This window comes from Loxodonta africana, chromosome 15 (assembly GCF_030014295.1).
Source record: "Loxodonta africana isolate mLoxAfr1 chromosome 15, mLoxAfr1.hap2, whole genome shotgun sequence".
Taxonomy (NCBI): domain Eukaryota; kingdom Metazoa; phylum Chordata; class Mammalia; order Proboscidea; family Elephantidae; genus Loxodonta; species Loxodonta africana.
In genome coordinates, this window is record NC_087356.1 from 48,623,531 (window position 1) to 48,747,118 (window position 123,588).

General features: G+C 41.2%; 1 protein-coding gene across 1 annotated transcript; it reads right to left on the minus strand.

Annotated features, from left to right (window-relative positions):
- Positions 1-32,894: 32,894 nt before the first annotated feature.
- Positions 32,895-96,416, minus strand: GLB1L3 (galactosidase beta 1 like 3). The gene is made up of 22 exons (XM_023557008.2): positions 96,351-96,416; positions 95,046-95,362; positions 94,580-94,664; positions 93,488-93,753; positions 93,043-93,255; positions 73,159-73,227; positions 72,383-72,478; positions 71,009-71,117; positions 65,019-65,111; positions 63,524-63,605; positions 62,534-62,598; positions 44,710-44,794; positions 44,148-44,285; positions 43,433-43,513; positions 42,636-42,742; positions 41,401-41,541; positions 39,494-39,565; positions 38,735-38,813; positions 37,866-37,953; positions 37,243-37,354; positions 33,235-33,351; positions 32,895-33,131 (listed from the first exon to the last, which is right to left on the minus strand). The coding sequence occupies exons 1-22, from the start codon at positions 96,414-96,416 to the stop codon at positions 33,066-33,068; spliced, it is 2,547 nt and encodes an 848-aa protein (XP_023412776.2). The 3' UTR covers positions 32,895-33,065.
- Positions 96,417-123,588: the final 27,172 nt, after the last annotated feature.

Below are 123,588 nucleotides of genomic sequence, written 5' to 3' on the forward strand. Positions count from 1 at the left end.
CCTACCCAAGGCTTCCCTCTCTCCTGACTGTTGCCAGCCAAGCCTTCTGGTATAAGATCCAGAGCTGGTCAGGATAATCGCTTAGTGATGCACAGTAAGGAAGGAACCACGAGTGAGAGCCCACGCAATGATGGCATCGAGCAAGCATCCTTGAATTTGTGCAGCAGGGGGAGGAAAGAGAATGACAGGCAATGGTTCAGCCGTAAAAAGAGTACATACTTTAGGATTACATACACGTGAAACTCTAGAAAATACAAACTATTCTATAGTGACAGAAAGCAACAGATCAGTGGTTGCCTGAAGATGGGGTTAGGGGGAAGGCAGAGATGTGTAAGAGGGAGGATTACAGAGGCACAAGGAAGTTTCTGAGGATGATGGATATTCTCACTATCTTAATTGTGGTGATAGTTTCACAAGTGAATATATTTGTCAAAACTTATCAAACTATCATGTCTCATACCACACACAGAAACCAAATCAAAACGGATCAAGGACCTAAATGTGAAAACTAAAAACATAAAATGTAGACACAAGGCTATGAGACCTAGTTTTTAGTGATAAGTTATCAGATATGACAACAAAAATACAAGCAGCAAAAGACAAAATAGATGAACGGGATCTCATAAAAATTAAACACTTTTGTTCATCAAAGGACTTGATCAACAAAGTGAAAAGACAACCAACAGATGGGGAGAAAATTTTCAGGAACCATATATCTGATAAAGATTCAAGGCACTGGGCACTGGGATCCAAAATATATGTATAAAGCTTCTGCAACTTAACAATAAAAAGACAAACAACCTGATCAAAAAATGTGCAGAGGGAGGAACACTACTCAGCCATAAAGAAAAATAAGCCTGATACACGCTGCAACATGGATGAACCTTGAGGACATTATGCTGAGCGAAATAAGTCAATCACAAAAAGACAAATATTGTATGACCTCACTTTTATGAAATGACAAGAAAAGGTAAAGATATAGAGATCAATGATTACTAATGGCTACCAAAGGGATGGAAATCCTGGTAGTGCTGTGATTAAGAGCTATGGCTGCTAACCAAAAGGTCAGCAGTTCTAATCCACCAGCTGTTCCTCGGAAACCCTATGGGGCTGTTCTACTCTGCCCTGTAGGGTCACTCTGAGTCAGAATCGACTGATGGCATCAGGTCTGGTTTTTTTGTTACCAGGGGAATGGGGGGGAGGGGTGAAAAGGGGACCCATTCTCTAGGAAGTACAGTAGTCCCTCAGTATCTGCAGGCGATTGGTTCCAGGAGTCTCTAGTGGATACCAAAATCTGAGGATGCTCAAGTCCCTTATATAAAATGGCGTAGTATCTGCATATAACCTACGCAATCCTCCCATACACTTTAAATCATCTCTGGATTACTTCTAGTACCTGATACAACGTAAGTGCTATGTAAATAGTTGTTTCATCACAACTGAAGACCTGCTCTGGAAGGTAGCCTTTCTCTTGTATGAGTTTCTGGAGCTCTTCTGGGAACGCCGATGCTACCTCAGCATCGGCCCATGCTGACTCTCCCATGATCTTTACCTTCTTGAGCTGTAGCACATTACCTAGCCAGCCACCCCTTACTAGCCTTCCTGTCACTCTCTTCACATAGTGCTCATAGAAGCTAAACGCTTTTTCATGCATAGTTTTGCCATCAGCAGGGGTATGCTTCTGTGACATGTCCTCTCGCCACACACTTAATGCTTTCTCAGTCTTTGCAAGCACTTTGTCACCAACTAGAGAGACCATTTTTGCCGTTGTAGGGTATGCCTACACATCATTTTATTTGTGTGGTTTTAGCATAGTGCTCACAGTGTAGCAAAGTAAAGTTTTGCTTTTTGGATTTTTTTTCCTCGAATATTTTCAATCTGCAGCTGTTTGAATCCACAGAGGTGGAACCCGCGGATATGGAGGGCTGGCTAGTAGTGAATTTTTGTTTACAGTGATGGAAAAGGTGGCATCCAATTGTACAACTTGACTAATGTGACATTACTAAGCTGTACATAAGAAAAAAAAATGGCAAATGTTATGTTATATATAATTTTGGAACAACAACCCCCCCCAAAAAAGGGCTACAGCAGCTGATACTACTTAAAATCCACTGCCGGCGAGTCGATTCCGGCTCATAGCAACCCTACAGGACAGAGTAGAACTGCCCCATAGAGCTTCTAAGGAGCACCTGGTGGATTTGAACTGCCGACCTCTTGGTTAGCAGTGGTAGGATTTAACCACTAGGCCACCAGGGTTTCCTAGCTGATACTACTTAGACATAACCAAATACCTCACCGGACTAGTTTTCTCGGTTTGAAGGATTAAAGTCATGGTCTCCTGGGACAATCCAGTCAATTGGCACAATACTGTTTTTAAATGTTTTGGTCTACCTCCCCCTGCAGCCCTAGTGGCACAGTGGTTAAGAGCTTGGCTGCTAATCAAAAAGTTGGCAGTTGAATCCACCAGCCGCTCCTTGGAAGCCCTGTGGGGCAGTTCTACTCTGTCCTTTAGGGTCCCTATGAGTCAGAATCAATTCAACAGCAGGGGATTTGGTTTTTTTTTTTTTGGTCTATCTCCCAATTTGGGGAAACCCTGGTGGCGCAGTAGTTAAGAGTTCGGCTGCTAACCAAAAAGCTGCCAGTACGAATCCAACAGGCACGCCTTAGAAATCCTGTGGGGCAGTTCTTACTCTGTCCTATAGGGTTTATAGGGTCGTTATGAGTCAGAATGGATTCGATGGCGATGGGTTTGTTTTTTTGTTTTTTTCCCCAATTCGGTGAGTAGTGTCTAGGTTCTTAAAAGCTTGAAAGGGGCCATCCAAGATACAACTGCTCATTTTCTATTTCAAATGCAAAAGACACACCTTAAACTGATATGGCTTCGTTAAGAAAACCCTATTCCCAAATGAAATTGCATCCCCTTGTGTAAAGCCACTGCTGTGGAGTATTTGGAGTCATCTGTAGGACAGAGCAGAACTGCCCAATAGGATTTCCAAGGCTATAAATCTTGATGAAAGCACACTGCCACATCTTTTTCCCTACGGTGTGGCTGGTGGGTTCAAACTGCCAACCTTTTGGTTAGCAGCCAAGTGCTTTAATCACTGTGCCACAAGGGCTCCTGCCATTAGCCATTACCCAAACCCAATGAGTTGATTTGGACTCAGAGCGACCCTATAGGACAGAGTAGAACTGCCTCATAGGGTTTTCAAGGCTTCTACAAGTACAGGAGTTAGGATTCACAACACATTTTGGGCAGACACAATTCAATCCATAACACCCTCTAAAAAAAACTCACCCTCTCCCCCTCCCTCCTACCTCTTGTAACCACTAATAATTTTTGGTTTTTATATATTTGCTTATTTCATATAAGTAAGGTCATACAGCATGTGTCCTTTTGTGACTGGCTTATTTCACTCAGCATGTTTTTGAGGTTCATTCATGTTGGACTTTTTTTCTTTTTACAGTTGAGTAATGTTCCATCGTTGTATATACCATGTTTTTTTAACCACTCATCTGTTGATGAATGTGATGTTGGCTATTGTGAAAAGTGTTGCAACAAACATTGGTGCAATGGGCTAACACTTTGGATGTAATCCCATTTGGGAATAGGATTTTCCTTGTTACATTAACGAGGCCATATCAGTGTAGAGTGTGTCTTAAGCCTTTGAAATATAAAGAACAGATTAGGGTCTCTACAAAGAACCAAGCCCAGATGAAGGAGGACAGCTGTCAGGCCACATGAAGATAGCCAAGGAACTGAGGAACAGAAGCTGAAAAGAGATAAGGATCTTCCCCCAAAGTCAACAGAGAGAGAGAAAACCTCTCTTAGAGCTGGCTCCCTGAAGTCAGGCTTCTAGCTCCTAAACTGTGAGAAAATAAATTTCTGCTCGTTAAAGCAGCCCACTTGCGGTATTTCTGTTATAGCAGCACTAGATAACTAAGACAGGAGACAATGATTTTTGGTTAATGGTGGTGGAATAATTTGGAAAAGGACAGCAAGAATGGCTACACAACATGAAGAATGTAATCAATGTCACTGAACTGTACATGTGGAAATCATTGAGGTGGTAAAGGTCTTGTGTGTATTTTCACCATAATAAAAAATATATTAAAAATTTATCATACTATACTATATAATATATATAAACATACTATATATTTCCCAAAGGTCATTTTGATTCTCCTATTTCTTGATGTGATCAGACATGATTGACCACGAACTATTTCCAGGAAAAGTCCATGGAAAAGAAGAAAGGTTGCAGTCCAGTAGCCTCCCATGCCTCACTGCCCTCCAAATACCTGCCTTCTGGGGTTCAGGGAAAGAGCTGACTCTGACGGCTCTGCTCCACAAAGCATTCAGCTGAACAGCCAGTCTCCACGTGGCCTACATTTCTCAGACCACATCAGCATTCCCAATAGTAGATGGAAGAGGCCCCCACTGCCCACTCAGTTAATGTCCAGTCAGGGATTGAGTAATGCAGGAGGAGAAAGAGATAGAGTATGCCCTCCTCTGGCCTCCAGGGGTGTTAGAGCAACTCCGACTTCCTAGCATCCAGCTAAAATGGGTTGGAGGAACTGGGCAGAAAGTGCCCAAGAGGATGACACAAAGAGACACCAAAAAAGCCTATACCTTAAAGGATTCTAGGAGATGGCTGTGAACATGGTTCAGTTTCCCTGGCCTCTGCCTCACCTGCAGAGACAGGGGTAGGGGGAAAACAATGACTTTTCTCAGCATTTCAAACCATTTCCATGGGCTTGATTACAGCTACTTGCTCCTGCCACCATTCTCAGGCACTCCACCACCCTAGACAGGGGCAAGGCTACCCGACTGTGAGAAATTCAGATCTCTTAACTGCCCACCCATCAGGTCTGATGTCTGTCACTTCATCTTCCAGTCACCAGCCTCTCTTCTCACCCTTTTCCTCTGGACTACCAGAGTTCAGCAAGGAGGGGGTGCAGCATGGTCACCTCAAGATCTCCAGTGATGCCCCTCATACTGACCTCAGGCTCAGTCCCTCGCATGAACTGAAGACTGAGGGGAGGCCTTTGCTCTGAGTAACTCTCTTGGAGGAAGGCTTGCCATTCTCAAAGAGCCAGGGCCACTCTTGAAAAAGGAATGCAATAAAGACCACAGACAACAGGGAAAAAAGACTTGGGAACATGGGAAATGGAATGCCTCTGAGGTGTTCTGGGCCCAGAGAGGGAAGAGCACCGTTTCCTTCTCCAAAACAGTACGACAACATCCCAGTCATCTCAGAAACAAAGAAGAGACACAAGTCCTGCAAAGGTGTAAATGGGAAGTTTCTGAATGTGTTCTTGTGGCAGCAACTACTGTTCACGTATTTTTCTCCATCAAAAGCTTTCCTATTTCCCAGGGGAAGTTCCGAAAAACTAAGAAGAGGGCCAACGGAGAAGCCAGGTAGAACTGAGGGTTGGCGTGTGGACTCAAGGCCAGTGGCTGGCCCTCCTTTCCAGGGCGATCCGACACTGCGGAGGCGCCCCAGTAACAGCAGCTTTGAATATGGAAATGCCAGGCATGGCCTGGGCGACAAGGCCAGGGCTGTGGAATGTGATAAATAAACGCAGGTTAGACATCCAGAGGACTTTTACAGGGGTTGTGGGTAAATCGTTTCCTCACTACACCCAATCAGCCACGGACAACACAGGGTGCAGATAGTGAGTGTGCGTGGGTCCCGGGCATTTACCTCAGGTCCACCTACCTCTCCTCACACCTCTGCTGAAAAAAAAAAAAAGCCCGTTGCTGTCGAGTTGATTCCAACTCATAAAACTGCCCCATGGGGTTTCCAAGGAGCGGCTGGTGGATTCGAACTACCGGCTTTTTGGTTAGCAACCAAGCTCTTAACCACTGAGCCACGAGGGCTCAGACCTCTGCTAATTAGGTATGAAATGGGTCCTGGAGGCAGGGCAACACGGAGCTCCCCAAGTAGGCCTGGGGGCGGTACTGATGGGGGCCTGAAGGCTGGCACTGCTGCCCTTCTCAGAGACGAGGGCCATCCAGAGAACGGCAGAGTAGGATCGCACTGCGGGGAAGGGGTCGGGGAGCTCTAGGGACCGGGAAGGCGGCGCCTGGAGTACCCCAAGTGGCCTGGACCTCGGGAGGCGCAGAGCGCCAGAGGGAACGAAGGACTCTGGGGCGTTCCTGGCCGCAGCTTCGGGGCTCGGGGCTCCTAGAGTAAGGAGGCCGGAGGTCTGTCCCCACAGGCCAAGAGGACCGCACCGCGGAACCCCAGGATCCGAAGGGATAGACCCTCGGTGCGAGCAGGATCTGGAGGGTTCGGGGTGCTCGGGGGCGGCGCGCCGGACGCAGCGCTCTCACCTGCGGAGCACCAGGAAGCTCAAGACCACCAGCGCCAGGAGTCCAAGCCTGCGGCCCGGCCGCCGCCGGAAGGCCCATGTGCTCATGCCGGGTCGGGGTTCCGACTCCAGCGAACTGAGCCGGGGCAGCTATTCTCCAGCAGGCGCCGGGTTCGCCTAGGCGACCTCGTCCGCCCCGGGTCCGCCCGCCCTGCTCCCGAGGTCCCTCCACCCCGCCCCTCCAGCCCCGGGCCCCGCCCCTCCCGGCCCCGGGTTCCGCCCTAGCCCCGCCCCACTCCCGAGGCACCCCCCCCTCCCCGCCCCCCCCTCCGCTCCGCCCGGCCCCGGGCCCATCCCCCGCCCCGGCTTCGCCCCCCCGCCTCCCGAGGCCCCTTTACCCCGCCCCTCCAGCCCCGGGCCTGGCCCCGCCCCACCCAGCCCCTGGCCCCGCCCCCCACTCATGGCCCCTGTAGCCCGCCCCAGCGGGGCGTCAGGCGTTTGGCTGCCACCTTTTTGTTCGCGGAAAGACACTCCAGGTTTCCAAAGCTGTTGTCTTGCACACGGTGTGCCAACAGATGCAGACACACTGGCACGTGCCGCCCAGTCTTTGCACACGCCGGCAGTGCAGCACTGAGCCCTGGGGTAAAGTCGCCCGCAGTGCCACAGTAGGAGGACATACCAAAGGCAGGGCAGGGGTTTCCCACACTACCTTCTAGAAGAGTTCAGATTGGGGGGTGGGGAGGCGGGAGGAGGATTGAAGTGGTGACTCCTTGTCTGGAAAGCCAGGAAATTGTATGATTTTCTTAGAGGTATTTTATGGCTTCTTGTTATTGTTGTGTGCTCTGGAATGGATTGACTCTTAGCGACCCTACAGGATTGAGTAGAACTGCCCCATAGGCTGGTGGTACAGTGGTTAAGCACTGGCTGCTAACCCGAAGGTGGGAGGTTCAAACCTGCCAGCTGCTCTGGGGTAGAAAGATAGGGAAGATGTGGCAGACTGCTTCCGTAAAGATTTACAGCCTTGGAAGCCCTATGGGGCAGTTCTGTTGTACAGGGTCACAGTAAGACAGGGAACAGAGGGTGCCCAAATCTACAGAGTAACAGGAAATGGGCCAGGGCACAGAAACAAAGCCATTCCCCCAGAACAATGGGGCAGCGTATCAGAAAATAGCCTGCAAACTTATTTAAAGTTTTCTTTCAGAAGCAGCTGGAGGAAACCAGCCCCAGGGACGTGTGCAGAACGTCCACCTGTGACTGCTGTGTGATCTTCCACCAAGGGCAGTGAGGGGCTGCAGCAGCAGCCAGGAGACTGTGCAGGTGCGACACCCCATAATAAGTCCTGCTACGAATCCCAGAGGCCTCTGGGACAGGAGCCATCTTGGAAGGCTGCTGCACAAGTACAGTAGTTAATGTATCCCTGCCTATGTCTGTGAATAAACATGAATCTTTTCCCGCCCAAGAACTTTTAAAAACCCAGGCTAGTCTTTTGTTCTGTCAGATGCCAGTAAGCGTTGCTCTAGGCCCTCCTTGTCTCTGCTTGCAAGCCTTTTCAATAAAGCTTGGTTTGTGTGGAAAACTCTACATGCCTTACCTGCTCATTCTTGACCAGTGAGAGGCAAGAACCTTATTCCCGTAACAACTGTGAGTTGGAACCACTGTATGGCAGTGGGTTTTTAGTCTTTATGGGAGCGGATTGCCAGCGCTTTTCTCTCTCTGAGCAGCTGACCTTTGAGCCACCAGGGTTCCCTAGTTTATGGCTTAGTGTAGTTCATATTTGAAAGGCACTCGGGGTGTGGAGCGTAGGGAAGTGACAGAGTGTAGGGCACCAAAAATTTTTCTGCCTTTGGTTTCTACTGGCCTAAATCAGGCCCTGACTCCCAACACTTTTTTTTTCGTTGTTAAGGTACAGATCAAATCTTCACATTTTGGGAGAGGACAAATGTATTTTTATTCTGGCACAGAGTTAGGTCACAAAGAACATTATTGCCATACTTGGGCACCTTATGCTTTCTAGCAATCACAAACCCAACTCCTCCCAGGAACAAAATTCAGTTTTTACCAAAAGAAACTCTTTAAGGAGACAAGCTTTTCAGAGCATCAGGGTGTCTAGAAAACCAACCGGTCCTCCTCTTTAAATTCACATTCCTTCACTTGTATGTAGTTTTGAACTTGTAACTGGTGAGACCAAAATGAGATTTTAATTCTCAGGACGAAGACACTTAAGAGTTTGGCGTAAGGGTCTTTTTTATGTAGCATTAAGCAAATATTTAGTCAAGTAGCAAACACTGAACCAAAGAGAGGCAAAAAAAAGAAAGAAGGAAAAACAAAACCTGCCAAAATCCCAGAGGATAAATTGAGGCTCTGGCAGCAGAGACAAACATTCCTGGGCTTGGGGTGGGTTAGGGTGGAGGGGGGTTGCAGAGAGTATAGTAGCTCCCCTGAGCCAAAACCAAAAAACCAGACCAATCACCACAGAGAACACCCATTCCAAATTCAGGACTTTTTCTCCATTTTTAGAAACATATTGATTGCTTGAAGGCTGTTAAGACCATGATGACACTATTTTGGTATGTTTTTTTTTATTGATTGCTTGAAGGCTGTTAAGCCCATGATGACACTATTTTGGTATGTTGTTAGTTGCCATCAAATCAATTCTGACTCACGGAGACGCCATGTATGCAGAGTAGAACTATTACATAGGGTTTTCAGAAGTAGATCACCAGGCCTGTCTCCCAGGACACCTCTGGGTGAATTCAAACAACCTTTCAGCTAGTAGTCAGACGCTTAACCATTTGCACTGCCCAGAGCTAGCCCATAAGAAGTATGGAGAAGGTAGAGGCCCATCCCAAAGACACACCTCGCAATCACCCCTCCCACATGGCCATATTTTTGAGGAACAGTAGTTGTTGTTAGATGCCATTGACTAGGTTTCGATTCATAGCCACCCTGTGTACAACAGAACAAAACACCGCACGGTCCTAAGACATCATCACAATCATTGCTATGTTTGAGCCCATTGAGGGAGCCACTGTGTCAATCCATCTTGTTGAGGGTCTTCCTCTTTTTCACTGAAATTCTACTTTACCAAGCATACTTTCTTCTCCAGGGACTGGTCTTTCCTGATAACATATCCAAAGTACATGAGACAGAAGTCTCGCCATCTTCTATTCTAAGGAGCATTCTGGCTGTACTTCTTCCGAGGCAGATTTGTTTGTTCATCTGGCAGTCCATGGTATATTCAATGTTCTTTGCCAACATGGCAATTCAAAGGCATCAGTTCTTCAGTTTTCCTTATTCCTTGTCCAGGTTTCACATGCATAGGAGGCAATCAAGAATACCATGGCTCAGGTCAGGCACATCTTAGACCTCAAAGTGACATCTTTGCCTTTTAACACCTTAATGAGGTGTTTTGCAGCAGATTTGCCCAATGCAAAACATCATTTGATTTCTTGGCTGCTGCTTCCATGAGCATCGATTGTAGATCCAAGTAAAATGAAATCCTTGGCGACTTCAATCTTTTCTCCATTTATGATTATGTTGCTCACTGGTTCAGTTGTGAGGATTTTTGTTTTGTTTACGCTGAGGTGTAAGCCATACTGAAGGCTGTAGTCTTTGATCTTCAGCAGTAAATGCTTTAAGGCCTCTTTGCTTTCGGCAAGCAAGGTTGTGTCATCTGCACATCACAGGTTGTTAATGAGACTTCCTCCAATCCTGAACCGGTAAGCAACATCATGATAAATGGAGAAGAAATTGAAGATGCCAAGGATTTCATATAGTCCAGCTTCTCATATTATTTGCTTTTGATACAGATTGAATAAGTATGATGAAAGGATACGACCCTGACACACACCTTTCCTGGCTTTAAATCACACAGTATCCCCTTGTTCTGTTCAAACAACTGCCTCTTGATCTATATACAGGCTCTGCATGAGCACAATTAAGTCTTCTGGAATTCCCATTTTTCAAAATGTTACCCATAATTTGTTATGATCCACACAGTAGAATGTCTTTGTGTCAATAAAACACAGGTAAACATCTTTCTGGTATTCTCTGCTTTCAGCCAAGACCCATCTGACATCGGCAATGCTATCCCTCATTCCATGTCTTCTGAATCCGGCTTGAATTTCTGGCAGTTCCTGTAGATATACTGCTACAACCGCTTATTAATTATCTTCAGCAAAATTTTACTTGCATGTGATATTAATGATATTGTTTGATAATTTTCACATGCCTTTAGATCACCTTTCTTTGGAATGGGCACAAATATGCATAGCTGTCTTCCAAATTTCTTGGCATAGACAAGTGAGCATTTCCAGTGTTGCATCCATTTGTTGAAACATCTCAACTCGTTTTCTGTCAATTGCTGGATACTTCTTTTTTGCCAATGCCTTCAGTGCAGCTTGCACTTCTTCCTTCAGTAACATCAGTTCTTCATCATATCCTACCTCCTGAAATGGCTGAACATTGACCAATTCTTTTTGGTACAGTGACTCTCTGTATTCCTTCCATCTTCTTTTGACGTTTCCTGTGTCATTCAATATTTTGCCCATAGAATTCTTCAATATTGAAACTCGAGGCTTGAATTTTTCTTCAGTTCTTTCAGCTCGACAAATGCCAACTGTGTTCTTCCCTTTTGGTTTTCATCTCCAGCTCTTTGCACATATCATTATAATACTTTACTTTGTCTTCTCAAGCCTCCCATTGTACTCTTCTATTAAGCTCTTTTACCTCATCATTTCTTCCATTTTATTTAGCTACTCTACCTTCAAGAGCGAGTTTCAGAGTCTCTTCTGACATTCATTTTGGTCTCTTCTTTCCTGTCTTTTTAATAACCTCTTGCTTTCTTCATGTATGATTCCCTCGATGTCATCCCACAACTCCTCTGGTCTTTGGTCAGTGCATCAAATCTATTCTTGAGATGGTTTCTAAATTCAGGCAGGATATACTTAAGTTTGTACTTTGGCTGTCATGGACTTATTTGAATTTTCTTCAGCTTCAACATGAACTTGCATATGAGCAATTGATGGTCTGTTCCACACCCGGCCCCTGGCCTTGTTCTAACTGATAATATTGAGCTTCTCAATCATGTCTTTCCACAGATATAGTTGATTTGATACCTGTGTATTCACCAGGTGAGGTTTATGCATATAGTCACCATTTATGTTGAAAAAAGGTATTTTCAATGAATAGGTCATTGGTCCTGCAAAATTCTATCCTTCAATCTTATGCATTGTTTCTATCACCAGGGCATATTTTCCAACTACTGATCCTTCTTCTTTGTTCCCAACTTCCACATTCTGATCACCAGTAATCATCAGTGCATCTTGACTGCACGTTTGATCAATTTCAGACTGCAAGACTTTGTAAAAATCTTCAATTTTGTCATCTTTTGCATTAGTAGTTTGTGCATAAATTTGAACAATAGTCTAATTAACTGGTCTCCATATGTTTTCAGATGTTAGTAAAGACTGAACTATAAAACCAAACCAAACCCATTGCCGTCAAGTCAATTCTGACTTACAGCAACTGTATAGGACAGATTAGAACTGCCCCATAGGATTCCCAAGATTGTGATCTTTAAGAAGGGTCTAGCCCTGGTGGCACAGTGCCTAAGCACTTGGCTGCTAACTGCAAGGTCAGTGTTTCAAACCCACCAGTCGTTCTGCAGGAGAAAGCTGAAGCAGTCTGCTTCTGTAAATATTTTGGCCTTGGAAATCCAATGGGGCAGTTCTGCTCTGCCCTATAGGGTCACTGTGACTCAGAATTGACAGCAACAGATGTTTGGGTTTTTTGTTTGTTTGAATCTTTAAGAAAGCAGACTGCTGCATCTTTCTCATGTAGAGTGGCTAGTGAGTTTGAATCTCTGGCCTTTCAGTTAGCAGCCAAACACTTAACTACTGCACCACTGTGAAATCCTTAGCACATCCCTGGGCCCCTTGTTTTCATTCATGTGAGAAAAATGTAAATAAAAACACATTATACCTTACCCTCTGGGGACAGCTAGAACTATAGACACATCACTATCAAAGTTTAAGACAAGAATTCCCAAAGATTCAAAACTGAACAAAATCTGAAATGCTGAGATAATACAAAGCATCTTCCCTTATCACACTGCCACAAAAGTAGAAATTAATAACAGGAAGAGCAAGGGAAAAAAATCAAATACATGGAAACTGAATAACACCTTGCTTAAAAACCATTGGGTAATAGAAGAAATCAAAGATGGAATCAAAAAATTCCTAGAATCAAACAGGAATGAAAACACATCATACCAAAACCTTTGGGACACAGCAAAGGCAGTCCTCAGAGGTCAATTTATAGTAACAGATGCACACATCAAAAAGAAGGGACAAAATTAAAACATTAGCTATACAACTCAAACAAATAGAAATAGAACAGCAAAAGAAGCCCACAGCCACCAGAAGAAAGGAAATAATAAAGATCAGAGAAGAAATAAATGAAATAAAAATAGAAAAACAATAGAATTAACAGAACCAAAAGTTGGTTCTTTGAATCAATAAAATCGACAAACCACTGGCCAATCTGACAAAAAAAAAAAAAAACAGGAGAGGATGTAAATAACCCAAATAAGGAATGAAATGGGGGACATTACAGCAGACCCAACTGAAATAAAAAGGATCATAACAGAGTACTATGAAAAACTATACCCCAACAAATTGGAAAACCTAGAGGAAATGGACAAATTTCTAGAAACACACTACCTACCTAAACTAACACAACGTGAAGTTGAAAATCTGAACAGATCCATAACAAGAGAAGAGATCGAAAAGGTAAATAAATAAATAAATAAATCCCAACATAGAAAGCCCTGGCCCAGATGACTTCACTGGAGAATTCTACCAAACATTCAGAGAAGTACTACTCGAACTATGTCAGAACATAGAAAAGGAAGGGCTACTTCCAAATTCATCCTATGAAGCCACCATAAATCTGATACCAAAACCAGGCAAAGACACCACAAAAGAAAACTACGAACCCATATCTCCCATGAATATACATGCAAAAATTCTCAACAAAATACTAGTCAATAGAATTCAGAATCATACTTAAAAAAATAAATAACACACCACAACCAAGTGGGATTCATACCAGGTATGCAAGGATGGTTCAACATTAAAAACTCAATCAATGTAATCCACCACATAAATAAAATAAAGGAAATGAATCATATGATCATCTCAATCTATGTAGAAGAGGCATTCCATAAAGTCTAACACCCATTCCTGATAAAAACTCTCAATAAAATAGGTATAGAAGGAATATTCCTCAACATAATAAATGGCATCTATACAAAACTAACAGCAAATATTCTTAATGGAGAGAGGCTGAAAACATTCCCCCTGAAGAAAGGAAGAAGATAAGGATGCCTTTTATCACCACTCTTATTTAATGTTGTACTGGAAGTCCTAGCTAGGGCAGTAAGGCAAGAAAAAGAAATAAAGGGCATCCAAATTGGTAAGGAAGAAGTAAAACTATCCCTATTTCCAGGTGATATGATACTATACATAGAAAACTCAAAAGACTTCACAAGAAACTACTGGAACAATAAAAGATTCAGCAGAGTAGCAGCGTATAAGATAAACATACAAAAATCAGTTGGATTCCTATACAACAATAAAGATAACTACAAAAAGGAAATCAGGAAAACAATACCATTTATAATAGCCCCTATAAAAACAAAACACTTTGGAATAAATCTAACCAGTGATGAAAAAGACCTATACAAAGAACACTACAAAACACTACTGCAGGAAACCAAACGAGACCTACATAAATGGAAAAACATGCCATGCTCATGGACAGGTAGACTCAACATTGTGAAAATATCAATTCTACCCAAAGCAATCTACAAATACAATGCAATCCAGATCCAAATACCAACCGCATTCTTTAACAAGATAGAAAAGCTAATCATTAACTTTATATGGAAAGGAAAGGGGCCCTGGATAAATAAAGCACTGTCGAAGATAAAGAATAAAGTAGAAGGACTCACACTACCTAACCTCAGAACCTACTATACAGCTATGGTAGTCAAAACAGCCTGGTATTGGGTACGACAGACACACTGAAGAATGGAACAGAATTGAGAACCCAGATATAAATCCATCCACCTACAGTCATCTGATATTCCACAAAGGCCCAAAGTCCATTATATGGGAAAAAGACAGTTTCTTTAACAAATGGTGCTGGCAAAGCTGTATGTCCATCTGCAAAAAAATGAAACAGAACTCATACCCCACACCATACACAAAAACTAATTCAAAATGGATCAAAGACCTAAACATAAAACCAAAAAGTATAAAGGTTATAGAAGAAGAGATAGAGTCAACGCTAAAGGCCCTAATACATGGCATAAATAGGATATAAACCATAGCTAACAATACACAAACACCAGAAGATGAGCTAGATAACTGGAATTTTCTAAAAGTAGAACAATTATGCTTATGAAAAGACTTCATCAAAAGAGTAAAAAGAGAGCCTATAGACTGGGAAAAAAAATTTGGCTATAACAAATCCAACAAACGTCTAATCTCTAAAATCTACAGGAAAATCCGACACCTCTACAACAAAAAGACAAATAATCCAATTAAAAAATGGGCAAAGGATATGAACAGACACGTCAATGAAGAACACATTCAGGTGGCTAACTGATACATGAAGAAATGCTCGCAATCACTAGCCATTAAAGAAATGAAAATCAAAACCACAATAAGATACCATCTCACCCTGACATTACTGGCACAAATCAAAAAAACAGAAAACAACAAATGTCGGAGAGGCTGCGGGATATGGGAACTCTTATCCACTGCTGGTCGGAATACAAAATGGTACAACCATTCTGGAAAATGATGTGGCGCTTCCTTAAAAAGCTAGAAATAGAAATACCATATGGTTCAGCAATCCCACTCCTGGAAATACATCCTAGAGAAATAAGAGCCATAACACAAATAGACATATGCACACCGTAGCATTGTTCACAATAGCAAAAAATGGAAACAATCTAGGTGCCCACCAACAAATGAATGGATAAACAAACTATGGTACATACACACAATGGAATACCAAGCAACAATAAAGAACAATGATAAATCTGTGAAACATCTCACAACACGGATGAATTATGCTGAGTGAAATAAATCAATCACAAAAGGATAAATGCTGTATGAGACAACTACTATCAAAATTCATGAAAATATTTACACACAAAAAGAAACAATCTTTGATGGTTATGAGGGAGGGTAGAGGTGGGAGAGAAAAATACTAACTGGACAGTGGATAAGTGGTAACTTTGATGAACAGTAAGACAATATACAATACTGGGGAAGTCAGCACAATTTGTCCAAGGCAAGGTTATGGAAGCTCCAAAGACACATCCGAACTCCCTGAGGGACCAAGTTATTGGGCTGAGGCTGTGGGGACCATGGTTTTGGGAAACATCTAGCTCAATTGGCATAACAGCTCATAAGGAAAATGTTCTACATTCTACTTTGGTGAGTAGTGCCTGGGGTCTTAAAAGCTTGTGAGCAGTCATCTAAGATACTCTACTGTTCTCACCCTTGCTCCAAAAGAGCAAGGAAGAATGAAGAAAACCAAAAACACAAGGGAAAGATTAGTCGAAAAGAATAATGGACCACAAGTACAACAACCTCCACCAGAATAAGTCCAGCACAACTAGATGGTGCCCAGCTACCACCACCAACTGCTCTGACAGGGATCACAATAGAGGGTTCTGGACAGAACTGGAAAAAAATGTAGAACAAAATTCTAACTCACTAAAAAAAGACCAGACTTACTGATCCGACGATGACTGGAGAAATCCCGAGAATATGGCCCCCAGACACACTTATAGCTTAGTAATGAAATCACTCCTAGGGTTCACCTTTCAGCCAAACATTAGACAGGCCCATAAAACAAGACTAAATATGCACACCAGCCCAGGGGCAAGGAAAGAAGACAGGAGGAGACAGGAAAGCTGGTAAGGGGAAACCCAAGGTCAAGAAGGAGAGAACGTTGACATGTTGTGGGGTTGGCAACCAATGTCACAAAACAATATGTATATTAATTGTTTAACGAGAAACTAGTTTGCTCTGTAAACAGTCATCTAAAGCACAATAAAAAACTAATTTAAAAAAATGTTAAAAAAAAATGTGGTTTCCATGACAGTACAGTCACTCGGGCCCCTGGACTAAAATACAGTGACCTTCCCCTCACTTCCCTCTTATGCGCACACATCTTGCAATCCAACCCGCAGGATCTTGCCAGCTCCTTTGCTTGGATTATATTAAAGTGCATTTATGACATCCATTTGCCAGGGGGCTCCAGCAAAGAAATTAAGAACATAGGGGATTTCTGGGAATAAATGAGAACATTTCCAACTCTTGACAAGGGAAAATAGAAAAGAAAAAAAATTTTCCTAGGGAAGAGATTTTTGACTTGGAAGAAGGAAAGGGAAAAGAGGTCTAAGTTCAGATAGACCTAAAAGGTCTCAGCCCAAAAGCTGTGTCAGTGGGACAGGGAGAGTGCCTTCGTACATCTTGTTGGGATGCGCTGAACTTCGTCTTTGGCCTTGGCAGTCCAAAGATGGAGCTTTTCAACTTCAGCATCAGCTTCAGCCTTTGGAAGGCCAAATAGCCAAAGGTGTAATTCGACAACATTTTATTCACTCAAAAACAGTCAACCGATTTTTAGTGACCACCTACTTGGGCACAACATTTAAAATTGTATTCTATGAAATTTATACTCTAGCTGGGGGAGCAAAACAACAAAAACTAACACAATTAGTAATTGTAGGGTGTGTGCAAAGATATAAGTTCCCCGGCAAAAATGAAAATAGAGAAGGCAAGGAGGATGGGGAGAATGGCGGTGAGTGCAGGGGACAGGTCTCACTGAGATGTTAACTGAGCAGAGACCTCAAAGTGGGGAGAGAGTTAGCCATGCAAGCAGGTATCTGGAGGAAGAGCAATCCAGGCAGAGAGAACAGCTAGTACAAAGGCTCTCAAGCAGGAGCAGACTGGGGTGTTTCAGGAGCTACAAGGTCATTGTGGGAGGAGAGAGATGAAGGGAAAGCTGCAGGTGATGAGGTCAGAGAAATAAGAGGCTGATTATGCAGGGCCTTTAAGAGTTTTTTTTTTTTTTTTTTAAGAGTAGGGCTTGTACACTTAATGAAATGGGGAGTCTTTGGAAACTTTGACGTGACATCAATTACACTTTAAAAGGATCACCCTGGTGGCTATGTTGAGAATAGTCGTGGTGAGCAAGGGTGAAAGACGGGAGACCAGTTAGGAGGCTATTGCAATGAGAACTGTTGGGTTTCTGGAAATATTCTGAAGGCAGAGACAAGAAGATTACTGAGATTCATGGATTGTTTGTGGGAAAAGAAAAATAAAGAGCCAAGGATGACTCCAAAATGCTGGGCCTGTGTGGAAGAACTGCAGTTGCCATTGCCTGAGATGGAGAAGGCTTTGGGTGGAATGGATCTGTAGGGGCAGATCAGGAGCTCAGGTTGAACGTGCTGAGCTTGAGTGAGACATCCATGTGGAGATGTCATGACTGCTGCGTATACAAGCCTGGAGCTCAGGAAAGGCCTGGGATGGAGACATAAATTTCAGGGTTGGCATAGAGTTGGTATTTAAAGCCATGGACGCTGGATGAGATCATCAATGAATTAAGTGTAGGCAGAGAAAGATGACCAAGGGTGAGCCCTGATGCTTTTAATATTATGAAATTGATATTGGAGAAAAGAGGAGGAATGAGCAAATGTGAATTAGAAAGGGTGGCCAGTGAAGTGGAAGGAAAACTAAGAAAATGTGGTGTCCTGAAGAGTAGGCGAAAAGAGTTACAGAACAGGAAGGAGTAATCAACTGTGTAAACGCTACTGACAGGTTAAGTTAGAGAAAGATTGAGAATTGACCAGTGAATTCAGTAACCTACAGGTTATTGGTGAAGTTGACTTAGGCAGTTTTGGTGGAGTTGTAGGGGAAGAGGTTTGGAGGGGCTGAGTGGAAAAGGTTTAGAAAGAAGGGGTAAAAAGGAATCTGAAACAGTGAATACAGATAACTCATTCAAGGATTTTTGCTGGAAAGGGGAGCAAATAAATGGGACAGTATCTGATGGCAGAAGAGAGAATTGTATCAAGCGAAGTGTTTTCATTTTATTTTTGTGTTAGATAAAATAAAAGAAGCCACAGCATTTTGGGCACTGATGGTGATCATGATCAGTAGAAAGTGCAAATCAATGAAGTAGGAGAGACTATGAAGGACTTCTGGAGCAATATCCTTGAATTGATGAAGTGGGCAGGATCTGGGAGGCAGGTGAAGGCAGGAGCACGAGAACCACTTAAGGCACAGCTGAGTCATGCTCAGCAAGAACGATCACTCAGTGGTCACTTAGGCCCATTTAAAATATGACCAGTGTAACAACATCAGAAACAAGAACTAGGCGTAAGGACAACACAGTAAACCAGGATCAGCAGAAGGCTAGTTCCTGTAAGACAGAGGTAAATGTTCATCTGTCTTCCCACTTCGCCATTATTGCACTTTTTTATTTCTCTTCTGGGTTTGGTAATTCACTAAAATGGTCACACAGAATTCACAAGAACTCAGAGACTATACTCAGAGAGCATACGTCATTTATTAGAGTAACACGATGCAATTCAGGGAAAGGTTTCTCCCTTCAGCAACCAGGGCAGCTTCAGACAAGCTCCCTGATGGAGCAGGTCTCTCTCAGGGTGACCTTGGGGAGCTCTCCTTTGACTCAGGACCCCCGGGCCTACAGGTTCTGGGATTTTTATAGGCTAGCCTATGTATTCCTTGCCCATTACAAAGCTGGCTCCCTCATCAATTGGCGTAAAGGTCAGCTACTGGGGTGAGGCAGAGGGGCGGGGGTATCACCAGTCAATCCTGGTAAAGGTAACTACAAGAGTGGGTGGGCCATAAACAAACCAGTCCCTGCAAGCCACTTATGCAGATAGTAAACCAACCAAACTCTTGCAAGACTGCCCCCAACCAATCATTTTAGGAGACTTGCAAACCCACTGCTGGAAAGCCCGTATAAATAAAACCACAGCGTGCCGTTTGAATTTATCGTTAGTATCTGAATATTCACTTTTAAATGTAGGTAAGCATTCAAGATCTAACAATTTGAAATGTTGAAATTTTATTAGTAAATTAAACTAAAATAAAGCAATGATTAATAATTATTGTGAAAACTATTAATGTACAAAACAATTACTAAGAACTTTCAAATGGTTAAGCACAAGAAAATAGGTTGGCAGTTAATATGAATATTAAGAGTGTACATTAGCTATATAACTTTAGGAAGAATATGATATCCTTTTTAGAGCCAATAAATGTATATAAAATATATAATTTTGTACAAATATACATATAGGTATATAAAACCCAAAACCAAACCCAGTGCTGTTGAGTCGATTCCAACTCATAGCAACCCTATTAGGCATTATATATTATGTAATATATTGTTTTAAAATTTAAATGTAATTAAGGCATATTCATTAAATGTTGTTATATCATAATTTTCATTTTTTAGAATTGTTTGATGTAATATTCATAGCACTGAACAACATAACCTTTTGTAAACTGAATTTAATTTTATTATTTAATTCCATCCAGGCCATGAATCTTTGAAGAAAATGTCCTATTTGGTAATTCCTGCCACTGCAAAATTTCATGAGGAAGAAAATCATCAAAACATATACAGCAACATCTATGAAAAACCGTTTTCAAACCAGATAGAATACAGAGTAACAGGCATAATGAAAAGACGAATGTTAGAGAAAAATTAGCACGTTTTGTTCTCACTAATCAAACTTCAAAAGGGCAGACTTTATAATAATGCTTTAAGAAGAAAATTTCTTATCACTTTGAGTCTACAGAGGCTAAATAAAAAGTTTGTTGAAATGATTGCTATATCCTGCTATTTTCAGTAGTTTTTCAACAGCTGAAGGATTTTAAAAATCTGCCCAATTTATGAATCCCAGGAGCAAAGTTCCTTTTACAAACATTTTACTTAAAACCTTTTTCCTGAATGATATTATGCTGCGCACCAGGTGGTTGGTGATATTATTAAATGTGCTACCTCTATATCTTTTATATCAGGTATTTGTACATGAAGAAACAAACAAGTCTTTCTCAAAGTTCAAGAGTATGGTATAGTAGATTAATGATGAATTTAACTGATCCTTTACTTTTTTGCCATGATTCAAAGTGTAGCAAGTAAACTAAGAAATATTTATAAAAGGAAAAATTAGGAAATAAATGCATCATGCAATTCTCATTGACAAAAGACAAAAATGGCTAAGGCTACGAATGATTTAGGAACTACAAACGTATAATGTTTCGTTCATAATCGTCAGCTCTGTGTTTAGAAAGTAATTTCAGTACAGGATAAGGCAACTATTCTTCAACCAAGAATAAATTCCATGATACCAAAAACCAAGCCAAACCCAGTGCCGTCGAGTCGATTCCGACTCATAGCGACCCTAGAGGACAGAGCAGAACTGCCCCGTAGAGTTTCCAAGGAGCACCTGGTGGATTCGAACTGCTGACCTCTTGGTTAACAGCTGTAGCACTTAACCACTATGCCACCAGGGTTTCCAAATTCCATGATACACGAGATATTTTGAATTTCTCCTGTCAATATACTTTATGCAAGATATTGAGAAAGATTGAATAACAGCTAATACATGTAAAAAAAAAAAAAAAAGCTACAGCCAAAAAAATGTCTTAATACCATACTTTGCTGATGATAATAACATAGGAGGACTTACAAGCAACCAATGACTTATTTGCTTGACATGTGCTGAGAGGAAAAGTTATCCTTACATGCCACCTGATGAAAGATACATACTATCCTGTGTGTGGAAACCCTGGTGGTGTAGTGGTTAAGTGCTATGGCTGCTAACCAAAAGGTAGGCAGTTCGAATCCACCAGGCACTCCTTGGAAACTCTGTGGGGCAGTTCTACTCTGTCCCATAGGGCCGCTATGAGTTGGAATCTACTCGACAGTAATGGGTTTGGCTTTTTGGTTTTTATCCTGTGTGTACAACGAAAGCTGAGATGCAGATGAAATTCTGGAGATGATTTTTGTTATCTGGAAATCTAATTACAGTACTCCATTGTTACGTTTCTAGATTCAATGTCTAAGAGGACAAACTTTTATGGAAACGCAAATCAAAACCACAATGAGATAGCATTGCACACCCACTAGGATGGCCATAATCAAAATGACAGATAACAAGTGTTAGGGAGAACTCCTCATAGTGGGGATGGAAGTGGGGCAGTCACTTTGGAAAACAGCCTGGCAGTTCTTCAAAATGTTAAACGTTGAGTTACCATATGGCCCAATAATTCCACTCCTAGGTATACATTCAAGTGAAAAAAAAAATATGCCTACACAAAAATTTGTACACAAATGTTCATAGTAGCATTATTCATAATAGCCAAAAAGTGGAAGTAACTCAAATATCCATCAACTAAGGAAATGATAAACAAATGTGGTAAATACATGCAATGGAATGTTATTCATTCATAAAAAAGGATAAAGTTCTGATACATGCTACAGCATGGATGTACCTTGAAAACATTAAGCAAAGTGAAAGAAGCCAGATACAGAAGGCCACATATTGTATGACTCCATGTACATAAAATGTACAAAATAGGCAAATCTATAGAGACAAAAAGTAGATTAGTGGTTGCCAGGAGTTTGGGAGAGAAACTAATGGGCAGTGACTGCTAATGGGTATGGGGTCTTTTGGGTTTTTTTGAGGTCAAGTGGTGGGGGAATGATGAAAATGTTCTGGAATTAGATATTGGTAATAATTGTACAACCCTGTGAATATACCAAAAACTACTAAATTGTAAACTTTCCAAAAGTGAATTTTATAGTATATGAATTAATCTCAATTTTAAAAGTAGAGCCAATTTTTCTAAATGCAAAGCACTTCTATTTCTCTAGATCTACTTATAGATCTGGAAATAGTTGCTTTATATATTTTGGGGCTAAATTGTTAGGAACATGAAAGTCTAGAATTATTATATCTTTCTTGTGAACTTTCTATCACTATTAGTAACCCTTTATATGCAGTAGTACCCTTGCCTTTAAGTCTGTTTCTATCAGTGTGACTACTCCAGCTTTCTTTGGTAAGAATGTACATATAATTTTTGTCCTTTGACTTTCAGTCATTATGTGTCCTTATGTTAAAGGTATGTCTCTTTTAAAACATATATTTAGTTTCTTAAAAAAAATCTAGTCTGATATTTTTTGCCTTTTAAGTAGACAGCTTAGTTCATTTAAATTTAGTGTGGTTACTGATATATTTTTATTTCTTTCTACTATCTTAATATGGGCTTTCTACTTGTACTGATTTTTCTACTTCTTTATTTTATACTCCCTTTTTTGCCTTTATATATCAGAGAATTTTGTAGTTGGGTTTTTTATCTTGCTCTATTCTTATTGTTAAAAAAGTTATAAATCAAGGAGGGGCCAAGATAGTGGAGTAGTCAGATGCTTCCTGTGGTCCCTGTTAAAACAAAGACTTGAAAAAACAAGTGAATCTATTATATATGACAATCTTGGAGCCCTGAACATCAAAGACAAAGTTGAGGCATCAGATTGAGTGGCAAGAGAGGGAGAGATGATTCAGAAGCAGCGAGGAGTTGCCAGACCTGGCCCGGCAGGAATTGACACCCTGCAGGCTGGATTGGCTGACATGCACGGTGAGGCAAGCAGTGGTGCTCAGAACACGTTTTCCACATTAGGAGTGACCGAGCGGCGGAGAGGAGAGTCTGCTCAGCCCTCCAGAACCAGTGAGAAGTGGCGCCCAATCAGCAAAAGATTAAGTACATGCATTAACCTACCACGGGGATCAAAAAAACACCCCCTTAGGGAAGACCCTCTCTCCCATTAACCTGCTCTGCACCACTATGCACCGGGTCCCAAGCCAGCTTCAGTAATTGCCATGCCCCCTGGGCCAGAACTAAGACCCATTGTGTGTCCTCAGCCATTCTCCTGGCTATGGAGAGGGAACAAATTAACACAGAGGAAAAAAATAATCTGCAAGCTTCCCAAAGCCAGGAACTCAGGGCAGCCACACCCCTTTTGCCTAGGCACAGGCATAAGTGGCCCATGGACTCTGAATGCCTCCCACCCTTGCAAAGACCTGTGTGGGCCCATTTCAACAGCATAGACCCTCATTAGCATAGTGTAACAGGGTATATACCTGAAGCCTAGTTCCAACTATATCAGCTATAAGGGGTAGTGGCAGATTTGTGACATTTGACACTGCCCTGCCTATTAAGCAGGGTCTTCACCTACCCACACCAGGGGCCAGAGGACTCGTGGCTCCAAGCACACCGCCTAGCCACCCCCAACAGGGGTCCAAGAATAAGTGGTACCTCCCAATGCTTACAGTCAACAGCACTGGGTGCCCATAGTCCAGCTGCAAAACCCACCCACCTACTCACTCTAGGGAACAGGGATGTGCTTGCCTCCCAAACACTCAGGAGCAGCCGTCAGCCCCCTGCATTGCTCAGTGCGTACCCCCTACTGCAGCCAGATACCTGTGCCTACTTCAATCACTCCTGCCCATCTAGGACCGTAGGTGAGAGCTGGCACCACACACTTGGTGACCAACTACCTGGGCACTGAGCTGAATCCATACAACAAAAGTAAATGGACTTCTGGGCTCACATATATAGTATCAGCTCCAAACACTTGGTGACAGGATGTGAGAGCTTCAAAAATGCCAATAATCAAAGTAGCTCACACAATCAGCCTATTTGGGCATATCAAAACAAGAAGCTAGGACATGGTATGCAAACATAAAATAAATACAAGAACTTATTGATGGCTCAGAGACAACAGTCAATATCAAATCACATAAAAAGGTAGACCATGATGGCTTCAGTAAGCACCCAAAACAAAGAATCAAGAAATCTTCTGGAGGAAGGTAATTTTTTTGGAAATATCAGAGTTAGAATTCAAAAGATTAATATACAAAACTCTTCAAGAGATCAGGAAGGAGATCAGGCAAAACACAGAACAAGCCAAGGAACACACAGGTAAAGCAACAGAGGAACTTAAGAAGGTTATACAATACCATAATGACAAATTAAACAGGCTGCAAGAATCCATAGAGAGACAGCAAACAGAAATTGAAATGATTAACAATAAAATTTCAGAGTTAGACAACTCAACAGAAAGTCATAGGAGCAGAATTGAGACAATGGAAGTCAGAATTAGTGAGATTGAAGATAAAGCACTTGACACCAACTTATTTGAGGAAAAATCAGATAAAAGAATTTAAAGAAATGAAGAAGCCCTAAGAGTTATGTGGGACTCTATCAAGAGGAATAACCTACAAGTGATTGGAGTACCAGAACGGGGTGGCAGGGGGGAGGGGGAGAATAACAGAAAATACAGAGAGAATTGTTGAAGATTTTTTGGCAGAAAACTTCCCTGATATCATGACAGATGAGAAGATATCCATCCAAGAAGCTCATTGAACCCTGAACCCCACACAAGGTAGATCCCAAAAGAAAGTCACCAAGACATATTATAATCAAACTTGCCAAAACCAACGATAAACAGAGAATTTTAACAGTGGCTAGGAATAAACGAAAAGTCATCTACAAAGGAGAGTCAGTAAGACTAAACTCAGACTACACAACAGAAACCATGCAGGCAAGATGGCAATGGGATGACATATATAAAGCCTTGAAGGAAAAAAATTGCCAACCAAGACATATATTGAGCAAAACTGTCTCTCAAAAATGAAGGCAAAATTAGAGCATTTTCAGATAAACAGAAGTTTAGGGAACTGGTAAAAACGAAATCAAAATTAGAAGAAATACTAAAGGGAGTCTTTCAGTCAAAAAATCAATAACATTAGATAACAACCCAAGATTAGAACACAGGACAGAATAACCAGATATCAACCTAGAAAGGGAAGTCACAAAAATAAATCAAAGCTAAAACACTGAAAATAGGGAAACAGAGACATCAATATGTAAAAGATGACAACATTAAAACAAAAAAAGGGACTAAATGTAGTCAAACATCTTTCAAATGGAGACAAAATCAAGGTGATATAAAGAAATAAAAGATTGGTTGAAACTTAAAAAAACAGGGGTACATATTAGAGTAACCACAAAGGAAGCTAACAACCCTACACATCAAAATAAAAAGCAAGAAAAACATAAACACTCAATGAATACAAAATCAACAACAATGAAAAAGATGAACAGAAAATACATAAAGAAAAATGAGTCAGCACAGAAAATTAAGTGGAACAAAAAAAAAACTGTCAACAACATGCACACACAAAAATACATCAAAATGACAGCACTAAACTCATAAAAATACAATAATTACACTGAATGTAAATGGACTAAATACACCAATAAAGAAACAGAGAGTAGTAGAATGGATTTAAAAAAAGCATGATCCATCTATATGATGCCTACAAGAGACACACCTTAGACTTAGAGACACAAAACAAACTAAAATTCAAAGGGTGGAAAAAAAAAATCAAGCAAACAATAGTCAAAGATGAGCAGAACTGGCAATATTAATCTCTGACAAAATAGACTTTAAAGTAAAATCCACCACAAAGAATAAGGACACTATATAATGATTAAAGGGTCAATACACCAGGAGGACATAACCATAATAAATAATAAGCACTCAATGACAGGGCTCCAAAATATATAAAACAAACTCTGACAGCATTGAAAAGAGAAATAGCTCCACAATAATAATAGGAGATTTCAACACACCACCTTTGGTGAAGTACAGAACATCCAGAAAGAAGCTCAATACAGACACAGAAGATCTAAATGCCACAATCAACTAACTTGATCTCATAGACATACACAGAACACTCCACCCAACAGCAGCCAAGTATACTTTCTTTTCCAATGCACATGGAACATTCTCCAGAATAGACCACATATAAGGCCACAAAGCAAGCCTTAACAGAATCCAAAACACCAAAATATTACAAAACATCTTCTCTGACCATAAAGCCATGAGAGTAGAAATCAGTAACAGAAAAAGCAAGAGAAAAAGATCAAATATATGAAAACTGAACAATGCCTTGCTCAAAAACTACTGCATTATAGAAGAAATTAAGGAAGAAATAAAGAAATTCACAGAATCAAATGAGAATGAAAACACATCCTATCAGAACCTTTGGGACCCAGCAAAAGCAGTGCTCAGAGGTCAATTTATAGCAATATATGCACACTTCCAAAAAGAAGAAAGGGCCAAAATCAAAACATTAACCCTACAACCTGAACAAATAGAAGAGAGCAGCAAAAGAAGCCCTGGGGCCCCAGCAGAAAGGAAATAATAAAAATTAGAGCAGAACTAAATGAAGCAGAGAACAGAAGAACAACTGAAAGAGTTAAGACCAAAAGCTGGTTCTTTGAAAGGATCAACAAAATCGATAAATCATTGGCCAAGCTGACAAAAGAAAAACAGGAGAGGAAGCAAATAACCTGAATGAGAAATGATATGGGTGATATCATGAGGGACAAAAATGAAATTAAAAGCATCCTAATGGAAACATTGTGCTACTACAAATTTGAAAACCTAGAGGAATTGGACAAATTGCTAGGAACATGCTACCTACTTAAATTAACACAAACAGGATAGAACAACTAAATAAAATTATAACAAAAGAAGAAATTGAAATAATAATTTAAAAATTTCCAACAAAAATAAGCGCTGGCCCTGATGGATTCACGGGAAAATTCTACAGAAGTTTCAGAGAAGAGTTAACACCAATACTACCCAAGGTATTTCAGAGCACAGAAAAGGATGGAATACCCTCCAACTCATTCTATGAAGCCAGCATAATGTTGACACAAAAACCAGGTAGACACCTCAAAAAAAGAAAACTATGGGCCATTATCCCTCATTAACATAGACACAAAAAACCTCAACAAAATTCTAGCTGATAGAATTCAACGACATATGAAAAAAATAATTCACCATGACCAAGTAGGATTCATATCAGGTATGCAGGGATGGTTCAACGTTAGAAAAACAATCAATGTAATCCATCTCATAAATAAAACAAATGACAAGAACCACACGATCTTATCAATTGATGCAGAAAAGGCATCTGACAAAGTCTAACACCCATTCATGATAAAAACTCAGCAAAATTGGAACAGAAGGAAACTTCCTCAACATAATAAAGGATATTTATACAAAGCCAACAGCCAACATCATTCTAAATGGAGAGAGTCTGAAAGCATTCCCCTTGAGAATGGAACCAGACAAGGATGCCCTTTGTCACCACTCTTATTCAACATTGTGCTGGAGGTCCTAGCCAGAGCAAGTAGGCTACAAAAAGAAATAAAGGGCATCCAAAATGGTAAGCAACAAGTAAAAGTATCCCTATTTGCAAATGATATGAGCCTACACATGGAAAACCCTAAAGGATTCACAAGAAAAATACTGAAAATAATAGAAGATTTCAGCAAAGTGTCAAGATACGAGACAAACAAATAAAAATCAGTTGGATTCCTCTACATCAACAAAGAGAACTTTGAAGAGGAAATCACCAAATCAATACCATTTACAATAGCCCCTGAGAAGATAAAATACGTAGGAATAAATCTAACCAGTGATGTAAAAGACCTATACAAAGAAAACTACAAGACACTACTGCAAAAGAGACCTATTTAAGTGGAAAAACATACCTTACTCATGGATAGGAAGACTCAACATTGTGAAAATGTCAGTTCTACCCAAAGTGATCTATAGATACAATCCTGATCCAAATTCCAATGACATTTCTTTTTATTGTGCTTTTAGTGCAACTTTACAAATCAAGTAAGTCTCTCATACAACAACTTATACACACCTTGCTATGTATTCCTAGCTGCTCTCACCCCTAGTGGAAACCCTGGTGGCGTAGTGGTTAAGTGCTATGGCTGCTAACCAAAGGGTGAGCAGTTCAAATCCACCAGGTGCTCCTTGGAAACTCTATGTGGCAGTTCTGCTCTGTCCTACAGGGTCACTATGAGTTGGAATTGACTCGACGGCACTGGGTTTGGTTTTGGTTTTGGTTCTCCCCCTAATGAGACAGCATACTCCTCCTCTCCACCTTGTATTCCCCATGTCCATTCAACCAGCTTCTGTCCCCCTCTGCCTTCTCATCTCTCCTCAGACAGGAGCTGTCCATATAGTCTCATGTGTCTACTTGAGCCAAGAAGCTCACTCTTCATCAGTATCATTTTCTGTCTTATGGTCCAGTCCAATCCCTGTTTGGAGAGTTGGCTTAGGAAATGGTTCCATCTTGGGCTAACAGTGGGTCCGGGGACTATGACCTCTAAAAAAAAACTAGGGTCCCTCAAATCTCAGACCATTAAGTCTGGTCTTTTTATGAGAATTAGAGGTCTGCATTCCACTGTTCTCTTGCTCCATTGGGGATTTTTTGTTATGTTCCCTGCCAGGGCAGTCATTGGTGGTCACTGGGCACCATCTAGTTCTTCTGGTCTCAGGCTGAGGTAGTCTCTGGTTTATGTGGCCCTTTCTGTCTCTTGGGCTCTTATTTACCTTGTCTTTGGTGTTCTTCATTCTCCTTTGCTTCAGGTGGGTTGAGACTAATTGACACAACTTAGATGGCCACTTGCTAGCCCCAGATGCCACTCACCAAAGTGGGATGCAGAATGTTTTCTTAATACAGTCTGTTATACCAATTGACCTATATGTCCCTTGAAACCATGGTCCCCAAATCTCCGTCCCTGCTCTTCTGGCCTTTGAAGCATTTGCCAAAAACATTTTTTAAGGAGATGAAGAAACAAATCACCAACTTCATCTGGAAAGGGACGAGGCCCCAGATAAGTAAAGCATTACTGAAGAAGAAGAACAAAGTAGGAGGTCTCACACTACCTGAATTTAGAACCTATTATACCACCACAGTAGTCAAAATGGCCTACTACTGGTACAACAACAGAAAGATAGACCAATGGAACAGAATTGAGAATCCAGACGTAAATTCATCTACCTATGAGCAGCCAGTATTTGACAAAGTTCCAAATATCATTGGATTAAATGGGGAAAAGACAGTCTCTTTTGCAAATGGTGCTGGCATAACAGATATCCATCTGCAAAAAAAGTGAAACAAGACCCATGCCTCATACCATGCCCAAAAACTAACTTAAAATGGATTAAAGACCTAAATATAAAACCTAAAACAATAAAGATCGTGGAAGAAAAAACAGGGACAACACTAGGAGCCCTAATACATGGTATAAACAAAATACAAAACATTACTAACAATGTACAAACACCAGAAAAGAAACTAGATAACTGGGAGCTCCTAAAAATCAAACACTTAAGCTCATCAAAAGACTTCACCAAAACAGTAAAAAGACAACCCACAGACTGGGGAAAAAAATTTGGCTACAACATATTGGATCAGGGCCTAATATCTAAAATTTATAAGGTACTGCAAAAGCTCAACAACAAAAAGACAAATAGCCCAATTAAAAATGGGCAAAGGATATAAACAGGCACTTCTTCACCAAAGAAGACATTCAGGTGGCTAACAGATACATGATGAAATGCTCGCGATCATTACCCATTAGGGAAACGCAAATCAAAACTACAATGAGATACCATCTCACCCCAACAAGGCTAGCATTAATCAAAAAAAAAAAGTAATAAATGTTGGAGGGGTTGTCGAGAGACTGCGACATTTATACACTGCTGGTGGGAATGCAAAATGGTACAACCATTTGGAAATCCATTTGTTGCTTCCTTAAAAGCTAGAAATAGAAGTACCATATGATCCAGCAGGCCCACTCCTTGGAATATATCCTAGAGAAGTAAGAGCTGTCACATGAATAGAAATATGCACACCCACATTCCTTGCAGCACTGTCCACAATAGCAAAAAGATGGAAACAACCCAGGTGCCCATCGATGGACGAATGGATATATTATTGTATATTCACACAATGGAATACTATGCAATGATAAAGGACAAGGATGAATCTGCAAAATATCTCATAACATGAATAGATCTGGAAGGCATTATGCTGAGTGATATTAGCCTGTTGCAAAAGGACAAATATTGTATGACATCACTATTACAAGAACTCAAGAAAAGTTTTAAACACAAAAGAAAACATTCTTTGATGGTTACGAGGGTGGGGAGGGAGGGAGAGGTGTATTCACTAACTAGATAGTAGACAAGAATTATCTTAGGTGAAAGGAAGGACAACACACAATACAGGGGAAGTCAGCACAACTGGACTAAATCAACAGCTAAGAAGTTTCCTGAATACACCCAAACACTTTGAGGGACAGAGTAGCAGGGATGGGGATCTGAGGACCATGGTTTCAGGGGATATCTAGGTCAACTGGCATAGCAAAGTTTAATATAAAAATGTTCTGCATCCGCTTTGGTAAGTGGCATTTGGGGTCGTAAAAGCTAGCAAGCAGCTATCTAAGATGCTTCAATTGGTCCCAAACCACCTGGAGCAAAGGAGAATGAAGAACACCAAAGACACAAGGAAAATATTAGCCCAAGAAACAAAAAGGGACACATAAACCAGAGACTCCATCAGCCTGAGACCCAAAGAACTAGACGGTGCCCAGCGACCACCAATGACCATCCTGACAGGGAACACAAGAGAGAGTCCCTGATGGAGTAGGAAAAAAGTGGGGTGCAGAACTCAAATTCTAGTAAAAAGACCAGACTTAATGGTCTGACTGAGACTGGAGGAACCCCAGAAGACATGGTCCCCTAACTCTCTGTTAACCCAGAACTAAAACCATTCCTGAAGCCAACTCTTCAGGCAAAGGTTAGACGAGTGATACTCGTGAAGAGTGTTTGTTCTTCTTAGTTCAAGTAGATAGATATATGCAACTAAATGGGCAGCTTCTGCCTGGAGGTAAGATGAGAAGGCAGAAAGAAACAGAAGCTGGCTGAATGGACACGGGAAATCCAGGGTGGAAAGGAGAAGTGTGCTGACATAGGGATAACAACTAGGGTCACGCAACAATGTGTGTATAAATTTTTTTGTGAGGAACTAACTTTAGCTGTAAACTTTCAATTAAAGCACAATTAAAAAACTATAAATCTATGTGTATTCTTGTAATAGTTAGGCTAAGTGTCATGGATTGAATTGTGTCCCCCCAAAATATTTGTCAACCTGGTTAGGCCATGATTCCCAGTATTGTGTGGTCGCCCACCATTTTGTCATCTGATATGATTTTCCTATGTGTTCTAAATCCTATTTCTATGATGTTAATGGGATGGGATTAATGGCAATTATGTTAATGAGGCAGGACTCAATCTACAAGATTAGATTGTGTCTTAAGTTAATTTATTTTGAGATAAAAAGAATCAATCAGAGAGACTGGGGAACCTCATACCACCAAGAAAGCAGCACCAGGAGCAGATCGTGTCCTTTGGACCCAGGGTCCCTGCTCCTGAGAAGCTCCTAGACCAGGGAAAGGTTGATGACAAGGACCTTCCTCCAGAGCCAACAGAGAGAGAAAGCCTTCCCCTGAAGCTGATGCCCCAAATTTGGACTTCTCGCCTACTAGACTGTGAGAGATTAAACTTCTGTTTGTTAAAGCCACCCACTTTTGGTTTTTGTATTTCTCTTATAGCAGCACTAGATGACTAAGACACTAAGTGTATTAGCATGCATTTTCAATAATGTCTAAAGGTAATATCTGAGCAATATAGAAACCTTAGGTCACTCTTATTGCTATCACGCCCTCTCATCTTACATAACGCTTTTGCCCAATCTTACAGGATTTTACCTCAAATTAGAATTGAGTGCTATTCTTATTGAATTAATGTTTATTCACATTTACTCACATACTTGTCAGCATCCTTCCTTTGCTCCACATTTTTTCTTGAATTGCTGACCTTCCACCTGGGATCATTTCTGCTTGCAGTATGTTCTTCAGAACATCTTTTTTGGGGTTCACTAAGAGAATTAAGCTTCAATGCCCTAAGGTATACGTGGTATCTAACTTCTCTGGTATGAATTCTGGCCACTTTCAGCAAGAGCCTTTACTACACCCAGATAGCCAAGGAGTAACAAGAGGACATATACTCCATGCCAAGCTTTGCTGTCACACACGTTGGAACCAAACAACCAAATTGCTGTTCTCTCCCTCATTGAATGTGACCCCTCAGGCCACCCTGGAGATACATGGCCTGCAGTGCAACCTAGAGACACTCTTGCCTCCCCCCATCCCCCCCCCCCAGCCCCACAGCTAAGTGACCAGTCAGCACTTATGAGACTCTGTCTGGGATGGTGAGGCTGGTAATTTTTATCTGCTCCTGGGCTGGGAGACCCTCCCCTTTCTCCCAGCTGATTGTGCGGAGGTAGAAGTAAAGTTTTTTGTTTGTTTGTTTTATTCATATTTGCCTGAGATCACATATGATTACAGAATAAGAACCTGCTAAGAAGTAATGTTTACCCAGATAAAAACATGAAAGTCATTAAAGATTTTGAAGACTTCTTAAGGTCTAAAAATAGCCATCATATGGATACATGATAATCTACATAACAATTTACCTACTGTTATTTTGTGTGTGTGTGTGTTATTTTCACAGTTTCACTATTGTAAGCAACACTGTGTATGATATTCTTGACATAACTTCTTCTTGAAAAACTACTTATAGATGAACTCTTAACCATCCAAGAAATGTGTTAAAATAGAGTCTTATAGGTTGGGCCTATCCATGGATTGGATATCTGAGCCACTCCTCATTTTCTCAAATAGGATGATCTGGGAAGAAAAGAAAAGTTGACAGTAATCAGTACAAGATGGAAAAGATACTGCAATTTGTACTCTTGGGGTGAGATATCAAGGCAGACATGGAGGGACTTACCTCATTGTTTTCTGGATGAAGCCAGGCCCCAGGAAGGTAAAGTGTTTCCTGAGGTCCAATATGCCAATATCTCCCAAGGTTACGCCCGTTGATGAACACAAATCCATAATTCCATCCCTGGAAAGAACGGAGGCTAGAGACTAGGAACATTCACACTAGCAAGATAAAATCTAAGGCACTTGGGGGGTCAGAGTGAGACTGAGATGCTTTATGGCACTGAAAGTGGAAATGAGTTCAGGATGGGAAGTTCTGCCCTGCTGCACCAGATCTAGGAATGACAGAGAAAACCATAAATGAAAACAACCCTTTAATGGTAATATGTACTATCGTTGTTTCTGCCCTATGTTATATTTTTTAAAAAGTGCATGTTCTGCTTGCCAGAATTAAGTAACAGGTAACAGAAATGAATTCTAATGCTGACAATAGCTACACAAAATACATGTTGTAATCTATTTGCAATACAGTGAAGAATTTCAGCACCAAGATTTAGAAGAAGAAAATCCAGAGACAAGAAAACATTGAGGCATTTTTTCCACTAGAGGCATCTGTATGTTCAGGAACAGGTAGCTGAAATTAGATATCAGGCAGTCTTATTAAAGTACTCCACACTCTGGTTGGAACCCTAAGGGGCTACACCCAAGGAGAAGAGTAAACTAGAAATAAAAAAGTTCTCACAAATGTTGAAGATTTGTTTCAAATCATTTTAACCCTTGTAATTGCAGTAAGGTGACCTGGGATTGCTTGTGTCCCCAGTCATTTCCAGAAGTGAATGTAAATCCTCTGAAGGAAGATAACATCATATTAGGCCTTGAATTATTTCTAGCATTTTTCATATATAATGCTTGACACTCAATCAAAAAAATAATCAGGCAGATGGGAAAAAAAGACATTGTGATCAAAAACCAAGAGGAATAACAGACAATGGAAACAGACACACAAATGATCCAGATAACAGACACATGCTTAATAAATTAATATGTTTAAGGATATAAAAGACAAGATTGAGAAATTTGACAGTGAAGTGGAAACTATAAAAAAGGCAAAATTATAGAATGAAGATTCTAGAGCTAAAATATGCAATCATTGAAATTAAGAATTTGATGGATTTTTGAATAGCAGATTAAAAACAAAACCAAATCTGTTGCTTCAGTTCGATCCCAACTGGGTGGCTCAGGAGATTTGCAATCACCTGCTAACCTAAAGGCTGACGGTTCAAACCTGGGTTTATGATTGACTGCTAACCTAAAGGTTGACGGTTCAAACCTACCTAGCAATGTTGTGGAAAAAAGGCCATAAAAATTATAACCAAGAAAACCCTATGATGAAGTTCTACTCTGTCACACATGGAGTCCCCATGAATAGCAGATTATTGTTGTTAATTGCCATCAGGTTGATTCCAACTCATAGCGACCCCATATGTGCAGAGTAAAACTGCTCCATAGAGTTTTCAAGGCTGTGACCTTTCAGAAGCAGACTGCTAGGCCTGTCTTCTGAGGCATCCCTGGGTGGGTAAGAACCACCAACCTTTCGTCTAGTGGTTGAGTGCTTAACCATCTGTGCCAACCAAGAACTTCTATGAATAGCAGATTAAACCACACCAAACCCATTGCCCCTGAGTCAATTCTGACTCTCAAAGACCCTATAGGATAGAACAGAACTGCCCCAAAGGGTTTCCAAGGCTGCAGACTGCCATAGATGGAAGCAGACTGCCACATCCTTCTCCTGTGGAGTGGCTGGTGTGTTCGAACCACCAACCTTTCGTTTGGTTAACAGCCGAGTGCTTAACCACTGTGCCACCAGGGATCCTTGAATAGCAGATTAGACATATAAAGAATTAGAAAACCAAATAATAAGTTTGAAGAAAATTTCCAAAAGAAGCTCAGAGAAACAAAAGAATGCAAAATACAGAAGACGGTAAGAGACAAGATGGTCTAGCACATAAAACTGGAGTCTACAAAATGTCTAACTCAAAGACAAAGATTGCTAGATTAGATATTCAAAAAATAGTTCTATGCAATATGAAGAGAAACATGTACAATACAAGGGAGTAAAAAAAGATAAATAAAAAGAATGGAAAAGGATATAATATATAAGCCCTAACCAGAAGGAAGTTGCCATAGCGCTATTAATATCAGAAAAAGTATACTTTAAGGCAAGAAGCATTACTACAGTTAAAGATGGATATCTCTTGATGATTAAATTCTAAATTTTGTGGAAGCTAAAAATAGAGATTCAAAATACATAAAGCAAAGTTGACATAATAACAGAGAAATAAATTCACAAACACAGTGGAAAATTTTCATACAACTTCTTAATAGCTGATAAACAAAGCAGACAAAAATCAATAAAGATATAAAACAATCAAAACAAGGTGATTAACAAAATTGAACCAACTGACACATATAGAACATTTATCTAACATCTATAGAATATACATATTTTTCCAAGTACACATCAAAGCATTTACAAATTTGACTGTATATTGAAATATAAACAAGTCTTGGCATATTTTAAAGCTCTCAGTCAGTGCAATTAAATAAATTGATAAATCAATAACTATAAAATATTCAAATGTTTGGAAATTAGGAAATACACTTCTAAATAGGTCAAAGTAGATATCACAACATAAATTAGAACATATTTTGAATTAATTGATGATAAAAATAAAATACATACATGCCTATGGGAATCAACCAAATCCATGCTTAAATGAAAATTAAAAGCTTAAATTCATATATTTAAAAAGAATAAGTAATAATGCTCCAGAGAGACTGACAAAGAAAGAACAGAGAATGCACAATCTACAACAGAAATATAAAGGGAACATTACTAGAGGTGATCTAGACATTCAAAATGAACAGGTTAAAGGCAATACATTTGAAAATTAGATGAAATGGAAAAATTCTCGGAAAAAATACATTTTATCAAAACTAACTTTTAAAGAAACAGGAAATTTGAATGGTACTTTAAACTTTCCCACAAAGAACATTCCAGCCCTAGGTGGTTTCACTAACGAAATCTACAAAATATTTAAAGACTCATACCAATCTTACACAAACTCCACTTCCCACATCATTTTATGAGGGCCCTAAACCTTCGTACCAAAACCTGACAAAGATATCTCAGTCATGAACATAAATACAAAAAAAAAGTCTATAACTTAATTACTTATAATAGCCAAACACTAGAAATAACTCAAATGCCCATCAATAGTAGAATAGTTAATTATGGCATATTGATAAAATGGAATCCTACATGGCAGTGAAAATGAACAGATCACAGCAACGTCAATAAATGGATGAATCTAAAAACAAAGTTGAACAAAAGAAGCCACCTTAAGAAGAATGTTTGCTGTAGAATTCAGTTTACACAAGAAATGGGAAACACTGAACCAGAGTATTAGAAGTCAAGATAGTGGTTACCTTTGGGTGGGGCAGTGATTGGGAGCGGCGGGGGGGGGGGAGGGGGTTGACAATATTCTACTTTTTTTAAATCTCAGTATTAATTATAAGGTGTTCACTTTGAGATAATTTATTAATCTGCACATTCATATTTTGTGTATTTAAGCTAAGTGTGTTTATACATTAAAAAAGATATACTAGGTAAAAACTACCCCCCCCAGAAAAAAACAAGTCACAGAATACAATTTATTGTGTAATACTGTTAGACGAAAAAATGATTGTGTGTGCATTTAGAAACACCTAGCCCAACTTATATATGAAAACGCACAAACTGTGGGCAGTGTTCAGCTCTGAGAAGGAAAGAGATATTGGAGTGGGGGTGGGTTTGCCATATTCCTTTTGTCTCTTACTCTCTTTACTTTCTACATCTTGTAGACAGAGATTGTATTAGAAAGGCTGAGAAATGTTGGAAGCATTTGTTGGAAGTGAGGAAGAGGAGAAAAGGAAGGAAGGAAAGAATCCCTATCAGGAACATATGTCTTTGCTTCAGGGTTCTTTAAGAGTCATTGGTTGGAACACCAGGAACGGAAGAGAGCAATTCACTTACCAGCAGTCTCAGAAAGGTGTCCTTGGGAGAAGGGCCAGCCATCAGGGTACCAAGGTAGAAAGCAGGACCCGAATAGCTCTCTGGGACAGGCCTCCAGGTGGCAGAACGAAGCCTGAAAGAAGAGCCAATAGTGAGGTAGAAGAAAGCCCCTTCCCAGCTTTAGGCCCGATATTGACCCCCAAGTTTCCTTCTTAGAGACTAGGATTCTGTTTCCAGCTCTACAACACGGTTTCAGTGGGATGCAGTAGACTTAAAAAAAAAAAAAACCCGCTGCTGTTGAGTCAATTCCAACTTATAGCGACCCTATAGGACAGAGTAGAACTGCTCCATATGGTTTCCAAGGAGCACCTGGTGAATTCAAACTGCTGACCTTCTGATTAGCAGCCATAGCTCTTAACTACTACACCACCAGGGTTTCCTGTATTAGAGTAGAAGGATTAAAATCAGAATTATGAGACAAGTTCTAAGGTTCTAGTCCTGATTCCAAAGCACTCTATAACCTTGGACAAATCACTTCAGGTCTCTGGGTGTTGGGTTCTTTGCCTGCAGGTGAAGAGTTTGATCAATGATCTCTGAGTTACGTGATTTCTCTAAGTGTCTATTGGGCATATACAGGAACATACCTCTCAAAGAAGTTCATTTTCATTTCCAGAGAATAGATAGTGAAACCTTTCAGGGGAATGTTATTGATGCCAATAAATCCAGTTAATCCTGCAGGTGGAAGGTAGGAAAGAGAATATGAACAGGGGCTGGATATTCTCCAGAGTTGGGGACAAAGAAATAGACATGTATGCTCTTTGTGACAAGGGCTCACCCGTGACGGCAAATACTTGTCAGGCCTGCTATGTATGATTGAGGGTTTCTTACTGTGTGTTTCCTGTGTACATCCTACAAAGACAGCTCCTGCTTAACAGCAGAACTTTCCCTCAAATCCCCAAGAGGAGCTTGGGCACCGAGACTAAGAAGGGCTCCTCTTCACATAGAGGTCAGAGCATTGGAGAAGTAAGAGGAGAGAGGCAGGTGCACGTGAAGGAAAAGCCTCAGTGGCATGGAGAAAGAAGAAGGCAGCCCAAGGGTCCTGGCCCAGGGCCCTGGGGAGGAAGAAAAAGTATAAGGGGGAAAATGTTTCTAACATTTTTAATGCTTAACATTTAAGAATTCGAGCACCTTGAATTATTTATTACCCCAAAGATATAACTACAAATTTCCCTAAGTAAAAGGAAAGATAGCTTTTTAATGATGAATTAATACTAGAAACGCTAATTGTGAAGGAAATTTAGGTAAGGGGTTTAACTGACAGAGTAACACCCCACATAACTACTCCACTTTCCTCCCTGCAGGACAGGGGCAGGGAAGGAGTTTGCACCTTTAGTTCTAGGGCATTGGTATCCCACTGCCTCGGGGACCCTATTCCAACCCCAACATAGCCCCAGTCCCAGGGGTCAAATAACTTTTGAAGATAAGCTAGGGCCTCTTCTCAGGCAGAGCCTACCTTTCCGTTGCTCTTGAATTTTCCACGAAAAATTGACTCGTCCTTGATTCTCCACCAGGATCCTCAGAAGCTGGCAGCCCTGTTTGGGACAGGTTAGCTCATGGAGATTGTGGGGCTTTTCCTATAGAGCCCATTCTTTTCCCTAATAGAAGACTTCAGAACTCTGTAATCCTTAGTTCTTATAAGGACCCCTTAGTGTTCCTGTTCCATATCACTCTTCCCCTTCCCCCTCTGCTGTCCTACCTGGAAGGATAAACTCGGTTGTACCATTTATCTCAGACCCAAACTGGGGCTGATGAGTGACTCAGGGCTGTTGGAGCAAAAGAACATCCAAAGGGGAAATTCCACTCATACTAAAGCTTAGAGGCTGCAGCTCCTGACGTATCCAGGCCTAGGGAATGCAGTTATAGCCTTACACACTTCCTGATGGGACCCTAAATTAGGAGCAATACAGAAGGATAGTTGTAGGGAAAGAAGGGAGTCTATCTCGGGACCAGGGCATGTTTGCATTAGACTAGCACCCAGACTGTTGATGTTGTTGTTGTGTGCTGTGGAGTCAATTCTGACTCTTAGCAACCATATAGGACAGAGCAGAACTGCCCCATAGAGTTTCCTAGGCTGTAATCCTTAAGAGAGCAGATCACCAGGTCTTTTTTCCCTCAGAGCTGCTGGTGGGTTCGAACCGCCAACCTTTCAGTTAGCAGCCAAGCACTTAATTGTTGTGCCACCAATATATACCTTGCAACCCTTGGTATATACCTTGAATTTGGGAATGTCCAAGTTCCGAGTATCATCGTCCAGAACTCCTATAATTGCCTCATTCAAAAACACCTGCAAAAGAAGAGCTGGAGTAAGACTGATGGGCCACCTAAAGAAAGGGAGAAGAAAGACCCTGGTTTAGTCAAAAGGTGGTTGTTATGAAAAAAGTGGTGGACACTGGTGCTCCCAGATGGCTAGAAGCTGTTGGGAAGTTGCAATAATGCAATATCCTTAAAGTAAGTACAATAATGGACCTCCTGGCCACCTCTCATTGGACTCTGTACTGGTCAGGAACTGAGATGAGTGTCTTTGTTCAATGACTGGGTCCAATGTCAAAGAGAAAGGAACAAAAGAAAGAAGAACAAAGAATCACCCCAGATGGGGAAGCGTGTGGCAATGACAACTTCCCCTGCACTTTGTGATACGGATAGAGTGGGTTGGCCCTCAGCCCCCATTCCATCCTCCATCTGCTGAGCCTCCATGCACTGTGAAGGCAGGAGAGCTCAAAACTCCACTTGGACTTTATATCTAAGATTTCATACATGATTTCACTTAGGCCAATCAGTTAGATGTGTGTGAAAAAATAAAAGCAGATGCTACACTTTACAGCTTCCGCCATTTCTGTTGGCAAACGTGATCATTGAGCAGTAGGTTTGCCTGCAACTGCATTAATAGAGGTCCACTGACCAGTCACTAGACTTATGGGTGTAGAGATGCCTGTAGCTGTGTAGCCTCAACTGGCATTTATTTTCCCTCCTGCATTTCAAGCTCCGGACATCATCAACTTCTTTCAGGCCTAAGAGCCAGCCGTGCTCTCTTCTTCACTCATGCTATTCACTCTGCTCAGAATACTCTTCTCTCTTTCTTCACCTCACTAACTCTGGCCGATCATCTAGAGCCAGCGTAGACAGCATGTACTCCAGAAAACGGCCCTGACCTCCCAAGGCTGGATAAGAAGCTCATCTAAGAGCTCCACAGTTGCCTATTCTTTCTCATCATAAAACGTCCCACATTGACACACCCTAATATTGATACGGATTCTCCATTAGACCTTGTCTTAATTTCTTAGTGCTGTTGTAACAGAAATACCACAAGCGGGTGGCTTTAAAGAACAGAAATGTATTTTCTCACAGTTCCGGATGCTGGAAGCCCAAATTAGGGTTTTGACAGCACTTATTCCTTCCTTGTAGGTAGTTCTGGGCATTCTTTGATTTCTTGGCTTGTAGACAATCCTCACATGGTGTCGGTCCCACCCCACACTCCCTTACGTGTCTGTGTTTGTGTGTGCGTGTCTGTGTCTATGCTGCTCTTTATATAATGCAGAAGTGGTTAGGTTTAGGATCCACTCTACACCTCAACTGATTGATTGATTACATAACATTAGATTGCATTATGGAAAGTGATTATATTCTATTACATTAGATATAAGGTCATTACATTACATTGCCACAGGTACAGGGGTTAGGATTCCAACACATACTTTGGGGGGACATAATTCAATCTATAAGAGATTTAAGTTGTGATAAAGCAGAAAGCAAGTCTGTTTGGTTTAACTTTGTATTCCCAATGTCTTGCACATGTTGTTGTTGGGTACCATCAAGCTGATTCTGACTCACAGCGACCCCATGAGACAGAGTGGAACTGCCTCTTAGGGTTTCCTGGGCTGTAAACTTTATGAAAGCAGATCGCCAGGTCTTTCTCCCAAGGAACTGCTGGGTGGGTTCAAACCACCAACCTTTTGGTTAGCAGCTAAGCGCTTAACCATTGTGTCACCAGGGCTCCTTGTCTAGCACATAGTTGGTTCTTAAAAATACTATCAAATAAAGTTGACTACTTACTACTTTCCCCAATAGCAGAGTTAGGCTCAAAGTTTTGCTTACCACCGTGGACAGCCTGCTGATGCCTACCTGTGCCATATCTTGAGCATGAACATACAGATGACCTCCAGAGCATATGGAAGTCTCATAGAGTATGAATCCATAGGACTGACCACTTCCATGGTTTATAGGAAGATTCTCCATGTTGACTGGTATATTAGATGTCACCGGCTGTGACAGAGATAGGGCAAGAACAGAAGCTAGGGTAATGAAAAGTCAGGAACCTTCCTTCTAATACTCTTGTCACTTTTTGTTGTGCCACCTAGTGATCCCAAAGGTTCTTTCGATGGGAAATACTAAAACAGATGCTATGTAATAATGCCCTTGTACTTTATATCTCAACTAACTAGAAAACTAAGCAATGGTGCGGAGATGGTGAAGGAGGAACAATTGCTTTAATCATGAGAATTGATTAACAGAGTAAATAAACTGTGTTTTAAGATAGCTGAAGTCTAATTAAGAGTCATTCACTAACCAAACATCTATTTAGCATTTATAATATCAATCACTAATTTTTTTTAATAGAGCAGTGATAGCAGAGGTAAAAAATAAACCCGTTGCCATCGAGTCAATTTCAACTCATAGCAGCCCTACAGAACAGAGCAGAACTGCCCTATACTGTTTCCAAGGAGCAGCTGGTGGATTCGAACTGTGGACCTTTTAGTTAGCAGTCTGAGTTCTTAACCACTGCACCACCAGGGCTCTACCAGGGCTCTTAAAAAAAAAATGCCATAGCAGAGGTAAAACCAATGTGAATCCAAAAATTATATTTTTCGAACAAATTTCTCCATTTCTTCCAAATAGGACAGGTAGGCTAATTTTAAAGGGAAAGCAGAGGCTCAGAGAAGTTCAGTTAGCTAGCCTAGTTGATGGTGAAGCAATGACAGAAACCCAGTTTCATGGGTTCCTATTTCTGTAGCTTTTCCCATATAGCTCATACAGTCCCGCACACCAGCATTCAACAAAAGGGGGAGCTTCAGTTCATCTGAGCTGGGAAACAGGATTCTCTAATACCCTGTTACCCCTACTTATTCTTCAAGTTCAAGCTCCTTCACAGTCTACCCTGAAGGAGGCTGTGGCTCTTGCCCCACAGTTCTATATTTGGGTAAAACATAGAGGATTAGCTTCATAAAAAAAAAAAAAATTTTTTTATTTTTTTACTCCCCAGTAAAAAGCTCCTTGAGGGAAGCTCTACTCTGTGGCCTAAGGCCTTCTCCCCCATCTTTCCAATAGCCACCCCTATCCCAGTGCTCAGCAGCACTCACCTCATTCAAGTACTCCAGGGCATCCCACAGTGGCAAAAAGAGTGAAGGTCTCACAGCAGGATACATGGTCTTGGGAGCAAGATCAGGTAAGGGAGGCAGGGGAGTTGCTGCAATGAACATGGGCCAGGGTATCTGAAACTACCACTGCCTTCTTTAAGCCTCCCCAGCCCTATCATTAACTCTTGCATCCCAGAGCCAACAAGAGAAATGAGTCCTAATCTAGGACACGGAAATGCCTCTCCAAGGGCAATAATAACAAGGCCATGACTAAGTCGGAGCTTTTGCTGATAAATACAGAGACCTCTAAGAGTTTATATCGGTCTTACAGACTGAGGGCTCTTAGGGAGTGAGAACTCTGCCTTACACCTTTTGGCAACACCAATGCTAACCAGTTTCTAGTATACAGTAGACGGTTAATTAAGTTTATTCAAATAAATAAAATTAAGCAGAACAATTTTTGTTATCTATACCATGAGCTTTAGTAAGAGTAGTAAAAGCTTTAATCTTCACGATCATCATAACCAAAAAAAAACAATCAAAACCAAACCCATAGGAGATGGGATTATTATCTTCATGTTTCAGTGAAGAAACTGAGGCTTAAAGGGCTTAAAATACTTAGGCAAAATCGCACAGCTTTTAGTAGGAAAACCAGGATTTGAAGTTAAGGTGGCCCTTGCTCTGAAGCGATTCATTAAACTGCTGTTCCCAGAGAAGTCCTTCCATTTCCTCACCCTTTTTCAGAATACAGACATTTCATGAGAAGGACTATCCCTCAAATTTAAATGGCTGCTGAATACCTAAGACGGATCCAAAGAGTTTTCGAAGCTTGAAATATTTTTCCGTGTAATCCCCTGCCTCTGTCAGCACAGCATCATAGTCTGCAAGACACCAGGGACCTGTCACTGGCCATTCAGTCCTCTACAACAGTCTCTGCTTCAGCAGAGAGCCATGAGAGATTCCTGGACTGGCAGTGGGGTCGTAGCCACAACCTGGAGACAGACAGCAAGCCAGATGGGAGACATCTCTTCCCTGCCTCCTGAGAACTTTCCATGCCAGGCTGGGTTTCAGGGTGCAAAGCAAGTCTAGGAATCCTTCCTACAACCTTCACTGGGGGTTTGAGGCTGCTATACACTGGGCTCACCGCTCTGTCTCACATTCCATCCATACTCTTAACTTTCCCCAGTCTGGATGGCCCAACTGTGCTGGCATGGCAATCACTATTCACTTGCCATCTGTATTAGAAGGTACAGCGTGCTGGCTCAAGGCAAGGGGTTGGTGCACAGATAAGCAATACAGTGCTACAAAGTCTCAGCCTGTCCCATCTACTACAAATGACAGTCAACCGGGGCATTATTAAGATCACAAAAGAAAGGAAACTAGACATGAAAATTGTCAGTACCCCAGCATATTGCATAAAAAACCCAATGAGGTGTGAGCATGCTTTTAGTGCCTTCTCTATAAACCTCCAGTGCCATTCGTGCTGGGGAGGTGCCCACATCAGAGAACACTTGCCATAGCTTGTGACAACACCTCTGTGCTTCCCAAGATATGTGGCTCCATTCATGAAACCAAAGTTGGTTCCACCATGGAACATATATGCGTTGAAGGAGATCTCAGCTTTGATAAACTCTAGCACAGTATGTTCAACCTCTGCGGAGGGAGAAGATGAAAATACAGAGAAAATTACAAATTAAAAGGAGAGAGAAGTCACTGGTGAAGTCTTATCACTCAGCCCCACCCCACAAGTCAACTTAATTATTCAACCTCCACTAAAATTCCAACCAGAACATGGGTGAAATTGGCCAGAACTATACTAGAAGACCAAGTTCTGTCAACACCAAAGGCCATTTCTAAAAGTTCTTTTTCCCATGGTATTGATATAATTTGACTACCAAACTAAATCTATTGAATAATAATAGACCCTTATGTCACCTAAATATCTAATTTTCATTAAATGTTTTGAAACTGTACAAGTAATTAGTATGCCCTCATTACCGCCTTCTAGGACAATGTACCTGGCAACACTGGCTTAAAACCACTCTTCTTAGGGCCGTCTCTAATGACAAACACTTACCCTTTGCATCTCTAAGGAAGTGTTGATTTCCCCATGTGTCGAACCATCCAACCCAGAACTCCATAATCATAATGGGCTTCTCACTCTAGAAACAAACCAAATAAAATACTAAGTCTAAACAGTCAGATGAGAAACAAAAAGAAAAAACAGAAAACAATCTAACAGATGAGAATTTGAAAAAATCAGGTTTCTTGCCTTACCCCAATTCAGCGTTTTTCCTTTGTGATCCAAAATTCCTTATTTTACCATTCTCTCACCCATTATACCTTCCCACCATCCCTCCTAAATGTCTATGGCCTTCAGGCTCCTTCCAGCTTTATGTTCCTTCCTGCTACACCTGGAAAACACCATCAGGAATCTCAACCTAGCCCTACTGGAGGCTGGTGTGGGCACTCAGCCTGAAAAGTTGCTTTTCTTAGCTAATCCCCAGGGTGGAGATGTTTTCTGGATCCCATGCCTTCTTCTATCTTGGTTTATTTATTTCCTGCACCATTCAAATTATTCCATAAGGACTAAGGTGCACCTGACTCAAGCCATGGTGCTTTCAGTCACTTCATATGCATGTGAAAGCTGGACAATGAATAAGGAAGACTGAAAAAGAATTGACACCTTTGAATTATGGTGTTGGGAAAGAATATTGAATATACCATGGATTGCCAGAAGAACGAACAAGTCTGTCTTGGTAGAAATACAGCCAGGGTGCTCGTTGGAAGCGAGGATGGCGAGACTTCATCTCACATACTTTGGGTATGTTATCAGAGGGACCAGTCCCTGGAGAAGGACATCATGCTTGGTAAGGAAGAGAATCAGCAAAAGAAGAAGATCCCCAACAAGATGGATTGATACAGCGGCTGCAACAATGGGCTCAAGCATAACAACGATTGTGAGGATGGAACGGGAATGGACAGTGTTTTGTTCTGCTGTACATAGGGTCAATATGAGTCGAAACTAACTTGATGGCACCCAACAACAATGGGAAATAAATTTTCTCAGTTCTTACATGTCTGAAAATGTATTTATTCTACCTATGCACTTGATTGATATTTAGACTGGGTATAAAATTCTAAGTTGAAATTTGCTGATCTTCAAAATTTCAAAGGCATGTTCCATTCATTTCTATCACATTTTAAAACCTATACAACTCTGATTCTTGTTGCTTTGTATGTAAGCCTATGGTTTTCCCCCTCTGTAGGTGTTAATTTCACAATGTAGGTCTTTTTACCATTCACTGTGCTAACCACTAGATGGGTGTTTTCAATCTAGAGATACACATCCTTAGTTATAGGCAATGTTGTTATGTTAGCTATTTGTAATTTCCTTTCCTCTGTGTACTCTGTTCTCTCTTTTTGTCGTTACTATTAATAAGATGCTTGACCTCCTAAATTGATCCTATAAGGCATTTATCTTGACTCTTATACTTTACACCTTGATGTACTATTTCTAGAAGATTTCTTCAACTTTACCTTCCAACTTTCATATTTAAATTTAAATTTCAATGAGTTCGTTTTGGTTTTTGATTATCCTTCTTAATGTCCTGCTATCCTCCCATGGACAAATAATCTTATATCTTTCTATGCACATTAATAAGCATCTTTCATATTTATTGTTTTCTGAATTAACTCTATTTCCTGGTTTCCATTTTCTTCTTTATTTGTAGTTTAATTACCTTCTCACTGGGAACTTTTATTAGATAAATGCTGATCCTTGATTTTCCATTTATCTTTAAGAGGGAGGGATGATTTCTGGTTTTAAAATGGTACTGTACTATCAGTGTTCTTGATTTCCTCATCTTGGAAATCCTCAAAATCAAAATGAGTAATGAGAATGAACACACAAAAAATATTTTCTATGAATTTCAGAGACATCTGAAACTTCAAAATATGAAGTAAAAGGAAAGAGTGCCAAAAGCACTGAAGATCTAACAGAGGTACCAAAAAACTGCAGAGAGAGGATGTCTTTCACTGAAGATTTCAGGAAAGGCTACAGGGCAAATTTCTTCTGAGAAAGTATCTCCTATAGTGTTATATTATCTCCAAAAATGTCTTATTTGCAATTACAGAACAAGGTGCACAAGCTGACAAAGGGAGTACACTCTACATAATTCACTGTAAGAAGCTTGTTGTCATTAGCTTCCTTGGAGTTGGCTCCAACTTACAGAGACCTTATGTACAACAGAACTAAATGTTGCCTGGTCCTCCCGTGGCATCCTCACAATTGTTGCTATGTTTAAGCCAATTGTTGCAGCCACTGTGTCAATCCGTCTCATTGAGGGTCTTTCTCTTTTTCATTGACCTCTACAAAAGACAAAAGCATAATGTCTTTCTCCAGCAATTGGCCCCTCCCGATGACATAGTAAGCAAGATAAACTAGCACCATCCTTGCTTCTAAGGAGCATTCTGGCAGTACTTCCTCCAAGACAGACCCATTTGGTCTTCTGGCAGTCCATGGTATATTAAATATTCTTCACCAATACCACAATTTAAATGCATTAATTCTTCTTCAGTCTTCCTTTTTCATTGCCCATCTTTTACATACATGTGAGGCTATTGAAAAGAGCACGGCTTGAGTCAGGCACACCTTAGTCAACAAAGAGGTATCTTTGCTTCTTAAATAATAAAAAAAGGAACAAGAACAGAATCTATTTTAAAAACCTATTGGAAGACAAGAAGAAAAAACACAGGAAGAGAAATTACAGAGGAGAAACATTCCATTCACTAAAAATTTTCCATGGTACAGGTCAAAACTGTGACTGAAATATATTGTTGTAAAGTTAAACATATCAATGAAATAACCATTTCAATAAATCAAGAGCATAAAAGAGAACTAAAAATGCTGAAGGAAGACGCAACAAGAAAACATAGGGAGCTAATGTATGACCTGAGAGAACAAAAAACAAATAGAAAGGACAGACAACCATCTAAAAAAATTAAGTCAAAATGTAAGTAGCTAAAAGGAAAATAAACACTGCAAGAGACATGAAAAGCAAGGTAGCAAAAAGTAAACAAAATTGAATGGAAATGAATATACAATAAAAAGTGTCACAGGGAAACAGTCCTAGCGCAGTCAGTGAGGCAGAAGCACAACATGGCTGTGTTAATGTCAGCCATACAATCTGACCCTTGATCAGATTTTCGCTTTATAATATTTGAGTCACTAGGGAAATATTTATCCTTGGTGGTCAAAACCAGGGTGTGAAACAATGTGCTCTAAAGGATCCTGACACAAGTGTCCATTTGTACCCTGAGAATGCACGTACTCAGGAAAAGTGCTGCCTCCAGCAAGACGTTTGTGCTGCATAGATGAAGAAAATGTGTGTAAGCCTCTTGTGACCATTTCTAAGCATCCTGTATTACCTGTAATCTTTAATTTTAGCCATTAAGGACTAGTAACCAATCAGTCTTTTATAATCACACCCTATAGACCAGTCAAGAACCTTGCCCCCACCTCACGAGACCCTGCCTTGCACTTCCCAAATCAAAGATGAACCAATCAGAGGTATCCTGCAACTAGTTCCTGCTTTGACAGTATAATTGTCCCATGCCTGGGTCCCCTCTTCAGACACCACTGTCTCATTTCTATCGGCTGTGTTGTTCCCAGTTCAAACTGTAACCCGTGTCTAGAATAAACCTCTGTGATTTTATCTTCAAAAGCTTTTGTCTTCTGTACCATGGTGACAAAAGGATTAGAGAGAAAATGGAATGAATGAGATGTGGAAGATAGGCAAATTTCTCATTATACATAACTTGTGTCCCTGAAGAGAATAAACCAAATAATAAATTAAAAAATATATTTAAAGATATTACAAAAGATTTACACAATTTCCAGTAATGATGAGCTATATTATTTCAACAAACCCCTCACTGAACACAAGAAAAGATGCTGGATAGAATATAATATCATCTTAGACATGGCTGTTCTGTTCAAACAACTGCTACAAAAGACCTCTTTAAAATCTGAAAAACCAAAATGTCACTTTGATGACTAAGGTACACCTGATCCAAGCTATGGTATTTTCAATCGCTTCATATGCACGTGAAAGCTGGACAATGAAAAAGGAAGACTGAAGAAGAATTGACACGTTTGAATTATAATGTTGGCAAAGAATATGAACATAACATGGACTGCCAAAAGAATGAACAAATCTGTTTTAGAAGAAGCACAGCCAAAATGCTTCTTAGAAATGAGGATGGCAAGACTTTGTCTCACGTACATTACACACATTATCAGGAGGGACCAATCCCTGGGGAAGGACATTATACTCGGTAAAGTAGAAGGCTAGTGAAAAAGAGAAAGCCCCTCAACAAGATGGATGGACACAGTGGCTGCAACAAAGGCTCAAATACAGTAACAACTGTTGAGGATGGTGCAGGACTGGGCAATGTTTTGTTCTGTTACACATGAGGTCACTAAGAGTTGGAGCTGACTCAACGGCACCTAACAACAAAAACAAAAATATAGCTGAAAAGAGAATTAGTGAATGTGAAGGTACGTCAGAAGAAAGTATCCAAGAGGCAACACAGGAAGACAAAAATATACAAACTAAAAAGACATAAAGCATATTTGAGAAGGTCTAAAATAACTTAGTTGGAATCTCAGAGTGAGACAATATGGCAGAAACAGTATTTGAAGAAATACTTGCTAAGAATCTGCAAAAAAAAAAAAAAAAATCCTACAGAACAACAAGTTTGCCTCTTTATACGGTCTTTCTGACCCTGGGTTTATAGTTCTGTCAAGATGATTTGCTAGGCCACAAACCTGCAAAGTGATTGGACAATTCTTCAAGGCAGAGGAAAAAATTACCTTCAAAGGAACAACAGTTAGCCTGACACAAGACCTCAAACGCAACAATGAGGCTAACAAACAATGTACTGAAAGAGAATAACTACCAAATTATAACTCCAGAGCCAGTGAAATATCATTCAAGAATGAGATTTTAAAAGAAAAAAGTTTTCCATAAACAGATATCACTAAAGGGATTTCTAAAGGATATACTTCAAGAAAAAGAAAAATGATCCTATATAGAATATCTGATATAGGAAATAATAAGTAGCAAAAACTGGGCTAAAACTAAATGAATATTGACTGTACAAAACAAATATAAAAATTTTTCTAGGCTTTTGAAAAAACAGAAATAAAATACAAGAAAAAATAGAATGAGTTATTGAGGAAGTAAATGGAGACAAAATGTCCTAAGGGACTTGTACAATCTAGGTAGAGGGCAAGAATATTGCTTAACTTTAGACTGTGGTAGGTTAAGTACTTAATTTAAATTCCAAGGATAACTGTGAAAAGGTGAAAAATAGGATTTATAACTCACATATTGTTACAGGGAACAGGAATTGATAAAAATACTGAAATCCATAAAAAGAAGCCAAGATTGTAAAGCAAAAGGCAAAAAAGGACAAAAAGAAAGCACCTAAGACAGTAGATTTAAATTTTAGTATATCAATAATTACATTAAGTTTAAATGATTAAAAGCTTCAAATGTATTGTGTCAGGCTGGGATAAAAATACTCAACTAATTTCTGTTTACAAGAGACATGTCTAAAAAAGCATAGATTTACAGAAAGATTAAAAATACAGTAATGACAAGAAAGATGATATACCCTTCAAATATTAAATAAAGAGATCTGGTGTGGTAGTATTAGTAAGAAATAATACTGACCTGAAGACAAAAAGCAATATTATAGATAAAAATGATCAATTCCTAATGTTGAAAATTTCAGCTCTATGAAGATAAAACAACTCTAAATTTGTCTGCCTATAAAAACATAGCCTAGTGAATAAACAAACCTTAAAACTGGGGTGCGTGGCATGACTGAAGTGGTTAATCCCAGACCTAAACTGAAATTCTGTTTTAAATTAAGCTGCAACTAGATTTGAAGGCTGCCTCTTCCTTCTACAAAAGACAAGTTGGCTTCCCATGAGAGTTTTAATTGCTTGTGACACAAAGAGTGTAGAAACCCAGGCCTTAGCTCAGGTAAATATTCTTTTCATCTTAACTGCTCTCAGGCATTTCATTTGGTGAATACCTAGGCCCTAACTCACTCCCTCCTAGCCAGATGGGCAATGTTTCCATTTCAAAGTGTTTTAAGTTAGCTGATTTAATCTCCTTCCTAACAACATGATCGACTTTTACATTTCAAGGACTCTCCAACTAGGGTTGAACCAGCCTACCACCAATCACTAAACCCCCAATCAGGAATGTTTATACACCTGCCTCTCGATCTACGTACAGGCTCTTCCTGAGCGCAATAAGTGTTCTGGAATTCCCATTCTTCACAATGTTATCCATAATTTGTTATGATCCACACAGTCAAAGGCCTTTGCATAGTCAATAAAACACAGGTATAAACATGTTTCTGGTATTCTCTGCTTTCAGCCAGAATTCATCTGACATCAGCAATGATATCACTGGTTCCAAGTCCTCTTCTGAATCTGGCCTGAATTTCTGGCAGTTCCCTGTCGATATACTGCTGCAGTTGTTTTTGAATGATCTTCAGCAAAATTTTACTTGTGTGTGATATTAATGATATTGTTCGATAATTTCCACATTCGGTGGGATCAGCTTTCTTGGGAATAGGCATAAATATGGATCTTTTCCAGTCAGTTGGCCAGGCAGCTGTCTTCCAAATCTCCCGGCATAAATGAGTGAGTGCTTCCAGTGCTGCATCGTTGTTGAAACATCTCAATTGGTACTCAATTAATTCCTGAAGGGTTCTCTTTTGCCAATGCCTTCAGTGCAGCTTGGACTTCTTCCTTCAGTACCATCTGCTCCTTATCATATGCTACCTCTTGAAATGGTTGAACATTGACCAATTCTTTTTAGTATAATGACTCTATGTATTCCTTCCATCTTCTTTTGATGCTTCCTATATTGTTTAATACTTTCCCCATAGAATCTTTCACTATTGCAACTCGAGGCTTCAGTTTTTCTTCAGTTATTTCAGCTTGAGAAATGCCGAACGTGTTCTTCCCTTTCTGTTTTCCATCTCCAGCTCTTTGCACATGTCATTATAATACTTTACTTTGTCTTCTCAAGCCACCCTTTGAAACCTTTTGCTCAGTTCTTTTACTTCATCATTTCTTCCTTTTGCTTTAGGTACTCGACATTCAAGAGCAAGTTTCAGAGTCCCTTCTGACATCCATTTTGGTCTTTTCTTTCTTTCTTGTCTTTTTAATGGCCTTTTGCTTTCTTCATGGATGATATCCTTGATGTCATTCCACAACTTGTCTGGTCTTCAGTCATTAGAGTTCAAGGCATCAAATACATTCTTGAGATGGTCTCTAAATTCAGGTGGGATATACTCAAGGTCATACTTTGGTTCTAATTTTCTTCAGTTTCAACTTGAACTTACATGTAAGCAATTGATGGTCTGTTCTACATTTGGCCTCTGGCCTTGTTCTGACTGATGATACTGAGCTTTTCCATTGTCTCTTTCCACAAATGTAGTAAATTTGATTCCTGTGTATTCCATCCGGTGAGATCCACATGTCTAGTCACTGTTTATGTTGGTGAAAAAAGGTATTTGCAATGAAGAAGTCACTGGTCTTGCAATATTCTATCACGTGACCTCCGGTATCGTTTCTATCACCAAGGCCGTATTTTCGAACGACCGATCCTTCTTCTTTGTTTCTAGCTTTCACATTCCAATTACCAGTAATTATCAATGCATCCTCATTGCGTGTTCAATCAATTTCAGACTGCAGAAGCTGGTAAAAATCTTCAGTATCTTCATCTGTGGCCTTAGTGTTTGGTGCGTAAATTTGAATAATAGTCATATTAACTGGTCTTCCTTATAGGCGTATGGATATTATCCTATCACTGACAGCGTTGTACTTCAGGATAGATCTTGAAACATTCTTTTGGACGATTAATGCAATGCCATTCCTCTTCAGATTGTCATTCCTGGCGTAGTAGACCATATGATTGTCCAATTCAAAATGGCCAATACCAGTCCACTGCAGCTCATTAATGCCTATGATATGGATGTTTATGTGTTCCATTTCATTTTGACAATTTCCAATTTTCCTGGATTCATACTTCATACATTCCAGGTTCTGATTATTAATGGATGTTTGCGGCTGTTTCTTCTCATTTTGAGTCGTGCTACATCAGCAAATGAAGGTCCCAAAAGCTTGACTCCATCCATGTCATAAAGGTCGACTCTACTCTGAGGAGGCAGCTCTTCCCCAGTCATCTTTTTAAGTGCCTTCCAACATGGGGGGCTCATCTTCCAGCGCTACATCAGACAATGTTCCGCTGCTATTCGTAACATTTTCATTAGCTAATTCTTTTCAGCAGTGGGCTGCTGGGTGCTTCTTCCTAGTCTGTCTTAGTCTGGAAGCTCAGCTGAAACCTGTTTGCCATGCGTGACCTTGCTGGTATCTGAATACTGGTGGCATAGCTTCCAGCATCACAGGAACATGCAAATCCCCATAGTACAAGAAACTGACAGTCACATGAGCAGCAAATATACTACACATGTACAAAAATTGATTATTGGTAGGATGTAAACACAAAATAAAATCAAATTAAAAAATACTTAAGAGCAATACCTAAATATTGAAAAAAAAAACTTAAATGAATTTAACTTTATATCAAGTTGATAAAATAACTATATAAAATGAAGAAATTATTCCATATAATCTTGTTGGTATTGTGTGACATCAAGTCAACTCTGACTCATAGTTTTAACTACACATTCTCTGGGCAATACAGTTTAAGGATAAAAGAGAAACCACAGAAATCTGAAAGATCAGTAAGTTTTCTTATTTTCAGTAATATTATTGGTGCTCTTATTTTAAACCTATTATAAATGTGTTGCATAATTAATTAAATAATAATTAAGTGAATATTGTTAGCAACTAAGATTTCCAGAATCAGAGAAGCAAAAATAAAAGCATAAATAAAAGAAGATAAGTATAAACTCTATAGTTTTAAATTTGTATTTAAAATATCAATGGAAATTCATGATATTCCCCTTTAAAAAAAATACCTATGTCCTGGCCATGTACATTGTAAATGCCCGGGATTAATGGCAATTCAGTAGCAAGCAAGTAGATTATGTTATATAGAAGAAACAGGGTCCCTAGGAGAAACAGCTATTTCTAGGTCTAACACTGGAAATGTCTAAGATGAATGTATGTACATGTCTGTCTATCTGCACTGCACATATAGACAAGTTGTGCCTCAAACTTCCAGGCAGCGGTAAGACTTCTAGGAATGAGGCATGTACACATATCAGTATCAACCATTCTATGGAGGGTGCGTGCATCTGTGATCAAGCTGGACAGATGATACACTTAAACGGTAGGCAAAGTGAAAGCCATTATCATCAATAGAAGGCAAATGGATAATAAAACAGATTCCCAAAAGGGGAAATGCTTACTCTTCCCCAAATTACCCATGTCTATCTTATGTCGCTGGGCAGGCACACCATGGTTCAGGTCAGATGTCAGATGTTGTCTTCTCGTCTCCACAGCCTCTTGCTACCACCACACTGCTCAGGAGGCCTGCACGGCTCCCAAGACTTCTGTTCTGCCTTTGGGCCTTGCTGGCCTTTACTGCCAACTTCTGCTATGCTACCTGGGCCTGAGAGGCTCTCTTGCTGCCACAGTATCCAGGCCTCCACGGCCTAGGGTTGGAAGCATGCAATCCCTGCATGAGGCATACTCCGACTTCTCTTTTAGCTCCACTGGCAAGCCTCCTGCCCAGAGGCATTCAGCTCTGCCCTGCTGTAGGAAGACCTCTTCACAGGATCCTCCAAGGCAACCCCTGCACAGGGCACACTCAGGCCTCTATCCTTCATGGGCAAGTATTACAGCTCTTTTAGCTCTTCTGGCAAGCCTCCTGCTCAAAGATCCACTCAGCTTTCACTCTGTGGGCTAACAAACCCTTCGCAGCCATCTTGTTCTGAGTTGGCAAGCTCACCACCATTGTTTCTCACTGTCTCGTGCTGTTTTCAGTGTTACAGCTCTTTCTTCTGGGTCTAAGAGGTTCTCAGTGCAGGGTCTCCAGGTCCTTGGTCCAAAGCACACTCTCTGCTCCAGAATCTTCTTGATGGTATTGAGGTCCCCCCGAACCTCTGTGTGACTGGCCCTTATATAAGGAAACCCCTTGATAATTTCAAGGCATGGCTCTCCCACGAGGACCACGAACTGTCCAATCCCCTTAGGAGACCAGAAGTCACTCAATTTGCATAGTCCCAGCCAATAATTTTGTGGAAGCTATAAGACCATGGCTAGAAAGTCCATATAAAAGTGATTCATTGCATTACAATGAGTCTGGGACACTTTCTTTGCCAGAAACCAAGGAAGCTATCAAAGACTGAAGAGGTCATGTCAAAAAAAAAAAAAAAAATAGCCAGCTTTCAGGAGCTTCCACGCAGTCAAAAAGAAGACACTTAAACATCAAGAACATCATGGTTACAATTGGTGAAAATGCATCAGGTATATTAAAAAGTCCTGAATTAACAAAAAGGAAAAAAAACTCCAGAAGTTTAAAATGGTGCAGAGTATGTCCTATGACTACAATAAAATTAAGAAAAAAGGAAGGAAGGAAGGAAGACTGGCTCCATACATTAGGAAATTAAGAAATTTACTTCTAAAACAACCCATAGGTCAAAGAAGCAATCATATTAAATATTCAAAATATTCTGGATAATAGTATGCTAAAAATATCAAATATTAAAATTCATGGGCTACAGCTAATAAGGAATTTATACCCTTAAATGCTTATATTAAAACAAATCAACAAAACTAATAAAATTCGGGGCTAATTATCCATCTTAAGAAATTAGAAAGAACAGCAAAATAAGCCAAAAAGAGTAAAATAAATAATGAACACAAGAGTGGTCTATAAAAAATTGAGATTAGTAAGCAATAGACAAAATTTAAAAATAAAGATCCTTTGATGAGAATTAACATACTTCTGATGAGACTGATAAAACAAAAAAAAAAAGAAAAGAAAAATACGTATATCAGAAATGAAAAAGGAACTATCACCACAAATTATGTGGTCATTTAAAAGATAAGAGAATATTATACATAATTTTATTCCACTATATTTAAAAACCTAGGTGAAATGGATAACTTCCCAGAAAAAAACTAAAACAACAGAATTAGCTCAGAAGGAAATAGAGGCTTGCGCTTTCAGTTCAAATATGTAGAAAGCCAGAAAGAACAGAAACCCCATCCTCAAAACAAAGTCAAAGCTAGCACAACTTCCACCAATTAATGACTTTCCTTGAACACATCAGAGAACTAAGGTCAAAGAGCAACCAAATAACCCAAAATCTTGGGAAAATCTGATGCCTACTGGGAGAAAAATGACCCAAGCATTTGCTTACCCAGAGATACAGCCAAGAACCCATTGCCATCAAGTTGATTCCCATTCATAGTGATTCTATAATAGAACTGCCCCATAGGGTTGCCAAGGCTGTAATCTTTATGAAAGCAGATTGCCATCTCTTTCACCCCTGCAGTGACTAGTGGGTTCGAACTGCCAGTCTTTAGGTTAGCAGCCAACCACTTAACCACCGTGCCACCAAGGCTCCTTACTGCTGAGAATGAGTTACAAATAGAAAGTTTTAAAGAACTGCTAAAGCCTGGGCTAGCAAGAAAGTGTGAAGCCCCCAGAGCAGTACATATAGGGGGACTTGCATCCTCATGCAGTTTTTACCTCCACAGAATTCTACCAGGTGTTCACAGGGAAGACTGGGGAGAATCCTGAGTATGCTTCCCTTCCAGTAGTAGCTAGGGGAGATGAGCAGCAGTCACTGTGGAATCTTCTCCTAGACCCATCTCTCCTACATTCTCTAGGAAACACAAGTCTTAATCTGAAATGGGAAGAGCAGCAAAAGCCATCACCTTAGGACACTGGTAGAAACTCACTGCATCTGGGAAAAGGGAACAGGAAATAAAGCACTACCCTTGGGAAAACCATACCCGTTGCCATTGAGTCAATTCCAACTCATAGCAGCCCTATAGGACAGAGTAGAACTGCCCCATAGGGTTTTCAAGGAGCAACTGGTGGATTCAAGCTCTCTACCTTTTGGTTAGCAGCCAAGATCCTAACCACTGCGCCATCTTGGGAGAAGAGTTTTTTTTTAGGCCCAGAATTCCAGCCAGAGAAGTAGAAGCATACAAAGGCCCCACTCCTTAGTCTCCCTAGAAGGAGGCTTAATTAGAATATCAAAGAATGCGTTTCCTTCCTCATCCTCAGGCTAAACCGGTGTAGAGTAAAAATTAAAGTGAGAGAGGTGCAAGAGATAGATTCTCTCTGGGGCAAAATAAAAACAGAAGACCCAAAGCCAAGGGAGGTGCAGACATGGAGAAAATAACTTTGGCCAAACCAGCCCTCACCTACCCTAGTCACAAGATATTCCTGGAGGACTTTGAAGTATATGGTTCACTGAGCATAACCATAGCTACAGTTAACCTCAAATTCAGCCCAACTTCTGACTAAGTTAAAAAATAAAAATCCTACATTAAAGGCCTAGCAGAAGGAAAAGCATGCCTATCTCCAGTATCTAGGCCCTACAGAAGATGTCCAGCTTTCAATAAAAGAATTATGAGATATACAAAAAGGTGGGAAAAAAACAAACACTTGGAAGTGACAAAGCTGTCATCAAAACCAGACTCAAATATTGACACAGATTGTTGGAATGATCGGACAGGGAAGTTAAAATAACTTAACATATTAAAAGCTATAATAGCAGACAGCATGCAAGATCAGATGGGTAATTTTAGCACTGAGATGGAAACTATTAAGAAAGAATCAAACGGAAATGCCAGGAAAAGCAAAACAAAAAACACCACAGTAGAAATGAAGAATTCCTTCAATGGGCTCAACAGTAGACTCTACAGAGCCAGGAATGAATCAGTGAACTTAAAAATAAGTGAATAGAAATTAACCAAACTGAAAAATAAGGAGGAAAAAAAGATGGGGCTGGGGGAAGCAATATGTAACTATATGCTGTCTACAAGAAATCTATTTTAAATGCAAAGACTTTTAGATAGGTACAAAGTAAAGAGAGAAAGACATACCATGCAGATACTAACCAAAAGAAAGCTGGGGTGATTATATTTATATCAGATAAAGTAGACTTCTGAGCAAGGAAGATGGACATTATATAATAATAAAGGGGTCACTCTCCAAGAAAATCAAACACTCTTAAATATGTGTGCACCTAAAAACAGAGCTTCAAAATGCATGAGGCAATAACTAATAGAATCAATAGAACTAAAAGGATAAATGGATAAACACACAATTACATTTAGAGATGTCAACAATTCTCTTGTAATAACTGATAGAAGAAGTACACAGAAAATCAGTAAGGATATAGATTACCCTGAACAATAATATCAATCAGCTTAACCTAATGGAAATTGATCAATAAATGCAAGACTAAGAAAGACCATCTTATGAGCCATAAAACAAACCTTAAAAAAAATTTTTTTTTTTTTAGCAAATGTAAATGAACAGAAATCGTACAAAGTATGTTCTTTGACTTCAACAGCATTAACCTAGAAATCAATGTTGTTGTGCCGTCAAGTCAGTTTCGACTCATAGCGACCCTATGCACAACAGAACGAAACACTGCCTGGTCTTGTGCCATCCTTACAATCGTTATGCTTGAGCTCATTGTTGCAGTCGCTGTGTCAATCCACCTCATTGAGGGTGTTCCACTTTTCCGCTGACCCTGTACTCTGCCAAGCATCATGTCCTTCTCCAGGGACTGATCCCTCCTGACAACATGTCCAAAGTATGTAAGACACAGTCTCGCCATCCTTGCCTCTAAGGAGCATTCTGGCCACACTTCTTCCAAGACAGATTTGTTCGTTCTTTTGGCAGTCCGTAGTATATTCAATATTCTTCGCCAACATCACAATTCGAAGGCGTCAACTCTTCTTCGGTCTTCCTTATTCATCGTCCTGTTTTCACATGCATATGATGCTATTGAAAATACCATGGCTCGGGTCAGGCACACCTTGGTCTTCAGGGTGACATCCTTGCTCTTCAACACTTTGAAGAGGTCCTTTGCAGCAGATTTACCCAATGCAATGCATCTTTTGATTTCTTGGCTGCTGCTTCCATGGGTGTTGATTGTGGATCCAAGGAAAATGAAATCCTTGAAAACGTCGATGTTTTCTCCGTTTTTCATGATGTGGCTTATTGGTCCAGTTGTGAGGATTTTTGTTTTCTTTATGTTGAGGTGTAATCCATACTGAAGGCTGTGGTCTTTGATCTTCATTAGTAAGTGCTTCAAGTCCTCTTCACTTTCAGCAAGCAAGGTTGTGTCATTTGCATAATGCAGGTTGTTAATAAGTCTTCCTCCAATCTTGATGCCCTGTTCTTCTTCATATAGTCCAGCTTCTCGTATTATTTGCTCAGCATACAGATTAAATAGGTATGGTGAAAGAATACAAGCCTGACACACACCTTTCCTGACTTTAAGCCATTCAGTATCCCCTTGTTTTTTGCCAGTGCCTTCAGTGTAGCTTGGACTTCTTTCTTCAGTACCATCTGCTCCTTATCATATGCTACCTCTTGAAATGGTTGAACATTAACCAGTTCTTTTTGGTATAATGACTGTATATTCTTTCTATCTTCTTTTCATGCTTCCTGCATTGTTTAATATTTTCCCCATAGAGTCCTTCACTATTGCAACTCGAGGCTTGAATTTTTCTTCCGTTCTTTCAGCTTGAGAAATGCCGAGCATGTTCTTCCCTTTTGGGTTTTCTGTCTCCAGTTCTTTGCACATGTCATTATAATACTTTACTTTGTCTTCTCGAGCCACCCTTTGAAATCTTCTGTTCAGTTCTTTTATTTCATCATATCTTCCTTTTGCTTTAGCTACTCGACATTCAAGGTCAAGTTTCCGAGTCTCTTCTGACATCCATTTTTCTTTTCTTTCTTTCTTGTCTTTTTAATGACCTTTTGTTTTCTTCATGGATGATGTCCTTGATGTCATTCAGCAACTCGTCTGGTCTTCGGTCACCAGTATTCAACGCATTGAATCTATTCTTGAGATGGTCTCTAAATTCAGGTGGGATATATTTAAGGTCATACTTTCGCTCTCATTGACTTGTTGTAATTTTCTTCACTTTCAACTTGAACTTGCATATGAGCAATTGATGCTCTGTTCCAGAGTTGGCCCCTGGCTTTGGATGACTGATGATATTGAGTTTTCCATCATCATTTTCCACAGATGTAGTCGATTTGATTCCTGCGTATTCCATCTGGCGAGGTCCACATATATAGCTGCCGTTTATGTTGGTGAAAAAAGGTATTTTCAATGAAGAAGTCACTGGTCTGGCAAAATTCTGTCATGTGACCTCCAGCATCATTTCTATCACCAAGGCCATATTTTCCAACTACTAATCCTTCTCTAGAATTGACTCGATGGCAACGGGAATCCTTCTCCTTTGTTTCCAACTTTTGCATTCCAATCACCAGTAATTATCAATGCATCTTCATTGCATGTTCAATCAATTTCAGACTGCAGAAGCTGGTAAAAATCTTCAGTTTCTTCATCTGTGGCCTTAGTGGTTGGTGTGTAAATTTGAATAACAATCGTATTAACTGGTCTCCCTTGCAAGCACATGGATATTGTCCTATCACTGACAGCGTTGTACTTCAGGATAGATCTTGAAAAGTTCTTTTTGACGATGAATGTGACACCATTCCTCTTCAAGTTGTCATTCCCAGCACAGTAGACCATATGATTGTCTGATTCGAAATGACCAATACCAGTCCATTTCAACTTACTAATGACTAGAATATTGATGTTTATGTGTTCCATTTCATTTTTGTGATTTACAATTATCCTAGACTCATACTTGGTACCTTCCAGGTTCTGATTATTAATGGATATTTGCAGCTGTTTGTTCTCATTTTGAGTCATCCCACATCAGCAAATGAAGGTCCCAAAAGCTTGACTCCATCTATGCCATAAAGGTCGACTCTACTTTGAGGAGGCAGCTCTTCCCCAGTCGTCTTTTTGAGTGCCTTCCAACTTGGGGGTTCATCTTCCGACACTATATCAGACAATGTTCCACTGCTATTCATAAGGTTTTCACTGTCTATTACTTTTCAGAGGTAGATTGCAGGGTCCTTCTTCCTAGTCTTTCTTAGTCTGGAAGCTTAGCTGAAACCTGTCCACCATGGGTGACCCTGTTGGTATCTGAATACCGGTGGCATAGCTTTCAGCATCACAGCAACAGGCAAGCCCCACAGTACAACAAACTGACCAACACGTGGGGGCATGTTAACTATATTAACATACTAACAAGAAAGACACAAGGGAAAATCTGCATAGTCTTTGAATTTGGCTGTGGCTTTAGATATTTTTAGGAACAAGTCCTAAAATAACAAAACTTGATAAATCTAGTATATCCATACAATGGAATGCTATTCAGCTATTAAAAGGAATTAATGTGCTAAAACATGGATGAACCTCAAAAACATTATGCTAAGTGACTATATATTATATGATCAACTTATATGGAATGTATAAGCCAAACCAAACCAAACCCAGTGCCGTCAAGTCAATTCCGACTCAGAGCTACCCTATAGGGCAAAGTAGAACTCCCCCATAGAGTTTCCAAGGAGCGCCTGGCGGATTCGAACTGCCGACCCTTTGGTTAGCAGCCGTAGCACTTAACTGCTACACCACCAGCTTTCCATGGAATGTATAGAAAAGGCAAATATATATATAGACAGAAAGCAGATCAGTGGTAGCCTGGGGCTAGGCGCAAAAGTAGGGATTAACTGCAAATGGGCATGAGAAAACATTTTGGATTGTTGTGATCATAGCATAACTCTATATACTTACTATAATCATTGAATGGTACACTTACAATGGGTGAATCCAATGGTATATAAATTATGTTTCAATAAAGTTGCTTAAAATAAGACAAAAAGAAACCAAAGTTTTTGGTAGGTTATGGGCCATGTAGAAATGAGCAAGGAAAGGAAACAATATGAACCAGGCCTCTTACTATAACCTCTGAAGTAGGGTGTTAGGCTGAGGAGAGAGCACTGAGCAAAAGCAGAAATTGCAGGCACTGCAGGAAGTCCTTGATGAGGGAAGAGCAGTCTGGGCTGAAGTGGAAATGAAGACATGGGTCAGGCCACACCAGGCTTGCAGCCGTGGCACGGGTTTGGAATATGATCCTGGACACACAGGAAACCAGGGATATAAAAGCAGAGAGCATCATTACATGTTAAGAGCTGATCTAGCTATTCTGTGGAAAAAAGGATATAATCCTGAGGACATGAACACGGTTTTGTTCATGGGCATGAGCTTGTTCATCTTTGTCGCTATCACTGAGAGGGACCTAGGAGCTGTACAACAAATGTCTGCTAAAGAAATCAAGGTACAATACTCATTTATTCCCATAATTTGCACAAACTGGCTAAAAAAGGCTGACCCCACAAAATCTAGAGATGAGTCCTCTGTAAGCAGTATACAGAGCTCATGAAGGAGCTCCAGCTTCATTGAGGAAAGAGAACGCCATCTCCCTGTGTTACCACAGCAAGGTTTTCCCTCCCATCACCCCTCACCCATTCTTCCTTAGGCAGATCCAGGCCAGAGGAGAGGTTATCCTTATGAGGTGACCCATTAGCAGGGGTGAGAGAAGCAGGGATTCTCTCCTCGACTTCCCATGCCAAAAGGCATAAACTTCTGGAATTGCTTTGGGATTCTGCTAAGGCCCCAGGGAAAAGTCCAGTCTTTCATTAAACACCAATTGCATAGGCTAAGGAGGTTATGGCAGACAAAGGAGCAAAAGTTCTTCATTTCTAAGATGTTCTCACCTGCGCTTTATTAAGCAGACTAAAAGCATCTCTGCTAAGTGTCTTCATATTGACGGTGGCCAACACTATAAAGAGAAGAAAAGAGGCAGTGTTAAATGTGTCATCAGGTAAGGAGGAGGTGGAGGGGTGCAGCAGAAGGGAAGGCATGCTAATAGTAAAGGTAATGGGTGCATCCCACTCTGCACTACATAGGGGCTTCCACAGACATCCCATCAATTTGACATTTGTGAGGTTACCAGGAGGTAAGAAGGGCAAGATATGTGGCTAAAGTTAACCACATTACCCAAAGAAGTAGAATAGGCCAAGGTTGCACAACTTGATCTGAGTAAGGAATTGAACATAGGCTTTCTGTCCCCAAGTTCAGAACACTTTCCACTGCACCATGCACCCTGTCTTAAAATCATAATAGAACCATCAAGTGATGATATCGAGGTCTTGAGCAGAAGGACTGGTCCATCACTTGTTGGTTCTATTATGAACTGTCCTGCTACTTTATTCCCCAGAATCTACCACGTGTCCACTCTGAGTCTCAGTAAGATCCCAGGACCAGGACTTTGCCTAGGCTAATTTTCTTATACAACACCTATCTTCTGATTCTCTGTGTGGTTCTTAGATGTTGGTGGAGATGGCCCTGGTTCTAAATTACCTCCAGCACCAACGATGATTCTCAGCTACAGGAAAATTATGAAATATGGAAAGATGAACCACAGAAAAATTTAAGGACAGAATAGCTCTGTTCAATAACAGCGCTGATATAACAATCTGTTTAAAGACAACAGGCACAAAGTAAAAATAATGGAGTTAGCGATAGAATTACTAGCTTTGACCTTGAGTTTTCGTCTATTCTAATATCAAATCTCTGGGATCCATTTCAATGTACATGGAAAAAAGAGGCATCAGAGATATATTTGGTTCTCTCTGAGATGGCTCAAGATTTAAATTGGCTAGCTAAGAGCCTCAGCTCTTCCTTAAGATACTCTAACTTTGTACCTCCTTTTATGTAGCCTTTGAGCACATCTCTCTCATTATCGGAGGTCAAGAGCAGCTCAACAATCCCTCTTTGTAGCAGGGCCTATGGAGAAAACAGAACAAAGTGAACCCCTCTTCCCTTGCTTCCATGAGAAAAAGGAAATTAGGAAATAAAATACAACCAGCATTCAGATGGGCAAGGACTGTATTCCAAACCTACCCCCCTGTAACTTAGTAATGGAGGATCTCTGTTAGCCATCATGGTACTTTCCATGATCAACAGCAAAATCAGTGAGTATGGGCTCAGACACCCATGGTCCCAGCCCTGGGGAAAGCATACTGTTGAGCAGGGTTCTTCGTGCTGCTAATTTTACAGGAGGATCTAAATCAGAGAGAAAGCAAGAAGACTTGGGGAACACATTATGTTCCGAGATCAGAGATAAAAGCCACAGAACCCGGGTCACATCTGGACACTGTCAAAGGAAACAGGGAAGCATATCATGGCTGCAGGAGCAGTGGGAAAATTTCTAATTCTGAAATAACATTTATTAAGCAGACAGATGACCAGAGCACAAGATAAGATTCTGTCTGTACTTCTTATATGTTTGTTGATCCATATCTGGTCCTGGGAGTAGAAAACAGTGGTAAAGTTTTTAAATCAAGAAAGAAATGGTGTTAGCTAAATAATATTGATTGGTGGTGTTATATTGTGCCTGAGAAAAGTCATGGGTGGAGGGAATGACTCACAACCCTGTCCAGACCCAGCAGCCATAGCTCAGGACAGGAGCAGCCCATATCAGGCAGCCCAGCCCTGTCCTTCTCCCCTCATTCCAATGCTTTCTCTTCCTTGACCAGCTGACGGCCCTCGCCATTGCTCTCAAGGTCATCCCACCCAGAAGTCTCTGTGTGGATGAAGCTCAGTGGGCAAGGACGGAGGCTGGGATGAGGAGACCACCTCAGGACAGACCATGGAGCCCTGCAATCTGCTTAGCAACCGGGGGAAGGGTTCCAGGTTAGTATGAAACCTCATCAGCTTCCTGAGTCTGGGGAGTCAAAGGAGGGGCCATACCCACCAGAGAGGACACCAGGTAGGATTGCAGCTCTTGCCTGGCCTGAGAAACCCCCACATAGAGGAGCAAAGAGCACGGAAAAAAGTATATGAATATTAGAGGCCAGAAAGTTGCAAGTTGCTGGCCACGAGCATTGAGTTCTTGAAAGATTATTTACTATAGATGTAGATTTGCCAACTCTAGTTTTAATGAAAATCTATTAGTTGTTAACATGGCAATACCATCTTCTGCCTTATAATACACTTATTTAAGAACATCTCAATCTCCCTAGCTACATTGTAAATTCACAGAGAAACTGAACTTGACCTTATATATTCTCACATTCCACAGTACCTAGCACAGTGTCACACAAGCTTCAGGGACTCAGAAAATGCACACTGGAAAAGAGACAGATTGCGGAAGGAGGCATACAAATATGCAGATAAAGCAAGCCAAGGGTTTCTTACCTGTTGAACATATGGCATGTAGTCTTTATCCTTATTATATGAGCCGTATTCATTCTCCACCTGCACAGCAATGATAGGACCTCCTCGGTGGTACTGAGACACAAGCAGATGAGGGTTTAAGAGTGAGGCTACTGGTGGGAAAGCCTGGGGTCTCTGGATCTGTTGCTAAAAATAACACCCCTAGAGTGGTATGCTTTGATCCAAGTTCCCTTACAGCTCTGGCGCTATCCCTCTTGTCAGGGGCCTATAGTCACCGAGTCTCTTCTGGTCACTTACAACTGCTGCAGGAGCTGTACAGTTTTCCCTTATTTCTCATAATAATTATCTGCTTAAATATGAGATCTCAAACCTGAAAATCACCTGGAACCCATCCTATCCACCATTCTACTTGGTAATTGAAAGAAGATCCCTCCTTCTCTCAGGATATGTCCCTATTTGTGTGCTGGATCCCATTGCCTATCCCTACCTATTCTGCTCGGGGGCTTGGGTTTTTGGATTGTTCCCTCTCTCTACTGTATCTTCACTCTGTCCTTCAAACTGACTGATTTCCATCATCATGAAAATTTGTTCAAAACCTTCACATCACAGACAGAGAACGAGAAGGAGGGGAGGGAAGGAGAGGGAGAGAGACAGAGAGAGAGAAGAGAGGAGAGAAGAGACAGAGGAGAGAGACAGAGAGAGAAATTTACCTCCAAGAATGTTTTCCTTTAGCTACAAGTCTCTTGCTCTCTCAAGTGCCAAACTGTTTGAGAAAATTATCAGTTGTCTTTGTTTTTTTATGCTCACTCTCTCTACTCTCTTACTTCTAACTCACTCCTTAGCCCACTGTAGTAAAACTTCCACCCCATGGTGCCATCTGAATACCATCAACATTGACATAGTTGTGCTAAATGTTAAAAAGCAGACCAAAATAGACACACTTTCATTTTCAACTTAATCTCTCAGGATTGTTTCACAGGCAAGTCTATCTATTCCCGTCTTCTTGAGCTCTCTTCACTGTCCTTAGCATCACTCTCCCAGATTTCCTCCTACTTTTTGGGCCACTGCTCTTCATTTTCCTTTGTCAGTTCTTCCTCCTGCCATCTCTTAAAAGTGGTGTTCCTCTTCTGTCTCTTTACTGTCTCCTTAAGTAGTTTATTCACTAAAAGTAATTGAAGGCTGTGCTCACCATCTATATTTTATTGATTCCAAATCCATATCTTCCACCCAGATATCCCTCTGCTGAACCAAAGACCTGTGCAGGTAACCTTCTCTTTGTCACCTGTTCATTGATCTCCCACAGGTAACTCAAACTCATTGGATCCAGAACTAAGCCCAGAATCTTACCCATTAAAATGCTCATTTTTTGTTCCAATTCAGGAGGAAGCAGCCCATTGTCCAAAAGGTCATCTCACTCCTTCTTAAGTCAACTACCACATCATAATATCAAGTCCCGTCAATTGTACTGGCTAACTAGCTTTCAGATATGTCCACTTCTTTCCCCTCCACTGTCACTATCCTAGTCCAAACACCATTGTCACTCTCCTGAATTACTGCAACCAAATTCCCAGCCCCCAGCTAGGAAAAAGCAAACCCAAACCTGTTGCCATCAAGTCAATTCCAACACACAGCAACCCTGTAGGGCAGAGTAGAAGGATTCCATAGGGTTTCCAAGGCTGTAATCTTTAAAAAAGCAAACTGCCACATCTTTCTCCCATGGAGTGGCTGGTGGGTTCAAAATGACAGCCTTTTGGTTAGCAGCCAAGCGCTTAACCACTACTAGCAGGGTTCCTTGCCAGCCAGGAAATATCCCTTAAAGTACATATCAATGAAGAAGCTCTCTAAAGTGAACATCTGATAACGTCATTCCACCGCACAGAGCAATTTCTTGGTTCCCAGTGCCTACAGAGTAAATGCCAATCTCCTTAGCCTGCGTACAGAAACCATCACAATTTAGCCTGTTTTCCTTATAGCCTCTCCTTTTGCCTCTCCCACTTCACACTCCACGCTCCAGACAAGCTGACCTTCTTTTAGTTCTTCCAACTCCTCATTCTGTCTCCTGTCATTCAGTCTTCATCCGTGTTGGAGACTCCTGACCATTGTCCCTTGCCTGGCCAATAAGGCCTACCAACCTTCAGGTGACTATTTAAAAGTTACTTTTTCTGGAAAATGTACCTTGACCCTCCCTTCCTCATCAAGGTCTTATTGTATGCCCACTATGAGCACCTGTGCCTGCTCCATAATGGCAATTTAATACTCGTATTGTAAGTGCCTGTTTGTCTCCTCTGTTGGACTATAATCTCATTGGGTAGGGACTCTATCTGTATTTCTCACCATTGTGAGCCTAACTCCTACACTGTACACAGTAAGAGGTCAATGATTCCTTATTGAATGAACACAAATCTAAGTTAATAATTTGAGAGCATTCATTCTTATTTTTGTACAATATCTTCTTTCATTGCGGAGGATGTGACTTCTAAAATCACCATCATAGGAGAATTCAGAGTAGACCTTATGAAATAAATACGATTAGAAGAATAAAGGTCCCAACTAAAGCAGTAATTGCTCTTCAAATACTATTTTTACTGCATAATTTAAACAATGAAAACAACCACTCCATTAAGAAAACTAAAATGGTATTAATTTGGTAATTTATCATTTTTTGCTTCCTAAAACTTTTCTGGGGTTTTCCATGCTCATGATTTCAATGAGATGTTTATAAATTTGCTTTACTGCACATATATGAATGGTAAGTGACTTTTATACTTGTGCCTGGTCTTCCAGATTCAAAATCTTTCTAGTTTTAAGGTTCCAGAATTTTTATTCCTGCCACCAAATCACACCTGCTGTTGTTGTTAGGTGCCGTGGAGTTGGTTCTGACTCATAGCGACCCTATGCACAACAGAACGAAACACTGCCCAGTCCTGAGCCATCCTTACAATCATTGTTATGCTTGAGCTCATTGTTGCAGTCACTGTGTCAATCCACCTCGTTGAGGATCTTCCTCTTTTCCACTGACTCTGTACTCTGCCAAGCACGATATCCTTCTCCAGGGACCGATCCCTCCTGATAACATGTCCAAAGTATGTAAGATGCAGTCTCGCCATCCTTGCTTCTAAGGAGCATTCTGATTGTACTTCTTCTAAGACAGGTTTGTTCATTCTTTTGGCAGTCCGTGGTATATTCAATATTCTTCACCAACACCACAATTCAAAGGCGTCAATTCTTCTATGGTCTTCCTTATTCATTGTCCAGCTTTTACATGCATATGATGTGATTGAAAATACCATGGCTTGGGTCAGGCACACTTTAGTCTTCAAGGTGACATCTTTGCCTTTCAACACTTTAAAGAGGTCCTTTGCAGCAGATTTACCCAATGCAATGCGTCTTTTGATGTCTTGATTGCTGCTTCCATGGGTGTTGATTGTGGATCCAAGTAAAATGAAATCCTCGACAACTTCAAACTTTTCTCTGTTTATCATCATGTTGCTCATTGGTCCAGTTGTGAGGATTTTTGTTTTCTTTATGTTGAGGTGCAATCCATACTGAAGGCTGTGGTCTTTGATCTTCATTAGTAAGTGCTTCAAGTCCTCTTCACTTTCAGCAAGCAAGCTTGTGTCATCTGCATAATGCAGGTTGTTAACGAGTCTTCCTCTAATCCTGATGCCCCATTCTTCTTCCTGCAGTCCAGCTTCTCCAATTATTTGCTCGGCATACAGATTGAATAGGTATGGTGAAAGAATACAAGCCTGACACACACCTTTCCTGACTTTAAACCAATCAATATCCCCCTGTTCTGTCTGAACAACTGCCTCTTGATCTATGTAAAGGTTCCTCATGAGCACAATTAAGTGTTCTGGAATTCCTATTCTTGACAATGTTATCCATAATTTGTTATGATCCACACAGTCGAATGCCTTTGCACAGTCAATAAAACACAGGTAAACATCCTTCTGGTATTCTCTGCTTTCAGCCAGAATTCATCTGACATCAGAATGATACCCCTGGTTCCACGTCCTCTTCTGAAACTGGCCTAAATTTCTGGCAGTTCTCTGTCAATATACTGTTGCAGCCATTTTTGAATGATCTCCAGCAAAATTTTGCTTGCATGTGATATTAATGATATTGTTCTATAATCTCCACATTCGTTGGATCACCTTTCTTGGGAATAGGCATAAATATGCATCTCTTCCAGTCAGTTGGCCAGGAAGCTGTCTTCCATATTTCTTGGCATAGATGAGTGAGCTCCTCCAGCACTACCTCTGTTTGCTGAAACATCTCAGTTGATATTCCATCAATTCCTGGAGCCTTGTTTTTTGCCAATGCCTTCAAAGCAGCTTGGACTTCTTCCTTCAGTACCATCGGTTCCTGATCATATGCCACCTCTTGAAATGGTTGAACATCAACTAATTCTTTTTGGTATAATGACTCTGTGTATTCCTTCCATCTTCTTTTGATGCTTCCTGTACCATTTAATATTTTCCCCATAGAATCCTTCACTATTGCAACTCAAGGCTTGAATTTTTTCTTTAAGCTGAATCACACCTAGACTGCAAAAATGCAGGCAGAAACATGGCTTCAGCTCTTCTTTTATAAGATGTACCTCAATTCCACACAGCAAACCCATAAGTGTAACATAAGGACTGCATCCTATCCTCTCCCGACCTCCGGTATCACTCACCTCTCCTAAAGCTGTACAGCAGAAACTTTATTCCTAAAATATCATTCACATTACTTCCCTTTCTGATCTCATTTCTTCTGTTTATAATTATCCAAGTAAGAGTAACTTACAGTTCAGAATTAATTACAAAGGGCTGGGTCTGTGTCCTTGTTATAATGTCCCCTGAACAGAAGTCTCAGATAATAAGTTTTTAGTCTACTACCTAATAATCCTGGTTTTTATCCCACCTCCAACTATATCAAGAAACAGCTTCTTAAAATAAGATTTACTTTTATTTAAATAATAACCACATGCCCCTCTTGTTTAGAAGGAGAAAGTTATACTTTAAAAAACCAAACAAAATAACATCAACTATGAAACAACTGCTAACTTGTAGACTGCAGATAAAATGTTCCATTGTGTAATGGACATCTATGTGCTGTACGTTGACACTGTGATGACAAAGGTATTTCTTGACAAATGCGTAAGGTGCGGGTATTCCATGAAGAAAGGAAAATGAGTGGTGTCTGGGCTCTTTACATTCTTGGGACTAAAGCAAACTGGAATGCATAAGCAATATCAGATATACTCACGGGGGGCAAAATGACACAAGAACCAAGTTATTTATCATTCACACCAAATGGAAGAATCTAAAATCTGTGAACAGGGAACTGGTTATGTGAATGATGATATATCTGCGGTATGGAATGCTATGCAGCCAGTATAAAGAACATCTACTGATATGCAAGACTTCCAAAATATATTTTCAAGTGAAAAGGAAAATGCCAAATAGTGAGAATTTTATCTGCTATATAAAAAAGAATACATATACATATGTAAATATATAGAAATATAATAATTTTCTTCCATGTGTGTAGAAAATCTCCGGAAAGACACACAAAAATATAATAAAATCGGCTACTTCTTGAGAATACAATTGAGTGGTTTTGGGACAGCATGGGAGAGGAGACTTTTATTTCATCATAAAATGCTTTTGCACATTTTGAGTTTTTTACCAAATACTTGTATAAACTGTTTAAAGATAATTTAAGAGTAAAACTTTTTGAAGATCAGTGAGTTTGGCAGGTCTCCAGTACATCCAGAACAACAGTAACACCCATGTGCTGAAAACCCAGACACCTTGCACAGCCCATCCTGTGTGATGTGGGTCCTTCCATTAGACTAGATCAGAAGCACTGGCAGGTAAAAGGACAGGACAAGTAAAAGCTTATATGCGTAAGATGAAAATCTAGAATTCAGCACTGCAAGGATGTCAGCTTCGATTCTAACACAGACTAAACAATTTTCCCTATGTGAATGTAAAGAGAGAAGAAAAGGTACTTTGGTTTACCTGTAGGGGGACTACCCTGGGAATCAGATGATCAAAATAGCGATCAACTGCGTCAACAAAGCCCTTGTTGGTTGTCCTCAGTTTCAGGTCAGGGTCTTGTAGCAACCAGCTGGGGGTGAAAGAGGGCAAGCTCAGCATTTGAGACGGGAAGACAAGAGTAGAGCTAGCTGGACAAGGCCAGGGCCAACGGTGACAGTCAACCCCTTTGTAGGGCTTCCTTCAGCGCAGACTGACTTCTTCGATTTCACCCCACAGCACTGGATCACCCAGGGGTCTGGAACAGTGCAAGCTTTTTGGGTCATTCTCTCACAGACTTGTGAGATTCAGAAGAAGATATGATCCTCACACCATCATGGTGCTGTACCTATTATGAAGTGCATTCACCTCCATTTGGCCAGACTGGGGGACTAAGCAGGGGCCAAGGCCTTGGACACCACGCCTTAGTGAGAGTTCTCACTGGATACTCTTCTCCACTCTTATTTCATTAGAAACATTTTTACTGAGCACAGTGTATGTACCTTAAAGACAGGATTACATTCCCTCAAAGACTTAAGACTTCAAATATAGTATAGGAGCTCACAAGCCAATAAAAACATGTCTTGGTTCACTTATGAGGTACCTGTACCGTGAATACCTCCTGCTCTAAAATACCCACTTCCCTCAAGGCCACGTCTTTTCAGCTCCAGAGCTGGGATGAGAGAACAAGGTTGTCCTAGAGAAGAGCAAAGTCTCTCATTCAACTCTGGGGAATCACAGTGCTCATCCAGAGGCAAGCAATGGATGAACAGGGATTTCTTCCAGGTCATACAGATAACGAGAGGCTTCATGGATTCTCGCCCTAAACCTCAGTTGTCTAGACAAAGAGCCAGCATCACAGGTGAAAGCATTAGGAAAAAAAAAATGAGAAGGAGGGAGGGACTGGGGTGCTCAGTCCAGTGGAGAACGTGATCTGCCACGAACAAAAGAAGAAAAACCACACTGAGCGGGCAGTCATCAGAACAAGTCCTTTCCCTCTCTAGTGCCTTCTCTTTGCTTCCTTCCTACCACATGAGAAGAGGAGAAGTAAGCATAACTCCCCTCTCTGTGGAGAAAGAAGAATGTGATCATCTTAATGCTTCCTCTCCTCTCTCACAAACTCGTCTAGAGGGCCAGTCCCTGAAATTCCTCAACTATAAAACGGGAGTGCAACAGACCCTATACCTCATGACATTACTGTAAGCACTATATGAGATGATATAAGTAACCTACATGGCATAGTGCAAGGCGCATAATACATGCTCAACAAAGGTTATTTTTATTACTATTAGATTAAGATTTTACTTTTAGTAAAGCAAAATACAACCACAAATCTGGACCCTTCCCATCCCTGCTCACCTGGGCAAGCCTCCAAGGTCAATCTCACTGCAGATATAGGGGCCTGGACGCAGAATCACCCACAGACCAAGCTCCGCGGCCATCCAGATAAAGGCCCTAGGGAGGGAGACAGCGTCGGTGACTCTCCTGACAGAAATGAGGCTGTCGGGGGATGGGGGAGGTGCTGTAGGGAGTGTGAGCCAGAGGAGGGAGGGAGGATGCTCAGTGCAGTGCACAGAATGCAGAGCTTGGAGTGTAGAGACGGAGCTGTTGGCTCCTCGCCTTGCCTCACTCTTTCTAACCTCTAACCAGGAGAATGAGGTTAGTGAAGCAAAGGCTGCAGCCCTCCCACCAGCAGAGCAAGGAATCCCAAGGTAGAGGTATCCCTGGGAGTGGGGTTTTCACCATCTGCACAGACCCAAGGGGAGCTAAGGAGGAAGGGCTCAGAGAGGGTGCTAGCAGGGTCCTAACAGTAAAACTGACCCCTAAAAGCAGCCCCTGTCCCAGCCAGGTGATGGGCCCACACTGCACCCAGGCCTCCTCCCAGGGCCTTGGGCAGCCTCTGTGGGTGCAGGGAGAAGTCTGGGCACAGAGGTTGGAGGCCCCGTCCCACCAGGGGTAACAAGTGCCCACTGGAGAGTGACTGGTCCTGGGTGTAACACCTTTCTGAGTGTCACAAGAACGTGGCTTCAGACTCTGTCTCTCCCAGTAATGCCCCACTGTTCCTAAGCAATCCCAGGTGCCACCTCTCTGCATCCCACTCAGGGTCTGGCAACAGAAACAACATCAACACTTACTCCAGATCCAGATTCCCAGAGAAGTCAAATTTGCCTCTTTCCGGCTCATGGAGGTTCCAAGGAACATAGCTGTAATAGGCAAGAGAGAAATAGGATACATAAATCCCTTATTTCTTTCTTCTGAATTCCTAGGTCATCCTCAATCCCAAGCAGAACCCGGGATAGCTCTACTTTGGAATAAGCTGAAGTTTCCAATAACAAGTAAATTTCTATTATATAAATGATTATCTTCAATATTTTCTCTCTTTATTGCCCAGTTTTGGTTCAAGCTGCCAAAAATTCTATGACTCTAGATTCTCAGATAGATATACAAATGCTCTCATTCACCATGTAGGGTTGCTTTGGGGATTAAGTGAATTAATATTATCCTGGGCTTAGAAAATGCCTGGCACACAGTAAACAGTATATAAGTGTTTACTGAATAACTAAAATTTGTTGTCTTACATTATGTTGGTATATATATTTAAGTTAGTGACACTGTGTTGTGATAGATATTTTTCACATAAATAGGACAAAGGTTTTATATTTTTTATTATTCTTCCCATTTATAGATGAGTACCTCGGCCCTGGGATATGATACTTGGAGGCAGAGTTGGAACTGAAGACCAGTTCTGTCTGACTGTAGAGCCCAGGCTTTTATTTATTAAGCTACAATGTTCATTTCCTTTATGCCATTAAATTTCACTTTATTGATACTGCTGTTTCCTTACATGCTTGTTTTTTGGTAGTGGTCTTTCCTCTATGTGTTCATCTCATGTACATAAATAGTTGTTTTAAAAACACCATGTAGAGATCCTCTCCAAGATGAGGGCATAGGTAATTGAACACCACTATCTCCATACAATAATTAAAGAAAACAGAAACAAAATAGAACAGACAATGTGGTGGAACTCAATGGATTCAGAACTCCAGAAATCAGCTCAAGAGATAAAGCACGTGGCTGAAAACTGAAGGAAGAGTGAGCCAGCCAACAATCTAGGAAACTATTTCTCTCTATCACATGGGAGCCCCTCCTTTTCAGCCCCCACAGCAGTAAGGGTGGACCAATTGGATGTAGACTGGGAGCTGCAAATGGTAAGCTGTGAACCATGCTACCTTTAACCCAGGAAGTGGCAAATGGACTTATGTTTGCTGATTGTTGTGTCATATTCTTCATATCAGCCTGGGATCAGCTAGAAAAACAAGAAACAGACGATCCTCACAGAGAAGCCAGTCTCCACCCACCTCCAGACAGGAACGAAAAAAAATTTTTTTTGTACTGCCTCCAGGCTTCATGAAATGGGAGTGATTTTAACTTAATGGTTACAAGCAATAGATTTCCAAGAGCAGATCTCTCTGAGAAAAACCTGCCCTGGAGACTAGAAATTCTGAATACAAAAAAAGGAATTAGAAGGTGGTCAAAATCCTCCCCTCCATCTAATCACCTACAAGCCAGGAAAAGCCTACTGAGATTATTTAAGGGCTCTGGAAACAGATCACACACTTAAATGAACTAGGTAAGTGCCTGAGGAATAGAGAGTCTGTTGATCCTTCCTAGGCGAACTATATCCATGAACCAGTTAGCAACCACCACTCCCTCAGCCCCACCACAAAGGTGGGGATGGCAATATGTGTTCCCAGAACACCTGGCTGGTGCCAGGATGGGGCAATGAGAACCTTCTCCCTTGAGGCTTTGAGGTTGCACAGTTTGCAGAGAAGTCTTGGTCTGGTGGTATCCTGAAGGGTTCAGACAAGTGGGAAGATAGTGGCCTTTTCCTAGCACCAAGTCAATGCTGGCAGAATCAAATGGCCAGAGGCCCTCTACTGGAATTTAGGGGAAAAAGAGAAAAAAAAAGAAATATACACACAATTACAATACCTGAGAAAAGAGAAGATTCTAAGTTCCATAGTTACCACAGTATAACACTCACATGTTCCAGGTTCAACAAAAATTATAAGGCATACAAGAAAATAGGAAAGGATAGACCATTGAAACAATATGAAGAAGCAGAAATCAGCCCTATGGAAGCCTACATAATAGACGAAATAGAGGACTTTCAAACCACATCATTAGCTATGCTCAAAGAATTTAAAGAACACACAAAAACTAAAGGAAATCAAGAAACAAAATAAGAATTTCTATAAGAAGATACAAAACATAAAAAAGAACCAAATGAAAATACTGGAGCTGTGGAATACCTTAACTGTATTAGGAAATGAAGGGAAGGGTATCAACAATAGGTTTGCGCAGGCAGGAGAAAAAATAAATGAACTAGAGGACAAAGTAATCAAACACCAAGTCCAAGAGAAACAGGACAAAAGAATAAAGAAAAATGAACAAAGCTAAACGGAATTGTGGGGCACCATCAAGCGAATCAACACATGCATCATGGGAATCCCAGAAGGAGAGGAGAAAAAGAAAGGGACAGAATATTTGAAGAAATAATGGCAGAAAACTTTCCAGATCTGAGTAAAGAGTTGGACCTGCAAATCCAGGAAGCTCAGAGAACTCCAAATAGAATAAACTGAAAGAGATCTACACCGAGACACTTTGTAATCAAACTCTTGAAAATTAAAGACAAAGAGAGAGTTCTGAAAGCAGTAAGAGAGAAGCCCAGTAATAAGTATTCTCAATAAGATTAACTACCAGTTTCTCCTCAGAAACCTTGGTGGCCAGGAAACGATGGAATGATATATATATACAAAGTGCTGGAATAAAAGAACTGTCAACCAAGAATTCTTTATCTAGCAAAGTTATCCTTCAAAAACAAGGGTAGGAGGCAGGGCCAAGATGGCAGAGTAGTCAGATGCTTCCAGTGATCCCTCATACAAAAAAGACCCAATAAACAAGCGAAACAATTATGTATATGACAAGCTAGGATCCCTGAACATCAAAGGCAAAGTTAGGAAATTGGACTGAGCGGCAGGGGGAGGGAAAGACAGTTCAGAAGAGGTGAGGACTTGTCAGACCTGACTCAGCAGGAACCACCACCCCCCAGGCACGGCTGTCATTAGCATTGGGGACACGATTTCCTCAGTTAGAGACAGTGAGCTGCACAGTCTGCTTGCACCTCCAGAGCCAGAGAAGAACAGTGCTCTCAGCAAAAGCTAAGTATTTGCATCTATTTCACTAAGCCCCCAGCCCCCAAGCCAGCTTCAGTGGCTGTCAATTTCCCTGGGCCCGAAATAGGTTCTGGTGCATGCCCTAAACCATTCTCCCAGACTTGGAGAAGGAATAAATTAACAATTGGGGAAAAAGGTAATCTGTCAGCTCCACTAAGCTGAGGAGCTCAGGACAGAAGTGGCTCTTGTCCAGGCACAAATGGTCTGTGGACTTTGAATACCTTTCACCCCTGCAGGAAACTGCATGGGCCCATTTCAAGAGATTAGGCCCTTGTTACTGCAACGGTGCATATGCTTGAGATCTGACTTCAACTGTTTCAGCTGTGCAGTGGACAGATGGGTTTTTGATATTTGACACCACATTGCCTATTAAAAAGGGTTCTCACCTACCCATATCAGGGGCCTGAGGACTGGTGGTTGAGCCCACATCACCTACCTACCCATGACAGAGATCCAAGGATAAGTGCTGCCTCCCACTCCTTACAACCAAAAGCATTGGGTGCTCATGGTCCAGCTGCAGAACCCACCCACATATGAGCTCCAGGGAACAGGGATGCACTTTCCTCACAGACATTTGGGGGGATGGTTGTCAGCTACCTGCCTTGTTGAGAGTGTGATCCCTGCTGCAACCAGATACTTGTGCCTACACCAATTACTCCTGCCCCTGTAAGACTGTAGAACAGAGCCTGAATTGATGACAAACTATCTGGACGCCCGAGCTGAATCCATGCAAGAAAATTAAATGGACTCCTAGGCTTATATACCTGGTAACAGCTCTAGCCATCTGGTGACAGGACGTTAGAGCTTCAAAGGTGAAAATAATCAAGCCAGCTAACTCAAGCAGGCTATCTGGGCATGTCAAAACAAAACAAAGCAAGTAACTGGGACACAGAAAGCAAACATAAAATGAATTAATACAATAACTTATAGATGGCTTGGAGACAACAGTCAATATCAAATCACAGAAAGAAGCAGATCATGATCACTTCAACAAGGTCTCAAAGCAAAGAATCAAGGAATCTTCCAGATGAAGATGTATTCCTGGAATTACCAGATGTAGAATACAAAAGATTAATATACAGAACTCTTCAAGAATCAGGAAGGAGCTCCGGCAAAACATAGAACAAGCCAAGGAACACACAGATAAAGGAAATGAAGAAATTAAAAAGGTTATTCAAGATCATAATGAAAAATTTAATAGGCTGCAAGAATCCACACAGAGCAATCAGAAATTCAGAAGATTAACAACAAAATTACAGAGCTAGACAACTCGATAGAAAGTCAGAGGAGCAGAACTAAGGAAATGGAAGGCTGAATTAGTGAGACTGAATATAAAACACTTGGCAACAATATATTCTAAGAAATATCAGACAAAAGAATTAAAAAAAATGAAGAAACCCTAAAGAATCCTGTGGGACACTATCAAGAGAAATAACCTACGAGTGACTGGAGTACCAGGAGAGGGAGGGATAAGAGAAAATACAGAGAAAAATGTTGAAGATCTGTTCACAGAAAACTTTCCTGATATCATGAAAGATGAGAAGATATCTATCCAAGATGCTCATCGAACCCCATATAAGGTAGATCTCAAAAGAAAGTCACCAAGACATATAATAATCAAAGTTGCCAAAACCAAAGATAAAGGGAGAATTTTAAGAGCAGCTAGGGATAAACAAAAAGTCACCTACAAAGGAGAGTCAATAAGAATAACCTCGGGCTACTCGGCAGAAACCATGCAGGCAAGAAGGCAATGGGATGACCTATATAAAGCATTGAAGGAAAAAAAATTGCCAGCCAAGGATCACATATCAAGTAAAACAGTCTCTTAAATATGAAGGCAAAATTAGGACATTTCCAGATAAACAGAAGTTTAGGGAATTTGTAAAAAAAAAAAAAAAAACTACAAGAAATACTAAAAGGAGTCCTCTGGTTAGAAAATCAATAATATCACATATGAACCCAAGACTAGAACACAGGACACAGCAACCAGATATCAACCCAGATAGAGATATCACACACACATAAAAAAGAAAATCAAGATTAAAAAAATGCTCAAAACAGGGAAGCGGCGATATCATTATGTAAAAGAAGACAACATTAAAACAATAAAGAGAGATTGAAAAATGTAGTCATAAATCTTTCATATGGAAAGGAAGTCAAGGCAATATAAAGAAAAAAAGTTTGGTTTAAACTTAGAAAAACAGGGTAAATATTAAGGTAACCACAAAGGAGACAAACTATCCCACTTATCAAAATAAACTACAAGAAAAACACAAAGACACAGCAAAAACAAAATCAACAACAACAAATAAGAGGAAAAGACAATATATAAGCTACTCAGCACAAAAAAAATTAAGTGGAAAAAAAACCGTGAACAACAACACACAAAAAAAGACATCAAAACGACAGCACTAAACTCATACCTATCCATAATTATGCTGAATGTAAATGGATTAAATGCACCAATAAAGAGATAAAAAGTGCAGAATGGATTGAAAAAAAAGCATGATCTGTCTATATGCTGCCTACAAGAGACACACCTGACTTAAAGACACAAATAAACTAAAACTCAAAGGATGGAAAAAAATATACCAAACAATCAAAAAAGGGCAGGAGTGGCAATATTAATTTCTGACAAAATAGACTTTAAAGTAAAATCCACAACAAAGGAAAAGAAAGAACACTATATAATGATTAAAGGGACAATATACCAGGATGGGAAAACCTGGTGGCATAGTGGTTAAGTGCTACAGCTGCTAACCAAAGGGTCGGCAGTTCGAATCTGCCAGGCGCTCCTTGGAAACTCTGTGGGGCAGTTCTACTCTGTCCTATAGGGTCACTATGAGTTGGAATCGACTCAACGGCACTGGGTTTGGGTTTTGTTTTTGTGTACACCAGGACAATATAACCATATTAAGTATTTATGCACCCAATGACAGGGCATCAAGATACATAAAACAAACACTAACAGCATTGAAAAGTGAGATACACAGCTCCACAATAATAGTAGGAGACTTCAACATACCACATATGGTGAAGAACAGAACATCCAGAAAGAAGCTCTATAAAGACACGGAAAATCTAAATGCCACAATCAACGCACTTGACCTCATAGGCATATACAGAACACTCCACTAAACAGCAGCCAGATATACGTTCTTTTCCAATGCACATGGAACAGTCTCTAGAATAGGCCACATATCAGGTGACAAAGCAAGCCTTAACAGAATCCAAAACATCGAAACATTACAAAGCATCTTCTCTGGCCATAAAGCCATAAAAGTAGAAATCAATAACAGAAAAAGCAGAGAAAGAAAATCAAACACTTGGAAAATGAACAACACTCTGCTCAAAAATGACTGGGTTATAGAAGAGATTAAGGATGAAATCAATAAGTTTATAAAATCCAATGAGAAGGAAAACACTATCAGAACCTTTGGGACACAGCAAAAGCAGTGCTGAGAGGTTAATTTACAGCAATAAATGCACACATACAAAAAAGAAGAAAGGGCTGAAATCAAAGAATTTTTCCTACAACTGGAACAAATAGAGAGCAACAAAAGAAACCCTCAGGCACCAGAAGAAAGCAAGTAATAAAAATTACAGCAGAATTAAATGAAATAGAGAAGAGAAAAACAATTGAAAGAGCTAACAAGGCCAAAAGCTGGTTCTTTGAAAAGACCAACAAAATCGATGAACCACTGGCCAAACTAACAAAAGAAAAACAGAGGAGGAAGCAAATAACCCAAATGAGAAATGAAATGGGTGATATCACAATGGACCAAACTAAAATTAGAAGAATCATATCAGATTACTATGAAAAATTGTACTCTAACAAATTTGAAAACCTAGAAGAAATGGTTGAATTTCTAGAAACACACTACTTACTTAAATCAAACTAAACAGGGGTAGAGCAACTAAATAAACGTATAACAAAAGAAGAGACTGAAAAGGTAATTAAAAATTCCCAACCAAAAAAAAAAGCCCTGACCCTGACAGCTTCTGGAGAATAATGCCAAACTTTCAGAGAAGAGTTAACACCACTACTACTAAAGGTATTTCAGAACATAGAAAAGGACAGAATACTACCAAACTCATTCTATGAAGCCACCATATCCCTGATACCAAAACCAGGTAAAGACACCACAAAAAAGACAATTACAGACGTATACGCCACATGAACTTAGATGCAAAAATCCTCAACAAAATTCTAGCCAGTAGAATTCAACAGCATATCAAAAAAATAATTCACCATGACCAAGTGGGATTCATACCAGGTATGCAGGGATGGTTCAACATTAGAAAGACAATCAGTGTAATTCATCACATAAATAAAACAAATGACAAGAACCACATGATCTTATCAATTCATGCAGAAAAGGCATTTGACAAAGTTCAAAACCCAGTCATGATAAAAACTCTCAACAAAACAGGAATAGAAGGAAAATTCCTCAACATAATAAAGGGTATTTATGTAAAACCAGCAGCCAACATCATCCTAAATGGAGAGAGTCTGACAGCATTCCCCTTGAGAACAGGAGCCAGACAAGGATGCCCTTTGTCACCACTCTTATTCAACATTATGCTGGAAGTCCTAGCCAGAGCAATTAGGCTAGATAAAGAAATAAAGCTCATCCAGATTGGTAAGGAAGACGTAAAAGTATCTCTATTTGCAGATGACATGATCTCATACACAGAAAACTGTAAAGAATCCTCAAGAAAGCTACTGAAACTAATAGAAGAGTTCAGCAGAGCATCAGGATACAAGATAAACATACAAAAATCAGGTGGATTACTCTACACCAACAAAAAAGAACATCAAAGAGGAAATCATCAAATCAATACAATTCACAGTAGCCCCCAAGAAGATAAAATACTTAGGAAAAAAATCTAACCAGAGAAGTAAAAAATCTATGCAAAGAAAACTTCACGACACTACTGCAAGAAACCAAAAAAGAAATATATAAGTGGAAAAACATACCTTGCTCATGGATAGGAAGACTCAACATTGTAAAAATGTCTATTCTTTTGAAAGCCATCTATAGATACAATGCAATTCCAATCCAAATTCCAATGATATTTTTTAGTGAGATGGAGAAACAAATCACCAACTTCATATGGAAGGGCAAGAGGCCCAGGATAAGTAAAGCATTACTGGAAAAAAGAACAATATGGGAGGCCTCAATCTACCTGATTTTAGAACATATTATACTGCCACAATAGTCAAAACAGTGTGGTACTGGTACAACAACAGATGCATAAACCAATGGAACAGAATTGAGAATCCAGACATAAGTCCATCCACATATGAGCAGCTGATATTTGACAAAGGCCCAAAGTCAGTTAAATGGGGAAAAAACAGTCTCTTTAACAAATGGTGCTGGCCTTAACTGGATATCTGTTCTGCAAAAAAATAAAACAAAACCTATACCTCACATCATGCACAAAAACAAATTAAAAATGGATCAAAGACCTAAATATAAAATCTAAAATGATAATGATCATGGAAGAAAAAATAGGGACAATGCTAGGAGCCCTAATACATGGCATAAACAGTATACAAAACATTACTAACAATGCACAAACACCAGAAGAGAAACTAGATAACTGCGAGCTCCTAAAAATCAAACACTTATGCTCAGCAAAGGACTTCACCAAAAGAGTAAAAAGATTACCTACAGACTGGGAAAAAGTTTTTAGCTATCACATTTCCAGTCAGCATCTGATCTCTAAAATCTACATGATACTGCAAAAACTCAACTACAAAAACACAAATAAGCCAGTTGAAAAATTGGCAAAGGATATGAACAGACACTTCACCAAAGAAAACATTCAGGCAGCTAAGAGATACATGAGGAGATGCTCACGATCATTAGCCATTACAGAAATGCAAATCAAAACTACAATGAGATTCCATCTTACTCCAATAAAAAGGCTGACATTAATCCAAAAAACACAAAATAATAAATTTTGGAGAGGTTGTAGAGAGACTGGAACACTTATACACTTCTGGTGGGAGTATAAGATGGTACAACCACTTTGAAAATCGATTTAGCACTTCCATAAAAAGCTAGAAATAGAACTACCATACGATCCAGCAATCCCACTCCTTGGAATATATCCTACAGAAATAAGAGCCTTCACACGAACAGATATATGCACACCCAAGTTCATTGCAGCAATGTTTACAATAGCAAAAAGATGGAAGCAACCAAGGTGCACATCAATGGATGAATGGATAAATAAATTATGGTATATTCACACAATGGAATAGTACACATCAATGAAGAACAATGATGAATCCATGAAACATTTCATAACATGGAGGAATCTGGAAGGCATTATGCTGAGCGAAATTAGTCACTTGCAAAAGGACAAATATTGTATGAGACCACTATTATAAGAACTCAAGAAATAGTTTAAACAGAGAAGAAAATATTGTTTGATGGTTACGAGGGTGTGGGGGGGGGGAGGGAGACGGCTATTCGCTAATCAGATAGTAAAAAAAAAAAAAATCAGATAGTAGACAAGAACTATTTTAGGTGACAGGAAAGACAACACACAATACAGAGAGGTCAGCACAACTGGACTAAGCCAAAAGCAAAGAAGTTTCCTGAATAACCTGAACACTTTGAAGGCCAGAATAGCAAGGGTGGGGTTCGGGGACCGTGGTTTCAGGGGACATCTAGGTCAATTGGCATAATAAAATATATTAAGAAAACATTCTGCATCCCACTTTGATGAGTGGCATCTGGGGTCTTAAATGCTAGCAAGCAGCCATCTAAGATGCATTAATTGGTCTCAACCCACCTGGGGCAAAGGAGAATGAAGAACACCAAAGACACAAGGTAATTATGAGCCCAAGAGACAGAAAGAGCCACACGAATCAGAGACTACATCAACCTGAGACCAGAAGAACTAGATGACTGATGACTGTCCTGAGAGGGAACACAACAGAGAATCCCTGATAGAGCAGGACAGCAATGGGATGCAGACCTCAAATTCTCTTACAAAGACCAGACCTAAACATCTGTCTGATGCTAGAAGGACTCCAGAGGTCATGGATATGGTCCCCAGGCCTTCTGTTAGCCCAAGACTAGAACCGTTCCCAAAGCCAACTCTTCAGACAGAGTTTGGACTGGACTATTAGACAGAAAATGATATTGGTGTGGGAAGCTCCTGTCTGAAGGGGAGATGAGAAGGCAGAGGACGACAGAAGCTGGCTGAATGGACATGGGGAATACAGGATGGAGAGAAGGAGTGTGCTGTCTCATCAGGGGAGAGCAACTAGGAGTACATAGCCAGGTGTGTATAAATTTTTTTATGAGAGACTGACTTGATTTGTAAACTTTCACTTAAAGCACAATAAAAATTTTAAAAAAGGAACTTCTGGCCAACATGGTGCCATAGACAGAAGCGCCATGCCATGCCTCCACAGCAAAGACCCAAAAAACTAAGTAAAACAGACAAACGTCATTCCTGGAATCTGAAGTGCTAAATGAAGAGATAGAGAACTCAGCCAAGCACCAATTGAATAAGAAACTGACAGAGGACAGAGAGCAAAGAGAGATATGTGTGGAGGGCCCCATCAGCTAATGCAGCATGGATCCGCCATCTTGGACTCCAGTTGGGATCTACAGACAGAGAGCATGGGAAAGGAGCTTTGTGCAACTCCCAGCAGGAGACAGAACACCCAGTAACCAATGATACACACTTTCCCACACTGCATTCTCTGCCCAATGCTGTACCTCTCAATTTCCTGGCTGGCTGTAAGTGCAGTGTCCATGCCCCTTGGATTCGCCCCACCCATTTTGGAGATCAGCGGACAGAGTACGGGAAAGCAGTTTCATGAAGTTCCCAGCAGGACACAGAACACCTTGTAAGGACAGATACACGTTCTCCAGCTCCCTGCTTCCTCCCCGCCCCTTCAGCCTCCTCTGCTTCCTGCCAGCCACAATCTCTGGGCCAGGAGGCAACAGCTTTGGTCTCAGGCTGCTTGGATTCACCCTGCCCACTGGTCAGGCCCCTGAGCTGCTGTTGGTTCTTTCCGTCTCTTTTGGTTTCTTCTGTGACTCCTACCACCTCCCCCTCTTTTCTCCGGAACACAGGGCTCTGTGTGTCATCTTTGGTTCTTCCTGAAAGGCTGTGAAGCCACACTCTACTGGGAAATCACTCCTCTGGCCCCTGACACCATGCTGATGGGATCCCTGGGGCTTTTTTCCCCCTTGTTTTGCTTTGTTCTGTTCTGTTTTGTTTGTTTTCTTTTTGCAGCTTGAGACCCCCTTCTAGGTGGGCTGCACTGTATGGCTTATAAGCCACTCCCCCAATCTGCCCCTTCTAGCCAGGCTATGCCACGCAGCCGAGGAGCCACTTCCCAGTCTTAGCAGCCCCATCAGTGGGACTCCGGTACTCCTGGAGGCTTTTCTTTTTTTCTTTTCCAAATGTTTATCTATTTTTTTTTCTTTTTTCCTGTCTTTTTTTTTTTTTCCTTTTTGCTTTTCTCCATTTCTTGGTTTCTTATCTCTCCACTCCAATGACAAGCTCCCTTAGCACTCTTTCCTTTTACTCTCTTTCTTTGTTCACTTGTTTTTGGCCCCCATTTTTCTCTCCTCTCTCTCCTCTTTCCCATATCCCTATTAGCTCCACACATCACAATCTCCCCCCTCTTTCCTGCCTACCTGCACTGTGCACTGAACATCACACCCTCAAGCAGCACAGGCATGATCTACTGGAACCTGCCCAGCACTGATTCCTGGCCAGCCCTGTTGGCCCTAGTACGTGCCACAAACAACTCATCCCAGTCCCTCCCCTTCAGCTGGGCCTGCCCTGCTGCACCATAGCTGAATGACTGGCCCTGCCCAATGGACAAGGAGGTGAAAAGTATTGTGACTACAGATGAGCAAACAACAAAGAATGCATGACCCGCCTGCTCAGGTACAACCAAATAAAACAAAAAAGCAGGATGAAACAAACCTACAACCAAGAAATGAAGAAAATAACTACTGAATGTCCCGAAGACAGCAGGCAAGATCAAAACATATAAAAATACAGGATAGGATGGTTCCAGTAGGCATCCAAAATAAAACACCAGCTGACTTTCCAGTAGAAGAAAAGGCACTAGAACTACCTGACAGGGGATTCAAATCTTTAATATTCAGAGCAATCCAAGGGTTAAAGGAAAAAGAGACAAAAATGATGAAAAAATAGAAAAAATTATAGAAAACACAGACAAAAAATGGAACAATTCAGGAAAGTAATACAGGAAAAAAATGCCAAAATAGATTCACAACTAGAAATCAAACAAAAACAACAATTAGAAATCCAAAAGATAAACAAGATTTCAGAAATGGACAGTGTCATAGCAGGGTTGAGAAGCAGGTTTGAAACTATGGAAGACATAATCAGTGAAATTGAAGACAAACACTTGGATACAACTCTGTGAGGAAAAATCAGAAAAAAACAACAAAGAAAAATGAAGAAACCCTGAGAATTATGTGGGATACCATTAAAAGCAAAAATTTGTGAGCGATTGGAGTTCCAGAACAGGAAAAGAAAATGGAAAACACAGAGAGGGTCGTTGAACAATTGCTGACAGAAAACTTGCCTAATATCATGAATGATGAAAAGCTGATCATCCAAGAAGCTCAACGAACTCCATATAGGATAGACCCCAAAAGAAAAACACCAAGGCAAATCATAATCACACTCACTAAAACCAAAGAAAAAATCCTGCGAGTAGCTCAAGAAGAACAAAAAGTCATATACAGAGGAGAAACAATAAGACCAAACTCTGATTATTTGGCAGAAACTATGCAGGCAAGAAGGCAATGGGATGACATATATAAAACCTTGAAAGAAAAAAAACGCCAACCAAGAATAATATATCCTCCAAAATTTTCTTTCAGATACGATGGTGAAATTAGGACATTTCCAAATAAACAGAAATTAAGGGAATATGTGAAAACCAAACCAAACTTATAAGAGTTACTAAAGATAGTCCTTCGGTCTGAGAACAAACAACATCAGACCACAGCCTGAATCTAGGATGCAAGACTGTACCAGCCAGATTCCAACCCAGGAAATAAACTCTCAACGACTATCCAAAACCAAAACACTTGCAACAGGGAACCAGAGAGGTTAATCTGTAAATGACAACGTCAGAACAATAATAGAGGGAATAAATGGTGTAGGTATAGAACTTTCTAATGGAGAGGAAGGCAAGGAGATACCAAGTAATAATAGACTGGTTTAAACCTAGGAAGATAAGGGTAAATTTCAAGGTAATCACAAAGAAATTTAACAAATCTACTCATCAAAATAAAGAAGAAAAACATAAAGTCTCAATAAAAACAAAATCTACAAAAACAAAAGAGATGAAAAAGAAATCCACAAACAAAAGGAACTCAGCACAGGAGAGTAAGAAGGACAAAGAAAACAGATGAATCTGTGAAGCATCTCATAACATGGAAGCACCTAGAAGACATTATGCTGAGTGAAATAAGTCAGCCACGAAAGGACAAATACTGTATGAGACCACTACTGTAAAAACTCATGAAAAAGTTTTCATACAAAAAGGAATAATATTTGATGGTTACAAGGGAGGGGAGGGGTGGGGATTGGAAAACACTTAATAGACAAAAGGTAAGATAGTACACAATACCGGGGAAGCCAGCACAACCTGTACAAGACAAGGCCATGGTAGTTTATAGACATATTCAAACTCCCCGAGGGACAAAATTGCTGGGCTGAGGGCTGTGGGGACCATGGTCTTGGGGAACATTTAGTTCAACTGGCATAACAGGGTTTATAAAGAAAATGTTCTACATTCTACTTTGGTGAGTAGCGTCTGGGGTCTTAAAAGCCTTTGAGCAGCCATCTAGGATACTCCACCGGTCTCACCCATTTGGGAGAGAAGAAGAATGAAGAAAACTAAAGACACAAGGGAAAGATTAGTCCAAAGGACTAGTGGACCACATCTTCCGTGGCCTCCACCATACTGAGTCCAGTACAATTAGATGGTGCCTGGCTACAACCACTGACTGCTCTGACAGGAATCAAAATAGAGAGTCCCAGGGCAGAGCTGGAGAAAAATGTAGAACAAACTTTTAACTCAAAAAGAAAGACAAGACTTGCTGGCCTGACTGAGACTGGAGAAACCCTGAGGGTATGGCCCCTAGACACCCTTTCAGCTCAGTAATGAGGCCACTCCTGAGGTTCACCCTTTAGTCAAAGATTGAACAGACCCATGGAACAAAACAAGACGAAAGGGGCACACCAGCCCTGGAGCAGGGACTGGAAGGCAGGAGGGAACAGGGAAGCTGGTAATAGGGAACTCTGGGTACAAGGTCAACAGAAAAAATTAGCTATGTTTCTACACACTAGCAATGAGAGATCTGAAAAGCAAAAATTAAAAAACAATTTAATTTATAATAGCATGTAAAAGAATACAATACCTAGGCATAAAGTTAACCAGGGATGTGAAAGTCTTATGTAATGAAAATGATAAAACACTGCGGAAAGAGACTGAAACAGACCTAAGTAAATGGGAAGACATTCCATGTTCATAGATTAGAAGACTTAATATTGTTAAGATATCAATGCTATATGAAGCAACCTATAGATTCAACACGATCCAGATCAAAATTCCAACAGCCTTCTTTACAGAAATGGAAAAACCAATCCTTAATTTTATATGGAATGGCAAGAGGCCCTGAACAGACAAAACAATTTTGAAGAAGAACAAAGTAAGAGGACTCACACTTCTTCATTTCAAAACACACATTCAGCTATAGTAATCAAAACTGGCTGGTATGGGTATAATAACAGACACGTAGACCAGTTGAATAAAATTGAGAGTCCAGAAATAAACCCACACATCTATGGCCACTTATTTTCAACAAGGATTCTACGTCCATTCCAATGGGGAAGGAAAATCTCTTCAATAAATGTTGCTGTGAAAACCGGATTTCCACATGCAGAAGAATGAATCATCTACACACAAAACAATTCAAAATGGATCAAGGACCTAAATGTGAAAACTAAAACCATAAAATTCTTAAAAGTGAAAATAGGGGTGTGGCTGCAGGGCCTAGTTTTTAATGATAGATTATCAGATATGACAACAAAACCACAAGCAGCAAAAGACAAAATAGATATACGGGACCTCATAAAAGTTAAACACTTTTTTCATCAAAGAACTTTATTAAAAAACGAAAAGACAGCCTACAGATGGGGAAAAATTTTTGAGGAAGCATATACCCAGTAGTGTCTCATATCCAAAATATATATAAAACTTCTACAGCTTAACAACAAAAAGACAAAAAACTCAATGAAACAATGGACAAAGGACTTGAACAGACATCTGCCAAAGAGGATATTCAAATGGCCAAGAAGCACATGAAAAGATGCTTCACATTGTTGCTGTTGTTGTTGTGTGCCGTCAAGTAGATTTCAACTCATAGATGTGGATCAAAATCATAGTGAGATACCATTTCACTCACACTAGCTAGGATGGTGTGATCGTTAACGTTGTGTGTCAACTTGTCTAGGCCATGATTCTCAGAGGTTTGGCAATTATGATGTAGTTTGACGGTCGTATAATGATATAATCATCTCTATGATGTTGTTGTTGTCAGGTGCTGTCGAGTTGGTTCTGACTCATAGCAACCCTAAGCACAACAGAACGAAACACTGCCCAGTCCTGAGCCATCCTTACAATCGCTGTTATGCTTGAGCTCATTGTTGCAGTCACTGTGTCAATCCACCTCGTTGAGGGTCTTCCTCTTTTCCACTGACCCTGTACTCTGCCAAGCATCATGTCCTTCTCCAGGGACTGATCCCTCCTGATAACATATCCAAAGTATGTAAGATGCAATCTCGCCATCCTTGCCTCTAAGGAGCATTCTGGCCAAACTTCTTCCAAGACAGATTTGTTCATTCTTTTGGCAGTCCATGGTATATTCAATATTCTTCACCAACACCACAATTCGAAGGCGTCAATTCTTCTATGGTCTTCCTTATTCATTGTCCAGCTGTCACATGCATATGATGCGATTAAAAATACCATGGCTCGGGTCAGGCACACCTTAGTCTTCAGGGTGACATCCTTGCTCCTCAACACTTTGAAGAGGTCCTTTGCAGCAGATTTACCCAATGCGATGCGTCTTCTGATTTCTTGACTGCTGCTTCCATGGGTGTTGATTGTGGATCCAAGGAAAATGAAATCCTTGACAACTTCAATCTTTTGTCCATTTATCATGATGTGGCTTATGGGTCCAGTTGTGAGGATTTTTGTTTTCTTTATGTTGAGGTGTAATCCATACTGAAGGCTGTGGTCTTTGATCTTCATTAGTAAGTGCTTCAAGTCCTCTTCACTTTCAGCAAGCAAGGTTGTGTCATTTGCATAATGCAGGTTGTTAATGAGTCTTCCTCCAATCCTGATGCCCCGTTCTTCTTCATATAGTCCGGCTTCTCGGACTATTTGTTCAGCACACAGATTAAATAGGTATGGTGAAAGAATACAAGCCTGACACACACCTTTCCTGACTTTAAACCAATCAGTATCCCCTTCTTCTGTCCAAACAACTGCCTCTTGATCTATGTAAAGGTTCCTCATGAGCACAATTAAGTGCTCTGGAATTCCCATTCTTTGCAATGTTATCCATAGTTTGTTATGATCCACACAGTTGAATGCCTTTGCATAGTCAATAAAACACAGGTATACATCCTTCTGGTATTCTCTGCTTTCAGCCAGGATCCATCTGACATCAACGATGATATCCCTGGTTCCACGTCCTCTTCTAAAACTGGGCTGAATTTCTGGCAGTTCCCTGTTGATATACTGCTGCAGCCGTTTTTGAATGATCTTCAGCAAAATTTTGCTTGCATGTGGTATTAATGATATTGTTCTATAATTTCCACATTCAGTTGGATCACCTTTCTTGGGAATAGGCATAAATATGGATCTCTTCCAGTCAGTTGGCCAGGAAGCTGTCTTCCATATTTCTTGGCATAGACAAGTGAGCAACTCCAGCACTGCATCTGTTTGTTGAAGCATCTCAATTGATATTCCATCAATTCCTGGAGCCTTGTTTTTCGCCAATGCCTTCAGAGCAACTTGGACTGCTTCCTTCAGTACCACCAGTTCCTGATCATATGCGACCTCTTGAAATGGTTGAACATCAACTAATTCTTTTTGGTATAATGACTCCGTGTATTCCTTCCATCTTCTTCTGACGCTTCCTGCATTGTTTAATATTTTCCCCATGGAATCCTTCACTATTGCAACTCGAGGCTTTTCTTCAGTTCTTTCAGCTTGAGAAATGCTGAGCGTGTTCTTCCCTTTTGGTTTTCCATCTCCAGCTCTTTGCACCTGTCATTACAATACTTTACTTTGTCTTCTCAAGAGGCCCTTTGAAATCTTCTGTTCAGTTCTTTTACTTCATCAATTCTTCCTTTTGCTTTAGCTGCTCGACGCTCAAGAGCAAGTTTCAGAGTCTCCTCTGACATCCATCTTGGTCTCTTCTTTCTTTCCTGTCTTTTCAGTGACCTCTTGCTTTCTTCATGGATGATGTCCTTGATGTCATTCCACAACTCGTCTGGTCTTTGGTCACTAGTGTTCAAATCTCTGTGATAAGATCTGATATAATGTGATCACCTCCATGATGGGATCTGCTGTGAGTAGCCAATCAGTTGAAAGGGAGTTTCCTTGGGCTGCATCCAATATAGGTGGACTTTCTGGAAAGGCTCTGGACTTTTGCTCACTCTGGATCCTGCAGCTGATTCATCATCTGACCTCCAGTTCTTGGGATCTGAGATGGCAGCTTACCTGCCATCTCACCTGCCAATCCTGGGATTCCTTGGTCTCCACAGCCTGTGAGCCAGAGGCCTAATGTCTGACCTGCCGATCTTGGGTTTTCCAGCTCCCGTAGCTAAGTGAGTCAGGAAAAGCCTCCAGGCTCTACAACTATGTCAGTCATTTCCTTGACATAAATCTCTCTCTATACATATTTATGCACTATACTGGTACTGCTTCTCTAGAAACCCAGGCCAAAACAGATGACTAAAATTAAAATAAGAGACAGAAAAAAAAAATAGCAAATGTTGGCAGGTATGTGGAGAAATTGGAACCCTTATCCATTGCTGGTGGGAACGCAAAATGGTACAGCCAATGTGGAAAACATTTTGGCAGTTCTTTAAAAAGTTAAACAAAGAGCTACCATATTATCCAGCAATTCCATTCCTAGGTATTTACCCAACAGGTTTGAAATCAGCGACACAAAGAGATACATGTACACCAATGTCCATTGCAGCACTAGTCACGATAGCCAATAGTGGAAACAATCTAAACGTCCATCAGTGGATGAATGGATAAACAAAATGTGGTACATAGATACAATGGACTACCACTCAACCATAAAGAGGAATGAAGCTCTGATACATGCTACAACATGGACAAACCTTGCAAACATTATGCTGAATGAAATAAGTTAATCACAAAATGACAAATATTGTATATCATTTATATGAGATAACAAGAATAGGCAAATGTACGGAGGTCAAAGTTTACCAGTGGTTACCGGGGAGGAGGGCAGGGGAAGGGACAGTCATGATTTGGGAATCAGTGAGCGTCTGTTTATGGTGATGTGGAAACAATGGCAATGTGATGGCTAAAAAAAGTTTACCAGTGGTTACTGGGGAGGAGGGCAGGGGAAGGGACAGTCATGGTTTAGGACTCAGTGAGTGTCTGTTTATGGTGATGTGGAAACAATGGCAACGTGATGGCTACAGATGATTAATATAATTGATATCACTAAATTAAAAAAAAAAAACAGACCTGTTGCCATCGAGTCAATTCCAACTTATAGTGGCCCTACAGTACAGGGGAGGAGTTGGAAACCCTAAGATTTTCAATGCTGTAAATCTTTATGGAAGCAAACCGCCACATCTTTCTCCTGAAGAGCAACCGTCAACCTTTTGGTTAACAGCTGAGTGCTTAACCACTGCCTCACCAGGGCTCCTTTCACTAAATTGCACAACCAAAAAATGTTGAACAGGCAATAAAAATATGTAAATTCTGTCTACTTCCAGTTTTGAAACAAATTAGACATTTTCATTTCCAGACACTTCCATTAGGGTTTTTTGGAATTGATCTTTATAAAATAATCTGAAGACAAAACTGCTGTAATCGTATGATTGTGGTGAAATCAGAATATAAAATTGTGACACCCTTAATAGTTAAGTTCTGGCACAAAATTACAAACTTGTTCTTAATCTCTGCAACTTTAAAGTGAAAACAGGTTATTGGCCAATATTCATATTACCAAAACTCAATTTATTATCCTCATTTTCCTTTTCTCTAAACGTTAAGAGCTATTTCAAAGCTTTCCAGCCATATGCTTCTTGGCATTTTTAACTAAACAGATTGCCTTTGATTGTTAAAAACAATCAAAACACCATGTAATTATCTATAAGCACACCCTGAAGTATGTCATTGAACTGAGTACTCGGAAAGGATCAAATGACTCCCTTGTAGACAGAGAGATTCCTGAGGAAATCATTCACTGCCTTTAGACTTCTCCCATGAATGCCCTAAGACTTTGATCACTGAGCAAACCAAGTATGAGAAGTGATGTGACTGCAGGACTCAAAAGGCGTATACTGGAATCCTACTGGAAGGGAACCCTTAGTCTGGGTTCCCAACCAGACTCAGGCTCTGAACAAGATGCTAAGGTAGGAGCCCCTATAGGAGAACGAGGTCAGGGGTGCTGATGCAGCACTCACGTGGTGAGGGTGTTGAAGCCGCAGGCCTTCAGCTTCAGTAATCGGTCCCTCCAGTAAGCCCTGGGCACTCTGAAGTAGTGTATGGAGCCCCCGAAGATCAGGAACTTGTGACCCTCCAGCGTGAAGTGTGGTTTGCCCCTGCCCATTCTTGTGGTCTGAAGTCCCACATGCCGGTCCTTCAGCTCAGCAGGGGCCAGATGAGACCAATTAAACCTGGCAAAACCGGGAATGGAAGTGGAAAGGGGAGAGGAGGGGAGGGGAGGAGAGGAGAGATACTGCTGAGACGTGAAGGAGCCCTGATGGCCCTGGGCTGCTAACTCCGGGAAGGCAGAGATCTGAAATCTTAAAAGCAATAAGAAGTTCTTGTTGGCAGGACATGCTAACATTTCTGGTATTTTTTCCATGAAAGAAGGCAGAGCTCCCATCCCTTCCCACTTAGGCACACCTGGACTGGGACTGCAGCACCTTTCCAGCCATGTGGTTCACACCATGTTTAGCCCGAGGAGCAAAGCCTGACATGATAAATGGCAGGAAAAAGATGCCTGCGATTCTCTTCACGGAGAGACATGTGCTGAAAGGAGAAAGAGATAAGGAGATGGAAAAACCAGGAAGCCTTCCAGGAGGCTGTTGAGAGAAAAGAGACGGGGGTGTGGAGGAGGAGGAACTGGGCCAGCCGAATTTACAAGGCAGTTCCACTTTGCATAGGTCCTCCTAAAAACAAACAACAACAACAACAAAAAACCAAACCTACTGCCATCAAGTCGATTGGGACTCAAGCGACCCTACAGGACAGAGTAGAACTGCCTCCTAGAGTTTTCAGGGCTCACCGGGTAGAGTCAACCCACCAACCTTTACGTTAGCAGCCGTAGCTCTTAACCACTACACCACCAGCGTTTCCATTTGTCCTCCTAGCCCTGGCCAAATCAAAAACCAAACCCATTGTAGCCGAGTAGATTCCGCACTGGCAGTAGTCCAAAAACCAAATCCCTGGCCCTGGATTCAGACTCATAAGGACCCTATAGAACAGAGAAGAACTGTCCCCACAGACAGGCTCTAATCTTTACTGTGACACCCTGATGGCAGCGGTCAAGAGCTACATCTGCTAACCAAAAAGTCGGCAGCTTGAATCCTCCAAAGAGCTCCTTGGAAACCGTATAGGGCAGTTCTACTCTGTCCTGTAGGGTCGCTATGAGCTGGAATCGACTCTACGGCAACGGGTTTGGTTCAGTTTTTATCTTTACTGAGGCAGGCTGCCACATTTTTCTCCCTTTAAGCGGCTGGTGGGTTAGATAAGCCGACCTTTCTTTGGATTAGCAGTTAAGCATTTAACTACTGCGCCACGACGGATCCAGCGCAGTAGCCCCCCGGCCAGAAACAGCTAATAGGGCGGAGGGTGCACTGGGCAAGGGAGCGCTGAGGAGACTAAATTCAGAGCCCACGGACAGGAATAAGCATGGCTGAGGCACCGGGGCAGGGGCACGGGGGAAAGGGTTGAGTCAGAGAAAGCGGGATCTATGAAAACGGTGGAAGCGCATACCCCACCGAGGTTCGGGATGGATGCAGCAGGGTGCAGCAGCAGCTTCCAGAGCACCTTATCTGGGACCACAACCCCGATTTTCCATCTGGCTCAATGGGCTGAGCCTCAGACGGGGTGGGGTATTTATGGCTTCCGCAGAAGATAGAGTTGGAGAGAAAACTGGAAAGGGGCGCTGATGAGGAGACTGGCAATTTGAAGGCGCAGCAGTGCTTCGCAGTCCTAAAGGGCCCTAGCCTCGCAATTCACAATAAGATCCCCAGGGCCTGGCATGGTGCCTGGCGCAAGTAGTATCTGTGGATGTCACGCCGGCTGGCTGAGCACGGGGGGGGGGGGGGCGGTCTGGGGGGTTCGCGGGCAAATGCGCCCGGGACAGATCAGGCCTAGAAGGGAGGGATGGGCTGGGACCCACAAGTCCGAGTGAAAGGCAGTATATTTGTCACCTGAAGAAGGGCCGGGAACTCATCACAGGAGGACGTAGAGCGCCGGTCTCCCGTGCTGCAGCAGCCGCCCCTCGCAGCCGCTCTGGGCCGATTCCAGCTGGCTCAGCGGCACGGCGCTTGGGGGCCGGACGGAGTTCCAGTGGGCCTGGGTCCGCCCCACGCGTGGGGAGCGCGGTGTGCCGGGGCCGGGGGCGAGCGCCCGCGCTGTGAGAGGTGAGAGCAGCTGCGGCGGCCGGAGTAGGGCGCAGGGGCCTGCGAGCGCGCGCGGCAATGAGAAAGCGAGGACCGGGCCTTGGATTACGGCGCAGCCCCGCGTCGGACCCTTAGCGCAGACTCCAATTAGCTTGTGGAAGGAAGGAAAACGGAAGGATCCCGGAATAATCCGACCTTGGACTGTGCATCAGTGGCCTAATGTGTCAGAAAGGCCAAGATAAGGGAGGAGGACCCGCGGAGGAGCATTGAGCTCAAGCCTCAGATCGAGGGCGTGGGCTGTTCCGCTGGCTCAGCAACTTGGTGGGGCGCCCTTCGAGTTTCAGATGCAGAGCCTGTGTTGGGAAGGCGCTGTCCTGAACAGAAAGCTCTCTGCCTTAAAAGACTTTCAGACTGATAGAGGAGACGTGCGTATACTTAGTTTCAATTACCCTGAGCCAGGTGTTTGAATAGATTCCACAAGAAGCTATAGGAGAACAGAAGAGGTACATAGACCACCCTGGAAGGTTATAGTTGCCCAGCTGCGTCCTGGTCAATAAGTGAGAATTGTCTAAGCAGAGAAAAGTGGGGGTCATGGATTGAATTATGTGCCACAAAAAAATGTGTGTTTCAATTTGGCTGCGCCATGATTCCTGGATATTCTGTGGTTATCCTCCATTTTGTGAATGTCATTTTACGTTAAAGAGAATTAGGGTGGGATTGTAACACCCTTAGCCAGGTAACATGCCTGACCCAATGTAAAGGGAGTTTCCCTGGTGTGTGGCCTACACCACCTTTTATCTCGCAAAAGATAAAAAGGAAAGGGAACCTAGAGGCACCAAGAAAGTAGTGCCAGGAGCAGCATGGGTCCTTTGAACCTGGAGTCCCTGCACAGAGAAGCTCCTAGGCTGAGGAAAGAGGGGTGAGAAGGCCTACAGAGAGAGCCTTCCCCTGGATCTGATGCCCTGAATTTGGACATTTAGCCTACTTAACTGTGAGGAAATAAATTTCTCTTTGTTAAAGCCACCAACTTGCATTTCTGTCATAGCAGCACTAGATGACTAAGATAGTGGGAATACCTTGAAAGTGTCTATATAGTACACACAAGAATTTCAGTTTGGAATGCTTTAGATATCAAGTACCTGGGATAGGTCTGAAGAGAGAGGTAGGAGGCAAAACCGTTGGCCATCCAGCTGACTCTGACTCATGGCAACTTCCATATGTGCTCCATAGGGTTTTCAGTGGGCCTCTGGGTGGACTTGAATCTCTTAACTTCTTGGTTACCAGCCAAGCACTTTGACAATTTGCACCAACAACAGGAAACCATTAATAGATTTGTTGTAGAGATAAACCTGAAGGCTGTTTCAAGTCAATAAACAGAAAGGTTTATTAAGGGTTCAAAACAATTAAAATTGGGGAACTATTTAGTCCATTGACAATGGAACCAGGTAGTCCCGGGACAGTTTCCTTATACAAGTATTCTTATGGGGTAAAAAGAGGAACCAAACCATAGGGAGGGCAATTATAGAAAAATCAATGAATGTTGTAGTAATCACACTCTGATTGGTTACTGATTATTAAGAGTGTAGCTAGTGATTACAGATGGTTTCACAGGATGCTTACATCATGGTAACAAGGTGCTTACATGTATTTTCTTTGCCTGTCTTGCAAAGATATCTCGTTGGCAACAGCATCCAGACAGCACTCTTCCTGAGTCTGTGTATTGTGAGGGGCTCGGGTAGTCCCTTGGTTAAGACCCTTCAGCACATGTTTTCACATCCTGGTTTTGACCACCAAGGAAAAACATGTTTTTTTCTCAAAAAATATAGCTGTGGATCTAGAATCCAGATTAAAATTAGATAGTATGGTCAGCGTAGCGTGCCTCTGTCTCACTGACTGCACTGAAAGTTGTTTTCTCCTGAGAGAAATTACAAGCAGAAACTAAGTCAGATTTTTGTTTTAGGGTGATTACTTGGCTGCAGACTGGAGGCTAGATGGAAAACAGAAAGAAAAGTCATTCCAGTGGTCCTGGTGACGCGTAGAATAAGGTTTGAGTTGCTCTCAAAGTTTAAACATGAAGAGGAGGATGTGGATTCAAGAAAAATGTGTGAGGTCAGATTGAGAACTCTTGATAATTGATTGGATTAAAAAAGCAATACAGGGTGCGTGGGGCGGCAACATGGCATCCAGGTCCAAGCAGCGTGCGGTGGAGAGCGGGGCTCTGCCGGGCGGTCAGCTCCAGCGCGAGGAGCAAGAAGAGGAAGTTGGAGTCGAGGATGAGGAGGAAGACGAAGAAGATAGTGGCGAGGAAGACGACGAGGTCGTTGACGAGTTGCCTCATATGCGTGTGAAAGTTGGACAATAAATAAAGAAGATCAAAGAAGATTTGATGTCTTTGAGTTATGGTGTTGGCAAAGAATATTCAGTATACCATGGACTGCCAGAAGAGTGAACAAATCTGTCTTGGAAGAAGTACAGCCAGAATGCCCTTTAGAAGCAAGGATGGTGAGACTCTGTCTCATGTACTTTGGATGTGGTATGAGGAGGGAGCAGTCCCTAGAGAAGGACATCATGCTTGGTAAAGTAGAGGGTCATTGGAAAAGTGGAAGACCCTCAACGAGATGGATTGACACCATGGCTGAAACAATGGGCTCAAGCATAGCAAATGTTATGGATTAATTGTGTCCCCAAAAAATGTTTATCAGCTTTGCTAGACCAAGATTCCCAGTATTGTGTAGTTATCTATCATTTTGTGATCAGATGTGATTATCCTATGTGTTGTAAATCCTAACCTCTATGATGTTAATGAGGCAAGATTAGAGGCAGTTATCTTAATGAGGCAGGACTCAGTCTACAGGATTAGGTTGTACCTTGTGTCAGTCTCTTTTGAGATATAAAAGAGAGAAGTGAGCAGAGAGGATGCTGACCACATTCCCCTAAGAAAGAAGAGCCAGGAGAACAGCACGTGTTTTGGACCCAGGGTCCCTAAATTGAGAAACTCCAGACCAGGAGAAGACTGACGACAAGGACCTTCCCCAGAATCAAAAGAGAGAGAAAGTCTTCCCCTGGAGCCAGCACCCTGAATTCAGACTTCTAACCTCCTAGTCTGTGAGAAAATAAATTTCTCTTTGTTAAAGCCAAAAAAAAAAAAAAAAAAGCAATACAGAGAGAGGAGTCTGATATGACCACCATATTTCAGGCATAAGTGACTTGGGTAGATGGTGACATTTATTGAGACCAGAGACACAGGAAGTAATAGAGGCTTGGATACAGGGGTAAGCATGATGAAACCTGTTTTGGATGTACTGAATTTGAGGTCCCTGTGAAGAGATTAACCCTCTGGTCTCTCTCTGAACACTTTGCCTCTCCTCCCACCACTAAGAAGAACAAAAACCCAAAACCCATTGCTCAACTAGTAGGCAAGCGCGTAACCACAACACCACCACCACTGCTTCACAGTCAAATTACAGTGTATAAATTAATTTGAAATAGCACCTCTTCTAACTTCATACACAATTATGCTTATTTATTTTATTTTTATTTTGAGTTTTAGAAATTTTAAAAATTAATTTTTGTTGTAGTTATGGAAAATATTCTTACGGTTGCAAAAATCAAACTTATAAAACAAGGCATACTTAAAGACATCTAGACATTATGCTTCTGCTTAAGATGCAGAGAGTCACAAAAGTCCATCTCTCCACCCTAAGAATGAGAAAAAGTTGGATAATCTGCAAAATTTCTGAACTCATCAGAGAGCTGAGGTTGCAAGGAGGAAAGTGAACCTGTAATGTGTGAAAAGAGAGATTAAAAACCCCACATTATTCTCTCAGAACAAAGAGTACAGCCTTGGAAACCTTAGAGGGCAGTTTTACTATGCCCCATAGGGTCACTATGAGTCGGAATAGACTTGACGGCAACTGGTTAATTTGACTACACACCTATTGGGATATAGCATAAGGACAAAAAGAACTGCAAAACTGCAAACTATTTTCAGTAGTCATGTTTTTGGTGCTAGTGTTGGTCTTAGTGTATCTGTATTGTGGGATAAATCCAATAAGTAATTATTTGGGCATCTTTGAGAACTGAATTTTTTCTGTATGGTTCAAAGATGTAAACTGACAAGGTTAAATAACAACTCTGTAGTCCAGAGTTTAACTTGGATGGATGATTATGAATTTATGATGTTCATAAATACGTTTATAAAATATATTTCAGATTTGTAAAATATACTTTAAAAATACTCAGTTCTTACCATTGAAAAAGCCTAGAAACAAACACCAATCCAGTAGCAATAACAGGTTTTATATATGATAATATCAGAATAATAAGGCCAACACTACCACCAAAAAGTGAGTCTTCATGTGAGGGAAAAATGAAATTGGATACATATTTAACACTGTATAGGAAAATATATTCTAGACCGATTGAAGAACTAAATGTGAAATACAGAACTGAAAAGCTTTTCAAAAATAATTAGGAACAATATCTTGATAACTCAAGCAGGGAAGGATTCTTAAATAAGGTACGAAGAGTGCAAACCACAAGCGATAAGACTGATAAATTTGATCATATTAATATTAAAATTAATAATCTTCAAAATACACTAAAATACAAGTCATAAGCAAGCCAACAGAATATATTTATAATTTATATAATTGAAAAAGGGACAGTATCCAGAATAAAAAACTCCTCTTAAGAAAAAGACAAACAATCCATTAAAAATAAAATAAATAGACAAAAGCTTTGAGCAGATATTTCCTTAAAAAGGAAGTTTAAATGGCCAATAAATACATGAAGTCCTTTAAAAGGATGCTCAATCTCATTAATAATTAGGGAAAAGCAAATTAAACCACAATGAGATGCCATTTCATACCCATCAGATTGGCGCAACTACAAGTTTGATAATCCAATTTTGGGAAAGTATGGCAGTGTTAATAAAATATACTGCTGGTATTAATTTAAAACCATATAATCACTTTGGGAAATAGTTTGGCATTAGCTAATGTTGGCCGATCAGGGTCCGATGCCCTGGAGCAATGGAGCCAATTCAAAAAGTGTGAGAAAGTTTATTCAGGAGATGTATTATATCACCGGGGACCCGGCAGCAACAGTGGCTGCTTCTATGGAGTCCCAAAGAGCAATTTTTTACATCAGAGCTCATTTTGGCAAGGATTACCTAATGTTTTTAAGCATGTAGGCCACAGATGGTCCTATACATCATAAAACAACTACAAGAAACTCTTTATTAAACTAAAGATATGCATGTCAGACATCTGGACTCTAACCTGTATGTTTGTAACAGGTTGAAAAAAACTTACATAAGCATCTCTGGGCGAGGGGAACTGGCCTGCCAAGTCCACTCTGACTGAGATAAGGAGCAAGAAAGAAAGTTGCAGATCAAAAGCAACAGGCATCCTTCCTAGCTGCTATCTTGCAGGCTGAAGGCCGTTTCTCAAGAGAACAAAGAAGAGGAGAGAGACCAAGGCCACAGAAGCCACTTTGGAAGAGATGAGTGCAGCTGGTGCAATAAAAAGTGCTTATAGATTACTTAGAGTATCATTATGGCATTACTTATGTCAAGCTCTGAATCACCCGGGACATTTTGAATAGGAGAAAACATGTTGCAAAGTATTAGGGTCACATCCAGTAAAATATGCACTTAAATACAAGCTAATAAGTCTCTTCTTCATTCTGTTTACCCTAGGGAAATTTTACAAATGTCAAACTCAGTTGAGCATGTTAGGATGGGTCCATTTCTAGATTCTTTGTTCCATTGATTTATGTGTCTATCACTCCACCAGTATCACACTCTCTTAATTACTGTAGCTATATAAAACCCATTAAACCTGTTGCTGTCGAGTCAATTCTAACTCATAGCAACCCTATAGGATAGAGTAGAACTGCCCCATAGTGTTTCCGAGAAGTGGCTGGTGGATTCTAACTGGTGACCTTTTGGTTAGTAGCTGAGTTCTTAACCATTGCGCCACTGTAGCTATATACTAAGCCCTAATAGTGAGTAAATTTTATTTCCTCATACTTTATTCAAGAATGTTTATAGTTGAACTGTTCATAATAGCCCTCAACTGGAAAACACTCAAATATTGAGAGAAGCTTTCATAATATTAAAACCTAGGTAGAGGATTCCTTCCAGCCAAGATGGAGTAACATAGAACAGATTTGCTCTTTTGACTTATACAACTAGAAAACCAGACCAGACAAACCATATAAAACAATGGTTTTCAGACATTGGACAACAGGCAGCACACGACAGTTATCCCTGAGACTAGGAAAATAAACAATGAACCCTACGATTGTGCAAGGTGTGTAATCACTTTGTAAAAAGCAATTCAGCTCTTGTTCTCAGTTTTTTCAGGATACCAACACGGGAGGCTAATGAATTGGGGCTGACAAAACTAAGAGGGACCACCTGGGGGCCTAGTGCTAACTCAGCCTAGAGACGCATGATGTAATCTATCATGGCCACATGGTGAGACTGATAGGAACCATGAACCCTGAGGCTCAGAGGGGCTTCCTGATTAGTGACCATGCATGACAGAGGGTAGCACATCCCTCTTTTGGACATGAAAGCTCGGTGCTGTGACCCCTCCCAGACCTCACTCTATACGTCTCTTCGCTTATATCTTGTTTGGTTGTAATAACGTTGTTGCTGTAAATATGGTGTACTCTTTGAGGGATTCAAGCAAAATAGCAAATCCACAGAGGCAGTGAGAGCCAGCACATGCTGCCCGTTTGGCAATCTGAAAGAAGGTAACCTAACGTGTGAGCTCTGACCTAGCTCTGGGTGGCTGGCATCCTAGAAATGCTGTGTGGGCAACTGGTCTGAAAGACAATGACCATTGATTAGTGAGCTCTGGGTGGCTAGGGTCAGAGAAAGAGTGTGCTAGGTAAGCAGCTGGCGCTGAGAATGAAGAAGTGGGAGGGTGAGCAATGGATCCATCCCCACATTTTGGGATTTGGATTCATGCTGATCCTTACCATGTGGTTAGCATGCCCACTGTGCCCGTTTATTTAGTGCAGATCACATGAGCTTACTGCCTGAAAGCAGTTTCCAGAGTGCAGCATGGGGAGGGGGACCCAACTACCATATTTTTACGCAAATAATGTGTACTGTATGTTTATTTGCCAACCGAGCCCTCCCTCCTCGAGGTACTTTCATAAGCATGCTAGGCTAATGTTTTTACAGTAGCATGTAAAAAAAAATGGCATAGCGGCACTTACGAAAATACCGTGTGGGGGAAGGGTGTGGTTGGCCAAAAAAAAAAAAAAAAAATAGAAGGTGCACGTTGTTTGTATATAAATAAAGTAGAGCCCAGCATTCTTGCGAAATTAAGGAAACAGATATGAGAGTTTAGGGAGGCTAAGACAGCTAGATTCTGTGAAGCAAAGCAATAGAGGGAGAAATCTACACAGAGTTTCAGAGATTTGCAGAGAGGTCCCTCTAGGTCTTTGGCTGAGTACTGAGATGTGCACGCATGTGAAGAGACTACTTAGGCCAGGGAAAGAACCACTAAAAAGGAGTAGGCAGAACAAGTCTTGGAGCTTGCACAGAGCTGGGAATATTTCACGTCCTACCAACCAGAGTGGAAAGACCTCCTAATGCATGAAGCATTGAGTAGAGTTCTAAGAAAATATTGATCTTATAAAGCAACACAAGTTTATGACTTGACACTAAGGGAGCAAGTCTCCAAGGTAAACACCTAACATACAAACACCCCAAATATAGGAAAACAGCCACTGGAGAAGAAGACCCAGCTTCCTGACACACTTTGGAAAATAATAATATTTTCTGCTCTAGTCCCTATTTGGAAACCCTGGTGGCGTAGTTGTTAAGTGCTACAGCTGCTAACCAAAGGATCGGCAGTTCAAATCTGCCAGGCGCTCCTTGGAAACTCTATGGGGCAGTTCTACTCTGTCCTATAGGGTCACTATGAGTCGGAATCGACTCGGTGGCGCTGGGTTTTTTTTGTTGTTGTTGTTTAGTCCTTATTTAGTGATACAAGCAGCTACTTGGTGATGCAGCAAAGAGTTAACCTCCCAAAGCAGGAGTAGAATGTCAGAAGGTTTCTGGACTTCACTGCACATCCTTTTCCTTATTAGTACTCCAAAACATCAAGAGCAATTTCTACTTGTTATGGGTTAAATTGTATCCCCCCAAAAAAGATATGCTGTAGTCCTAACCTCTAGTGCTTACGAACATGACCTTGTTTGGAAATAGGGTCTCTGAAGGTGTTATCAGCTAGGTTAACATGAGGTCATACCAGAGTAGGGCAGGTCCTAATACCATCCTAGTGATATCTAATCAGAGATGGAGAAGAGGCAGGGAGAGTTAGACAGGAGAAGGATGGCCATGTGACTACAGAGGTATATGCAAGCCAAGGAGCGCCAAGGATTGCCAGGAGCCACCAGAAGTTAGGAGAGAGGTAATTCTCTCTTAGAGTTCTCTGGAAGAATCAGCATGGCCAATGCCCTGAATTTGGACTTCTGGTCTTGGGAACTGTGAGAGAATAAAATTCTGTTCTTTAAAACTACCCGATTTGTAATAATTTGTTATGTCAGCCCCAGGAGACTAAAACACTACCCTAAATTATTGTGAAAACAGGAGCTTCTAGAAATAAAGATGGCAGCACATTCCATTGCTGCAGCAACAGCCCTGTGGGAATGTGCGTATGATCAGAAATGACATGATTTGATTCCTTCTTAGCCTGACCTTATTAAAGAAATGTACATGACAATTGCATTTAGTAATAAACTTTGTGAAATCCAAAACTCTTGGCTAGAAATTCATATTCTTAGTGAAAAATGAAAAGGAAAAATCATTAACTAATAATATCCTAGAGATCAGAGAATAACTCTCAACAAATAGCCAATTGAGTCAAAGGCATTTTTAAGATTAAATTTTGCAAAATCTGTTGTCTATTTATAAGAATTATCTTCCTAGGTCTACTAATAGTTAATGAAAAGTAGCAAAATTTGTAGAAGTGAAAATTTAACAACTTTTTCTTATAAACCATAATTGTTTAGAAAGTTGTTTACTTAGGTTACAAACAGTTTACTATAGGACATAGAAAAATACTCAGTTGTGCTATAAAATAGACTCAGTAGTCTCTCAGTAATTAATTTGCCCCATGACAAAACATAGCTGATAGAGGCAGAGCCCTAGGTAGAATAATAGACATATATACTTGCTAGTCAGAAATCTTCAGGGCCCTAGTTTTAAATTTTCTTCTAACAGACTTGCAAACTGCAAGTAAATTAATAATTCCCATCACCAGATTTGAATACAAACAAAAGAGATATGCTGGCTGTCACCAAGTGGCAGCTTCTGGCCAAGGGCAATGGAGCAGACTGCTCAGCCCTGATCATCAGTGTGGTAACTCTTGAAACACAGGAATCTCTGAATGAGGCTGCCTGTCTTGAGTTTGGTGTCACCCAAATATATCTTTTGTTGCCAATGAATCTGCTGAAAGCCTTCACTTGTTAAGGAAATGGAAAATTACACAAAGCTCTAGGTAAGAATTCAAGGTGAAAATGTGGTATCAAGAGTGTTTTCCCCCATGAACTGAAGTTCATCAGTCTGATCAGTTTGAGGTAGAGAGATTGCTCTCTGCCCCAGTCCAGGTTCTGATGATGGAAAAGTGCCAAGCTTCTAAACGGTAGAAAGAGAGAAGGAAGAATTACTGTCTCCCCATTCTATGAAACATCCACTAGCCAAGTAGGCTACTCTCCTTGCAGATAACCCAACCCACTGAGGTAAGTGTTGGATGGTACTTGTCTGTAAGAATATTAAGAGCTGTATCTCAAAGTGATTAATACTCACTGGGGTTTTCTCTGTTATTAATAGGTAATACTCACTCACCAAGCATTCATGTGCCAGGCACTGCCCTGTGTTTAACACTTACTGTCCCTTAACCCTCACAGTCCCACAGAGCAAGTCCATCACTATCCCTATTTAACAAATGAGGAAACTGCACACAGGTTTCAGCAGCTTGTGTAAAGTCATCAGCTAGTTGGTGACAGAGCTGGGATTCAAGTGGCCTTTAGTAGTGAAGTTTACATTTCACGTGCACAGGAGCCACAATTCAATTCAGCTCAGCTGGGCCCAGTTCAGCAGGGATCAACCACCTGCCAGCCCTGTGCAAAGTGAAATAACTTATAGACAAGTGTTTGGGGAAAAAGATTTAAATGCACGTGTATATCTAGTAAAAGGAAAAATAAAATGTTCCTAAATTAGGAGAACTATGAAATAAATTGTAGTGAATATGAAAAACTTCATTAGAATATTAGAATGTGTTGGGAGGACGATCCGCAGTGACCCCTTCTACCCTCACCTGACCAATTCTCAGAAGCCTTGGGCTTGAACACTCTCTGATAATGGCGGCTGGGAATGGACCCTCCCTCTGTCCCAATTTCTTCTTTTCTTCCTTATCAGAGAATCTCCTTCCTGGTTTGGGGCCTAATGAGAACTTCTGATTATACATGCAGCATCATATGGCACCTGGGCAACTCCAATACTATATCTGTTCCTGGTGGGGAGGTAATAGGATCTGTCCACTGCAACGCTAGAGGGATGTGTGCAGAGCAACAGCAGGGAGTGATCTGCTGACCCTGAGGGACCAACATCCACTGTTGAAGCTGACCTTGCTCTGTCTCTTCTCTATGTGAGTAAAGCTTTGTTCCATCTACTGTCTGTGTGTAAGTCATGTCTTTCTTGAAGACCTCGGACCTTGGCTGGACAGTTTGGCACAGTAGGTAGGGTTGCCGACAAAGTATGCCATGGTGTGGTTGAGGTGCAGGGGCTGTCGGCCCAACCATCTCAGGATGGTACCAGCACTGCAGGAGATAATGAACTGATATCATTGCTGGCCTCTCTCAGGCTGCATGGGGAAAGTAAGATTTTTATAACCTCCTTGCTACCAGGGATGAACTGGTGCAGTTGTTAAAAGCAGAGATGCCAGAAGAAGACGGGTCCTAAGAAGAGTAGGGAATCTATACCCTGGCTCCTGACTGCTGTCACATTCTTGCACCTCCACCTCCTCCCATGGTATCTCAGGGAGTACAGAGGATGCCCAAGGGTAATCTGGATCTCCATACAGGGAACTTTGCCAGTCTGGGCTGCCTTCTGGCTCCAAAGGAGACCTGGTTTCATGTAGCTCTGAACCTATGAGGGCGTTGTTGAAAGTTGAACTGTTGAAATTAGGTCTTTTTCTGAGAGTGAGATAAGGAAGCTGAAGGACAGATGGGGGCAGGAGCTGCAGGAATCTTCTGCTGCCTGGCTGATGCATTTGTTTGACAAAGGAGCTGTGCAGACTCTGATGTCTCACACTGAGTGGAGCAGTCTGGGGTAGCCCACCATTGATCTCTTCCGCAACACATTTTTGCTCACTTTGAACTGCAACACCAGAAGGATAGGGACTGAGATAGACCCATGCTGCTTTGGGGTTAGGTTGCTGGAAACATGAGAACAGTATTCCCAATTGCTGGGGATTTCCACAAGAGGAAAAACCCTTGGAAAACTGTTCATGAAGCCGTGACGCAGCTTTCAGTAAAGGCCATAGACACCTGGCTTTATGATCCTGCCCCCCACATCTGATATTAATGGTACTGATCTGCCTGGAATGGCACTGGAGACTTTCATGCATCAGAGCCCTCCTCAATGAAAACTATCCCCCTCCCTCCATGTTCATCATTGTCTCCTCTCTCATGTACGGCAGTGAGCGAGAGAGGCCGTAGAGAAAGTCCGTGGCAACACCTTGCTTTGGAGTGGAAATGAGGAGGTGGTGTCAGCTACTAAAAGAGTCCCAAATGGGCAGAAATCTGACAAAGGGAATCCCCACCCAAAGGGCCAGAAGAAGAAGGTGGAGATGAAGCCGACATGCAAAGCAATGTGGTTTTGGTTGCTAAAACAGAATAGACAAGGCAGAAATTGACGGATACCTACGGAAAACCTCCATCACTGCTATTGGGAAGAGAGATTCCCTCTAAGTTGGGGATGAATGAAGGCTCTGGTCCTAGCCATAAAGAAACAAGAAGAGGGCTCACAGGACTAGGAGGATTTAGAATCCCTCCTAACAGCTGAGTCCCTAAACACAGTCCAGGGAAGGGAGACTCACAGGTTGCTAAGGCTTCCCTGTGGCCTGGCCAGAAGACAATTTTGATTGTGAGCTCACTGAGTCAGACAGAAAGGATGAGCCTCCTCATATATATCCCAATCTTACTCCCTTTATAAAGAATCATTAGGATGGAGCCAAGTGGAGGGAGAATTCGGAGGAACTCCAGATTTATGGGAATGCTAGATACTGAGGCCCAAGTAACCATCATTCCAGGCCCTCGTTGAGGCAAGGGGAGGCTGGTGGCTTTGGGAGGTTTGGGGGCAGAAGTGGTGGCCCATGGCAGGGAGGTGGTCATCCGTTTGTGGGTGGGCCTTTTAGGCCTTTTCAGGCACCAGTGATAATGGTTTCCACTGCTGAGTGCATCATAGGTATTGACATTTTGGTTGCTTGTGGAATTGACTATAACCACCGCCTGAGGGAATATGCCCCCTCACAGCAAAGAATCAAAGTCCCCACCACCCAAATTACCCAAGCTCTGCTGGGTTAACAAGCAAAAGCAGTACCATATTCCAGGTGGACAAAAGTGCTTTACTGATTCACGACTTGCTATAGGCAGTGGTGTTGTGTACCATCCTGTTGCAGTTTAACAGCCCAGTCTGACCTGTAAAAAAGGCCTTGGAAGCTTGGCAGCTAACAGTGGATGACTGTGGGCTGATTGCTGAGGTGCCACCCTTTGCCCCTGTTGTGCCTGACATTATCATCATCACCAAGGCAATGGCAGCCCACACTTGTATGCTGTTATTGATTTGGCTAATGTCTCCATCCTTTTGGAGATAATGGGATAATGATAAGGATCAATTTGTGTTCACATGGAATGGTGTACAGTATATTACTGTGCTTCCACAGGGATAAGTCAAATCCCCTGCAATATGTCACCAATGGGTAGGGCTGAGGAGTCCTGGTGGTGCAGTGGCTAAGTTATTGGCTGCTAACTAAAAGATCAATGGTTTGTACCCACTAAGCACTCCTTGGGAGAAAGATGTAGCAGTCTGCTTCTGCAAAAATTATGGCCTAGGAAACCCTATGGGTCAGCTCTACTCTGTTCTATAGGGTTGCTATGAGTTGGGATCAACTCAACAGCAAACCCAACTACCTTTGTTGTTGGAAGTACTTATTTCCACCATATTGATTGCATCCTCATTACAAGCTTGACTAAGGAACAAGTTAATCAGTCCTTATGTAAGGTAATAGACATCATGACAAATTCAGGCTAGACCATCAATCCTGGTAATGTCCAGGGACATACTCAACAAATGCAGTTCTTAGAAGCCACCTGGGCTGGTAGTCAGAGGAGTATTCCTGAGGAGATCAAACAAAAGTTGCTGTCCTTGGCTGTCCCCATCAATGAGAAAGAGACTCAACAGTTGGTAGGCCTGTTTGGCTACTGGAGAATGTGTACCGCATTTGAGCCTTCTTCTAGCCCCCCAGTCAGGGTCACTTGTAAAGCAGCCTCCTTTAAATGGGGCCCTCCACAACATCAGGCGCTGGAGGCCATGCAACATGCTGTGGCACAGGCCCCGCCACTGGAGGCAACAGAGCATGCCGGCCCCATGGAACTACAGGTTTCAATGACCCATGCCCATGTGGACTGGAGTCTGTGGCAACAAGAGACTACCTCCAGGGTGTGCCAGCCTCTTGGGTATGGGGCATGTAGACTACCTGAGACAGTCACTAGATACACCCCTTTTAAGGGACAGCTTTTGGTTTACTATAGTACCTTAATACAAAATGAGCATTTGACTACTGAAATGCCATATGTGACTTTACGATGAGAGTTTCCCATCCTCACATGGTACTCACTAATCCCACTAATAAAATAGGGCAGGCTTAACAGAGTTACGTTATTAAATGGAAGTGGTACATTCAGGACTGAACCTTGCCAGAACCCTAAGGAGTTACTCAGCTCCATGAACAAGTAGCAACCTTACCAGAGTGAATTGAGAGACCGATAGGGGATGCTCCTGCCCAGTTCAATAAGTCATGACTTGGTTCACATATGGACTCTGCAAAATATCAAAGTGAATTGAGGTGTCCTAAGGATGGCCACCTTTCTACTAAGGCTAGACAAGGATGTTCTGCTCAATGGGCCAAACTCCACATAGTAGTGATGACTGTGCAGGCCACTCCAAATGCAACTTCCTGTTCTCTTTACAGACTCATGGGCCATTGCAAACAGTCTGGTCATATGGTCCATCAACTGGCAGAGTAATGACTGGACTATCAGGGGCTCCCTTGTATGAGGACAAGGACTGTGGCAACAGCTTGCAAGCTGGGAAGGAGACATTTTCATCACTCATGTTGACACCCTTGGCAAAGAACCTATTGAAATGAAACACAAACAGAATTCTTGTTGTGACCAAGCTTGTGCCCAACAAGTTGCCACAATTGCCTGTTGGGTGCATCACCAGACAGGACATGGAAGCCCACCCCAGATGCAAGAATGGGCCAATTCATGGGAACTTTTTCAAGAGGAAATGGAAGCCAGAGACACCATACAGTCTTGTGACTCCTATCAGTGAGCCCAAGCTGTGCAACTTGGAGAATCGGGCCACATCAGCCAAAGAATCAGTCCTGCATGTGTATGGCATATTGACCACATTGAACCTCTAGCTCTTAGTCACAGATTTTGGTGGTGCCTCACTGCTGTGGACACATACTCCGACTATGGAACATCTATCCTGTGTGTCACGTGGATGCCGGGACCACATTGCAGCCTTGGAAAAACACCTGTCATACATTTGGATATCCAATTGGACTCCACTCTGATCAAGGTACCTCATTTACAGCACAGGCTACCCAGAAATGGGTATGCTCCCACAGCATACAATGGACCTTCCATGCTCCCATCACCCTCAGACAAACAAGGTGACAGAACACTGGGATGAATGACTCAAGCAATAATTACACAAAGGCAACCAAGAAGGGTAATTTACTGGTGATACAAAAGCCATTTGGACATTAAACACTGCACTCCAGCAGAAGGAAACACAACACCGCAACTCCTATTGGGCAATACTGAGGTTGGAGGAATGGAGGACCAGGTAGTAACTTGATTAGGCTATGTTTGTGAAATCCCAATCTCAGTACACCCAGCTATTCTTTTTCTTTTCTCCCACTGCAACACATCTCCAGGGGTGATTTGTAGTCTGGGTTGCTGTGGTACCACCAACAGGGCCTCCTAATTCAAATATGGAGATGATGCCACCCTCAGGTGCCTCTCTCCTGTGGGACCACATGGGAAGGGGCAACAAGGCACCAGGGTTTCTCTGGTTGCACTCGGGAACCCCAACCTCTTGGTACAGATGAGCGGCATCATAGGCTATGTCTAATTTGTTCAGGATATGATCTCTGCCTGGATGGGACAATCAAGATTAAAAGGTACCATTTGCTTAATATCTTTAGGCAACATTTGATGAGGGTCACTAGTAGGATTCTCCCCAGCAGGGTGATTAGGCCTTGGAGGAGGGGTTGCAGCCAGTATCCCAATAATTGCTTAATTCAAGCCAACTGAATAGGTCAAAGGGGGGAAAGCACTATTTTTCTTTCAACATGGTACATGCACCCCCAAACTGTGCCATCAGAATGTCTAGCACTCTGCAGTTCTGCTGACAATAGCCACCGTCCAGTTGTACCTCTCCTGCCCCACCTCTGGCCCTGCCTGAGACCCACTTCCTCCATTCCCTTCAGACATCCTGCCTATTTGTAAATATTTAACTCAAATCTACGTGAATCCTTTCTTTTCTAATCCTTCCTGCTAACATGAATATATCACGATCAAACATTATAGCTCCATATCTTAACTCCCCGGTTAAATCACATACCTTTGGAAGGCAGAACATATGTTTTAAGCCTGTCTTTTATCATTATCCACTCCTAGAATTTATCAGGGTTCCTTAAATACAGAACACATTTAACAAATAAAAACATACTGCAATTAAAAAGCAAATTTTGGTATCCAAGTGTTCCTATCTGGTAATAGTAATAAGAATGCTCATTTTTATTAACCATATTGGTCAGAAAGAGATTTGTCGTCTTTCTCAAGAACTCATCAAATGTTTAATTGAGTCTAAATGCTAAAAGAAACAAGTAATTTCAAAGATGGGATTTAACCAAATATTAAGGCAAGTACCATTGTTTAAGGTGGAGCAAAGGCTGCGGCTTCCCCTTATCCTTTTGGGACCACTCTAAATCAACAAGAAAATAAGAAAGGAAATGCAAACCTGCATATTCTTTGAAACTAAAAAGACAAGGATGCCGCATATCATGAAGTCGGGCATGCAAGAACAGTGGAAGACCAAACTGAAGCGCAAGACAGCAGCAGGAGAGGTGTTCATGCTGCAGGAGTTCCCATCTTCTCACTATGACTCAGAAGAACATAGAACCTGAGGGTTCATATCCGTTTCGTGGACTGTGGGTATTTGGGAGCATTTGCAAACGAGCGTCACAACGGATCCAAGCTCCCAGGCTGGCAAGCCATACAGATAATTTAGCCTCTGATTCACTATTTCGTGACATTCCACATATTTCTCATTTTGTGTATTGTTTGTCTTCCCCCAGTATTAATGTAAGCTCCAAGAGAGCACGAATACACACACACTCACACACATGGTCTGTGGTACAGAGTAGTTGTTACTCATGTGATAATTGTTGTTGTCAGGTGATGTCGAGTCATTTCTGACTCATAGCCGCCCTATGTACAACAGAACGAAACACTGCCCAATCCTGCACCATTCTCACAATTGTTGTTGTGCTTGAGCCCATTGTTCCAGCCACTGTGTCATTCCATTTCATTGAGGGTCCTCCTCTTTTTGGGTGACCCTCTACTTTACCAAGCATGCTGTCCTTCTCCAGGGACTGATCCCTCCTGATAACATGTCCAAAGTATGTGAGACAAAGTCTCACCATTCTTGCTTCCAAGGAGTATTCTGGCTATACTTCTTCCAAAACAGATTTGTTTGTTCTTCTGGCAGGCTATGGTATTCAGTATTCTTCACCTCAACACCCTAATTCAAAAGCATCAATTCTTCTTCAGTCTTCCTTACTCATTACCCAGCTTTCACATGCATATGAGACAATTAAAAACACCATGGCTTGGGTCAGACACACCTTAGTCTTCAAGGTGAAATCTTTGGTTTTCCTCACTTTAAAGAGATTCTTTGCAGCAGATTTCCCCAATGCAATGCGTCCTTTGATTTCTTGACTGCTGCTTCCATGGGTGTTGATGGTAGATCCAAGGAAAATGAAATCCTTGACAACTTCAATCTTTTCTCCATTTATCATGATGTTGTTTATTGGTCCAATTGTGAGGATTTTTGTTTTCTGTATATTGAGGCATAATCCACACTGCAGACTGTAGTCTTTGATTTTTGTCAGTAAATGCTTCAAGTCCTCTTCACTTTCATGTAATAACAGCTAACATTATTGAGTGCTTACACTGTAACAAGTCCTGTTCTAAGTGCCTTTCATGAATTAACTCATTTAACAAGTCTATGAGGTGGAAACTATTATTATTTCCATTTAACAAATGAAAAACTGAGGCAAAGGCATGTTTAATAACTTACCAAAAATTTCACTGATCAGGGATTTGAACCTAGGTGATCTTGCTCTGGAACCTGTGCTCCACACCATGAACTATAGTGCCTACTACTACGAGAGCACCAAAAGGACTCAACTGGGCAAAAATAATAATCAAGCAAATATTTTGCTACTTAAAAGGGGATTCTCTTGTTTGTTTTTCTCTAAGAAACAAGCATCTGCCTTAGTCCTTATGTAGGAAAAACCCTCGGAGCAAGGATGATGGTTCGTTGTCAAGGTGGCTTCCTTTTATTCCTCAGGAGGAATACACCCAGCTGTGTGGAGGGGCATCAAGCAGCCAAGCTTCTCACTCCACATGCACAGATTATTGAGTCAGTAGCTCAATAATATTGACTTTGAAATCCCATAGGAAACTCAGCTTAGCCCTGCACTCCTGTTTTTCTCTCCCTTTCTTTTTTTCTTTTCTTTATTTTGTTGTTGTTGTCCTTGAGAATATACACAGCAAAACATACACCAACTCAACAGTTTCTACATGTACACTTCAGTGACGTTGATTACAATCTTGGACGTACGCAACCATTCTCACCCTCCTTTTCTCAGTTGTTCCTCCTCCATTAACATAAACTCTCTAATCTTTCTAGTTGCTGCTATCAGTTTGATCCCAATTGTGCTCTTAAAAGAGCACAATTCTCAAGACAGACATTTTTTATTAGTTAAGCTAAACTATTGTTTGTTTGTAAGAAGACTTCAGAGGATATTTTTGTTTTAAAGATTAAAAATTATCTCAGGGCAATAGTTTCAGGGGTTTGTCCATGCTCCATGGCTCCATGGCTCCAGGAAGTCTGCAGTTAATGAGAATTTGAAATTCTGTTCTTCATTTTATCCCATTTGATAAGGACTCTTCTATAGAATCTTTGATCAAAATGTCCAGTAATGGTAGCTGAGCACCATCTAGTTCTTCAGTCCCATGGCAAAGGAGGCAATTGTTCAGCAAGGCAATTAGACACACACCTTCCCTTTCCTCCTCCTATTCCTATTCCTGACTCTCCTACTTCCTCTGTTGCCCCAGGCAAATAGAAACTAATTGCTGTGCCTTGGATGGCCCACTTGCACGATTTTATGACCTCAGGAACTACACAAGGAACTAGGAGGTAGAACAGAAACACAGCATGTTGTTAGGCCAATTAACTGGGTTGTCCCATGAAAGTGTGACCCTAAACTTCCAAACCAAGGAACTGAATCCCATGAGGTGTTTGATTGTACACAAGCATCTGCTCTTTTCTTTTTTGTCTTTGTTGTAAATATGCCTATCACACAACTTTTGCCAATCCAACCTTTTACAGGCATACAGCTTAGTGACAGCGCTTATAATAATTGCCTGTGCGACCCTACCCTTAATCGATGTAATTTTTCCTTCACTATAAATCAAGACTCGGTACTCCATAAGCAAAAACCTCCCCATCCCCTTTCTCTCTCCCTCCTGTCCCTGGTAACCACTAATTAAATTTGGTCTCTATACATTTGCCTTTTCTTCTCTTTTTATATAAATGAGGTCATACAATATTTCTCCCTTTGTGACTGGCTTATTTCACTCAGCATAATGTCTTCAAGCTCCATCCATATTGTAGCACGTATCAAGACTTCGTTTCTTCTGCTGGATGAGCGGTATTCCATTGCATGTATGTACCATATTTTGTTTATCCATGCATCTGTCGATGGGCTATTGGGAATAATGCTGCAGTGAGCATTGGTGTACATGTCTCTGCATTCAAGTCTCCTGGGTATTTACCTAGGTGTGGAATTGCTGGGTCATAGCACTGGATTTTTGGGGATGGTAGCTTTAGTTTTAGTTTTTTGAGGAACTGCCGCATTGTTTTCCACAATGGCTGTAGCGTTTTGCGTTCCCACCAGCAATGGAAAAGGGTTCCAATTTTCCCACATCCTTGCCTACATTTGTTATTTTCTGTTTTCTTTTTAATCTTAGTCATTGCAGTGGAAGTGAAATGATATCTCTTCGTGGTTTTGACTTGCATCTCACTGAGAGCTAATGACGTTGAGCAACTTTTCATGTGTTTGGTAGCCATTTGAACATCCTCTTTGGTGAAATGTCTATTCAGGTCCTTTGCTCATTTTATGATTGGGTTATTTGTCTTTTTTGTTGTTGTCAAAGTTTTATGGATATTTTGGTTATTAGATTCTTACCAAATATACAGTTTCCTAAAATATTCTTCAGTGGTTAGCTATCCTTCTTATATCTAACCTATGGTAGGAGCTTCTGACTCAGCACCTAGTGACCTCTACCTTCTGGTATTCCCACCCTTGTTTATCTCCTTCCTTAAAAGTGGACTGGAACCAAACTTTCAGAGAAGAGTTAACACCACTACTACTAAAGGTATTTCAAAGTATAGAAAATGACAGAATACTACCTAACTCGTTCTATGAAGTCGCCATCTCCCTAATATGAAAACCAGGTAAAGACATCACAAAAAAAGAAAATTACAGACCTATATCCCTCATGAACATAGATGCAAAAATCCTCAACAAAATTCTAGCCAATAGAATTCAACAACATATCAAAAAAATAATTCACCACGACCAAATGGGATTTATACCAGGTATGCAAGGCTGGTTTAATATTAGAAAAACCATTAATATAATCCACCATATAAATAAAAGAAAAGACGAAAACCACATGATCTTATCAATTGATGCAGACAAGGCATTTGACAAAGTCCAACACCCATTTATGATAAAAACTCTCACCAAAATAGGAATTGAAGGAAAATTCCTCAACATAATAAAGGGTATCTATAGAATTTTTTTTTTATACAAAGCCAACAGCCAACATCACTCTAAATGGAGAGAATCTGAAAGCATTTCCCTTGAGAACGGGAATCAGACAAGGATGCCCTTTATCACTGGTCTTATTCAACATTTTGCTAGAAGCCCTAGCCAGAGCAATTAGGCTAGACAAAGGAATAAAGGGCATCAGGATTGGCAAGGAGGAAGTAAAATTATCTCTATTTGCAGATGACATGATCTTATACACAGAAAACCCTAAGGAATCCTCCAGAAAACTACTGAAACTAATAGAAGAGTTTGGCAGAGTCTCAGGTTATAAAATAAACATACAAAAATCACTTGGATTCCTCTACATCAACAAAAAGAACATCGAAGAGGAAATAACCAAATCAGTACCATTCACAGTAGCCCCCAAGAAGATAAAATACTTAGGAATAAATCTTACCAAAGATGTAAAAGACCTATACAAAGAAAACTACAAAGTACTACTACAAGAAATTAAAAAGGACATACTTAAGTGGAAAAACATACCTTGCTCATGGATAGGAAGACTTAGCATAGTAAAAACGTCTATGCTACCAAAAGCCATCTATACATACAATGCACTTCCGATCCAAATTCCAATGTCATTTTTTAATGTGATAGAGAAACAAATCATCAACTTCATATGGAAGGGAAAGAAGCCTCGGATAAGCAAAGCATTATTGAAAAAGAAGAAAAAAGTGGGAGGCCTCACTCTACTTGATTTCAGAACCTATTATACAGCCACAGTAGTCAAAACAGCCTGGTACTGGTACAACAACAGACACATAGACCAATGGAACAGAATTGAGAACCCAGATATAAATCCATCCACATATGAGCAGCTGATATTTGACAAAGGCCCAGTGTCAGTTAATTGGGGAAAAGATAGTCTTTTTAACAAATGGTGTTGGCATAACTGGATATCCATTTGCAAAAAAATGAAACAGGACCCATACCTCACACCATGCACAAAAACTAACTCCAAGTGGATCAAAGACCTAAACATAAAGACTAAAATGATAAAGATCATGGAAGAAAAAATAGGGACAACCTTAGGAGCCCTACTACAAGGCATAAACAGAATACAAAACATTACCAAAAATGATGAAGAGAAACCAAATAACTGGGAGCTCCTAAAAATCAAACACCTATGCTCATCTAAAGACTTCACCAAAAGAGTAAAAAGACCACCTACAGACTGGGAAAGAATTTTCAGCTATGACATCTCCGACCAGCGCCTGATCTCTAAAATCTATATGATTCTGTCAAAACTCAACCACAAAAAGACAAACAGCCCAATCAAGAAGTGGGCAAAGGATATGAACACACACTTTTCTAAAGAAGATAATCAGGCAGCTAACAGATACATGAGAAAATGCTCTCGATCGTTAGCTATTAGAGAAATGCAAATCAAAACTACGATGAGATTCCATCTCACTCCAACAAGGCTGGCATTAATCCAAAAAACACAAAATAATAAATGTTGGAGAGGCTGCGGAGAGATTGGAACTCTTATACACTGCTGGTGGGAATGTAAAATGGTACAACCACTTTGGAAATCTATCTGGCGTTATCTTAAACAGTTAGAAATAGAACTACCATACAACCCAGAAATCCCACTCCTCGGAATATACCCTAGAGATACAAGAGCCTTCACACAAACAGATATATGAACACCCATGTTTATTGCAGCTCTGTTTACAATAGCAAAAAGCTGGAAGCAACCAAGGTGTCCCTCAACGGATGAATGGTTAAATAAATTGTGGTATATTCACACAATGGAATACTATGCATCGATAAAGAACAGTGACGAATCTATGAAACATTTCATGACATGGAGGAACCTGGAAGGCATTATGCTGAGCGAAATTAGTCAGAGGTAAAAGGTCAAATATTGTATAAGACCACTATTGTAAGATCTTGAGAAATAGTATAAACTGAGAAGAACACATACTTTTGTGGTTATGAGTCGGGGAGGGAGGGAGGGTGGGAGAGGGTTTTTGACTGATTAATTAGTAGATAAGAACTGCTTTAGGTGAAGGGAAGGACAATACGCAATACACGGAAGGTCAGCTCAACTGGACTGGACCAAAGCAAAGAAGTTTCCAGGATAAACTGAATGCCTCAAAGGTCAGCAGAGCAAGGGCGGGGGTTTGGGGACCATGGTTTAAGGGGACTTCTAAGTCAATTGGCAAAATAATACTATCATGAAAACATTCTGCATCCCACTTTGAGATGTGGCGTCTGGGGTCTTAAATGCTAACAAGCGGCCATCTAAGATGCATCAATTGGTGTCAACCCACCTGGATCAAAGGAGAATGAAGAACACCAAGGTCACACGATAACTAAGAGCCTAAGAGACAGAAAGGGCCACATGAACCAGAGACCTACATCATCCTGAGACCAGAAGAACTAGTTGGTGCCCGGCTACAACCAATGACTGCCCTGACAGGGAGCACAAGAGAGAACCCCTGAGAGAGCAGGAGATCAGTGGGATGCAGACCCCAAATTCTCACAAAAAGACCATACTTAATGGTCTGACTGAGACTAGAGGAATCCCGGCAGTCATGGTCCCCAAACCTTCTGTTGGCCCAGGACAGGAACCATTCCCGAAGACAACTCATCAGACATGAAAGGGACTGGACAGTGGGTAGGAGAGAGATGCTGATGAAGAGTGAGCTATGTATATCAGGTGGACACTTGAGACTGTGTTGGCATCTCCTGTCTGGAGGGGGGATGGGAGGATAGAGAGAGTTGGAAGCTGACAAAATTGTCACGAAAGGAGAGCCTGGAAAGGCGGACTCATTAGGGGGAGAGCAAGTGGGAGTACGGAGTAAGGTGTATATAAACTTATATGTGACAGACTGACTTTATTTGTAAACTTTCACTTGAAGCTCAATAAAAGTTAATTAAAAAAAAAGTGGACTGGACCTAAAGACTCATTTCCAACAAGTAGAATACAGTAAAAGTGATTATATTACCAAAAATTATGACTTCTGTCCTATTGGTATTCTCTTCCTGGCTCTTCTTGCAGGATTGCTCTGATGGTGAGGGTCACCTTGCGAGGAACTGAGGGTGGCCTCAGGCCAGCGGCCAGCAAGGATTTGAAACTTACCACTAACCACTGTGTCTTAGTCATCCAGTGCTGCTATAACAGAAATACCACAAGTGGATGGCTTTAACAAAGAGAAATTTATTCTCTCACAGTCTAGTAGGTTACAAGTCCAAATTCAGGGTGTCAGCTCCAGGGATTGGCTTTCTCTCTCTGTTGGCTCTGGAGGAAGATTCCTTGTCATCAATTTTTCCCTGGTTGAGGAGCTTCTCAGGTGCAGGGACCCCAGGTCCAAAGGACACGTTCTGCTCCCAGTGCTGCTTTCTTGGTAGTATGAAGTCCCCACTCTCTGCTAGCTTCCCTTTCCTTTTATCTCTTGGGAGATAAAAGGTGGTGCAGGCCACACCCCAGGGAAACTCCCTTTATACTGGATCAAGGATGTGACCTGGAGAGAGTGTTACAATCCCACTCTAATCCTTTTTAACATGAAATTGCAATCACAAAATGGAGGACAATCACACAATACTGGGAATCATGGCCTAACTGAGTTAATACACACATTTTTTTTAGCGGGGGGAGTAATTCAATCCATGACATGCCACCCTTTGGCCCCCCAAAAATCACATCCTTGCAACATGCAAAACTCTATTCACCCCATCATATCATAGCAAAAGTCTTAACTCCAAGTCCAAAATCCAAAAATTTCTCTTCATCTGTGAAACCCAGAATACGAGTTATCTGCTTCTAAAGGTACAATGGCAGAATAGGCACAAGCTAGACATTTTGATTACAAATGGGAGAAGCCGGAGGAAAAGAAGGGATAATTGGCACCAAGCAAGTCAGCAGAACACATTACATTAGCTCTCAAGGCTTAGAAAATAATCCTCTGTTCTCTGAGACAATTTACACAATGGCCCTGCCCTCCAAACTCTAGGTATTGGCCACTCTCTCTGGATTCTGAATGGAGGCCCGTCTGCCCTGGGCTTCAGCTCTGCCTTCCAGGCCCACTGGGACAGCCACTCTTCTCCCTCAGCTTTAGGCACACCCTTTCTTAGTCCATCTGAGTGGCAACTCTACCCTTAGAAATACCAGAGGCCATGGCTCCACCCTTTGGAACCCTTAGGTCATGGCCATACATTTTGAGACTGAAGCAGCTCAGCTTCTTGTGTTCCTTGTCTCTTCAGCTTCTTCTTCCTGGTTTCTTGGCCTCTTGGCTCTTTGGGCCTCACACCCAGATCTGCTGGGCTTGGGCAAGTGTTCCAAAGCTCAGTAGCTCCACTGGTAAGTGCCTTGAGGCACCCCACTCCACCAGAAAGCCTCCTGTGCTCAGGCACTCTGCTCTCTTGCTCCATGGGTCAGCTCCAGTGCTATCTGGTGCTGGTCTTCTGGTTGTGCTGCTGCTGGTTCGCTGCTCCTGGTCTTCTATTGCTGTTTCTCACCATCTGTGCCTTTTCCAGTGTTAACAGTTCTCCTCACTTCCTTCTGAGTCATCTATCCATTCACAGTTTCAAAACCACTTCCACATTTTAGGTATCTGTTAGACCAGCACCCCACTCTTTTGGTACCAAATCCTGTCTTAGTCATCCAGTGCTGCTATAATAGAAATATGGCAAGTGGATAGCTTTAACAAAGAGAAATTTATTCTCTCACAGACTAGTAGGTTACAAGTCCAAATTCAGGGTATCAGTGCCAGGGGAAGACTTTCTCTCTCTGTCAGCTCTGGAGGAAGATTCCTTGTCATCAATTTTCCCCTGGTCAAGGAGCTTCTCAGATGCAGGGACCCCGAGTCCAAAGGACTCGCTCTGCCCCCAGTGCTGCTTTCTTGGTGGTATGAGGTCCCTACTCTCTGCTAGCTTCCCTGTCCTCATGGCCTAGGCAAGTCCATACACACATTTTTTGGGGGAAGTAATTCAATCCATGACACACTGAGTTACCTTAGAAGCAGATCCTTCCCCCTCAAGCTTTGAGATGGGACACCACTTTGACACCTTGATTGCAGCCTTGCGAGAGGCCCTGAAGCTGGAGGCCTAGCAAGATCACACCCAGCTCCATCCCTGAGACCCACAGACACTGTGAGATAGTGTCTGCTATTTTTAGTCACTAAGTCTTGGGGCAACTTGTTACACAGCAATAGATAACTAATACACAACCCATTGGCAAATTTTGTTCATTCCACCTCCTAAATACATGTTTGATCTGTCCACTTCTTACCACCACCCTCTCATCTATCCTCTGCCTCCATCTCCTCACTTCTTTCTTATTACCGTTCTTCCCCCCAATCATTTCTCCACAGAGTAGCAAGAGTGACTAATTATAAACAGAGACCATGTCATAACAGTACTCAGAATGTGACTAAATCGAAACAGAGAACATATAATAACAGGACCCAAAATAAAACACTAGTGAGTGATTTCCCATATTACTGAAACTAAAGTTGAAATCCCTTCCTGTGGCTCATGAGGACTTCACGATGTAGAGAACTTTGCACCGACCTTCACTAACCTCTGACTTTTGTTCACGTCCTCAAGCTACCAAGTTCCCGCTTGTCCTCGAGCTTTAACACATGCTGTTCCCAGTACTGGAATCACACCCCCACTCTACCCTCTGATCTTCCCATCCCCCCATTCCTCACCTCTCCCCTACACCCCACACCCTTTTGTTCACAGGCTATTTCCTTTTCACCCTTCAAGTAACACTTGCAATGTCAGCTCTTCAGGGTGGCCTTCTTTATTTTAACTTTAAGTAGAAAAATGACTTTTCTGATTATTTTTATCTCTGGGCCCATTCTTGTTTATTTTCTTTATAGCTTGTATCAAAATTGTTATTTTATTCACTTGTCTAGTCACTTCTTTTTTGTTGTTCGGTTCCCCAAGACCAGTGGGTAGATAAGCAAGCCCCTCACTGAATTCAGAAATTAATTTGTTGAAGTAAAATACTTTTTTTTTTTCTTAATTGGTCACCTGCGGAGAAAGCCAAAACAAAGGACCTGACACCTTTATGACCGGCAAGTGAATTCATCCATTTTTACAGTGGTGGAGTTACAGAATATAAATGGTCACATCATGAGTTATGACATAATTATCATCATAGAGGTGATGTGCACAGAACCACTTAGATGAGCCATTTCAATTTCATATGATGAACATAATACACAATCTTCCAGAACAAACATAGTGGAAGGGCATACTGCTTCCCACAATAATCAGTTAAGTAGAATCTTCAGTTCAATAATTTAAAAATTACATTCCAGAGGAGAAAAAAAAAATCAGCCTTTAAAATTAAAAGCAACACAGCACAGAAGGGCACCTTGTCCTCCTCTAAATATAAGCCAGAAAATCAGTTTCATGGCAACAAGGTACAGAGTACACCCACAGTTAACTTAAGGAGTGCCTTCAGCCCACGTGGCTAATGCCCTTTATTCTGTGTGCTTTGTGAGCACTGACGTGGAAGCATTCTCAGCCTTCTCCTTTATCATTACCGTGAGGCAATGACAACCTAGTGCTCTGCATTCTCAAAGGCACTTTTCTTTCAACACCACTGAGATTTCAACTCTACTTTTTAAACAAGACTGAAACAAAGTTGGAAATCTGGTGGCGTAGTGGTTAAGTGCTCTGTCCTCTAGGGTCACTATGAGTCGGAATCGACTCGACGGCACTGGGTTCGTTTTTTGTGTGAAGCTAAGTATTTGGAGCTTATAATAATGCAAGTACCACAAATGTCAGCTCCATGAGGGCAAGGGCTCTGACTGTCCAGTTCACCATTGGAACCTAGCACTGAAAAAATGCCTGCCTTATAATGAGTCCTCAAATAATGCTCACTGGCTGCATAAATGATGTAGGCAGCTGCAGAAGGAGGGCGGAATCCTCTTAACATAAGACAACAACAGCCAGAAATGTGATGTGCAGGGCTCAAAATGAACATGGCCTTGGGAGTCTAGGAAACCTAATCAGCCAGCCTTGGCAGTGAGAAGCATAGCAGCCAGTACTGGATCATCCCATACATAGAGACAGCAAGTTATTGATCTTTGTAACAGAGTTTACTGAAGTCATGCCAACTACCCAGAGCCTAGAAATAAACATGCAACTTTAATAGGAATATTATGAGAACTGAGTTGTCAGGGGTATTTCTTGGTTTCGCATCACTCTTCCTATACTGGCACTTTGGTCTTAAGCATAACGTGCACTCTAATTTTATTATGGAGGGTGAATGTAGTAAAAATTTCTATTAAAAAAGAACTATAAACTGACATCTCTGCTACTAATTTGTGACTTGAGGTTAATGTATTCTACAATCCACACTTCACTCTGAGGGCTGAGGTACACCTGTTCACCTCACATGAGGTCACGGACTGTCTTATCAGGAGGAGGAAGCTAGTCCAGGGAAACCCATGGAAGACTTCATGGCTGGTTGAGAACTGTTTCAGGAGCAGATGCTGCCACTGAAGGGATGGGTGAGTATTTTTCAAGGAGGATCCATACATTAGCCTCCCAGGGATCTCCACAAACACTGTAGGAAGAGGCCACCCGGAGTAAAGAACATGTCAATGGCTATGCTCAGCTAAGGAGTTCTGTTCAAAACCAGGCAAAGGTCTTATGGAGTATGTGGTAGAGGAGATGAGGGAAGGGCCTGAGCGATGTATCCTAGATACTGATGATGACAAAGAACAACCACATTGTCTTCACAATGTCCTTCAATGGGATCAGCAGCAGGACTGGAGTTAGTGTATTCTAACTTCTGGTAAAAAAAAAAAAAAAAAAAAAACTTTGTATATGATCAATCCAGGAGGGAAAACAAATCTGAGGGTGAGGATGAAAATAAGCAAAGGTAATCTGTTCA

Excerpts from the sequence above, each read along its gene's own strand:
- GLB1L3 (XM_023557008.2), bottom strand. The coding sequence starts at position 96,416 with ATGAGTCAGAGTCAGCTGGATGGCCAACGGTTTTGCCTCCTACCTCTC. Across the intron at positions 73,228-93,042 it reads GGCTTCAACACCCTCACCAC|CTATGTTCCTTGGAACCTCC; the intron begins GTGAGTGCTGCA and ends TGCCTATTACAG. Across the intron at positions 65,112-71,008 it reads CCAGGGTAGTCCCCCTACAG|TACCACCGAGGAGGTCCTAT; the intron begins GTAAACCAAAGT and ends CTTGTGTCTCAG.